General features: G+C 40.6%; 4 protein-coding genes, 1 non-coding gene and 1 pseudogene across 7 annotated transcripts; 3 read left to right on the top strand and 3 right to left on the bottom strand.

Annotated features, from left to right (window-relative positions):
• The first annotated feature begins 3,118 nt into the window (after window positions 1–3,118).
• Window positions 3,119–23,848, top strand: Lrrc39 (leucine rich repeat containing 39). The gene is made up of 9 exons (XM_075981526.1): window positions 3,119–3,235; window positions 6,610–6,803; window positions 11,424–11,529; window positions 12,957–13,113; window positions 14,351–14,487; window positions 17,475–17,620; window positions 18,347–18,499; window positions 19,726–19,862; window positions 23,631–23,848. Exons 2-9 carry the CDS (start codon window positions 6,691–6,693, stop codon window positions 23,645–23,647), a joined length of 966 nt encoding a protein of 321 aa, XP_075837641.1. The 5' UTR covers window positions 3,119–3,235; window positions 6,610–6,690; the 3' UTR covers window positions 23,648–23,848.
• Window positions 20,442–40,080, bottom strand: Trmt13 (tRNA methyltransferase 13). The gene is made up of 12 exons (XM_075981523.1): window positions 39,763–40,080; window positions 37,260–37,306; window positions 37,056–37,122; window positions 34,030–34,092; window positions 33,549–33,618; window positions 33,313–33,419; window positions 32,531–32,698; window positions 29,672–29,744; window positions 28,111–28,185; window positions 24,634–25,066; window positions 23,876–24,067; window positions 20,442–22,147 (listed from the first exon to the last, which is right to left on the bottom strand). The coding sequence occupies exons 1-12, from the start codon at window positions 39,907–39,909 to the stop codon at window positions 22,072–22,074; spliced, it is 1,518 nt and encodes a 505-aa protein (XP_075837638.1). The 5' UTR covers window positions 39,910–40,080; the 3' UTR covers window positions 20,442–22,071.
• Sass6 (SAS-6 centriolar assembly protein) lies at window positions 40,078–82,066 on the top strand. Of its 2 annotated transcripts, XM_075981520.1 has the most exons (17): window positions 40,078–40,340; window positions 46,880–46,940; window positions 48,528–48,607; window positions 49,072–49,176; window positions 51,025–51,196; window positions 52,410–52,475; window positions 53,442–53,561; window positions 64,202–64,393; window positions 68,359–68,553; window positions 68,653–68,742; window positions 68,819–68,998; window positions 69,558–69,639; window positions 70,321–70,457; window positions 73,386–73,514; window positions 78,083–78,177; window positions 79,687–79,781; window positions 79,881–82,066. In XM_075981520.1, the coding sequence occupies exons 1-17, from the start codon at window positions 40,276–40,278 to the stop codon at window positions 79,985–79,987; spliced, it is 1,971 nt and encodes a 656-aa protein (XP_075837635.1). In that variant the 5' UTR covers window positions 40,078–40,275; the 3' UTR covers window positions 79,988–82,066. The 2 variants fall into 2 exon arrangements, with proteins under 2 accessions (XP_075837635.1, XP_075837637.1); XM_075981522.1 differs by lacking the exons at window positions 78,083–78,177; window positions 79,687–79,781; window positions 79,881–82,066 and adding an exon at window positions 75,564–75,740 and having other exon boundaries at window positions 40,181–40,340.
• LOC142853546 (CCAAT/enhancer-binding protein epsilon pseudogene) lies at window positions 56,738–58,167 on the bottom strand (annotated as a pseudogene).
• On the top strand, window positions 60,379–60,510 carry LOC142855183 (small nucleolar RNA SNORA36 family). Its single transcript, XR_012911446.1, has one exon. It is a non-coding gene; the product is annotated as a small nucleolar RNA SNORA36 family (small nucleolar RNA).
• Window positions 82,067–82,277: 211 nt separating the features above from the next.
• Window positions 82,278–118,007, bottom strand: Slc71a1 (solute carrier family 71 member 1). 2 transcript variants are annotated; one of them, XM_075981524.1, is made up of 12 exons: window positions 117,785–118,007; window positions 104,099–104,194; window positions 101,619–101,681; window positions 100,647–100,774; window positions 97,623–97,737; window positions 94,128–94,346; window positions 93,502–93,615; window positions 92,491–92,562; window positions 88,541–88,653; window positions 86,791–86,888; window positions 85,030–85,193; window positions 82,278–83,607 (listed from the first exon to the last, which is right to left on the bottom strand). In XM_075981524.1, the coding sequence occupies exons 1-12, from the start codon at window positions 117,866–117,868 to the stop codon at window positions 83,401–83,403; spliced, it is 1,473 nt and encodes a 490-aa protein (XP_075837639.1). In that variant the 5' UTR covers window positions 117,869–118,007; the 3' UTR covers window positions 82,278–83,400. The 2 variants fall into 2 exon arrangements, with proteins under 2 accessions (XP_075837639.1, XP_075837640.1); XM_075981525.1 differs by lacking the exon at window positions 85,030–85,193.
• Between the last annotated feature and the right edge of the window lie 1,526 nt (window positions 118,008–119,533).

Below are 119,533 nucleotides of genomic sequence, written 5' to 3'. Positions count from 1 at the left end.
TTTTTCCCCCACCTTTATTGTTTTTTTCCCTAAATGAGAGAGAGAGAGAGAGAGAGAGAGAGAGAGAGAGAGAGAGAGAGAGAGAGAGAGAGAGGAGAAAGAAAGAACAAAGAAAATCCAGAAAAACTGGAGGGAGCAGGCTGGAGAGATGACTCAGCAGTTAAGAGCACTGACTGCTCCTCCTCTGGACGACCCAGGTTCAAATCCTAGCACCCACATGGCAGCTTACAATTCTCTGTAACTCCAAGATCTGACAAGATCTGACAGCGTCACACAGACATACATGCAGGGAAAACATCAATGCACATAAGTTTTAATATATATTTATACAAATAAAATATTAAACAAAAAAAAAAGGGAAAACCGTGAGTTCAAGGCCAGCCTGGTCTACAGAGTGAGTTCCAGGACAGGCTCCAAAGCTACACAAAGAAACCCCGTCTCGAAAAACCAAAGAGAAATAAAAAGAAAGAAAGAAAAGAAAAGAAAAGAAAAGAAAAAAAAACGGGAAAACCAACTAAAGCATGACATGAACACACACAGCTCTGCTAGGAAGAGGGCATCTATATCAGGCTTTTACGGAGTACCCTGAGGCATGCCATAATTCAAAGCATGGGCAACAGCTGTCCTTGGTGGTAACAAGAGACAGGAGATAGGGAATGAGAGCGAGTGAGTGGACATCAAGAATTCAGGTTCTAACAACTGAAAAGAAAGTTCTCAGGAGAGGTTATATGTGGGGGAAGCTGGGCCAAGGTGGAGGTTCACTCCTAGCGGGTAGGTTGAGGTGGCCTCCTTCCACACAGCATGAGTGGTCTCAGTCATCCACACCCTCAGAGGAGTACTGTCATACCAGGCGGCAAGCTGTATAACTTGAAATTTGTTTCAGGATGTGCTCATAAAAGGTCTAGAATTATCTGAGGTCCAGAATTATCAAAAGGGATTGCAAGAACGTAATTACATGAATGGTACCCGCAGGGCGGCAAGCTCTCTTAACCCCTGAGCCATCGCTCCAACTCCCAAAAGCATCGTTTTTAAAATCTTTGACTGCATCCTTTCTCATACAGTTTTTTTGTATATTACAAATGACTGTAAAAACCGGGCCTGGTGGCATGCGCCCACAGCCCTGGCTGTGTAGAAGCCTGAGGAAGAGCACTCGTTTGAGGCCAGGGACTTCAGACCAACCAGGACAACACAGAAAGACCCTTAGCTGAAAAACTGAAAACTAGGGGGGTTGGAGAGATGGCTCAGCAATTAAATGCACTTGTTCCTTTCTCAGTCACCCACATAGTGGCTCACATCACCCTGCAATCCCAATTCCAGGGAGTCGGGCGCCCTCTTCTGGCCTCTGTGGGCACTGCAAGTATACATGCGGGTCACAGCCATGTACAAGAGATAAAATAAACAAATCTAAAAAAAAAGAAAATTAAATAGCCAAATGAAATGTGTTCCATCTTCAGTAGAATGTTACTTCTAGAACACACTAAGAGAAACTTTAAGATTATGATGCTGAGTATAAAAATAAAATTCCCGTAACTTCTACTTTTATAGATAGGAAAGTTCTCCACAGAGTTTTTAAAAATGTGAAAAAAAAAACTGTAGTTGTTGTTTGAAACTGATCATAAAATTTACTCTAAAGTCTGGTCAGTATCAGAAAACGGTGTTACGTAGTTCACACTAACTTTCTTGTGAAAGGTCTTTAATCCATGGAGCTTTTATTTCCATGGAACTGAAAGCAGCCACTAAAATAAAGCAGAATGAACTTCCCTTTTGAATTCACTATACACATGACACTTCATTCAACATAAGGGAAAGAGCTAGGGTTGTAGCTCAGCTGAGGAATCGCTTGCCTAGCCTGCATGAAGCATCATCTATAACCCAGTATGGTGGCACATGCCTGCAATCCTAGCACTCAGGGGATGGACACAGGAAGATCAGATGAATGGTAAGTATTGGGAAGGAAGTGGAAAACGCTCACATTCACTGGTGGGAAGTGTTTATTAATATATCTTTTGGGAAACAATATGGGTATAAATGTCTCAATCTGTCTCTATCTCCAGGATCTCATCTAGACTACGCTGGTCTCTAGGGAGGCAATGTTATAATAAAATCTATTATTTTGTTAAAAAACAAAACCAAAAAAGAAACAATATATGCTAGGAACACATGATAATAAGTAGTTCTACAGAATCGTGGGCGTAGCTCATTGGTAGAGAGCTTGCCTGCGTGTGCAAGGGCCTCTGCTCTAGCCAGCACTGAACAATTGTGTATGTGTAAATCTAGGGCAACAATGAGATTTGTTATCTTTTAAAATTTGTCCATGTCCAGATGCATACAAATTTAAAAAACTAAATGTATAACTCTTAAGAGCATGGAATTAGGTCCTGTCGATGACCCCTGAGAGGTAAGAACTGAAAGTTAATTAGATTTGAAGCCCCAGACTTGGGAGTGTACCTAAGAGGCAAGGGCATGAACATGGTTTGGCTCAACCTTCGGCACGCTCCCAAACTGAAGCACAGGTGCAGCATAAATTGGGGTTCCCCGACACACCTTTCCTGTTCATTTATCTGACACATCGGTGCCTTTAGCTCAAGACTTTGTTCTGTTGCAGATCGGCGTATTTTAAAGTCGCTTTGCTTCAAATAGATGCATTACATTCTATGAAATACATGCAATCTGTAAAGTCATGAAAGGTGGAAAGACTTTTTGAAAGAATGTTTTTCTAGGGCATAGGAACAGTTCTCTCTCCATGGGCCTGGAGAGACGGCCCAGCGGTTATGAGCGTTTGCTCTTCTTGCAGAAAATCCAGGGCCAATTCCTATCATCCACACGGTGGCGCACAACCATCCCTAACTCCCGTTTCAGAGAATTCAGTACTTTTCTTCCGGCCTGCTGGGAAGCTATCCCCGTTCATGTGGTGCACGGCCACGCATACACACCAACCACGCAAACGTAAAACTTTAAAATTAAATAAATAAAAAGGAACTCGTTCTCCCTGAAAGTTTCCTAGTGTTTCTAACACAACGTACTCGCAGACGTTATCAGTTGAACCTTTGCACAGAAGCCCCACGTGATTCTTGCTATTCTCAGCCTTGTCCGTGAGCTATAATTAGAACTCGGCTGACATTACTTTTCGCTTGTGGTTACAGCCCGACAGAGCATTTTAGTCATTTGGATCCACCTCGTGTTTCTCGCTGGAAACCAGGAGCTCTGGGTATGTTGGCTGCAGCCTCCCCCAAGGGTAAGTGCTTTCCGCAACCGGTGCCTCCATTGCTTCTGCACAAGTGAACTGCCAAAGACGACTCCACTGTGTGCAGAATGGAGCTTGAGTTTAATTTAAAGCCCTTTGGGGGGCTGCGACCGCTCACATTCATTCTCTAGGACATAAGAGACAGGCTTCCCCAGAAGCAAGAATTTAAGGTTGTATTCTTGGACTTTTTTAAACTTTGGGGAGCAGACTCCTATTGTGGTGTCTGCGTGTTTCCCTCACTGCTATGCTAAGAGCTTTTCCTCCACAAAGCAGCTAACTGCAGAAATGCATTGTTATGAGCTTGTTGCTTTCTGATGCAGATCTTTCGTTTTAGGCAAACTAATATTAGAGACAACCAATATTTAATGTCAAACAATGGAATAAATTAACAAATGTGAGTTTATATAGAATAAAGCAATACATATATGGGGATAGCCTACATTCTTTATTTATTTATTTATTTATTTATTTATTTATTTATTTATTTATTTATTTTTTGGTTTTTCGAGACAGGGTTTCTCTGTGGCTTTGGAGCCTGTCCTGGAACTAGCTCTTGTAGACCAGGCTGGTCTCGAACTCACAGAGATCCACCTGCCTCTGCCTCCCGAGTGCTGGGATTAAAGGCGTGCGCCACCATCGCCCGGCTACATTCTTTATTTTTATTTTATGTTGTTGAAAGTATTTCGTAGTCACTTCAATTTTGTTAACATCTGAGACATAAATTATAGGTGACATGCCCAAGGAATTAGGTCACTAGTACATGTTCTCTAAGGCTCCTTCCCTCCCACTGTCTCTCCCTCTCTCCTTTTATCCATCCTGACTTCTTTTCTTTCCTTCTTTTATCCATCTTCCCTTCCTTTCTTTCTTCCTTCTTATTTTGGCAGGATGTTTTTATGTATCCCAACCTGTTCTCAGATTTGCCATCCTCCTGCCTCAGCCTCAGACATGTACCATTATGGCTAACAGCAAGGTTTATTGACTGTAGAAAGGTTTCCCAGTCAGCTCTTGTGTGTGGGCTTCATGCTTTCCTTAGAGATAGTACCCCATCCTAGTGATTTTCTGCATATTTCTAATGGCATAGCAACCCTATTTTTTTTCTTCTAACAGCTCTTTTCTGTTTCTTTTTCTGTGTGGCCCCATGCTCCTTGAGTAATTTAAATTTAAAATCTGTAATTTAGACAAGGTTAGCCAAACATCCTGGACCTGCTAAATGAAGACATCCATGCAAAAGTAAATTTCCAGGAGGCATTTATTCTTTATTGCTATCACCACCACCACCATTATCATCACCATCATCACCACCACCACCATCATCATCACCATCATCACCACCACCATCATCATCATCATCACCACCACCATTATCATCGTCATCATCACCACCATCATCATCATCACCACCACTACCACCACCATCACCACCACCATCACCACCACCATCACCACCACCATCACCACCATCATCACCACCACCATCACCACCATCATCACCACCACCATCACCACCATCATCACCACCACCACCATCATCACCACCATCATCACCACCATCATCATCATCACCACCATCATCACCACCATCATCACCACCATCATCACCACCATCACCATCACCATCATCACCACCATCATCATCACCACCATCATCACCACCACCACCATTATCATCATCACCACCACCATCATCACCACCATCATCATCACCATCACCACCATCATCACCACCATCATCACCACCATCATCACCACCATCATCATCATCACCACCATCATCATCATCACCACCATCATCATCATCACCACCACCACCACCATCATCATCATCACCACCACCACCATCGTCATCGTTGTCATTCTGCTACTTTGAAAAGTCATTCATTCTTGGGGGACACTTGTTCACATTTCACAGGGACGGCCTATTCTACTGTTATTGCGTGGGAATGTATACATGTTACATATCATCTGTGCTCTCCAGAGTAGTTACAACCAACCCACAGTACCACCGATGACAGCACTAGGGGAAAGTTCCTCACTCAGACTTTTACAGATACTTGGTAGAGTCAGTCTCTTATGATCAATATTTTGACAGGATGTGTGTAGATGGTTTATTATGGTTTAATCTACAGAATCCTAAGGTTTGCTACAATTTATGATTTTTCTTGTCATTCAGATTTCCTGGGTCTTTTTCCATCTTATTATTACTATTTAACTGCTTTTTTTTCTTCTTTCTTCTAATTGGTACATGTTAAGTGTAAGCAACGAGTTTCACTACAACACACTGATGCATACATGTAGTGACTCTGGCCACAGTTGCACTTCCTGTGGCCTTTTTGAACTTTCTGTCTTCTCTGTGAGCCACTTTCTACTTCCTAATACTTCTGATACTCTTTCTCTTGAATTATTTAAAAAGTTATTTATTTTTGAAATGCATGTTTGCATTTCTGTGAGAGTGTGTATATATATATATATATATTGTGTATATAGTGTGTGTGCGTGCGTGTGTGTGTGCGTGCGTGTGTGTGTGTGTGTGTGCTTCATGATGTGGGTGCTAAGAACCAAACTTCTGTCCTTGGGAAGAGGAGCAAATGCTCTTAATCATTGCGCTGTCTCTCTAGTCATCTTTACAAAACAAAACAAACCAGGTTTAATTAATCTCGTGTGAAAGCCCTATATGGTAAACACAGCTGGAGCTTGGATCCTCTGAAGGTTGTCAGACTTGGGGGTAAGCATCTTTACCTGCTGAGCCATCTTCAGGGCCCTAGACTTATGAATCTGTTGTTTAATCGCTTTCCCAAGTCGGATGCAAGTCTAATTCCAAGTTTTCATTTTTATGAATGACAAGGTAGCGAAGGAGATAGATTGGGCAACAGTTCCTGCCCCTACCACATGCGATCTCCCGCCTCCCCCCCCCCCAGGGTTTCTCTGTAGCTTTTGGAGCCTGTCCTGGCACTTGCTGTGTAGACCAGGCTGACCTCGAACTCACAGAGATCCTCCTGTCTCTGCTTCCCCGAGTGCCAGGATTAAAGGCAACAAACATGCTCACATCATATTTTACATGAGTTGAAAGTAAGATACGGCGTCCAAACACATGTAGACTATCTGGGTGTACTGGTGTGTGCCTGTAGTTCCAGCTATGCAGGAAACTAAAGCAGGGGGGCTGCCTCAGCCCAGAAGCTTGAGGCCAAACTGGGCAACACGGTGGACCCTATTTCTGAATAAACAGTGAATGGAGGAAGGAAGGAAGGGATGGGTGGGTGAAAAATAAATATAGTTTGGGGAAATACAGTTGCTCAACGAACATCACCACTGTGATTGCTACGGTATCTAGCATTCTGAAGCAGGATGCTTCCTCCTCTCTCACACAGGTAGGTCTTTTCTGAGCAGCCTGTGACCCAGCTTTTCAACGCGTAATGAACTAGACGACTTGACTACGATGTGGAAAAATCATGACAGAAAATCTGGTTTGTACCGGGGCCGTCAATGCTGTGAAGGAAGTCTGGGAAGAAAGGATAAAGAAACACAATGAAGATGTGAAACGAGAAAAGGACTTTCAGCACAAGTATGCTAAGACATTTTATCTCAGATTAGTGGAAATTTATAATCTCGTCATTATAGAAAGATCATTTAGCAAGAGCTCCACTGAATTTGATAGAAAACACAAAATAATCTTCTTTACGACGCTTTATTTTTATTTTGCATATATGAGCATTTGACTGCAGGTTGGTCTACCATATGTGTGCAGTACCCATGGAGACCAGAAGAGAGCACTGAGTCTCCTGGAACTGAAGTTATTGACAGTTGCTAGTTGCCATGTGGGTGCTGAGAACTGAATCTGGAGCCTCTGGAAGAGCATCAAGTGCTCTTAACAACTGAACCATCTCTCCCACGCCCAAAATAGTCTTTCATTTTTCTTTATTATTATTTTATGTGCATGAGTGTTTTGCCTGCCTGTATGTTTGTGTACCTCTCCCACGCAATGCCTTCAGAGGCCAGAAGAGGGGGTGCCACACCCCCTGGGACTGGAGTTACAGGTGGTTCCAAGCTGTCACGTGAGTGCTGAAGAATCGGACCCTAGTTCTCTGAAAAAGCAGCCAGTGCTGTTAACCACTGAGCCATTGTTCCAGCCTTCTGAAAGTTTTCTTAATTAAGGAAATAACTGATTCAGTATTAAGTGTTAAGAGGAACAAGAGGATGTTTGTGTGTGAAAACAGAAACCCACTTAACACCTATTTGTAACATGAACAGGGGCCAAGCCTGCTTGTTGTTGGGGTTTTTGTCCTCCCACCAGGTACCCCCCAGCTATTAGTCCCAGAGAAAAATCACACATAAATCTCTATAAGTTATAAAGCTGATTGGCCCATTAGCTCTAGCCTCTCACTGGCTAACTCTCACATCTTGATTAACCCATTTTTCTGATGTATGTTAGCCATGTGGCTCAGTACCTTTTTTCAGTGGGGCAGATCACATCCTGCTGCTTCAGTGGTCTGGGCAGGAGTGGGAGGAATCAACTTCCTCCTTCCCAGAATTCTCCTGTTCTCATTACATCATTTCTACTTCCTGTCTGGTTTTCCTGCCTATATTTCCTACCTGGCCAATCAGTATTTATTTATAACATGATTGACAGAATACAGACAATTCTCCTGCACCACCCATTGAAGTCTGGCTTCTGGGACAGTCTAATTTTCAGGATTGTGTCCACTAAACACCTCAAGCTGCCCCCGACAGCAGAAGATGGACATAGTCCCCAGCCTATCTGAATGGCTGGGAGCCACAGTCAGGGCCCCTCTGGATCACATGATTTCTTAATAGAGGGAGGGCTGTATTTCAATATTGGGCTCTCATTTCTTCTGAAATCTTGACATTTGACCTACTTTCCTGATGGGTGTTAGATTGGTTTTCAGTCTAACCTTGTAAGAATACCTCCTTTCTTTGTGAATACCACATGGCTCCCTCCAGTTCTCATTCATAAAGCAAATAGCTAATAGCTAATGTCAGGTTTTTAAAAAATAGCAGAAAGTCCAACTCTAGTGGTTCAACTGTAAGGGTGGTGATTGCAAAAGTAGCCAAAGCACCAACTCCACCCTGTAAGGCTCAGCCTCTGTTCACCTCCCTCTGCCAACTCCTGTGTGTGGTTTAGCCCTCCAGTTAGCTCCCTTTGGGCGTGTGTGTGTGTGTGTGTGTGTGTGTGTGAGAGAGAGAGAGAGAGAGAGAGAGAGAAAGAGAGAGAGAGAGAGAGAGAGAGAGAGGAAGAGGGAGAGGGAGAGAGAGCTGTGTGTGTATAAGAGAGAGAGGTACTGGCCTTGGACTCACAGAGATCCATCTGCTTCTATCTCCCAAGTGTTCGGATTATCTCTCCAGGAAATAAATACCATGACAACCTCAAAAACCACTTTCTATTAACCTTAAAACAATTCCATTGCAAAATCATGTCATATCATGATAAAACTTGATTTTACCAGGTGTGGTGGTGCACGCCTGTAATTCGGACCCTTGGGAAGCAGAAGCAGGAGGACCATGAGTCAGCGAACACAGTGAGAGTTGTGGAGAGCAGGTAGTCAGACTGTGAAGTTGGGGCTATGCTGTTCTGTTGGTTCATCAGGAAGTTACAACATGGCTCAGAAATTCTCCTAGGAATATAGTCCTGGAAATAAAAATATACAATCTGTGGAAGGTCAAATTGCAATTAATTTTAAAGATGTGTACATGCAGGGGAGGGCATGTGCATGTGTGTGTAGGTGTTCATGTAGGCATGTGCAAGTGTACACATGTGTATGCAAGTGGAGATCAGGAAAGTGGGGATGTCCTCTGCCCTCCTCCGTCACTCTCCACCTTAAATGCTTGTATGTCTATGCGCATTGTGTGTGCACGTGAGCGTGAGCGTGTAAACACAGGTGCTTTCCTCCGTCACTGCTCACTTTATTATTATGATAATTTTTATCACAAGATCTCTCACTGAACTTGTAACTCAGTTAGGCTGGCTGCCCCATGAGCCCGGGCATCCTCCTATCTCCCATCTCTCTTCCTCTGGAGTTCCAGATATGTCATGGTGCTGGGGATCTGGACTCCGGCCCATTTTACTAACTCCGCTGTCCCCATAGCTCCAGTTTCAAAAGATTTCCGATAGGCAGAACGCTCAACAAGAGTTAGGCAGCACTCACTCTATGAAACCAAATAAGAACAGATTGCTATTAGATACAGGAAGGGGCTGGGGAAAAAGGAAAAATCACAGAACATAAGGCAGCTTGGCCATTCCAAAGCTATTTTTCCTATAAAACCAAGACATGAAGACAAAACTATAAAAATTAACAGCTGGGTCATATCAGACTACCTCATGCTACCTTGAGGATTATGTGTTAGGATTATGGCTGAGGGAAATTCATTCCTAAACCAACGGGAACTACTTTGGTGGGGAAAGTGGCTGTCACCTGCCGTGATTTTTCAGAAGACCAGAGAACTCTTTTATTTCTGTGACATGGGGCTTGTCTTAGTCGCTGTTCTATTGCTGTGAAGAGACACCATGACCAAGGCAACTCTTCTAAGAGAAAGCATTTAATTAGGGCTTGCTTACAGTTTCAGAGGTTTAGTCCGTTATCATCTTAGTGGGAACACGACAGTGTGCAGTATACATGGTGCTAGAGAAGGAGCGGGGAGTTCTACACCTGAATCTGCACGTGGCAGAAGAGAATGACACACTGGGCATGGCTTAAGCGTCTGAAACCCCAAAGCCCATGCCCAGTGACCACTTCCTCCAAGAAGGACACACTTATTCTTCTCAGGTAGTGCCGCTCCCTGATGACTAAGCCTTCAGATATATGCGCTTAAGGGGCCCATTCTTACCACAAAGCTTTATTTCAATTTTCAGTCTGATTTGTTGAGGTTCAGTGTCAAGAGCTTGGTCCAAAACAATGGCCTTTTATCATTATTGACCAGTTCACAAAGAGGCATGCATACAAATGTTCTTAGCAACATGATACAGAAGAGGCAAAGCATGCACTCGGTGATGGATGGACAAACACATGTCAAAGACCCATACAGTAGTGCCATCCTCCCATCAAAGGAAGCACATTGCTGGTTAGTAGTAACAACACAGATGAGCTGGAATTGTGTTAAGCGGGAAGGCACACTTATATATTGCCCCTTTTACATGAAACACAGCACAGGCAAATGTATAGGTACAAAAAAAAAATAGCGGGGGCTGGAGAGATGGCTCAGTGACTAAGAGCACTGGCTGCTCTTCCAGAGGTACTGAGTTCAATTCCCCGCAACCACATGGTGACTCACAACCATCTATGATGAGATCTGGTGCCCTCTTCTGGTGTGTATGCATACATGCAGGTAGAACGCTGTGTATATGTAACAAATAAACCTTAAAAAAAATAGCAATGTCCAGGAAGGAATGGAAGGATGAGGAATGTCTGCTAATGAGGACTGAGGAGGAGTTTTGAGTGATAAAATACTTTGGAATTAGATAGTAGAGACAGTTGCACAATGTTGTGAATTTACAGACGAAATCGTTGACTTGTATACTTTAAATGGTTGAATTTTATAACATATGAATCATATCTCACTGATGCTATTAGAAGTAGAATATAAGAAGAATTGTGATACTTCTTAAGACCTTAGGACTGAGCTTAGTACGTGCAAGGCACTGTGCTATCCCCAGCACCAAAACAAATAAACACCCTGAACCAATAGTGTTAGTAAATCTAAGACACTGCTCACGGCTCAAAGGCCTTCAGTATGAGAAGAGGGTGAACATGAAGAAAAGCAAGTTTGTTAAAGGGCCAGCCCCTTAAGAAAATGGGAGGCTATCATTTACTCAAAAAGGACCATCTTGAGCAGCTCAGGTACCCAAAAGAGATGTTAGAGGATGTGGTGGTTTGAACGAGAATGACCCGCATAGGCGCATATGTTTGAGTGAGTGGTCTCCAGTTAACAGAACTGTTTGGGAAAAATGAGGAACCATGGCCCTGCCTGACGGCTTTCTGCCGTGGTGACCACGGAGTCAATGGTATTGGAAATAGGTGAAAGGTTGCTGCATGGGCTAGCATGGGTCCAGTGGCTATGTTTTAATTTGCATGGCCTCTGTTCCTTTCACGGCTGTGTCCGTTGTTTGGGTGGACTTTGTGTTGCTGCTCTTGTCGCTGCCTATGAATTAAACTATGTCCCGGTGTCTTAGGCTGGTGCGCATCTGGGAAGACCGGGTAAGCTTAACCAAGCTGAAAGAAAAGGTCACCAGGGAAGACGGAAGAGTCATCTTGAAGATAGAGAAAGAAGAGTGGAAGGTAAGGGCTCTCCCTAGAAGCAGCTCTTGGTTGGCCAGCCTCTGAATTGTGTGAAGGCCTAAGAGGATCTGAGACTGTATTGAAGACCAGGAGAGTTCGAGAGTCTATTAATAGAACAGGTGAATTTGGGCAACATGAACAATGGAAAAGAAATGTAAGTGCATGAACTGTTTTTTATCAGAGAGTCTCTTTGCCCCATCCCACCCGGACTCAAATCCCTTGTGAGACTTAGTCTCTAAATCCTCCCAGTCAGCAGATATCCCAGTGTGCTCTACAGCGGTGATGGCCAGGCTAACTCAAATCACATAGCTAAACTATCAATTTAGATTCCAGAATGGAAGGGGGCATTTCTCTCCCTCACATGTGTAGGAGCACACATGCATATGTGTGTTTAGTTACATCAGATAGACTAACTCTTACAAGGGCTTCAAAACCTTTCTTCTTTTTAAAATTTATTTATTGTGTACACCATAGTCTGCCTACATGCATGCCCGCAGGCCAGAAGAGGGCACCAGATCTCATTACAGATGGTTGTAAGCCACCTTGTGGCTTCTGGGAATTGAACTCAGGACCTTTGGACAAGTAGGCGGTGCTCTTAACCACTGAGCCATCTCTCCAGCCCCTGAGTGTTTGTTTTTCATACCTGGAGTTATCATTAGCTATGGGGTCAGTTTCCTAGTTAACTTTCTTATTTTACTTTTAGCTTATTTTAGGCTTGAAAGGGAAAGGCATAGAGTTCAGAGTTTAAAGAAAAAAATGGTTTGAAAAACCTTATAAAATAGGCTGGACGCGGTGGCCCACACTTTCAACCCCTGCATTTGGGAGGCAGAAGTAGAGGCAGGTGGATCTCTATGAGTTTAATACCAGCTTGGTCTACATTGTGAGTTCTAGGACACGCAGGGGTCTGTAGAGAGATTCTGTCTCAAAACAAACAAACTCCCAAAACACTTAATAATAGAAGTGGAAGAGAAATTCAAATTACTAAAATGGTTTTTCAGAATATTCTCATTTTCAATTATACACGTGCTCTTGGATAGTCTAATAAATACTACAGAATCATTCATTAGAACAGACTTGATCTGTGTGCATTACTAGTCAAAATATGATATTTTTGTTTATTCTACTATGGTTGAGATGTGAAGGTTTAGCAATAAACGATGAAGTAAATAATAACTTGTAAAAAACTGAAAATAAATTTTTTAACAATTAAAAAAATAATAAAAGGCAAGGTTTGAGTGATGTAGCCCGAATATCTGGAAATGTCACCAATTAAGGGAAAACTATCGTCACGCGTATCTTTACATCCCGTAAGATCACAGCAGTGCGCACAAAGCTAGAATAAACCAGGCAATCTTATCGTAGCAGCGCAGCACAGCGCTAGACTAATCCAGACAATGTGATGATTGTCCACACGTTCTCCACTTTAGACTCTCCCTTCTTCTTTGCTGAAACTGAATCACCTACAAGAATGGCAACTTCATAGGACGGGTTTGTTGAAAATTCCTGAATTCATCGGAAGATTCCAGAATCTCATTGTGCTAGATTTATCTCGAAACACAATTTCAGAGATCCCCCGAGGGATTGGTAAGGATTGCTTTTATTCCTGTGTTATTTTGTTTACCTGCCAAAGGTGCTTTTTCTTTCTTTCAGACCCCCTTACCCTGCCGCTTCAAATGCGTGGAATAAAGATCTTCTCTCTGAAATTTGAGAAAACTGTAAACAGTTCCTCTAACGTAATGCTTCAGGGGATTCAAACTTATACTGGGGTGATAGACAAAATTTCAGTGGAGAAAAGCTTTTGGAAATATGCTGTATATTCTTAAAGCAATACTGCTGGTTTAACTATTTATCTTAGAACACACTAAAGGAAATAAAGGGGGAAAGATTGATTAGACAGTGGGAAAATGTTCCCAAATGAAAAATTGCTCAGGATGTTGTGTTCTGTGTTGGGGTTTTGTGTTGGAGACCAAGCCCAATGATGGGGCCTCCCCTACAGCGGGGGCTCCCTCCTGGACCCGGATTGGGTACAAACTACACCCAAACACCTGTTTTCACAGAGATCCTTTATGAAGTGGGGGAAGAAAAGTTAGAGTGGCTGCTTCCTGACTCAGGCAGAAAACAGCAGGAAATGACCTTGCCGGTATAATTCTTAAGAAAGAAAGGGGAGGCCTGTGTTTGGAATGGGCTAGGCTGTGGAGGAAAAGGAGATAGAGAACAAACAGAAAGGGTAAAGGATGAGGGAAAGGGGGCATGGGTATGGGACAAAGAACTGCCTCTGGATAGAGAGAGAGATGTGGTCCATAGGCAAATGGTGGTTTATAAAGGTAAAATGAGAAACCCTGTGTTAGGGCGAAGTACTTAATTTTAACTGGGAATGTTAATTAGGTGAGTCAAAGGTGAGTTTTGATTGCTGGCCCTTGGTAGAAGGCCTCAGGAGGAGGAAGTGAGTGGCTCAATAAGGGAATAGACCTTTGTGGCTAGCTTTAGGAATGTAATCTAACGGTTTTTAGAGAGGCAGAAGGAATTGGGAGGAAGGGCAGAGCCTGCCAGAGTCAGAGTGGGCTGCACCCAGGGTCTGGTACACGCGAGGCAGGTTCTGTACCATCCACAGTCACCTTGATCCAGTATATAAAAAGCAGAATGGAAATCCCAGGACCTCTCCTATGGCATGAGAAATTTGCCCCTGGTTTGAAGACGCGAATAACAGACTTTGCCAATAAGTGAAGTCTGTAAGCAGCACTTAGTGCCAGGAAGCACTAAGTCCGCCTCCTTCCTATTGTGTATTGCTGTTACTTAGTGTTGTTGCTGTTGTTTTGTGCAGGACTGCTCACCAGGCTGCAGGAACTGATTCTTAGCTACAACAAAATCAAGACTGTCCCCAAAGAGCTGAGCAACTGTGCCAGCTTGGAGAAGCTAGAACTGGCTGTGAACAGAGATCTAAGTGACCTCCCTCCAGAGGTTAGAAGGTCCCAATGTCTGTTTTGTTTGCCTCTACTAATAGTCTGCTTCTCGGGCATGTGGCTGTTGGGAAAACACAAAATAAAACAAAGCTCATGAAGCACTGTTATGAATTTTTAGGAAAGACATTCTTAGTGAAAAGCATATTCTACCAAAAGGCAAGTTTTTTTCTTAGAACAAACTCTACTTGGCATAAAAGGTTCCTCTATTGTTGTTACTGTTCTGCATTATTATCTCTTTGGAGAGAAGACAGAACTTTAAGCTCCCATAACAAGGAGAAGCCTAGGTTCCTGTAGTGGTTCCTCACACATGCTTGATTATTTCGTAGGCAACGGATTGAACCCAGGGTCTCAAGCATGCCGAGCAGACATACTGCTACTGAGCTATAGCCCTGGACCTTGAGGCTTTTTTGTCTGTCTGTCTGTCTGTCTGTTGTGAGACAGTCTCACAGTGCAGCTCACTCTGACCTTGAACTCCCTACAGAATTCCCTATTCTATCTAGGCTGGCCTTGAACTCCCAATTCTCACTCAGTTTCAGGTACTTCCTGGAGCTAATTCGAGTTGTTTATCTGTTGGCTTATGGAACTTCCCTGCTGGTTGGAATATTTTAATTTTCAGAGGAAAATACTATTAAAATATTAGAAATACTATTCTGAGATCTGACTCAAAGATTATTTAATGTCACAGTGTGTCCTCCAAGTAGCTAACTATGTGTCCTTGGACACAACCTCTTAGATTTATGTTTTCCATGTAAGGTTGTTAGGCAGATTTATTATCTTTTCAATATTCTATAATGAAAATAATCTAGACAGGTTTGATGGCTTTTAATCCCAGCACATGGGAAGCAGAGGCATGTACAGCTCTTTGAGTTCTCAGCTAGCCTGGTTTACATAGCAAGTTGCGGGCTAGCCAAGGCTACAGAATGCAAACCTGCCTCAGGAAAAAAAACAATAAAAAGGATTCTAGTACTGAGGGGTCAGCAACTGAAGATTTCTCTGTCAGACATTAAATTGTATCTACCTCACTAGTATATGTACCTGTTAACAAATACCTTTTTATCCTCCACACTGAATCATTGGAGAAGTCTGATAACAGTTTTCAGAAATGCATTTTTACTTATGGCTTGAATTAAAAAGCTAGAGAAACAGCATCACCTGTTAGATGGAATCATGCAGCTTTCTGTGTCTGTGTGCACATATGTACCTGTGTGTGTGTGCGCGCACACATGTGTGTATGTATGCATTGGCCAGAGGTTCTCAGGTGTCTTCCCCAACCACAAGCCCCTTGGACCCTTCCATTTCTGCTTCCCAGAACTGAGGTTTCAGATTGCTGCATGTACAGCTTTCCACTTAAGTGCTGAGAATCCAAACTCATGTCGGAACACATACACAGCGAGCAGCTTCCCCACTAAGCCGTCTCCTCAGAGCCCTCATCCTGCTTTTTGGCACTAACCACAAAACTTTGTATTTGTGTACTTCATGGTGCAGATGGTACAGAAGGAATTCAAAATACAGAACCCTGGCAGCCAAGTGGATAGGCTGTTTTTGTTTGCTCTGTAGATGCTAATTCTTCTATCTTCAAACTCCCAGTAAGGATAAAGAGGAAGGAACTTTGAGACTTTAGGTCTATAAAAACTTGAGTCCATTGAGTTACATGAGCTCTGAGCAATTTTATTCATAAAACAGAAACAATGACACCACCTTTGTGTGGTTGCTATCATAATCATTTACGTATTTAAACGCAACTGTGGGCCAATTACATAATTAGTTTTCTCAAATAAAAGTGTGGAGTGGAAGTAACTGAATAGATATTTTAGGTGAAAAAAAAAAACTTTGTGTTCTATGCATTCCCATGAATACATTTAAAACTGATGAGAAGGCCGGGTGGTGGTGGCACACGCCTTTAATCCCAGCACTCGGGAGGCAAAGGCAGGTGGATCTCTGTGAGTTCGAGACCAGCCTGGTCTACAGAGCTAGTTCCAGGACAGGCTCCAAAGCCACAGAAAAACCCCGTCTCGAAAAACCAAAAAAAAAAAAAAAAAAAAAAAAAAAAAAAAAAACTGATGAGAGAATCCACGCATGGTGGTGCACATCTTTGCACCCAGTGCTCTGAAGGCAGAGGCAGGTGGATTTTTGTGAACTTGAGGCTATGTATTCCTGACTAAGACTTACATAGTGATATTATCCCAACAAACTGAAAGATACATACAAAACCAAAATCTCAGTAAGAGTCTGAAATAAAGTAAAAAAAAAAAACCAGTCCGATATAATCCTCAAATGTAATAACCATAAAATAATACATTTCACGAAAAAATATAATGACTTAGAAATGCAAATACTTCCATATAGTAACACAATATAAAGAAACATGCATAGTCACAACAGATATCAAATTCGGGACGGGCACTAGCTCTGAGAAGTCGGGTGACAGAAGACACCACCACAATAACACGATCTTTTTCTGAAGCCGAGCTCAGTGCTGTGTGGTATAAAACTTGCAGGCACTCATTGCACTTTGGCCCAGAATTGTTGCCGAGTGAGTTAGAGGTTTGAGATCCCAAGTGTGAGTGAGCCAGTAAGGTAACCGTTATCTTAAAGAATAAGTTTTCCCATATAACTCTCAGCAGCTGGCTGAAAGTAAACACAAGAAATGCTTCTGGGGGTGGCGATGCTTTTGACACACAGGTCCTATGAACCCTGGAACATGGTCATCTTTGAATAAAAAATTTCCATTTTACTTTATTGGAAGCCCAGGGTGCTGTTTGTTTTTTTGAGATAGGTCGATTGTGTAGCGTGGCAGTGTTGGAATGCATTGTGTATTCCATGATGGCCTTGAACTCAGAGAAACGTCCTCTGCCTTTGGCTCCGGTGCTGGTGCTGGGATTATAAGCATGTGCCACCATGCCCAGCTTCTGTTATCCTTCTGCTTTGATCATTGTGGATTCCTGTGTCTAAACAAAGCTCAGGTTTACCCACTCTCTTCTTCAGCTCAGCAAACTGCTAAAACTCACCCACCTTGATCTGAGTATGAACCACTTCACTACAATCCCTCTGGCTGTGTTGAACATGCCTGCCCTCGAGTGGCTGGATATGGGAAGCAACAGCCTTCAACAACTCCCTGACAGTCTAGAAAGGTAACTTTATGCTTTATGGGTTACTTTATGCTACCAAAAATTCAAAGGCACCTATGAAAAATAAGAAACAATAAACCGAACAACTAGGAGCCCATGATGATTACAAAAGACCCAACTGGGTCAAAACTTAGTCTTCCAGTGTGTTAGTTTCATTTCTCCCAAATATGCAAAGGATTTGGAAAGGGGAAAACTAACTGCTTTCAAGACATTACCAAGAACATGCCACAGTAACCACACTGCTTGGTGCATGCCAGGCACTTCTGTGTACATTACTAAAGGACAAGGGAGCCGATACAGAGATGTTTGTCACCTATGCCCAGGTCTCAGTGAGTGACATTAATTGGCTATGAACGTAGGAATCTTGACCTGAGTCTATACCACCTTGCCCAAAATAGGCATATTATCAGTTCCTGATTTTTAAGATTCATCTTAAGTGACACTTACAGCTGTTTATTTAGAGAACTATGAAAAACATGCAGTGTAAATGTTCTCATTCCTGTCGTGGCATGACAGCTAGTCTTTAGTGAGTTCCCTGACGTAGCTTCCCTGACAATTAGGTAACAGGAAAGAATGAAATCTGTTAAACAAATAAATGCATTTTACTAAATGCTAAATAATTAATTTAATGAAGTAAATTAATTAAACAATTGAATATTAAACATTATAATTTGATGAGGCCAGCTTTTTGTATTCAAGGATCTAATATACAAAGTTCTAATTCTCCAGAATGCAAAGTTTACACACATTGTGGCTGCAGAGGAATGAAATAGCTAGCCTGCCGGAAACGATCAGAAATATGAAAAACCTGGGGACTCTTGTTCTCAGTAACAATAAGCTGCAAGATATTCCAGGCTGCATGGAAGAGATGGCAAATCTGAGGTGAGAGAATGTAACTGCAGCATGGCACCCTTACCCTTGGAGGTAAGGCAGAGGAACCCAGATCCTGACCGACACATCTGGGTCGTGAATGATGTGTATGTATAAATTTTCCTTTTGTGTGTAGGTGTTTTGCCTGCACACCACTTGTGTGCCTGGTGCCCATGGAGGTCAGAAGAGGGCATTGGATCTCTTGGAACTGGAGTTACAGAGGGTTGGATTGCCATGTGGGTGCTGGGAATTGAACTAGGGTCCTCTTTAAGAGCAGCCAATGCTCGTAACTACTGAGCTATCTCTTCAGCTTGAGAGTGTATATTTTAAACATAATGTTTTAATAGTTTCATAAGTGTGATTCATGTAACGGCAATCTAGATTATTCAAAAAATAATTCTTTTTTTTAAAGGTTTATTATATATACAACATTTTGCCTGCATGTATGCCCACACGCCAGAAGAGGGCGTCAGATCTCATTACAGATGGTTGTGAGCCATCATGTGGTTGCTGGGAATTGAACTCAGGACCTTTGGAAGAGCAGGCAATGCTCTTAACCACTGAGCCATCTCTCCACCCCTCAAAAAATAATTCTTGAAACTAAAATGGTACTGGGGTTTATCAGTTTAAAGAAATGTCTTTTGTTGGTGACAATATGATGAAAATTCTCTTTATACTGCTAACAAATGCTCTACAATACAAAACCCAAAGAACGAAACAGTGATCATCTTCCTTCTGGATAACTACGAGTAGGCACCGGTAATTGTATCAGCCTAGAGAAAGCAAACTTTTTTCTTTTTGATACTTATTAGAAAGCCAAGAAAATTCTCTCCAAAATGTAATTTTCTGATGGAACGAGGCAATGGACACCCAAACTCAAAATCTCCACAACAGAAGCTCTTCATTCATAGGCCTATCCAGCAACTTCAGTTTGCATTCCATGGTTACGGCATCCATCCATAAAAACAGTCACCAACTATATTCATAGCATTAATCATATGATACTTGCTCTCATCACATTAAATACATGTTATGAGCTAATAGTTGCCTCTGTGAGCTTTGGAGGGAAAAGATACTTTTTCTTCTTGGGTATATTAGATCCCAGCAAGATAATCAGTTATTGAGAACAGTGGAAAATAGTAATTCAGCACGCTGTTATTTGATCTTTCTCCCGGGAAATAAATGCACACGCACTTCTATGGCACCTATAGAAATACTGTTTTCTGGTGAACTTCTAGGTTTGTCAACTTTCGAGACAACCCGCTCAGACTGGAAGTGACCCTTCCTCCCAGTGACATCACAGAAGGAGAGGAGGAACGGGAGCTGTTTGGACTTCAGTTCATGCATGCATATATACAAGAGTCACGGAGAACAGGTACGGACTTATAAACAACACAGGTTAAATAGCTTTGGAAGAGAATGTGGATACAATTTACTTCTACCTTTCTATTAAGCCTTTTGGGGATTTCTCCATTCTATCTTATCTTTCCCATCAAACTGGCCAACACTGAAAGAGGGGAACATGAATGTTGATTCCGGCCATCATTCTGGTATGTAGGAGAGGAGCTGTAAAGATGGTCTTTCAAATGGAGTCAGCTGCACTTGCTGCACACTCAAGTGTAGGAATATGGACTTCTAGTTCTTTCTCTTTATAAACACGATTCTCCAGTACCAGAGCTCAAATCAACAGCAAGTGTCCTGTCACTGAACTCCAGCGACACCCTCTGCCTAGATGTTATTTTGTGTATTAGTATTTTGCCTGGATGCATGTTGGTACCTGAAGAATCCAGAAGAGGGCATCACATCCCTGGAACTAGTGTTAAGATCATTGCCATGTGGGTGCTGGGAATTTAACTGGGTCCTGTGGAAAAGCAACCAGTGCTGTTAACCTCTGAGCCATCTCTTCAGCGCCCCAAATCTGATTCTTAAAGAATCATTACCTTTGCTGATCAACTGGCAGGCATGCCAGGCTGAGTATAAACAGACCTTCCTCATTATTGCTTTTCTATAATCTACAAGTAATAATTAAAAAATAATTTGATTTGGGAGTGAAAAATACGGACTTTATTCAATAGTTCGAATATGAAGTATAATATACAGGTTACAACCACTTCATCTCATAATTTAGAATTAAACATTTCTATAATCAAGGAAAACGTTTTAAAATTAAAACAAAATCAGAATAAGGCAAAGAGCACTGTCTTAATAAAAACAGTGAAATAATAGCATAGAAACAGAAACTTTGGCCTTGTAATTATTAAAAATATAATTTCATCTATAATCCATAGATGAAAAGGGAAATTTTAACTCACTCCATGCACCAAACAGCTACTTTGAAAAGGAGTGCAAGAAGAGGGAACAGTCACAGTCTTTCCCTTGGGAACCCTCCCTGACGCCCAGAGGCTGCTTAGCAAGGGTCACTTCAGGAGGCACTGGTGTTGCTGTAGGTCACGGAAGCAACAGTGTGAACAAACTGGGGAAGGGCTGGCAACAGTTCAAAGCAGTTTGTGGCTTTGCATAAAGTATTAGGCAAGCAGGAGACAGAATGGATAATTAACTATGGAAACCAGTGTTCGGGACGGATGGAGTGCTCCACTGGGGAATGAAGGAGGTGCTGAATACGGTTTGATATGCAGAACGAGGAGGGAGGACTGAGGATGAGCTGCAGTGTTAGCAGTGAGTCTGATGTGGGACACGTACAATGCACTGTGGACGTGCAGTTCAAGGGAGCTAGCTAAACCGAACAGTCTGCAAGGCAAGAAATAGTGATTTAACACGTGCTAGCTCACATTCTTATGTGAGACAAGAAAAAAAAGACATTAGAAAAACTGTAACCTTGACTTAAGGTTAGCACCCGAAGAAGAAACTTATTTCCCCGTAATGTACTCAGAACCATTATCAGAACATAATTGAAATGAATGGCTCATAGGAATATATAGAATTATGAGGTATGCTGTACGTCTTCTGAAACAGAACCGAGATTATACCCACTGTAGAATTTTTTTTATTTATGGACATAATTTTTTAAAAAAAGACATTTATTTTATGTATATGAGTGCTCTATCTGCAATCATGACTTTATGCCAGAAGAGGGCATCAGATCCCAGTATAGGTAACAGTGACCCACCATGTAGTTGCTGGGAATTGAACTCAGGATTCAGGATCTCTGGAAGAACAGTCAGTTCTCTTAACTTTTGAGCCATCTCTCCATTTCTGGATATAAACTTTAATGATACAAAACAATTTTTCGATATAAATGACATTTATGACATAAGGATTTAATTTTTAAACAATGAATTATCTTCATTTATGTTCTCTTGACTGGCGAATCTGAATTATTAACTTAAAAATATCAATGAACTTAATCTCTGGAATATGTGGAAATGTTCCCTCTTTGAGTTATAGATGTAATTTAAAGTTCCTAGTCAGAAGACTTTGAAATACAGAAAAATCTCTTGGGTTATTTATGAATATAAAATGTCATCATAAAGCTTAACGTTAGAAGAAACTAATAGCAAATTCAAGAGAAGTACAATTTGAGACATACTCAAGAAACCGTTTGGCTTTGGAGATAAAGGATGGATTCACAGAATATTGCCATCTTGTAAAACTCTGGCAATCCTTGCATTTAACCCAGTGGTATCACACTGGAATTTTGACCTACAGAACAGTTAAGATATTAAAGTAGTATTTCAACCCCCCCAAAGAAGAATCAATGTACATTAACAATATTTGACATAAAATTGTTGTATTTTAAAAATATAAAAATAGAAAAAGCGACAATTTAAATAAAAATAACAAACACCTATTATATTAAAATAGGTAATATTATTATACCTAGCTAGTATTTACTCTGTGCTTGGAACCATTCCAATTGGTTTCCCTGGCTATCTCATGTGATATACACAACCCTGTGAGGTAGGCTCCATTACTGTTATCATCATTCCTATTTTAAGAGGAGAAAATTGAGGCACAGAGATTAAGTAACTTGACAGCTGAGAGGTGGTAGGGTTGGAATTTAAACCTAGGCATTCTGACGACACATGAGATTAAAGTGAAACAGAAAGGCCAGGAGTTAAAATGTGTTTGGTTTCCTGCTTAGTCACAGGCCCACCAAATACAAACAGCTATCTCAGTGTCATTCTGAATCTGTTTTTGCATATCTACCAACAACTCAAATGTTTTCAAACGAATATAGAAACAAACCTAGGGTAAGATGTGGAAGAGAAACAGTCTCATGACATGTCTGGTTTAATATCTGCTTGTACGTAAAAACTACTTATCAGTTACATAAAGCCTAAATGTGAGGTTTTGGTTTCATAATCTAATTTGTATTTTAATCCAATTACTTTTCCTGCTGGCATGGGCACATGCTTTAATCCCAGCATTTAGGAGGAAGAAGCAGGGGGATGTCTGAGTTCTAGGCTGGCCAAGGAGTACCAAATGATACCGTCTCAGTAGAGAAAACAAAAACAATTTTCCCCAACAGGAGAGAAGCTGTTTTTTAAAAAAATAGTTAATTTATACACAAGAGGCTGAAAAAAGATACAGGATACTGATTAACTTTAGAAGTTACATGCAACTTTCAAACTGGATTTGTGATTATGTTTACAAACAACAGTCTTTAGAAGTCTGAACTAGGTGAGGTATTTTCCCCTTGAAATCATCACCGTCAGGCTGGAGTCACGGACAGACTCTGGGAGTACAAATACAGGCACGGGTCTGGCACTTTGATGGTGACGTCATCTGCCAATTCCCACATTTCTAAATTTGTCTGCATCTGAGAAAAGTGCAATTATTCTTTCTATACCCATACTGAAAAAAATCCCCACACTCAAGATTGATCTTTGTTAAACTGGCATCGCTTAATACAACTGAAGCTCAAAAAATAAAACATCAAATACACCTAAAAATGAATACAGAGTTTATACTGTAAATTTTTTTTTTTTTTTTTTGGTTTTTCGAGACAGGGTTTCTCTGTAGCTTTCGAGCCTGTCCTGGAACTAGCTCTTGTAGCCTAGGCTGGCCTCGAACTCACAAAGATCTGCCTGCCTCTGCCTCCCGAATGCTGGGATTAAAGGCGTGTGCCACCACCGCCTGGCTTATACTGTAATTATGTGTTTATGTATTGTATGTGTTTCAGATGACCAAGTGAAGTGACTCAGAGGCCAGTCCCTCTATACATTCTGATGGATAAAGTAAGTCAAAGAGCTCTGCTGAGAAGGAATACATGGAGAACTTGGTGAATTCTCTGTTTGGACTTTGGAAGTAAAAACAGACAAAATACCCTGTTATTTATATTTTTGTGAATAGAAAAATATAACTTAAAAAGGATTAAATTTTTTTGTTTGCAGAAGACAAGTGGTGTTTACGTTTCTTTTCCATTACTGAGCTGCTTCCTGCGGTGACAGATGAGCTGGTACGGCAGTTAATAACACATTTTCCAGAGACACTGATGGGTCTGTATAGTACTTTAAGGCAGGGCTGAAGCCTTTCTGCTGTAAATACTCGAGTCGGCCTTGGTCAATCAGCAATTTGCAAAGATGTCCTATGTTCTCCTTCTCTTCAGCAGTCAGAACTCTACAGTGGATAAACACACGGGGAGTTAAGCTTTGTAAGCGTTCCTAAGAAGCTCGGCACTGCCAGTCACTACAAAGCTGCTAACTAGCCAGCAGGTCATGAGGTGCTGTCTCTTGCTTCCCAGTCTTGTTTCTATTATTACGATTAAAATGTGTTTTAGCCTGCTCCAAAATTAGATTGTAAACTGTATTTTCTTAACTAAACTGCTGATAGCATTCATCTGAAAAAAGAATCCTTCTTATTCAGTTTTATTTTCTATACTTGATCTTGGCCAAAAGACCAAGAAGCAACTATTCAATTTCATTTTTTTTTGGTTTTTCTTGCCCAAGGTCTGTCACAGTCTAGAAATACTGAAATGAAAATTCCCAAAACTAACCATTGGTATTGCCATTCTGACCCGACTCCCTCCTACCTGGGGAATGAACTTGGCCTAGCACATGATCATGTCGAGAACATCCACAGTCGGTTCTGTTTTCTCTAAGGAGGTCCTGAGATGTACCCACAGGGGCCATCAGGGGACTACAGTATTTCCCCTCCGTGTGGTGCACTGTAAAAGTCGTCCTTACCCGGGCACACTATCAATGCTGCCATCTGCGGGTCTGTCTCCTCTCTCATCATGCTCTTCGCTGTCATAATTCTGGTCATCTTTTCTCTCTGCAGTAGTGTCTGAGGCTTCCAAAGACGTCCTTCTCATTCCACATGTAGCCCAACTACTCATTCTCTGGAAATAGTAGAAGTCCTCTGCCCCAAGGCCTCGCGCCTTGAAATACTCTCTGCCCACATAATGTCTCCAGTCACAGCGGTGGTGACAACAGAGTGCAATGGCAATGCCAGCCACTGGGGTCCGTGTCTCTGGGGTATCCTCCTCACTTACTTCCTTGGACAAAGCATTACTTTCTCCTTCTGTTTTATCATTCTTGACGCGTTTGGCTAAAGGTTCTTCAGTCCTTTCTTCAAAATTGGCAGCATAGGTTTCCACCAAACATCGCAATGCAAGATCTGCAAACACAATGACATGGCCCCAAACCACATCATCTTTAAAAATATTCTTCAGATTTCTTAAGCAGTGTGGTTAAAAACAAAACAAACAACACAAACTAGCAAAAATCTGTTTAGCTATATACTGTAATGATTCTAGCATATATTATACATTTTTCTCAAATTGGCCATCCTATCTTAATTTCCTAAGATTTATTTTCCATAAAGACTACTTCCCAATAAAATTGAAGGAAGTTTAAGCCCTATGATTTAAAAAAACTTTTGTTCAACTATTTGTATTGTCTTTCATTTCTCCCATCCCAACTAAAGTTATATGCTTAAGAAACTCCAAAGGAAGAAACAAAGGAGCTTAGAGACTGACCCAGGTTCAAGAAGCTAGTTTTTTTGGTTTTGTATCTGTTTGTTTTGAGATCGGTTCTGCATAGCTGATGTTGGCCTCAAACTTCTGATTATCTGCTTCCATCTCTTGGTGTTTTGGTTACAGGTGTGTGCCAGCACACCTGGCTAAGATACTAGTCTTGAAACGTAAGCTTGTCACAACAAATAATGGTGCGTTAAAAAGTTAAGAAAAGGGGCAGGTGGTGGTGCACGCCTTTAATCCCAGCACTCGGGAGGCTGAGGCAGGCAAATCTCTGTGAGTTCGAGGCCAGCCTAGCCTACAAAAGCTAGTTCCAGAACAGGCTCCAAAGCTACAGAGAAACCTTGTCTCAAAACAAGACAAAAAAAAAAAAAAGTTGAGAAAAGGAAGTTTCAGTATGAAAAGCAGGCAAATAGTTTTACTGTACACAGGCATTTGTTCAGCAAATATTTGCTAAATGCCTTGCATATACAAAACACTGAGGATGCAGGAAATAAAACTGCCATAGTAGGGGCTGGAGAGATGGCTCAATGGTTGGAAGCACTTGCTGCTCTTGCAGAGCACCCAGGTTTGGTTCCCAGCACACACAGGATGGTTTACAACTGTCCATAACTCCAGTTCCAGGGGATCTGGCACTTTCTGGCCTTTGTGGGCACTGGGCATGCATACAGACAAAATATCCATACATATACAATAAAAATAAATTAATTAAAAAACCCAAATTAAACCTCCCTAAATTGCCATACTGATAGCTGGCAATATGGGAAAGAACACAAATGTATGCTGTGAAACTTATATTTTATCTGATTAGATTGTCATATCATACTTTATTAATTAAAAACAAATGATATTCTAAAATTTGTTACCCTATGATATAAAAGGGATATAATTTATGTGATCTTTACAATAAATTTTAATCATGCCAACCAACATTATGGGATAACCATAATGATAATAATAATAAATAACCAACATTATTTGGATAAAGTGATAGCTAATTTGGTAATTCATTATCTGTCTGTGTTTCTGTCTCTGTCTTTTCTTCTCTCATATGTGAGAACGGGTCTCATTATGTTGCCCAGATTGAGGATGAACTCAAGTGATCATTTAGCTCAGTGATCCTCCTGCCTCAGCTTCCTGAGTATCTGGGAGTAGAGGCATGTCACTTTATCCAGGTCCATCAACTTATTTTCTAACAAAATATATTTGCTATTTTATTTACATTTGACTTAAACATAATTTAAAGAATTATAATCAGAAAATTATTAAAAGAATTAAGTTATTTTAGAAACAAAAAGAACATTGGAAATCACAAACTCTTTCATAGTGACCTTAAAAACCTTCTTTTTTTTTTTGTTAAACTGTTTATTATTTTTTTGCTAACAAACAATCTTATTAATATGAGAACAGTTTTACTTTGTAGTCCAGGATAGCCCTCAGATACATAATCTTACTGTCTTAGCCTTATAAGTACTGGGACTATAGGCATGTGCCATTGTTGTTATGGTTTAAATAAAATGCTGCAAGTCCCCGAGTGACTTCAGGCAGTGGGCAGCGGGTCCAGAGAGCAGCCAGTCCTAGGCAGGGACTGAGCAGTTCCCCAAGTGGCTGCAGTGGGCCATGAGAGGCAGCAAGTCCCAGGCATGGAGCCACGTGGTGGATGAGAGAACTCAATGAGGCAACCAGTCCCATGAGAAGAGACAGATGGATGGGCGTGCCATGAGAGACCATGCCACAGGTCTTCAAAGGTGGCTTCAAAGGTGGCTGGTCCTGGGTAGGGAACCATGCAGCAGGGAGAGACAGAGACATGGATAGGCATGCCAGGCAGAGTGAGGTTGGATATTTATTTAGTGGGTTGTGGAGGGGAAAAGAGGAGAAGAACACACACACACACACACAGAGAGAGAGAGAGAGAGAGAGAGAGAGAGAGAGAGCAAAAACCTTCTTCTTAGAAGGAAAAAAGAGGCAGTAAGCTGGTGGTCAAGATCATTTCAAATATTCAGAGTCTCTCTCATATAGCAAGAATTGTATTAGCAAATGCAATGTGCTTGAAAAGAATCCCAGCACAGCAGTGATTGGATATATAAACAGATACTTAGAAAACTAGGAACAGCTATGCAGAACATATCTTGATGACACTAAGGAGGCTCCAAAAACGTGGAGAAAGTTGAGCTCACAGATGAGCAGTTCTTTCAAACAGGTAACAGTGGAATTCTAGGAATGGTTGGAGCAACATGGCCTTTGAGAAAACAGACATGGTTCATGTTGATCAACAGTAAACTTTGACACAGACTGACTGAGAGTTTCAAGAAGGGGAAGGACAAGGACACTGTGTGTCACAGAAGGGTCTAAATATTAATACTTTAAGCACAGGGAGCACAAAACAATGGAAGGAATGGCCCTGGTGAGGGGAAGCACTAAGAGAGAAGGACGCTGAACCTCACTGAGGGAAGGCGCCTGCAGCAGAGCGAAAGGGGGGAGGGGGTGGAAAGGGGGAAGCAGCCTCTGTAGGGTCAGGTTTCTGAGAGGCAGGGGCTAGATGAAAGGAACCAAAGGTGTATGCTTCCCTCCTGCACCAGGATGAAATGGCTTTAGAAAGCTGTTACACGGGTTAAATGAGAGCCTAAGTGGCCCCCGAGATGGCAGGGCCATCTAGGTTCCAGCTCAGCGTTAGTTTAGAGGGTACCTGTTGCGACCCCACACAGATGCTTCCCAATTCCCACCACAGGCAGTCCTCCTTCTCTTAGCACAGGAACCCTGTCTGAGACAAAACAGTGAGAATTAGGTTAGTTTGCTTATGACAGAAATATTAAAGTGTCTTTCCAAAAGAAGGGTTTTTAGAGTCTTTGAACTTTGGAGATGAAAGATGTGGGGAAAAAATTCTCACAGAATCCAATATACAACCTAAGAATGTGTCTGTGTTTAGTATATGACATAGAAAAATATTCGGATAAACAAACAAACGACTTTCTTCTTTCTCGTATGTATTACTGGTTGGCCTGAAATTCATTATGGAGTTGGGGTGATGCTCCTGCCTCAGCCTTCCACGTGCTGGAATTACCAGAGTAAACACATACCATTCCTGGCTTCAGTTCAGCAGAAGAAAATACGATTTCTATACAAATGCTTGGCTGCTTCTCAAAACCAGAATAAAATTAGTGGATGGAAGATATTTGTAAATGTTGCATTATTTTCTTTTAAAATATGGAACAGGCAGGTGTGGTGGTGCATACCTTTAATCCTACCACTCAGGAGTCAGAGGAAGGTATATCTCTGTGAGTTTGAGGCCAGACTAGTCTACAGTGATTTCCAGGACAGCCAGGACTACATAGGAAGACCCTGTCTCAAAACACCAAAAAGAAAAAAAAAAGAAAAATGTTAGAAGATGTAAAAAGAAAAGGCACTAAAGAGAACAACCATGAGGCATATGTGTGTGTATGCAATTATGTATATGTGTGTATGCATGTGTATGCATTTGTGTTCATGTGTGGGTGTGCATGTGTGTCTGTATGGATTATTAATTCCATAGCAATAAGTTACTTTCATTATGACAGAATTCTGAGGACCTATGATTTATATACTAGCTACACAAAGAACTATCTCTTTTCCTCTAATGATTTTGACAGTCCTGTTAACTATGGTCTGAAAGCTAGTTTGGATACTCCAAGTTAGTTTTTTTAAGACAAGGTTTTAATACGCAGCCCTAGCTGGCCTGGAACTCACAGAGATCCGCCTGCCTCTGCATCTTGAGTGCTGGGATTAAAAGTGTGCGCCACCATACCTGCATTACTCAAAATTAATTTTAAAAGTACAAGGAAACAATATATAAAAACTTACCAAAAGTTTTGAACTTCCTGCATTATCAATTACACTTATAGCTGATATAACAAAATAATTTTCTTTTTCAAGATAGGGTTTCTCTGTGTAATAGCCCCTGGCTGTCCAGAAACTCACTTTGTAGACCACGCTGGCCTTGAACTGAAAGAGATCCGCTTGCCTCTGCCTCCTGAGTGCTGGGATTAAAGGTGTATGTTGCTGCCACCACCACCACCCAGCAACAAAATAATTTTTAGGTTTCAATCCTCACTCCATTTCTGTTTATTAAGTTACATATACTTGTATTACCAAAGCACTAGTATTACTTTGTTCTTCCTGAAGCCCAGGTCTGTGAGAACAGAATTCTAACAGCCCCCAAAGTCTGGAATGTCTGACTTGCAGTAGAGCAGTGAAGAGTTAACGTGACTCACTTAGACACAAGTGTTGAATATCAATTTGAAGTCTTTCAAACGCTGAGTTCTTTCTTCTGTGTTTACCGTCTACCTGCATAAAACAGGACATTACTGAATCAGCATTCAATGTTAAAAAAAAAAGGCTTTATGAAAATATCTATTTGTTTTCAAATTTCAGTTACAGAGAATGAACAACAACTTCAAGGTTTAGATTTTGGATGAAAGCTCAAAAATAACAACACCCCTTTTAAAAGGCTAGAAATTCTACTGGTTACTACTATTATATATACATATATGTTGAAGGAGGCCACTTGCTGGTTCCTGGATGCTCAGCCCCAAAATAATCACACAGGAACTATATTATTTAAATCACTGCTTGGCCCATTAGCTCTAGCTTCTTATTGGCTAACTGTTAAATCTTAATTTAACCCATTTCTAGTATCTGTGTATTGCCACATGGCTGTGGCTTACTGGGTAATGTTGGGTAATATTACGGCATCTGTCTCCAGTGGGGCTACATGGCTTCTCTCTACCTTCTCTCTCCCAGCATTCAGTTTAGTTTTCCTCACCTAGCTAAGTTCTGCCCTTTTAACAGGCCAAGACAGTGTTCTTTATTAATTAACCAATCGTATTCACAGCATACAGATGGGAATCCCACATCCCATGTCTGTCTGTCTCTCCAGACAGGGTTTTTCTGATTGCCCTGGCTCTTCTGGAACTCACTCTGTAGAACAGGCTGGCTTTGAACTCACGGAGATTCTCCTGTCTTTGCATCCCAAGTGCTGGGGTTAAAGGCGTGTGCCTGGCCACATTATTTCTCTTACCCCATAACTATTACCAACCAATTCGCAAAGAAATCAGGGTTCACAGAGGTTAAGTGGCTATGGTTACTTATCAGCGTTTCCGTCTTTATCATCCCTGGTTCTACTGTGGCTCACTTTCTTACTTTCTTTAAACACAGCATTTTAAGCATTACACCCACGTACTTATGCACACTGGTCCAGATCTCTCTAAGAATCATCAGCTACATTTACCCCCTCCCCCACCCCACTTTTTTTTCTCTTTTCAACAGTGCTAGAGATTGAAGGCAGACCATATCCATGCCATGGCAGCAACTGACCACTGAGCTCCAGCCTCAGCCCCCTCTTAAAGTTTTTTGTTTTCAGCCAGGTGGTGGTGGTGGCAAGACACGCCTTTAATGCCAGCACTCAGGAGGCTGAGTATAGGTGGATCTCTGAATTCGAGGCCAGCCTGGTCTACAGAGCTAGTTCCAGGACAATCAGGGCTACATAAAGAAACCCTGTCTTAGAAAAATAAAAACAATAACAAAAAGTTTTTTTTTAATGGCATTCAAACCCAGCACCTTATGAATGCTAAGCAAAATATGTCCCACTAAATTACAGGCACAAGCCTTCAGAAACATGCAGACAGAAAACTAAACCCACACAGAACTGAACTCGTGTTTTTCCTCCTCAAGAATACCTGTGCCCAGTTAAGCCAGAAACTATCCCAGATTACTGCTCGCTTAAAAACAATGAATAATAAATCAGCAAGTCTTATGACTTCCACCGTTGTAACATTTATCATTCTTTCTTTCCTATAAAGTCCAGAGAATGGCCTTTACTCTCCAGTACATTTCTTACTTGTATTATTGAATAAAAGTTTTCATATTTTTAATCTTCTTATTTTTAGTTTAAAATTCTGAAATAGTCTTACAGTTTCCTAGGATAGCATCTAAAACACGTTTTTACGTGTGTGTGTGTGCATATGCCATCTGGGTGTGGTGCCCAAGGAGGCCAGAAGACGGTGTTAGACCTCCTAGAGCTGGAATTACAGGAAGCTGTGAGCCGCCTGATACTGGGGCTGAGAACCAAACTCAGATCTTCTGGAAATGCAGTGCACACTCTGAACCACTGAGCCATGTCTCTAGCTCCACAGAAAGTTCAAAAATCATCCTTAGAAACTTCGTGACAACTGGCGAAGACCGAGACCAGTTCCCTGCCTTCATGCTCCTGTGGCATGAGTACTGCTCATCGCTATAACGCAATAGAGAGCTAAAACCCTGCATGGAAGGAAGCGCTTAGAAGCAAGAACCAAATCTTCACCATATCTCTAACACAGAACAGGACAAAGCCAAGAGCGTACAACAGGACGCCTTTCTAGACCAGCTCTCTTTCCTAGTTCATACAGCCACAGTCTACCTAAAGCCTTGGATTTCCATCACACAGAAATGCTTCCTTTGTTACCCCAGGCATGTGGTAACACTGTTCTTATTTCCCAGAGTGCTTCTCACACCCTATCAGCAAATGCTAATTCATTTTTCAAGATGATCACAGGCACCACCTTTTCTGCATGGTTCTCCACTGCCTCCCTCTAACAAAGTTTATCACGTTTTCCTTTGATAGCACATATGGGGCAGAACTTCTTGTCTTTAACACTTTCCTTACGTATTCATCTGGCTCTCCCTTCTAAGCACACCTAAGAGCGCAGCTGCCTTATCAATATCTATCTGCATAGACAGTGTGCCTATCACAGTGTCCAAGAATATGCTTAAGAAGAATTTAGTGAAGGAAGTCTGCAAGCACTGGCAAAGGTAAGGTTAGGACGTGGCTTAACTCCTAGCTGAAACCTGGTTCTGTTCACAGATTTTCCTGTCTCTGCAAACAATTTTAAGAACACAGATCATGAACTATTAATATTTAAATTTAAAAAGTTACCTTCAGTTTAACCAGTACAATTAGAACCAATAACGGCAAAAATTATAAACAAATATATAAAAAAGGAAATTCATTTTAAGAGACAGGCTCCTATCATTTTTTTTTTCCTACAGGGAAAGAATATGTTTGGTTATTAAGCTCCTACAATGGCTTTACTTACCTTGAATCTTGTGGTCACTTTTTCTACCAGGATGAAGTGAACGTTTTCAGCATCTTTTAAGGCAATATCGACCCAGTGAGATAATTTCCCCTTTCCTGCTCCAAACTCAACAAAGCATCTTCTTGGACCAAGTAACTTTAATTTTTCAATGTTACCTAAAATAGAAGCCTGCAAACTCCATAGGATTATTTTATAAACTAGAGTAAAGGAATTCTATTCAAATTCAAAATCAGCAAAATAATCTCTACCCAAGACAGAATGTTTTCACTTATAACTTCTGAAAGGCTAAGACATTTTTCCTTTTTTCTTTAAAATAATATCTGTACTCAGATATTTCATGCTGAAATTTTTACTTTATGTTCACATATAATTTTGAATAAAGGCATTTTGTCCACTTAAAAAAACTAGTTACTGTCTTTTTTAAAAATAGGTATCTTTAATATCTTTTTTTCAAGCCCTGGCTGTCCTGGAAGTCACTCTGTAAACCAGGCAGGCCTTGAACTCAGATGTGCCTGTCTCTGTCTCTGGTGTGCTGGGATTAAAGGCATGTACTCCCAAGTCTAGCTAGAATGTTAGCTTTTAAAAATTACTTTTATTTATTGTGAGCATATACACGAGGACAGTCTATAAGAATTGATTGTCACCATTAGGTTTAGAGGACTGAACTCAGGTCACCAGGCTTGGCAGCAAGTGCCTGTATCTGGTGAGCCATCTCATCACACAGATGAGATGTTAGCATTAAACATATAAACAAAGGCTAAGTTATTGTGGTTGAAACATACCTGCTGTTTCAGGTGCTTGACAGCACAATCACCATTTTTAGGGTCATTAAGGGCATCATATAATGCTGGATGGGACATAATGTGATCTTTAAGTGGAGAATTCAAGCCTGTTCAAAGAAAAAACGTTATAGCCTAAGCAGCCAGACATGGACTCTGAATAACGAACAGGAGGTATCAATTCATACACCACCTAGTGCTTCTCAAATACTTGAACTTGCAACTTTAGGCAGGCTTACCTTCACTTGCTTTCCTCAGTTTCTTAATTAAGTTTTCCAACTGCTCTTCAGATAGAGAAGAAAATGGAACCTATATACAAAAATAAAACTAAATAATGTAGTCAAAACAAGCCTTAAAGTACCACAACAAAAATGAGTAGAAGCTTAACACTGGGCAGACCCATGGCAATTTAAGGTCTTCTCCTGAAAGACTCTGTTCCCAGGCAGCCGTGGGAACTGCCCAACGGTGAAGGCACCACTCAGTCTGTGCCGAGGTACTTTAATGGCCCTCAGTCCCTCAGGGTCAAGACTGGGCTGAGTGAGCTCACAACAGAAACACACTGCAGTGTGCTACGGGACATAAGCTGGTCTGGGAACTAACAATCACTAACAACAGTAGTTTATAGGAAAATACACCTTCACGTCAAAACAACAGATGTTTCCAAACAAAAGCGGGGAATGGTCAATGCACAAGGAGTTAAGTATTAAATAATATACTTACTAACTGCTCAGGAATTTCCATTTCATGCTTTGATCCTGCATTTATATCTTGAATAAAGAAATCCTTGACAAAACAAAATCATAACATATTAATACAAAGCTCACAATAAAGAAGCTGAAAAACTGCTTCTTCCCTTCACCCTCCCCCACCATCACCTTTTTCTCACATTCACTCAATCACCAAATATTATCGCACTCAGTTTTCCCAGAACACATGCCCCACCCACGTGCCTACTGAAACTTGACCCATAGGAGAGGAAGGTACTTGAAGTAAAGCTTTCTCACAGAACTTAAAGGCTGCTAGTGGCAGAAGCACCAGCTCTTCTCCTGGGTCTAGCAGAAGTCTGACAGGCACTGAACTAGGGAGAACGGCTCTGCCTGTGCTACCTTAGACTTGGGCAAGACCCCTGCTGAACTGACATGTTAATCACCTCAGGCCTCTCCATCTGAAAACTAGTAATATAAGGCTCATCTCCTTTTATTCACCTCTAAGAATGAAGATAAAGAAAGACACACTATAAAACCCGGGAACAGGGAGTCTTGGAAGCAGGTTACTCTAAGGTAGTAAAGGAGGCTATCTCAAAAGGAAGCATTATCTTTCTTCGGCTGGAGCTAGAACAGCACCACCAACAGTACCGCCTACTTCAAGGAATAAGATGTTCCCTGAGCCATAGGACCTTACTGAACCTGCCCTCGGGTAAAGGTCAGTCAGCCTAGTCTGACTGAGACTGCTTCATGGCGCTGTTGCTTTTCTCCTATGTAGTCACCAATATCAGCACAAAACACGAGACCATACTGAAAAATGTTTTCCAACTTCATCACAACCTGACTGGCCTCTGAGGGCGTGGATGGCTGAGTCTGGTCCATTGGTTCCCCAGAGTTAGGCCTCTGGGATCAGACTAACTTCTCTCTTTACTAAAGGAGCTAAGTCCTAAAGGGGTGGACAGGAAGTCACTGCTTCTCTTCTATATTACCTTGCTGTTCAAATACCATATTTGCCCTTCGGCAGGGGGATCTCACACTGAAGCTCAATTGGTGGCCAAGGCTGGCCTAAAATTTATTATGTTGTCCAAGCTGGCTTTGGACTCATGGCAATCCTCTCGCTTAAGCCTCCCAGGTGTCAAGATTACAGATATGAGATGTCACAGGCAGCTAAAATACTTTCCGCTTACAGCAGTGCTTCTCAACTGGGAGAAATCTGACAATGTGGAAGGATATCTGTAGCAAAATGACTGAACAGAGGGCTGGGTACAGTGGCGCAAGCCTTTGAGACAGCGCTCAGGAGACAAGACGCTGGGGCAGGTCTCTGTGAGTTTGACGCCAGCCTGGTCTATATAGTAAGCTCCAGGTCTACATAGTGAGACTCTGCTTTCTTTTTTTCCCCTCTTAAAAACAAAAACAAAAAAAACAAAAACAAAACCGAGAAGTGCTCCTGGGAGTCACTTTTGCCAGGTCTTTGATTTCCTACAAGTCTCACTGTGCTCCAGACTAGCCTTTCAAGGACAGCTGCGTATCAACCACCCTTATTAGACGGAAATAGCATTTCTTCCTAGATCCCGCAGCAGGCTTACTTACTGTACAGTATAATAAAGAAAAATGTCTTCCTATGGTGCACAAGTGAGGTAGGGTTGCTCACTGCCCCAATTTAGGGAAAAAAGTCTTTCCTGAAGACGGGGCTGCTCAGCTTCAGGGAAAGTCACCTTATATGCAGTATTCCCAACAGAGTTCCAGAGTTAAGTCTATAGGCTTTGAGAGACAAGGATAATTGACCTGAGAAAGATGCCCTTACTGCTTCCATGAGGTGAATAATACAAATTCCCAGACGTGGTGTAGTCTAGTGGGAGAGCCCCTGACGGCAGGCATTGATGACAGGCATTTCAGTCTTTTTCTGTCTCTGACCCAGGAGTCTCCTAATTTCCTGCTGGCATCCATAAACCTGCGACAAGCTAACGTGTGACAACATAGTGTGTGTTCTCTGCTATTTACTCCCAATAAAATAAACACACTTTGCCTGACAACTAACTTTTTTACCTGTAGATATTTAGAGATACATATCCATACACATCAATTATATTGATCAGGTTGATAGCTGATGGTCAAACCATTACTATATGTGTTCAACATTTTACTTTATATCATTAAAAATTTTCTATTCTTATTTTAATGTCTTTGACATTTAAAATCAATTTTATATTATATATTTGAGGTTTACAACATGCTGCTGGGCAGTGGTGGCGCTACACAGAGAAATCCTGTCTCAAAAAACCAAAGCTAAAACATGAACAACAAGCCCAACATTAGAGTACACATTGTAAAACGCTCCATTTCATGAAGTAAATATACTTACCTACCATTCTGTATAGCTATCTACTGTCACCCTATCGTATTTTGTTACCAAACAGAAATTGGATTTTCAGCCTTTGTTTGGGTGAACACTGTGAAAGACTCATCTGGACTGGTGTTAGCTCAGGCCCACTATTTCTATACTGAGTCTGAATCTCAAAGATGCCCAGCAGTTAAGTCTTTACAACCTTAATTCTAAAGACTCCAAATCTCTTGCTGCTGCACCATCACCCCTATCAAGCTGGGGGTGGCGGCATACACTTGGAGGGAAGGCATGAGAAATGTTTGAGATGAACTCCAGTCCAGCCTGAGCAGCACAGCACCATCCCTGACCTCAAAAGCAAAGAAGCAACCAAAAATAAAACGTGTCAAAATTCTGGGCTGGTCAGGGTGGCACAAACCAATAATCTCAGTAATTGCAAAGCTAAATGAGAAGAGCCTCAGGTCAGCCTGGGCTACTCAGTGAAGCCTGCCTCTAATCTAACCAATCAGAATCCCAAACAAAACACAAGAACAAGGAAAAAGAAAAGAGGAAGCAGGGGAAGAAGGAGGGAAGAAAAGTACAGTTATCAAGTGAGAAGTTAAATAGTTGGCAACTTAAAGGTTGCCAAATTCAACCTGCTCCTTATAACACTAAGTAGTACTGGATATAAACACCACATACTACACATTTCAAACACTTACAGGCTTTGGCTTCTCTCTTGAGTTACATTTTTTTAAATGCTTTGCTAGTTGGTCTTCATATACAGTGCTAAATTTAAAGAGAAAAATTTGAGAGAGAAAATCTTAAATGAGTCTTTTGAACTGTTTCTAGTACATCACACACACACACACACACACACACAACCCAAACGACAACAAAAACATTTGTCTGATCTAAATACTTACTGTTTTGGATCTAAAGGGCACAAGATTCTTTTCCGAGCATTCTCTTCCTAATAAATTAAAATGGATACATTTATTTATATATCCAATTTATTACATTCAGCTGTTAGATATACCCACAGTGTATATCTATTCCCAAAACAAGGTAAGGAAACTTTAAAAATTCATAATGAAAAATAAGCAAGATCAGGTCATGTTCGTAACAATAAAAAAAACTGTTAGTTGCTCCTGTATAAAAAAAAATACTGCTTTGGCTTATGTATATAATTTTGTATCACAGATGATACCTGCTAAAAATTGGTGCAGTCATATTATGCACCACTAAGAAATATGTTAACCATTTATTCAGATTAACTAACAAAATACTGTATAATATTTATCATGTATAAAATGATCTTTTGAAATACATATATACTGGGTATAAATGGCTAAATTGTGCTAACATACATAATACTTGAAAACTTAATTAATTTTGGAAAATGTTGCCCATTAAAATTATGTTGTTGATTTTAAAATGCATATTTAAGTCTAGGTTGCTAAAATATGGGGAAAAGCTAGGCACGGAGGAACATATTTTGAGTCTCAGTACTCTAGCGCTGAGGCAGGCAGATCTCAAGTCAAAGGCCAGTCAGTGTTACACACTGAGACCCTGTCTCAATAAATATAGAAATAAAATACGTGAGGAAAAACGAGGCGTGACACAATTTAAAATGCTTTTGTGTGTGTGTATGTGTGTTCTCTGATTAGGCTTTGCAAGTTAGAACACAGTCCTAATTTTCCTGTTTGTTTTTTTTTTCAAATATTTATTTATTTATTATGTATACAATATTCTGTCTGTGTATATGTCTGCAAGCCAGAAGAGGGCACCAGACCTCATTACAGATGGTTGTGAGCCACCATGTGGTTGCCGGGAATTGAACTCAGGACCTTTGGAAGAGCAGGCAATGCTCTTAACCACTGAGCCATCTCTCCAGCCCCCTTCCTGTTTGTTTTTGAGGCAGGGATCTTGCTATATTTCCCATGATGGTCTTGAACTCTTTCTCTCAGAGATTAGAACGGGCCATATTCACCAGAGTTGCAACTTTTCAGTATGCTAGTTACAATATTCTGAGTTATATACATTTAACTGTAGGCACTGGGAGAAACTAAAGGAAAACAGCGAGCACTGGCAGCTGTACTCCACAGGTGCTATGAACGTGTGTGAAACACTATGGTACAACTGTTAAAGCTAGAGACCAGCAGGACTGCTTAGGTGTGAGTCTCAGTTCTATTAGCTGCTACATCTATGGCCCTACAGAGGCTCATGCAAAAGATGAGAATAACAGCATGATTTACTTCCTAAGGTTTATGAAAGTTGAATTTTTAAAAGCAAGATAACAACACTGCTTAGTATAATGCTAAGCCATACAGAAAAAGCTGACCACATATTTACTCTTATTTTTTTCTCAATTTTATTTCAATTAATTTCAGTATGTTCATGAATTTATGTACATTAAATTTTAGGGAAAGTTAAAATTATTCAGTATTTTTAAGATAACATTATTTCTTCCTTATGTACAGATTTTAAAACTTAATTTCCAGTTTGGTTCTTTGGTGAAGACCAGTTACTTGGAAGGCTCAGGCAGGAGAATCTCTGAGAGAAAGAGTTCAAGACCATCATGGGAAATATAGCAAGATCCCTGCCTCAAAAACAAACAGGAAAATTAACTTTCAAACTAAGTAGGATTGTGTTCTAACTTGCAAAGCCTAATCAGAGAACACACACACACACAAAAGCATTTTAAAAATTTACTATTTGCGTGTATATCATGTGCTATTGTTATTGAGGTGTTTTCTTTTCTGGTGAAAAGGGGGATGAGACTGTCCTGTGATCTGTAGGTTAGCAACGTCCCTGGCTCTCTAGGCACTAGAAGCTACTAATGCTCTGCACTTACAATGGAAATGTCTTACATTACCACCAAGTGTCTGCTGTCCCCCCAAACCAAACAAAAACCCCCAAAACAGTGCAATTTGCTTTCAACGGCTTTTTTTTTCAATTAAAATTGTTATGTGCGTTAATATTTTTTTCCTTCTCCATCCCAGAACAATATCACAAGTTCATAAGGTGTTTCCTGGTGAAGTCTAAGTAAGAAAATTTCCAAGTTTCTTCCTGATGCATTCACACGTGGTTATCGTTCATAAAACAATAATTAAAGCCCCGATGGTAAGACCTAGTGACTTCAAATACTACTCTGTAAAAAGAATCACTTCCCGTGAGCACTAGAGAAGCCTGGGAAGCTGGCTCCACAGATCTGAAAGAGCATCTCAAGGGGCGCGTTACTCAGGACATGAAAACAAGGCTCCTCGGGGGGCTCATCACAGCTCCGCGCGGATGTCAGAGCTGCATTTACAGCCGGAAAAGCGGGCGAGTCCGTGGGACAGAGGCAGGAACCGGTCAGAGGGGGCGAGGCCGCGCTCCTGCACCCACAGACCCGGAAACTCTAGGGAGGGTGGGGCGGTACCTGACCTCCGCGGCGCCAGCGTGTTCACCACAGAACCTTCTCCCCGCGGCCGCCACCATCCTGCAGAAGCGCTTCTTCTTCTCCACGAAGTAGCTGCATCTGCCCTCCGCTGGCAAAGCGGTCGCGTGCGAGGGCGGCGCGGGGGCCTCCATAAGCTACGATCCTTTCGGCTGTCGCGCGTCCCGCACCCGGCCCCAAGCCGCCACCAGCCTTTGGTCCCCTGCCCTTAACAAACATGGCCGTCTGGGGGCGGTGTGGGTGCGTGCGTCTCACCTCGCGGGTTAATAACCGGATATACGCAACCACCGCGGCGCGTTTGCGCCCCTGAGCCGGACGGAGCTGATGGTGGCTGCCGAGGGCCAAACCTCCTCCGTTCCCTGTGTTTATCGTTCCCCGCCTCCTCCGCGGGATCTGAGCGCCAAACTCAAACTCTGTCAGGCCGGAGACTTCTTACAAACTGGCACTGAGGCCCAGGCCTGCTGGGCTTTTTCGCACAGCCGTCGGGGCAGCGGTCCGACATGAGTCAAGTTCTGTTCCAGGACCTTGTCCCCTTGCAAGTGAAATGCAAAGACTGTGAGGAGAGGTGAGGGCCGCGCCTGTGGGCACAGGCGGGTGGCGGTTGGGGTCGAGCCAATGGGGAAGATGGCGGCCGGGCTCAGCGGGACTCGCTCCGCGGCCGTGGCGGACTGACCACCGGGACGTGGGAAGGGACCCCGGGGTTACCTTTGTGTGTCGCCGAGTCGGCGGCTGCGGAGGGGACTCGACGAAAGGGAACGAGGGAACGGGAAACCGACTCCCCTCGCTCGAAGGTCCTGGCTCTGAGCGGGACCGAGCCCCTGCCTGCTCTCTCTGGGTGGGAGCTCGGATCCTCTCCTCTGCAGTTAGTTTCTGCGAAGCTTCACGGTGACTTGAGGGAAGGGTCCGCACCAGCCCCTCGCTCAAGATCTCCTTCGAAGGATAGTGGGAGTGAAGCTTTAGAACTTCAATTAAAAAAAAGGTTCTTTTTTTTTTTTCCAGTGATATTCTTGGGCTCCACCTGCACGTCAGTTACAAAGCAAAGATACATTTAACCAACCCCTAACACTGGAAAGTCAGGAACTCTGTTCAGTCAGTGAATACTGTGAACGCGGAAAGCTGGACCCCTGGGGTCCCATGGTCTTTACGAAGTTAACAGTGTGGTAGAGAACATTAAACCTGTCTCACAGACAAATGCAAACGTGCAACATTAATCACAGGTGATGCTATCAAGGCTCAGATAGGTTTGATTAGAAGTGAGATCTGAGTCCTCCCGTTTTAACCAATATTTTTTTTTTAGCTGTTATTTAGTTTCTGTGAATCTTGTATGCTCATTTGTAAAACTGATTTAGCACATGCCCATATGATTTCACTGGAAATCAGGCGCGAAAGTGTATGTAGAAACTAAACGGTGAAGAAATATCGCCTGAAAAAAATGAAGACATCGGATTATTGAGTTGCTAGTTAAACCATGGTTTACAATTTAGAATTGGGTCCAGAACCAACTGACAAAGCAGTCAGAATGGGCTGAGATCATCAGCCATATACAGGGAATCTGTAGATCATTTCCCTCAGCATGCTGTACAATGATCTACACAACTCCCAGTCTCTAATTGGTGATTAGTTTGTGCTGTCCAGTATGTGGCCATTATCTACATACAGTTATTAGGCGTGACCTACTCCAAACTGATGTCCCTAAGTGTAAAAATTGATTGTAGATTTTGAAGACATGCTAGTAACAAGAATGTAAATTTCAATGTTATGGTGATTATCCGTTACAGCTATTTTTAGAGTATATGGGGTTAAATGTATTCAAATTAAATTTACTTTCAAAGCTAGGGGCTTTCTAATGTGACTCTAGACAATTTAAAATGACACTTATGACTCACAGTTGTGCGTTTGTTTTGTTTCTGTTTGGTAATATGGGACATTACTTGTGATTCGAAGCTTGACACGCTCAACTCGTCTCCAACACTTTGTAGTCAGAGTTAACCATATTAAAACCCAATTTCAGCTTTTAAAATTTGTTTAGAAACCTGATATTACTATCATCTGTGGCAAAGAGCAACCACTCTTCCTAAATCAGATTTTGCTGGGACACAGGCATCCTTCTTTGTTACCAACTGTGTGGTTGTTTCTGCACAAGGGCTTCAGTGAGTAACTATATGGGGTATTAGTGGGAATATAGCTCTGTGGTCTTTATTGTAGGATGCGTGTCGGTCGTCAGCAACAATAGCAGAAACTCTATAGTCTTTAAAGTCTAAAATATTTAGTCTCTGGCTTCGTGCAGAATAATTTTGCTAACCCCTAACCTATAGGAAGGACAACCTAGATTCTTTAAGTCTAAAGACAGTTTGTTTACTCTGTGTGTGTGTGTTTCTGTGGATTGACTCATGTCAGTCCTTGCAAAATGCTATCATAGACTTTACCACTGTACTGTACTCCCAGCCCCAATCTTACACAGTTTATTAACATTTTTTCTCATTTTAAAATTCAGAATAATAGTACCTACCTCATAGGATTGTTATTGAAGATGAAATAATTTAATGCATACAAAGTGCTTATAATAGCAACTAGTATATATTAAATATTCCCTAAACCTTAGTTATTAGTAAGGTGTGATTGCATAAGTAGTCTAATAAAGTATAATAAAGGCATAGAGGAAGGGAAGGCAGTTGGGTAGAGGGTAGTGTAACTCTCAGGGAGAAATGGTGAGATCTCTAAACCCAGCCTTGGATAGCCGCCTGCTCTTTTGTTTTGATCTCTAAACTCTTCCATGGTCAGAGGAACTTAGCTCCTCTTCCTGCCCTGTGCTCTCTCTACCGTAGCTCCACTCGTGCTCCTTCCTCTGCCGTGGGGAGTCATTCTTTCCTGACTCCCAAGGTGTGTGTCTGTGTGTACAATGTCGATATGTGCGTGAATATGAATGAGTGTGGAAACCAGAGGTTGGCTTCTGGTATCTTTTTAAAAATTGTCTCCACCTTAAAATTCTTTATTTAAGAAATTGCATGTATATATTTAATATCTGTGGAGAGGAGGGAGGGGAGGATATGTGTCCCACAGTGTACTTGTGGAGGTCAGAGGACAACAGAGGAGTCTGTTCTCTTCTTTGACTGTGTAGGTTTTGTGGGTTCCAGGGATGGAATCCAGCCTGCCAGGCTTGGGAGCGAGTGTCTTTCCCACTGACTCATCTTGCTGACTCTCCACCTTATTTTTTGAGACATGGTCTCATTGAACGTAGTACCTTACAAACTAATTGACTAGACTGTCTGGCCTGTGAGCCCTGGGGATCTCCTGACACTACACTGTCCCGACCTAGGGCTACAGATGTATACAAACACAGTGACCTAAAAAAATATTTGTGTGTGTATGTGTGTCTTAGTGCATGTGTGTGTGTTAGCATGTGGGATATGTGTGGTGTGTTTATATCTTAGCATGTGGGGGGTGTTGCGGGAGTGAGCATAGTGCCTGGAAAGGGAGCCGAGTGTCAGGTCTTTCAGAGCTGGAGTGAGGCCTTTGTGGACTGTTTGGTGTGGGCTGGGGTGCAGACTGTGAGAGAACAAGTATGTGCTTTTAACCACCGATCCGTCTCCCCAGTCCCACACTCAGCTTTTAATTTGGGTACTGGGGATCAAATTCGGATCCTCGTGCTTGTGTGGCAGGCACTTTCTGTACCATCTCCCCAGAGCCCCGAGGTGTAGCTTAAATCCCTTTCCAGTAAGGATCTTTGAAAGTTGACTAGATGGCCAGGTGTGGTGGGATTCTAGCATTGAGGCAGGGGCAGGTGACGCTCTGAGTTTGAAACCAACTATAAAACTGGGTGCCTAATTGAGATTGTCTTTAATCATTTTTTAGGTAGCATTATGTAGCAAAGAGATAAGTTCAAGTTTGGGCTTTGTGGTGCGCCTTGGGTTCTTCTCTGTAAGGGAAATAACCACCAAGATTATTATGGATTGGGATAGCACTCTCTCTCTCTCTGTCTCTCTCTCTTTCTCTGTCTCTCTCTTGCTCTCTCTCTTTCTCAGGTATCCAGCAGTGTAGGCACTCAGTAGACATTAATAGCTCTTCTTTTCGGTCTCTTGAGCCCTAAACAATCAGATAAATCTAGGTAACTTGGTCTGACTTCAGTTTACGGACATGAACTGTGTTTGCTTCTGTTTGTATCCTTAGCACCCAGCAGAGTACCTGGCTTAAGGTAGCTTTTGTCTTTTGTGCACCAAAAGGATAAGATCACAGCTTCTAGATGGCAGCAATGGGCTGAACTCCAGCTCTGGTGTCTAATGTTTAAGATCTTTATTTAAAAATAAATAAGTAAACCAACCTGGCTAGATCTGACTGGTTTAGAGAGTGTTATTCAGTTACAAACAATGTTTAAGGTGTGGCCTCAAGATAAGTAGTGTATTTCACTGGGATTTTATTTATTTGTCTTAATGCTCTTATATCATGGATCTTTCTAATACAGCAAATAAGATTTGTGGCTTGAGATGCTATAGCTGCAATCTCAAATTTTCCTACCACATATTTCTAGAGGTGGTTTTGGGTTTTTCTTTTTTTAATTGATTTTATTGAGCTATACATTTTCCTTTGCTCTCCTCTTCAATCCTCTCCCATGCTTCCCATGCTCCCAATTTACTCAGGAGATCTTGTCTTTTTCTACTTCCCATGTAGATTAGATCCGTGTATGTCTCTCTGAGGGTCCTTATTGCTGTCTAAGTTCTCTGGGATTGTGATTTGTAGGCTGGTTTTCTTTGCTTTATGTTTAAAAACCACTTATGAGTGAGTACATGTGATTGATATTTGTCTTTCTGGGTCTGGGTTACCTCACTCAATATGATTTTTTTTAGCTCCATCCATTTGCCTGCAAATTTCAAGATGTCATTATTTTTTTCTGATGTGAAGAAACACATGGGAATTGAATAACAATGCTCACCTGAAGCATCAGTGGGTCAAGGAAGAAATAAAGGGAGAAATTAAAGACTTCCTAAAATTCAGTGAAAGCGATCACACAACATACCCAAATTTATGGGACACAATGAAAGCAGTGTGAAGAGGAAAGTCCATAGCACTAAATGCCTACATAAAGAAGCTGGAAAAAAATCCCACACTAGTGAATTAACAGAACATTTGAAAACTTTAGAACAAAAAGAAGCAAACTCACCCAAGAAAACTAGATGGCAAGAAATAATCAAATTGAGAACTGAAATCAACAAAATAGAAACAAAGAAAACAATACAAAATATCAAGGAGACAAAGTTGGTTCTTCGAGAAAATCAAAAAAATAGACAAACCTTTATCCAAACTTACCAAAAGGCAGAGAGAGAATATCCAAATCAAATAATTCTTAAACGTAGATAAAGGAAACTTTATTTCTCATTGGTTATGTGTATGTTTTCTTTTTTTCTTTCTTTTCTCTCTCTCTCTCTCTCTCTCTCTCTCTTTTTTTTTTTTTTGGTTTTTTAGAGACAGGGATTCTCCAGGGTTGCTCTGTGTAGCTTTGGAGCCTGTCCTGGACTCACTCTGTAGACCAGACTGACCTCGAACTCACAGAGATCCACCTGTCTCTGCCTCCTGAGTGCTGGGATTAAAGGTATGTGCCACCACCACCTGGCTAAAATGATACATTTTAAAACAGTATAGAATGGCAAATCCAAGCTTAAAAAAGATCTTAGCAGTTGAATCTTGTCCCTTTCCACTTTCCCCATCCATTGTCAGTTGCTGTGTCTGCCTATCCTTTTAACTTCTGTTGTAGATAAGTAGAATATGGAAAAGTTTAAACCAAATCTTTAGAAGAATTTAAACTTGAGCAGATTCAGTTTTATTTTACATTTCCATTGCTGTGATAAGAGACCATGACTACAGTAACATATAGAAGAAATGCTTCTTTTAGGCTTAAATTTCAGAATTAGGTTCCATGATGGCAGAGTGGGAGGTAGCAGGTAGCTGAAGCAACATCTGAGGGCAAGCAGGAGACAGACCACACTGGGAATGGTCCAAGTCCTTAGAAACCTCAAAGCCCATCCCCAGTGACACACCCCTTCCCAAAGGTCACAGCTCCTCATCCTTCTGGAAGTTCTACTAACTTGGGATCAAGTGTTCAAACATATGAATCTATGGGGGGCCATTCGTACTTAAACCACCACAAATTTGTTTACCCCCCCCCTCCACACACACATACACACACATATCAAAGAAAGGGGCCCTTGTTGCTGAATTTAGCAGAATAGTTTTGAGATATGTAAATGTTTTTCACTAATTTTATCTTTATTTTGTTCCTCAGCTTAATGTTATCCTTGTTCATAATGGATACTGCATAGTATGTGGAGTGTTGTGGCTTCACTCTCTCAGAGTGAATGAAGCAGATAATAGTAAACTTGTTGAAAATACTTACGTGAATATAATGTACAGAGAATGTTTTATGTGGATTTGTTTTTGGGCTTAAAATACTTAATGTATGTAACAGGATAGTGATTGTCATTTCCTTGAGTATAAAAATAATGTAAATAGTATAATATTTTAACTTTTTAAGATAGTATCTGTCTGTAAGTCAGTTTGATCATTGCAGTGGTAATTTTCAGATCTAAAAGTTGTTACTAGGGCTGGAGAGATGGCTCAATGGATAAGAGCACTGCCTGCTCTTCCAAAGGTCCTGAGTTCAGTTCCCAGCAACCACATGGTGGCTCACAACCATCTGTAATGAGACTCGGTGCCCTCTTTTGGCCTGCAAGCAGACACAATACTGTATACATAATAAATAAATAAATTAAAAAAAAACAGTTGTTACTAAATTGATGGTCTGTTTCTTAGTAGATGCCATTTAGAATCTGGCAGTAAGTTACTTACCAGAATACAAGCAATAGGCACCCTGATTGTTCTCCCCATTTAGTCCACAGCATCTTCATTTTAAAAGTGACAAAAATTAAGCCTTCCACTAAGGATTACTTGTTATTTATTAGAGCAGCCGTGCCCAGTGTACATTCTAGAACCTGTTCGTAAGCTTGAGGGCACCTGTGGAGAGGCTTGTGGTCAGGATAGTTAACTGGTGTTTGGGTAGTGGAACTCATGTCCCTTGAACATTTCTGAGTTGTTCCTGTCTTTTCGTCCTCTCAGGAGAGGAAGTGTCAGAGTGAGCATTGAACTACAGTCACTTTCTAATCCAGTGCACAGAAAGGTTGGTATCTAGTTCCTTTTGAAATATGAGCATTTGTGTGATGTAATTATTGTTGTGGTTTTATTTTGTTTTAAGAAAATGAGATCTGTACTTACCTATACTTAGTCATCCTATAATCACTGAGGTGGTTTTACCAGGCGAGGCTTATCCATTGTATTCCACATATGCTGACTCTTGCATTTCCCTAAACATGAGAGATTCTGCTGTCCAGTTTATGGTAGTAGTGAACTACTTGTGCTCTCCCGGTCTTTTTGCTATTATAATAAAATTATGGAGTTTAAAAAAGATGACTCTTGTTAAATCCATTTTTAAAATTCTTGGGTCATTTTATAACTGTTGCAAGCATAGGGTGGTGAAATCTAAGCCAGCCATTTAAATTTAATTATACTATATATTACTAAATCCAAGAAGAATTAGGGGTTGATGTAACAATCTGGGTATGCTCTGAGCATTTAAAAGATTAGCTTACTTTACATTTTGATCTAGAATGTGAATTTGATGTGAACTTCAAAATTGAGTTGAATCCATGCCTATAATCGCAGTATTCAAGAGGAAGAAGAAGGATTGAGAGTTCTTTGGCATCCAACCTGGGCTATATACTTGATGCTCTATCTTAAAAAAAAAAAAAATGACAGCACTAAAGATATAGGCCAAAGGACTAAGTGTAGCATGTGTTTTCTGTGTTGCAACTTTCCCTGAACACATGCAAGCATGTTGTAGTTAGCAGGAACTGTAGTTTTTGGCTTGAGGTTGGTTTTCAGTAGCATCTGAGGCAACTTTCAAGAAGTACTTAAGTAGAGGTTACTGGATCACAGGCTGTTCTGAGGTAAGCCCCCAGTTTGTCAATTTTCTAGAACAGAGAGTAACATTCTTACATGTTAATCTTACATATGGCACCTCTTTTTTTTTTTTAAGCCTCGTTAATAAATTGCTTCAATGTTTCCAAGCCCCTAGTAGCTCCTTAGAAATGAGTAGACTTTCCTCAGGTTCTTTGTTAGCTCCTCTTACAAGGTATGGGTTTATCTTGGGCCAGTGTTCTCTGAAGTTGATTGTTTTTGTGTACCTACCTGTCAGCTGTGATTTCTGTCACACTTTGAATTTAACAACTTGGCAAGTGAAGGAAACCCATGGATTGTCTCTTTAGTGGGCAGCTGGAGTGGGAGGCCTCCTGGGAAGCCCTGGAAACATGTCACCTGATACTCACCATCTGAGCGACAAAAGCCCCTTCCTTTTTTTGTGTATGATTGTCAGTTTGCTGATTGTGTTTGCTACTTTTGAAATACCAGACCAGTTAAGTTTAGGGAAACTGAAAATACAGTCGTTGAGTCTTGCCGTGGTGCCAGAGTGCAAAGCTGCTCTCCCCTTATCTGACCTCATAGAAGATGCCCTAACTTCCAGCATTTCGCCAGCTTCTGCACACCCCATGCAGGTCTCGTGGAGCCGAATGCTCACTCTCTCAAGACTAGTAAAATTAAGCAGCACCAGCAAACAGGACTCTGACGTACAACTAATAAATTGATGTTGAATAATTCACTTTTACAAAAGATCTACTGAAAACATTTTTTTAAAAAGTAATCTTTTCTTTAGGATTTAGTCATCCGTCTGACTGATGATACAGATCCATTTTTTCTGTATAACCTTGTTATATCTGAGGAAGATTTTCAAAGGTAAGTACTTTCTTATTTGCTGGCCCTATGTATGGTCTAGGAATTACTTTCTGAATTTTATGTGTTTACAGTGTTCTTTTTTGAAGCATATGCCTGTTCAGATGGTAAGTTATTCTGGGAATACTGACTGTCTTATAATTATTGACAGAGTATTTTGAAAGATAAATGTTTTATAGATTATTAGTTTTTATATTATTATATATTAAATGGCTCAGAATTTTGATGACTTTCTCAACTCCCGTTAGATAAGGTTGATTCAAATCAAAAGTTCCCTGTTTATTTTTTTTTTTAACTCTTTGCTTTAGCAGCGGATACAATCTTCTGGTGATGTTTTGGGGATTCGGATTTTAGGCGTAACATTAAATAGTGATGACATTAGTAAATAAAGAATATTTCAGTCTATGAATGATAACTAAAGATAGTAATTAAGTTTCTGAAGAACTGTTTTTCTGTTTTCTGTATAGTTTAAAATTGCAGCAAGGTCTCCTGGTGGACTTCTTAGCTTTCCCACAGAAGTTTATAGACCTCCTTCAGCAGTGTACCCTGGAACATGTGAAAGAGACTCCAAGGTGAGGCTGGGAGTGCCATGGCACTAGACCTCTGCACAGACTGCTCTTTGAGAGACGATTGATACAAAGTTATTTTCCATGGATCACAAACATCCCCCTTTATTTATTTATTTATTTTTTTAAAGCTGGGATTTGGGCTCAGTTAAACCCCAAATTTTAAGAAATCTTAACTGGGGGCCGGAGAGGTGGCTCGGTTAAGAACACTGGTTGCTCTTCCAGAGGACCAGGATTCAATTCCCAGCACCCACATGACAATTCACTATTGTCTGTGACTCCAGTTTCAGGAGCTCCAGCACCCTCATACAGACATATATACAGATAAAATATCGATGCACATAAAATAAAATAAAAAAGAAATCTTGACTAAAATAAGAAATATTTGAACCTTAATTTACATGGTTTGATGTAGCTTTTAAAGTTTTACCAAGATTTATTTATTAATCTTCATCTTTTCTTCTCTCTCTCTCTTTCTTTCTTTCTTTCTTTCTTTCTTTCTTTTTTTTTTTTTTTTGGTTTTTCGAGACATGGTTTCTCTTTGGCTTTGGAGCCTGTCCTGGAACTAGCTCTGTAGACCAGGCTGGTCTCAAACTCACAGAGATCCGCCTGCCTCTGCCTCCCGAGTGCTAGGATTAAAGGCGTGCGCCACCACTGCCCGGCTCTTTTTTTCTTTTTTTTTTTTTTCTTTTGGTTTTCTGAGGCAAAGTTTCTCTGTATAGCCCTGGCTGTCTGGAACTCACTCTGTAGTAAAAGCTGGCCTTGAACTCACAGAGATTTGCCTGCCTCTGTCTTCTTAGTGCTGGAATTAAAGGTGTGTGCTGCCACTACACAGCCTAAGATTCATTTCTTATTTATGTGTCTCTGTGTGTATGGGGGTCCTTGGAGGCCAGATGGTGTGTCAAATCTAGAGCTGCAGGCAGATGTGAGCTGCCCAACCTGGGTGCTAGGATCTGAATTCAGGTCCTTGGAAAGAGCAGCAAGTACTCTTAACTGCTGAGCTGTCTCTCCAGCACCAAGCTAGTTGAACTATTTAATAGCATTTTTGTTTTTGTAGTGATTGCATTTACGTTCATGGTCACGTGCTGCTGACTCCTGATCATGATAAGTTCACCTTGGACTGTTTCTTGGCTTGAACAACTGCTGACTATTGTTTAATATCTTGTTACATTAGAAACTCTGAAATGTTTTTCTGTCGTTTTTTGTTTTTTTTTTTTTAACAGGGTTTCTCTGTGTAGTTCTGGTTGCCCTGGAACTCGCTCTAGATTAAAGGAGTGCACCACAAACTTCTGATCCCCCCTCTTTTTCTGATGCAGTGTCTTACTATGTAGTGCTGTCTGTTTTGGAACTTACTGTGTAGACCAGACTGGGCACCAGTTCACAGAGAGCCTCCTGCCTCGCCTCCCTGGTACTGGGATTAAAGGCTTGCGCTGCCTGCCCCCACCCCCACGCACTCTTTTCATGTTTATTAGGTATAATTCTTCTATAAAGACCTTTGTCTTGTGAGTCAAGGCTATGTGATCATTCTGAGAGTTTACAGGGAAAAGGATAATCCTTAATTTAAATGTAAGTTGCCAGAGTAAAGGAACTGGTACTCTGGTCTCCCCTGTGGTATGCTGAGTTTTTGTTTTTAGTTTTTGCTTTCTCTCTGTTTCCTCTTTTGTCTCCTGCTATGAACTCAAGGACTGTTTTTGTTCAGTACCCTGTCATACTCCTCTTTATCTTTTTCTGTAGCCTCTTTCACACAGCCCCTATGATTTTTAATTTCCTGCTTCATGGCCCGAGTTGGAGTCCGTGATGCAGCGATAGGGTTTCACAGTTCTGCTTGCCATAATGTGACTTTTCTCTTCCAAGGTTTCTGCTGCAGCTCATTTCTTCAGCGACTCTTTTGGATAACTTGCCAGTATTTTTAAATGTCGTGGAAACAAATCCTTTCAAGCATCTTATTCACCTGTCATTAAAGCTTTTACCTGGAAATGATGTAGAGATAAAGAAATTTCTAGCAGGCTGTCTGAAATGCAGCAAGGTAAGACTTTGAACTTAAGTCACTCTTTTAAACTGAGTACTTTATAAATCGCTGAGGACCCATATTGCCCTTTCTTTTTTTTTGTAGTGAATTTTATTGGTTTTCGTTTAGCTACTACCTATAGCTGTAAGTCTAGAACTAGACCCACAGTAGAGAAACCTAGGGCCCAGAATACTTAGTGCTTTGCTCTGGCCTTAGACACCTGAATTCCATGTCACCATTGTATCAGTTTGTAGTAGCAGTGCAATGTTTTTTACTCTTTTTTATTTTTGGCTCTTTTGGGGGGCCCACTATAAAATAAGTCACATGGAAGCTTATTCTTAGTTATAAATGTCCAGCCTTAGCTTGGCTTGTTTCTTGCCAGCTTTTCTGAACCCCATCTACCTTTTGCCTCTGGGCTTTTCTTATTCTCGTCTGTAAATCTTACTCTTACTCCGTGGATTGTTGTGTAGCTGGATGGCTGACCCCTGATGTCCTCCTCCTTCTCTGGCCACTTCTTTCTTCCCAGATTTCTCCTTCTATATATTCTCTGCCTGCCAGCCCCACCTACCTTTTCTCCTGCCTCACTGTGGCCGTTCAGATCTTTATTACACCATCAGGTATTCTAGACAGGCAAAGTATCACAGCTTGACAGAGTTAAAAAAATGCAACATAAAAGTAACACATCTTAGCATACTATATCCAACATCAGCTAGCAAATATGTTTGAAAATAAGTATATGAACATGTTCTGAATATTGTAAAATGCTGCATAAAGTTTGTGGCACAAGGATGGTGTAGTGTTGCTGCTTAAGAAAGAAAAATTCAGGGGCTGGGTGGCAGTGCCACACACTTTTAATCCCAGTGCTTGGTAGGCAAAGGCAGGCAAATCTCTGTGAGTTTGAGGATAGCCTGGTCTATACTGTGAGTTCTAGGACAGCCAGGGCTACACAGAGAAACTTTGTGTAAAACCCTATCTTGAAAATCCAAAGAAAAAAACAAAAGGAAAAAAGATTTTAGTTAAATGGTTAGATCATTGCATAGCTAGTACTCACGGTGCACAGATCATCTGGGGTCTTATGAAAATGCAGGTTCCTTTTTAGAAGGCCTGAGTTTTTGCACGTCCAGTAGGCTCTTTGCATGATGATGGTGTTGTATTTTGCTACACTTTGAATAGTTTGGCTATGGATGATTGTATTAAATTGTAAGCTGCATAATTTTATTTTTATAAATAGGAAGAAAAATTATCATTGACTAAATCACTAGACGATGTTACCAGGCAACTGCACATTACACAAGAGGTAATTCAAGTTTCAATTTGTCTTTGTAAGTCATCCAGACATTGGTTCTGAATTCTTTCTTAAATTAAACATAAGCCTTTGTGTATGTTCTTTCAATGTATATTGCCATGGGATCTCATCTTTGTCCCTTTCCCCTATTAGTTAATTATCTTAAGTGGATGCTTTCTTTTATATACTCCACTCTGCCATCCCTAACATATGACATATTTTCTAAATCATCATTAAGTAAGACAATGCTTAGTATCTATCACTTATTCTTTCCTTTAAAAAATTATTTCATTTATTTATTGTATGTGTGCTTCTGTTTGTGTGTAGGCATGTGTGTACCATGGCATGTGAGTGGAGATCAGAGGACAACTTGGGAGTTGGGTTTCTCTCTTTCTGTCATACGTATCAGGAATCAAACTCGGGCCATCAGACTCGGTGGAAGCTCTTGTTGGCCCTTGCATTTTATTTATTTGTTTGGCTTAAAATGACTTTTTAGTTTCCATCCTTCTTTCCTTTTTTCCAGTATTAAGATTAGAATTAATCCTTTGACAGGCTTAGCATGGTTTTGGTCATGGCCACTACACTTTGCCCTTTATCTTTGAAATCTAGGGTGAAAGTACTTGCTAAGCAACATGGCTGTAGGCAGGAAATACTCCTGTACAACTTGGTCCCTGTGGGGGGACAATGCTACTGTACTTAGGTATAAGAAGTAAACTTAGTTGAGACTTAATAAACCCAGGTTTCTTAATGTCAGAGGAAAAGATTTGGCGCTGAAGAGCTGGATGAAATTAAAAGTTTAAAGATGGTTTAAGCGTCACCTGTCATCTTTTTTATTCTCATCTTGTTGTCTTTAAGTTAATCTGTGGGAAAAATGTTAAGTATGCATTGGAAAGCCAAAGTTTTCTTTCCAGTGCCCTTGTCTGAAGTGTAACATATTCAAGAGACTATCCTGTTAACATTTACTGACCTCTATTATAGACGTTATCAGAGAAAACACAAGAATTAGATAAACTGCGGAGTGAATGGGCCTCACACACAGCATCATTGGCAAATAAGCATTCTCAGGAGTTAACAAATGAGAAGGAAAAAGCCTTGCAGGTAAGAATGTTAAAGGTACCTGGAAAATGTCGTAGAGTTAGTTATTTCATTAACTATAAAAGTAATAAATGCATGCTTTAAATTTTCAAACATCTAACAAGTATGTGAAATTCAAATTGAAAGCTTATTTTTCAAAGTCTTTCATTCAGAGATTATATAGTCATCCTAGGCATTTTATTCTGCTCGACTTCCCAGCCATCAGCCTCACCCTTCCTGGGTGACCTGATGGTCCTCTGTTAAGGTCATCGTATTGTGATTCTCAACTCAGTGCAGATAATTTGATATCTTTTTCTAGACTTTTCTCTATGTATATATGAATGGTATGCAATTTACAAATATTTGTTTATAAATTTGTAACAATGTAAGTTATAGATATTCATTTGGGGTTTTATTCCATGCTAATAAAATTTTATTAGATATATTGATTATAACTTTAAAAAAATCTTAAGATATCATTCTCTATCAATTCAAATACTCCTTTTTAATGCTATGGCTATTATTCATCATTCAGATACAACTTAAATTAACTACTTATCAAACTGGTAGACTTTATTTATTTTTTAATACTGGTAGGCTTTTAAATGCTTTGAAATTTTGGTTACTGTGAGTAGTCAGTGAGTTTCCTGTTCACATTGTAATGCATCCACCCATATAGAATTTCACTGATACATACTGTCACCTGAACAATGATGCCCGCTGGGAATCCCAAGGTGCTTATTTCCCTGTGCTCCTGATACTGTTAGTCATCTTTGAATTTGCCCCTGATGGGCACTAAGGTTTGCATCCATTCTGTGAAATCTTTGTATGAAGCTAAGCATCTTGTTACATGACTTTACCTTTTTATTTCTTCTGTGGATTACTTTTTGACTTTCACTCCATTTGCTCTTTCGTAGTGAGATTTCTTAACTTGATTTTATAACTTTAATAATAAATTTTTAATGTACTTAATATTAGTTATTTGGTGTTAAGGATATAATTAGACTTTTTATAAGTATAACTTTAATTCAAATAAATTTTAGATTATTATATAACCCTGCAAGTCTCCCTTATATGCTTTTCCAGTCTGTGTACTACTCTTATGGGGGTGTATTAGTTAGAGTTTCTATTGCTATGAAGAGACATCATGACCATAGCAAGTGTTATAAAGAAATGCATTTAACTGGGGCTGGCTTACAGTTCAGAGGTTCAGCCCATTATCAGGATGGCAGCAAGCAGGCAGACTTGGTTCTGTAGAGGTAGCTGCATCTGGATCCACAGGCAGCAGGAATAGAGTGAACCACTGGGTGTGGCTTGAGCATCTGAAACCTCAAAGCCTGTCCCCAGTAGTACACTTTCTCCAACAAAGCCACACCTTCTAATCCTTGTAAATAATACCCCTCCCTATGAGCCTCTGGGGATCCTTTTCATTCAGATTACCATATGGAGTCATCACCTTTCTGACTGCTGCCGTCAGTGCTTGGTTTTATTTGTTCTTCAGTGTATCAAATAGTATGTTTCTATATCATTTCTTTCCCTCAGCATAACAGCTCTGAAATTCAATTGTATGATTGCCTTTTATTATTGTATAGTATTCTAATATATGACTAGACCATGACTTGTTTTCCTGTTGACTGGCCTTGAATTATTTGTGATATTTTGTTATTCAGTGTTAAACTAATGTGAGCAACCTACTACATGTCTTTCTGTGCAGGTGTACACTCCCTTTCCTTGCGAAATGATGGGGGTTTAATGAGGCATGTGTTTTCCATTGAAGGTGTACACTGCCCCTATGTAGGTCAATAATAACATTATCACATAATAATGAAATTTTTCATATGCATATTGACCAACCTGATTATGCAATGCCCATTCAGTATTACTATTATTAAATTAACCTATTAGTATTTTTCTTACTTTTCCCCCCTTTTTTCTTTTATTGAGCTATACATTTTTCTCTGCTCCCCTACCTTCCTCCCCTCTCTACTTCTACCCTCTCCCATGACTCCCACACTCCCAGTTTACTCAGGAGATTTTGTCTTTTTCTCCTTCCTATGTATATCTATGTATGTCTCTCTTAGGGTTCTCTTTGTTGTCTAGGTTCTCTGGGGTTGGAGACTGTAGCCTGGTTTTTTCTTTGCTTTATGTCTGAAAGTCACTTATGAGTGAGTACATATTATATTTGTCTTTCTGGGTCTGGGTTACCTCACTCAATATCTTTTTTCTAGATCCACCCATTTGCCTGCAAATTTCAAGATGTCATTATTTTTTTTACCACTGTGTAGTACTCCATTGTGTCAGTGGACCACATTTTCTTTATTCTTCAGCTGAGGGGGATCTAGGTTGCTTCCAGGTTCTGGCTATTATGAATAATGCTGCTATGAACATATTTGAGCACATGTTCTTGTGGTATGATTGAGCATCCTTTGGGTATATGCCCAAAAGTGATATCGCTGGTTGTTTTCTAATTCTCTGAGAAATTGCCATACTGATTTCCAAAGGGGCTGTACCAGTTTGCATTCCCACCAGCAATGAAGGAGTGTTCCCCTACCCCGCAACCTCTCCAGCATAAGCTGTTATCATTGTTTTTGATCTTGGTCATATGACAGATGTAAGATGGAATCTCAGAGTTGTTTTGATTTGCATTTCTCTCATGGCTAAGGATGCTGAACATTTCCTTAAGTATCTTTCAGCCTTTTGAGATTTGTCTGTTGAGAGTTTTCTGTTTGGGTCTGTACCCATAGTTTTATTGGATTATTTGTCCTTTTGATGTCAAGTTTCTTGAGTTCTTTGTATATTTTAGAGATAAGTCCTCTGTCTGATGTGGGGTTGGTGAAGAACCCATTCTTCATTTTCCCATTCTGTAGGCTGTCTTTTTGTCTTGTTGACAGTGTCTTTTGCTTTACAGAAGCTTCTAGTTTCAGGAGGTCCCATTTATTAATTGTTGTTTTCAGTGTCTATGTTACTGGGGTTTTATTTAGGAAGTGGTCTCCTGTACATTCAAGTGTACTTCCCACTTTCTCTTCTATGAGGTTCAGTGTGGTTGATTTTATATTGAGATCTTTGATCCATTTGTACTTGAGGTTTTTTGGTTTTTGTTTTGTTTTTTCAAGCCACAGTGTAGTTTATTCAGCCACAGAATCAATCATTAAGGTCCTGACCTTCCCAGCTACATGATCCCTGTTTTAGGCTTGGCCTATTCAGGACTCTGGGGACCTAGGAGGGTGAGGGCCAGCAGGGTTTGGTGTCCACAGTCTGCCAGGCAGGCTCAGATGCAGCCCCCCCCCCCCCATGTCCTTGATAAGGCTGGCGGCCTCAGGGATCTGGCAGAAGAGGTTACGAAGGGGTGCGCTGCTCCACAGACTACACAGATGCTTATTTTCATCCATTGTACTCCAGCATCTTTTGCTGTGTCTCCATAATGCGCCTCTTGGCCTTGTCCTGGCTCTTGCGCACTGCTATGTTGTGTTCATGTCGTAATCGGTACACTGCCTTCTTGCCCTTGTGTGAGGGCCCAGCTGGGGAGGGAGCCTTCAGAAGGGGGCTGCAGGGAGAGGCAGCAGCCACAGGAGCCTGCCTGGAGGATGTGTAGTTGCTGCCCAGATGCTGCCAGGGTCGGGGGAAGGTGCACCACTGTCTGCCCACAATGTGCCACTTGGTACTGCAGGGGATTGTAGCCACCTCTGCTGCCCTCTGGCCCACGAGGCTCCTCCTTCACAGACATGGCCCTGGGGTTGTAGCTCTCCAGGTTACTGTAAATGCCAGGCCCCAAAGCCTTCCTATCTGGGCCAAAAGTATGTGAGGGATATGCAAGTGGCTGAGGGTCAGCTGGCAGGTAGTGGGGGAATGAAGGGGTTTCTGGGCCCTTAAGGCTTTGGGCTTCAGGTGCTGGCTTCATGGCAAAGAGGTCAGAAAGCTGTTCTTCCCCAGACTCGATGGAGGCCTCATGCTCACACATGTCCCCGAGTTCCCCAGGTCCAGCTCGACTCTCTGAGAATTCGATGGCCAGTAGGTCCCATGGGACATAGCCAGCTCACCCCCTTGGCTCCCTGCCCCTGGGTTCTGTGTTGGGGCACTCCTTCTGATGCTCACCCTGTCCTCTGTTGGTGTCCTCCAACCCTAGAGTTGCCATAGGTCTGACCTCTCTGGGCTTTTCTGTCACCCACTCCTATGTGGCTTTTCTCCTCCTCTACTGCTTCCTTTTCCTTCTGTAGTCAGTGTCTTTCCTTTCTTCCCTTTTCCCCTCTCTCCTTGGTGTAAGTCAGTGAGGGGCAGGACACACCCCAGAGGGAGGGGTGCTTAGCAGTTACAGGGCTCTTTGGTGAGGCCCCAGCCTAAGTCCAAAAGTTGTTGTTTGGGAAAATGTCCCCTCTTGTCCTGTGAGCCCAAGGGATTCCAACCCCTTGTCCAGGGTAGCTCCTCTGAATGTCCATCTTCTTCCAAGGAGATCTGTGTAGAGTAAGGCACCAAGCCACAGCCAATAGAGAAAGCAGTCCTCCAATGCCAACTTAGTCTAAACTCCTCCCTTGACACATCTTCCTCCCTGTTCCCCTGAGTCCTGAACTCCACCTACCCTGGGGTAAGTCAGTTCCTTGTGTAGCCCCACCTCCCGCAGCATTCTCCTGGCCATCATTGTTTGAGGGGTTCAGGACCAAGTCACCCCTGGCCTGAGCACAGGTATGCTCATTTGTTAGTTTTGAGACAGGGTCTCACTACATAGATCAGGCTGGCCATGAACTCACAGAGTTCTGCCTGCCTTTGCCTCTAGAGTGCTGCTTTAGTGAGGTCTTTGGCAAGGACTTTGTACAGGGCTTTGTACGTGTTTCCCATCCTGGCTACCCCTAGCAGCCTGCCACAGGCTACCTGGACATAGCTGAGGTTTCTGGTCAAGACATGAGCCCTGTACCTCAGGCTCAGGCAGGCTACTACCCCAGAACCAACATTCAGGATCTGCTAGAGGTTCCAGTTGCTTCACCTTCACTGAAAGAGCCTCAGGCTGACTCCACCCAACACTGACTGGAGGCTTTGCCCTTACTACTTCCTGTGCTCTGGGGTGTATGCAGGCTCTGGAGCTCAGTGGAGCTCCTTTTGCTAGCTTCCCTTCTGCAGGACTGTTTTCTGACATCTATCATGTGTCTCTTAGGTCCACTTCCTCTTGTAAGCTTGAGACATCTTCTCTTGAGTCCTCATCTCCTCCTGGGGCTGTTTCTGGGTCTATGGGAGAAGTCTGTAGCTGTTCAGCTCTTGCTGGTCTACTGATCCCCAAACTTGGGTTTCTTTTTCCTTTGGGATTGCCTTGTGCCGTCCAGTCAGAGGTGCTTTACTCGTCAAGCTTCAGGCAGGACTCCCAACCTCAGTCTGAAAATGGTGGTCCTGCCTCCAGGAATCTCAGAATCTGGACTTGAGTTTTGTACATGGCGATAGATATGGATCTATTTTCATTTTTCTATATGTTGATATTCAGTTATGCCAGCACTATTTGTTGAATAAGCTTTCTTTTTTCCATTTTATACTTTTAGCTTCTTGTCAAAAATCAGTTGTTCGTAGGCGTGTGGATTGATATCCGGGTCTTTGAGTTGATTCCATTGGTCCTCCTGTCTGTTTTTATGTCATTATCAGGCTGTTTTCATTAATGTACCTCTATAGTAGAGTTTGAAGTCAGGGATTGTGATGCCTCCAGAAGTTCCTTTATTGTACAGGATTGTTTTGGCTATCTTGTTTTTCCCTCCATATGAAGTTGAGTATCGTTTTTTTGATGTCTGTGAAGAATTTTGCTGGGATTTTGATGAGCATTGCATTGAATCTGTAGATTGCTTTTGGTAAGATTACCATTTTTACTGTTAGTTCTACTTACTGTAGAGCATGGGAGATCTCATTTTTGTGTATCTTCTTCAGTTTCTTTCTTCAAAGACTTAAAGTTCTTGTCATACAGGTCTTTCACTTGTTTGGTTAGAGTTACCCCAAGATATTTTATGTTATTTGTGGCTATTGTGAAGGGTGATGTTTTTGATTTCTTAGTCCATTTATCATCTGTATAAAGGAGGACTACTGATTTTTTTGAGTTAATCTTGTATCCTGCTGCATTACTGAAGGTGTTTATGGGTTGTAGGATTTCCCTGGTAGAATTTTTGGGGTCACTTATTTATACTATCATATCATCAGCAAATAGTGACAGTTTGACTTCTTTTCTGATTTGCATCCCCTTGATCTCCTTTAGTTGTCTTATGGCTCTTGCTAGAATCTCAAGTACTATATTGAATAGATATGGACGGTGGACAACCTTGTCTTGTTCATGATTCATTGGGATCACTTTGAGTTTCTTTCTATTTAATTTGATGTTGGCTGTTAGCTTGCTGTATATTGCCTTTATTATGTTTAGGTATGTTCCTTGTACCCCTGCTCTAAGACTTTTATCATGAAGGGATGTTGTATTTTGTTGAAGGCTTTTGCGGCATCTAATGAGATGATCATGTACTTTCTTTTTTCCTTTCAGTTTATTTATATGATGGATTACATTGACAGATTTTCATATGTTAAACCATCCCTGCATCTCTGGAATGAAGCCTACTTGGTCATGGCGGATGATTTACTAATGTGGTCTTAGATTCGGTTAGCCAGCTTGCTTTTTTTTTTTTTTGAGTATTTTTGCATCAATGTTCATGGGTGAGAGTGGGCTATAATTCTCTTTCTTAGTAGTGTCTTTGTGTGGTTTGGATATCAGAGTAACTGTAGCCTTATAAAAAGAGTTTGACAATGTTCCTTCTGTTTCTATTATATAAAACAATTTGAGGAGTATTGGTATTAGTTCTTCTTTTAAAATCTTGTAGAATTCTGTGCTGATTCCCAAAGTGTTGAGTTCAGCCCAGGGTCTCCTCCCTGCTCTGGTAATTAAACTTTGGAACATTGAAGCTGGCTGGGGAAAATGACTGGATAGAAAACACTGTTCTATTCATTTACTCCCCAGCCTACAAATGAAAAAAAAAAAAAAGAATTCTGTGCTGATACCATTTGGCCCTGGGCTTTTTTTGGTTGGGAGACTTTTGATGACTGTTTCTATTTCTTTAGCAGTTATAGGCCTATTTAATTTGCTTATCTGTTCTTGATTTAATTTTGGTAAGTGATACTTATCCAGAAAATTGTCCATTTCCTTTACGTTTTCTGATTTTGTGGAGTACAGGTTTTAAAGTATGACCTGATTATTCTCTATTTTCTCTGTGTCTGTTGTCATGTCCCCCTTTTCATTTCTGGTTTTGTTAATTTGGTTATTCTCTCTCTGCCCTTTGGTTAGTTTGGGTAAAGGTTTGTCTATTTTGTTGATTTTTCTTGAAAAACCAACTTTTTGTCTCATTGATTCTTCGTATTGTTTTGTTTCTGTTTTGTCGATTTCAGCCCTCAATTTTGTTATTTCCCGTTGTCTAGTCCTTCTTGGTGAGTTTGCTTCTTTTTGTTCTAGAGCTTTCAGGTGTTCTGTTAATTTGTTAGTGCGGGATTTTTCCAGCTTCTTTATGTAGGCATTTAGTGCTATGAATTTTTCTCTTAACACTACTTTCATTGTTTCCCATAAGTTTGGGTATGTTGTGAAGTCGTTTTCATTGAATTTTAGGAAGTTTTAATTTCTTTTTTTATTTTTTCCTTGACCCATTGGTGATTCAGGCTTAATTTCCATGTGTTTGTGGGCTTTCCGAAATTAGTGTTGCTGTTGAAATCTCACTTTAAGTTATGGTGATCTGATAAGGTATGTGGGGTTATTCCAATTTTTTGTATTTGTTGAGGTTTGCTTTGTTACCAAGTATGTGGTCAATTTTTGAAAAGGTTCCATGAGGCGCTGAGAAGTTTTATGTTTTATATATATATATATATGTTTGAATGGAATGTTTTGTAGATATCTATTAAGTCCATTTAAGTCATAAAATCTGTTAGTTCCCTTATTTCTCTGTTAAGTTTCTGTCTGGCAGACCTGTCCAGTGGTGAGAGTAGAGTGTTGAAGTCTCCCACTATTAGTATGTGGGGCTTAATGTGTGATTTAAGCTTTAGTAAAGTTTCTTTTACATATGAGGGTGCCCTTGCATTTGGGGCATGCACGTTCAGTATTGGGATTTCCTCATGATGATTTTTTTGTGTGTGTGAAAAATATGAAATGTCCTTTTTTGTCTCTTTTGGTGGATTTTAGTTTGAAGTCTATTTTGTTAGATATTAGGATAACTACACCAGCTTATTTCTTAGGTCCATGTGATTGGATTTTTTTTCCCCACCCCTTACTCTAAGGTGTTTTTGAGGTCAAAGTATGTATCTTGTATGCAGCAGAAGGATGAATTCTGTTTTCGTATCCAATCTGTTAGCCTGTGTCTTTTATAAGTGAGTTAAATCCATTTATATTAAGGAATATTGATGACCAGTGATTGCTAGTTCCTGTTATTTTGTTGTTGTTGATGTTATTATGTGTGCTTTTCTTTTTCTTTGGGATTTGCTGCTGTGAGATTGTCTATTGTCTGTGTTTTTGTGGGTGTAGCTGACTTCCTTGGGTTGGAGTTTTCTTTCTACACAAAGTTTCTAGTATTTTGTGTAGGGCTAGATTTGTGGTTAGGTATTGTTTAAATCTGTTTTTGTCAAGGAATATCTTGTTTGCTTCTTTTATGGTGATTGAAAGTTTTGTTGGGTATCGTAGTCTGGGCTGGCATCGTGGTCTCTTAATCTCTGCATAACGCTTGGTCAGGACCTTCTGGCTTTCCTTGTTTCCCTTGAGAAGTCAGGTGCAATTCTGATAGGTCTGCCTTTATACGTTACTTGGCCTTTGCAGCTCTTAATATTCTTTATTCTGTATGTTTAGTGTTTTGATTATTATGTGGCTAGGTCCCCCCTCCCCCCGCCTTTTTCTTGTCTAGTCTGTTTGGTGTTCTGTTGGCTTCTTGTAACTTCATAGTCATGTCCTTTTTATTTTTGGAAAAGTTTTCTTCTGCAATTTTTGTTGAGTATATTTTCTGTGCCTTTGAGTTTTCTTCCTCTGTCCCTATTATTCTTAGGGTGGCCTTTTCATGGTGTCCCATATTTTTTGCATGTTTTGTGTTAAGCTTTTGTTTGATTTAACATTTTCTGTGACCGATGAATGTTTCCTTCATTGTATCTTCAAGGCCTGAGATTCTCTCTTCCATCTCTTGTATTCTGCTGTTTATACTTGGATTTGTGGTTTCTGACCTTTTATCCAAATTTTTCATTTCTAGAACTCCCTCGGTTTGTGTTTTCGTTATTGTCTATTTCGGTTTTCAGGTCCTGAATTGTTTCTTTTACCTGTTTGATTGCTTTTTCTTGGTTTTCTTTAAGGGATTTGTTGATTTCTTCCAATTTTTTTTCTCTCTAATTCTTTGAGGTAATTTTTCATTTCTTCTTTTAAGTGCCTCAAACATTTTCCTAAAGTTATTTTTTAGATCATTTTGTTTTGCTTCATCAGTGTTGTGGTGTTCAAGTCTTGCTGTTGTAGAATCACTATTTTTTGGAGGTGTCATGTTGTTCTTTGTGTTGTTGCGTGTGCTTTTACCTTCTTGTCTACCCATCTTTTCCTCCAAGTCATGTAGTTGGGGCTATGTCTCTAGTGGTCACTCCTCCAGGTGCCAGTGAGTCCAAGGCTAAGATGGTTGCTCCTTGTGGTGGAGTTGGGGCCAAGGTTCAGGTCATGCCAGAGGTTGCTTGGTGCTCCCTGTTGGGCCTACTGGCTGCTCCTGGGGAGGTCAGGCCTTCTGTTTCTTACTTATTTTTAGGAATTATTTGTATATCCTAAACATGAATTTTTTGTTAGGTACAGGTGTCATTCAGTATCTATAAGGGTCTGAAATTTTATATTTTATATATATTTTATATATATTATACAGAAGCTCAAAAGTCCCTTTTATAAAGTGGCATGCTATTTATATATAACTTGTGCTTATCTATACTTGGATCATCTCTAGATTATTTATAATGTCTAGTATAATGTATATGCCATGTAAACAGTTGTTGTACAGTGTTGTTTAGGGAATAATGGCAAGAAAAGTCTACATCACAATACAGATAAAACACATGGTGCAGGAATGAGCGTAAGGATGAGTTCTGAATGACAGAGATGTACTCACTAGTGCAGACGGCTTCAGCAGTGTCAATGCATACCTCTCTCTCTGTCTCTCTGGGGAACCTGACTATCCTGGAGCTCAGAGATTCACTTGCCATTACCTTCTGAGTGCAGAATTAAATGTGTGTACCACCACACCTTGGTCCCACCTTTTCTTTCATCTACATTCTTATTAAACAATATGTGTGACTGGGGATTTTATATATTTTTACTCTATAAAAGTGAGACTATCTACTCTGCCTCCACCATTCTGGTTACTCTGTTTTTTTAGAGTCTCGTGTAGTCCAGGCTACATGGTCTTGATTTGCTGTGTAGCAGAGAATGACTGTAGCTCTGCTCCTCTGGTTTATCCCTCTTGAGTGTTGGGGGAATTACAAACAGGACAATAGTGTTAAATATACCTTTGTTTGCCTTACTTTCTTTCATGATATCTGTAATTGAAACTGACTTTTTCTAAGCAGGGAAATCTGAAAATGAGGAAGAAATTATGACTATTTTTCTTTTGATTTTTTTTTCCCTAATTTTGTTTCTGTTCTTTCTTCTTTGACATATCATTCTATAATAGGCACAGGTTCAGTACCAGCAGCAGCATGAGCAACAGAAAAAGGAGCTGGAAGCCCTCCATCAACGAAATATCCACCAGCTTCAAAACAGATTGTCTGAATTAGAGGCAGCTAATAAAGACCTCACTGAGAAGAAGTATAAAGGAGATGCCACTGTCAGAGAACTGAAAGCGAAACTTGCTGGTGTGGAAGAGGTAGAGTGCTGGCTGCTTCCTGTCCCACTTAGGGACTGCTGAGGTGGAGTCCTTGCTTTCACTTTGCACCTACTGCTGAGCAGGTGTGCTCCCTGGGTGCTCTGCAGAGATCTCTTGGCCCTGACATACTCATCTCAATGTAGAGAAAATAGGGATAGCAGATGCGATAAAAGTGCTAATTCAAGAAGGAACTGAGATAAACTGGGTGTTTTAGTTTGCTGTTTGAATAAATATTAAATAAAAGGGCATCTCCCAGATTCTTTCAGTGTGTCTTCTAATATTAGTGCAGTGTCCGTGTCTCACAGGGCTATGGTGAAGTTGAATGACCACTGAGCGTTCTACTGCTAGACAATAGCTAATGCTTACTGAGCATGTGCAGGGTAATGACAGACACTGTGGAAGTGACCTGCAGAAATTAACCCCGTATGTAGGTGCTATTATCCTCATTGTAGCGATAATTGGGCTGCACTGCAGACTTATTGTTATTTGCTTCAGATCCTACAGCCAACAAGGGGAAGGAAGAGGACTATAACCCATTTGTTATTTGCCTGTCTCCTTCTGCACCCAGGAATGTATGTTTTTGCTCTGCTGAGATTTAACCAGGGCTTCCTGCATGCTTGGGAAGTGCTCTGCAGTGAGCTTCATACCCTACACATCAAGAAGGTTAAGCAGTGTTGGTGCTTGCCACAGCACATTTGTTGGATGCCTTGGCACTAATGATAGTTGCTACTTAACATTAGTTGAAGTTATTTTCAGATTTTTTTTTCTTTTTTTTTTTTAAGACAGGGTTTTCTGTGTTCTCCAGGTTGGTGTCAGACTCCTGAGCTTAGTCTAGTACCCGACTTTACCTTTCTTAGAGGCTGGACTATAGGCAAGCACCACTGTTGGCTGATTTTTTTGTTTGTTTGTTTGTTTGTTTGAGATAGTGTTTCTCTGTGTCCTTGACTGTCCTTTCAGATCCAACTGCCTCTGCCTCTCTAGGGCTCAGAATAAAGCCTGACTTCAGGCTTGGTACCTTGGGTGGCTAATGGCTTCATAATAATACTGTCTAAACCCCCAAATGGGCCAGTTTATGAACAATCTTAATTATGTTGATTTTTATATAACCTCATTGTGTTATCTTTGGATCAGTGATAGAATACTGATATCAGCAACTTCAGGGGGGATTGTTTTGGCTCAGCATTTCAGAGGCTTCATTCTGGTTGTACTTTGAACTTGATGCAATGTGGTAAAGAGGCTGTTCTTTTCATAGTAGACAGGAAGTGGGTAGGGAACTGTAACAGTACAGGGGCATGACACAATACAGCTCTGAGGACATAGTCGCTGCAACTTAACTTGCTGTGGTAAGCCCCACTTTCGTGTTTCCAGAACCTCTCCATGTAGTGCCTTCAGCAGGAGATGAAGCCAGAACACTTGCAAAGTAGAACTCCTGCCTGAGGAACTTTGTTATCTCTGAATGCTCGGTTTCATAATTATGTGAAGTTAAACATTGTAGGCATTAATGCCCTAAAGTGATTATAATTGGATATTTACTGTGTCCAGCCAATATGCTCAGCATTTTACATAAGGACTTTGAAATCCTTGGGGGATTTATGTTAGATGACAGGGCTTTTTCTCACAGCTATCATGCCATGAACCCCTGCTGCTCTGTCTGTGGGACAGAATAGATAAGCTTGCTGGGCTGTGTCTTGCACCCGCTCCCACTAGTTGCTGTAAGAGAAACTCATGGTCCTCCCTAGTTCCTGCTTTCATGCACCCTGGCCCAGAGGCCAGATCAGACTAGGTCACATGGTCTGCAGTTTGCTCACCCCTTGAGAATCATTAAGAGTCAGGACCTGCATTGTTCTTGAGAATAAAGGGTCTGTCTCCTGTCAAGGCCCCTATCCTGCTGTACCTGTCTCAGCCTAGCTCCCCTCAGACTTGTGTGTTCTCTCTCTCTTCAGGCTCGTCAGGACCTTGTTTCCCAATAAAGACTATCTGAAGGGTGATCTTACGTCAGCTCCTTCCCAGGAACCCGCATTAGAGATTGTTTAAAATTTCATTTATTTGTATGTGCATGTGTGTTTAAAACTGAGTGCACACATGTCAAGAAAGTTTATAAAAGAATTTGCGCACTTGCCTTGTACATGTGTTGTGATTTGAAGTCAAGTCTGTCTGATATCTAGATTTGCTCCAGAAACCATCATTGTGCATTATAAAATTAAACATTTTTGTTAAAATAATTCCCTAGATATTACTTAGGACTTCGTTACATAAGGTTGCTATTATCTTTTTGAGAAGTGATTTATTCTAGATTTTTTCAAAATCTATTTTTAATTAACAGTTACTATTTGATTTTTTTCTTGCTTTAAATATAATTCAAAGAGAAATTCAGAAATTTTAATATATTATAAGAAATAGATAATAAATTACACAGTATGGGGCTGGGCTAGAGAGATGGCTCAGCATTTAAGAGCACTTGGTGCTCTTGCAGAGGACCCAGATTTGATTCCTAACACCTACATGGTGGCTTATGGCCATCCATAACTACAGTTCCAAATCTGACCTTCACCAGGCATAAATGTGGTGCACATGCATACATGCAGCAAGACATACACATAAAATAAAAATAAATAAAAAGTAGTTGTAATTTTTTAAAAAGATTTATTTATGTATACAGTGTTCTGCCTGCATGTGTGCCTGTAGGCCTGAAGAGAGCACCCAGTCTCATTACAGATGACTGTGAGCCACCATGTGGGTGCTGGGAATTGAACTCAGGTCCTCTGGAAGAGCAGCCAGTTCTCTTAACCACTGCGCCACCTCTCCAGCCTGTAATTTTTTTCATAAATTAGAATTGCTTTGTTTTCTCCTTGGTATAATTGAACTCGAAGTATATTTTATTTATTTATTTTATTTTTTTTTTTTTTTTTGGTTTTTTCGAGACAGGGTTTCTCTGTGGTTTTGGAGCCTGTCCTGGAACTAGCTCTTGTAGACCAGGCTGGTCTCGAACTCACAGAGATCCGCCTGCCTCTGCCTCCCGAGTGCTGGGATTAAAGGCGTGCGCCACCACCGCCCGGCTCGAAGTATATTTTAAAGTTGTATCTAAATCTATAAATTACATACGCCACTGGAGAGATTTTCGTGGCTTTTAAAAAACATACTGGAAACTCAAAATTACTAAAGACTGCTCTTTTGCCAAAGATAAGATTTATGTAGCCCAGGCTAGTCTCGATGTTATACTAACTCTGCCTCAGCCTCTGAGTACTGTGAAGATAGTCACACTGCCCCTGTCTTTGGGTGTTTAAGACATCTTGGAAAGTTTGTTTTTGTTTGTTTGTTTTTGTTTTTCAGTACAGGGTTTTTCTGTGTAATAGCTCTGACTGTCCAGGAACTTGCTGGCCTCCAAATTACAGAGATCTGCCTGCCTTTGCCTCCCAAGTGCTAAGATTAAAGGTATACACCAACACTACTCAGCAGAAAGGGTTTTTTTTTTTTTTCGAGACAGGGTTTCTCTGTGGCTTTGGAGCCTGTCCTGGAACTAGCTCTGTAGACCAGGCTGGTCTCAAACTCAGAGATCTGCCTGCCTCTGCCTCCCGAGTGCTGGGATTAAAGGTGTGTGTCACCACCGCCCGGCAAGGGTTTTGTTGTTTTTTTTTTTAAGGTAATGAGTATTTTGTTTGTTTTTTAAAATTTTTGTTTATTTTTATGTGTATGGATGTTTAGCCTGTATGTATGTCTTTTCACCATGTATGTACCTGGCGGAGGCCAGAAGAGGGCATCAGATTTCCTGAGACTCAACAGTTAGAAACAGTTGTGAGCTGCCTTGTGGTTGCTGGGAATTGAACCTGCATCTGGAAGGGCAGCCAGTGCTTTTATTATCCATTGAATCATCTTTCTGACCTCAAGCAAGATACCTTAGTTTTAAATAACCAACTGACTCATTTTCCTTTTAAGTGTGTAATAATTCCTTTTCCTAACCACCCTAGGAGCTGCAGCGGGCTAAGCAAGAGGTCCTTTCTCTGAGAAGAGAGAATTGTACTCTGGATGCTGAATGCCATGAGAAAGAAAAGCATATTAACCAGCTACAAACAAAAGTGGCAGTTTTAGAACAGGAAATCAAAGATAAAGACCAGCTTGTTCTGAGAACAAAAGAAGCATTCGATACAATCCAAGAACAAAAGGTCTTTTGTAAAAATTTAAAAATAAATCGATCACATTTACTAGTGATGCTTTCCCTAAATAAATACAATGCCTTACTTGTGTTTTGTTTTTTATATCAGGTGGCTTTAGAAGAAAATGGTGAGAAAAATCAGGTCCAACTGGGAAAACTTGAAGCTACAATAAAATCATTATCAGCAGAACTTCTGAAGGTTTGCTTTGAAATATTTGGTAGAATGTTAATATTTCATTGACTTGCATAAATATTCATATGAGGCTCTCTTGTAGGCAAATGAAATTATCAAGAAGTTACAAGGGGATCTTAAAACCCTCATGGGTAAATTGAAACTGAAGAATACAGTTACTATTCAGCAAGAAAAACTATTGGCTGAGAAGGAAGAGATTCTACAGAAGGAGCGAAAGGAGTTGCAGGATGCCGGGCAGTCTCTTCGAGCCAAAGAGCAAGAGGTGGTCACTGTCTCCTGCCTCTGGGTTGTGCCTGCTTTGCGTAGAGAGTTAGTGAACTTCCCCCATAGATGGTAAAACTTCAGCTTGGTTGTATGAAGACAGTTGCTTTAGCCTTTTTTGTTGTTGTTGTTGTTAAACAAAAGCCCACTAGAGTAGGTGGATGTTAATAACTCATTTTAGTTTGCAGTGTTAGTAATCAATAATCTAAAACTTGCTTCTCATATGTACAGATTGGATAGGTAATTGGGTATATATTCTCCTATTTTAATGTTTAGATATTTAATTACATAATTGAATCTTTTTTTTCATTTAGTGGATTTTTGTCTTTTGAGACAGTTTCTCTGTGTAGTCCTGGATGTTCTGGAACTCGCTCTGAGGACGAGGCTGGTCTCAAATTCAGGATCCGCCTGCCTATCCTCCTGAGTGCTGTGATTAAAGGTGTGCGCCACCACCGCCCAACTTAATTTAGTGGTTTCAGTAGTTGTCAGTTATGTAATTAGTAGTATAATACATTTCTTTAGTCTGTAACTTTTATTGACTTGTGATTGATATATTTCAGGTATGCAAATTGCAAGAGCAATTAGAAACTACAGTTCAGAAACTTGAAGAAAGTAAAGAACTTTTAAAAAATAATGAAAAATGTAAGTTATATTTTTCTGTAAATGAGGCTTTTTGCCTCATTGCTAACTTGAAATTTTTATCTGAATTAGTAAAAGTGCAGATAAATGAAATTATTGCATATAGTTTGCTTAAATATATTAAACCATATATTGCTTTAAGTTTGCTTTATTTTGTTTTATAGAAAGGGGCTTTCTGTGTAGCTCTGTCTGCTTCTTGCCTCCTGAGTGTGCTGGGATTAAGGCCTGTGACACCATGCCTAGCAAGATTTAACTGTCATTGAACCTTTTCTCAGTTCTAAGAACTAGGCATCAGGCGTAGAATAAGATACTGTTCTAAAAGCAAAAACAGTCAGACTTTGAGTTGTAGAAGTATGTGCTTTGGAAAGCAATAGGAATTCTCATGTGCTGGTTGTTAAAAAAGGCATCTTTAACTACAAACATGTACCCAAGTTTATGTTGTGTGACTGGTGTAAAGCAGCTGTAGGATTGCAAAAACTACTGATAGTTGGTGTGGTCTTGGACACTTAGAATCTGAGCCCGTGAGAGACTGAGGCAGAAAGAGCATTAACTTGGCCTGCGTGGTTGAAACCTGTGTGAAAAAACCAAAGGGAGGAAAGGACTAATTATTTAATTACGTTAAATTATTCAAAAGAATAAAATCTAAAATGAAATTCTGTTCTGCTTTTTGTTCTCCTATTTAAGTAATCACGTGGCTAAACAAAGAACTAAATGAAAACCAGCTGGTAAGAAAACAAGACACACTGGGACCCTCTACCACTCCACCTGCACGTTGTAGCAGCACCACCATCAGAAGTGGGGTTTCTCCCAGCCTGAATGTGGTAAGCTTAAGTCGAGATGACGTGAGTGACGCTGCTGGAGTCCCGCAGCTCCTTCCCAGGAGGTGCAGCTTACACACGCATGATTTTAATCAGAGACTGTATTTCATGCCTCTGTGTTTGTAAATAGGGTGACTGTGTGTGTGTGTGTGTGTGTGTGTGTGTGTGTGTGTGTGTACTTATATGTTAGTATGTGTTGAAATAAGGGCAGCGGGGCTGCGTCCCCAGCACCCCGGCCGCCTGCATGGTTAGTTTATGCCCCGAAATAATTACACGGAAACTGTATTCTTTTAAACACTGCTTGGCCCATTAGTTCCAGCCTCTTATTGGCTAGCTCTTACATATTGATCTAACCCATTTCTAATATCCCTGTAACACCACGGGGTGTTTTACCAGGAAAGATCTTAAACTGCGTCTGTGTCCGGTAGGAGAATCATGGCGACTCCTTGACTCAGCTTCTCTCTCCCAGCATTCTGTTCTGTTTACTCCTCCCACCTATATTTTAACCTATGAGGGCCAAGCAGTTTCTTTATTGCTTAACCAATGAAATCAACAGATTGATATATGACACTCCCACATCACTTCCCCTTTTTCTGTTTAAACAAAAAAAGGAAGGCTTTAACATAGTAAAATTACATATAGCAAAACAGTTATTAAGCAAGAATCACAGTTACAATATTTATATCTATTTTATCTTTTATCATAACTAAGGAAAACTATATCTATTCATTCTTCAACTCCATCAAAGACTCCAGAAGGATATAATACTACCTAAGTAAACAAGAAATAAGAAAACTCTAGAAATGACAGAGACATCTCGCTGCCTGGACAGTCACCCAAAGTTCTTTTGTACCGTTGGGGCATCCATCTTCAGCCTTCAGGCCCATAGTATCCAGCAGACATTTTCATCAAGCAAGAAATTCCAAAGACAGTTCAGTCACTTTCTGCTGTATCCTGCAGAATGTCTCGCAGACTCTTTCATGAGTCAGGAACCCTGAAAGACCATCTCACCTTTAGGCAAGTTCAGCAGTCCTCTCTCTGTGGGTTCTCTGTGTCCATTTTATGCAACAGTCCAGGCAAGAGCAGTTTCTTGCCCAAATGGCTATCAAACTCCATAAGGATCCTCTTCGATGCCCATCTTCCTCTTGAAGTAGCTTGGTGCCGCCAGGAGCAGACGTGTCTCATTGTCATGAAAAGTCCTAAGTTATTAAAATATTTTAAATACCATATTCTGCAGCCTTTGAGAGATATGAAGAATGCCTATCTGAAATATATCTCTATATATCTAGAAAATCTAACTAACATGACTACAAGCTTTACTATTATCGATGATTATCCATTAACAACCTATATTTCTTAATTATACATTACATTTTAAAAATGAACTACACAATCACAACACCTTATTCAAGATCAGAAATACATATACATATAATAAAATTGACCTTAAAATCCATACCAATGCAAATTATTCATACCTATATCAAGTATGTGTAAAGGGCACACTTTATAAGTCTTTTCTATAGAAATAATTATTAAGTACTGAAACTAAATACACATGAACACACAGAGAGAGAGATTGTTAAGAATCAAGCTCAGGTTTGGAACTACTGTGGAGAAAAGCCTACATTGATTTGGTCAGTAAACAAAGTGGGGAGGCAGCCATATTAACATAGACTTACTTCATCATGAGAGACATTTTTTGTCTTTGCCTCACAAGGAATGGGAGGAAGAAGAAAGTCAGCTCTTTAGATCCAGGAGGTGGCCTGGTGTTATGAGACGGCAAGGCTAATAAGCGCTTGCTTGTTATGGTTAAAGACCTAGGCTTTCCTCTTGAACATAACAATTACATAGAATATCATCATCAGATGTGGTCTGTTGATGAATCAACACAAAAGCAAGAGCACTCTTCAATCATATCTGAACACAGACCAAAGTCTGCTAGGCTACAGAAAGGGCCAGACAGCTTTCTGTCCTGGTTGACGTTTGTAGTTGTGGCTTCTCTGACCACTAACAGTTCGGCCTTAATATACTCCCCTGCCTTAATCAGTAAGACATAAGTAGAGTCTCAGCCACCTTTTTTCTACTCCCTAGCAGTTTGCTAGCCGTCCATAGTAAAGTCCCACTTTCTCCGACACTTGCTGAGGCTCTATGATCGCTTATTGCAGGCCCCATCACGTAGAACAGTTACCCCAGCTGTACACCAGAGGGATATTGTTGGCTATGAGGGATTGCCACTTATTGTTAAATTTAGATGTCTAATTGAGTTTTTAATCTACTCTCATAAACTGTACTACGTTGTGGAAAGCTTGGAAAAGACTGCTGCTCAGTTGGAAAGGGATACAAAAAGAAATGGTTAGGGCTAAATTATAAGCTTAGAAAATTTGACCTTTAATGAGTGCTGTTAAATAACTGTAAGGGGTTTATAGTCCTGCCACTGGTGTTAGAGGCGCTCAAGTGGCCTCTTTTAAGAAACTGTTCTCATGACAAGATACTAAAATTAGTAGAATCACACATTTGTTTCAGTTTTTCTGCTAAAAGACAGTAGTCTTGTTTTTATTCTGTCTGACAAAATTATTTTATGACTGTTGATGAGTCCTCACACTTCCACCTTCTCTGTAGTCGGACTAGATAAAGGACATGCCTTGGCAGGCTTTGTGTTAACGCCATTCAGTGGTAAACCCAGGAGGTTCTTTGACCCATACTTACATAGCTAGTCTGGAAGGCCCTCCTGATGGACCAAAGAAGTTCCAGCCTTTGGTTATTTAAAAGCACCATTTTGTGGTGACTTTTTGAGAAAATTGGCCTCTGAGATACTGCTATTAACTAGTAATTATTACTAGCAGACACTTTGCCTTCTAGGTCAGCATATTTCAGATTATAATTTAGGTACATTTCTAATCTCCAATCATTTTTTATTTTGGTTTTTAGGTTGATAATAGACTAAATTACCCAAGCTGTGGAATTGGCTATCCTGTCTCTTCTGCGTTTGCATTCCAGAATGCTTTCCCTCCTGTAGTATCTGCCAAAAACACCAGCCATCCGATCTCAGGACCAAAGGTAGCCAAATGAGCTGTTTTGAAAGATTACAAAAACTTGTTGGCATATGAGTAATTTTTCACTTTTTAAAAGTGCGTTTGATTGGTCAGCTACTAACTGGTAGGTAATGCATTAGATGAATACTAAATGTCTAGTGTGCTTAAAGGAAATACAGGCATCAAGTGTTTGTGGAGTCTAGCTTGTTGTGGAGCATGACTTTAGGCATTTGTTTATGCTGCAGCGTGTTCCTTTAACTGTATAAACGTGTGCTACATTTGTTCGTGCTGTATTTGTTTAACTGTATAAAAATAGGTTGCATTTGTTTCTCCTTTCTTGTCTAAGACACCTGACTGGGCTAATAAAAAAGCTGACCAACCCTTAGCTAGGAAGGAGAGGGATAGGTGGGGCTGGCAGGCAGAGAGAATATGTAGGAGGAGAAATCTAGGCTCAAGAAAAGAGAGAACTAGAGAATGAGTGGAGAACAAGGGAGAAAGGAGGGAGATGCCAGGGGCCAGCCAGCTAGGCAGCCACCAGCCACCTAGATGGAATAGAAGTATTTCGGAAAGAAAAGGTAAAAAGCCCAAGGCAAATTGTAAATGAAGAGAAACAGGTTAATTTAAATTAAAGAAAAAGAGCTAGCCAAAAAAAAAAGCATAAACTATGGCCAAGCATTTAAAACTAATAATAAGTCCCTTTGTCATGATTTGGGAGCTGATTGGTTGCCCCAAAAGAAAAAGCCTGGGACACTAGATATCAGTTTATGGAATCTTGGCTTATTTTCACTTACCTCTCCATTTTTATTTATTGTTCTGCCAAGTCAGCAAGCTGAAGAAAGATTGCTAAAATCATACTAAATAAGAAAATCAATTTTCTTATTCTCCCGTCAGAATTTCTATGTCTATAGGGCGTACTTATAGCCAGCAAATTCTAAAATAGAGTTGGCGACATGGCTGCAAGTGGTGTGAGACACAATCCTCTCACCCTTGATTTATTAGCAAAGATTTTTTTTTCTATCCATTTCATTTCTTGATCATCATTATTATAACTAACATTTTGGTGCTTAGTTGGGTGTTTTAATTTTTATTATTTTTATTTATTTATTTATTTTGCTTTTTGAGGCAGGATTTCTCTGTGTAACAGGCCTCACTGTCCTGGAACTCACTTAGTAGACCAGGCTGGCCTTGAGCTCACAGAGATCCACTGGCATCTGCCTCCTAAGTGCTGGGATTAAAGGCGTTTTAAAATTCTTATTTGTTTCCTTTTCTTTTTTCCCCCTTCTCTTAGTACCAAGAACAGAATCTAGAACCTTGTGCAGATCAGGTGTTAAGTTTCAAACCCTGGACAAACAGCTGTGGTGCCTATTTAACATCAAAGCTGGACGTGGCTGCCAGGTTCTCCCAGCATCCCTCATTTCCTACCTGTTAAAGGGTGTGGATGGCAGGCATACCCCACCCTCTACCCTGAACTCTCCAGCCCAGGGACTGAACTGCCCTTCCCCCAGAGGCTCTTCCCTATATAATCAATCCAGACATTTTGGTTACCCACCCCTTCCCTTTTGGACCTTTGGCGTCCTGACTTTGGCACCTGGCTCCCCTTGCCTCTTTTCTTCTCTCCCCTGCCTCATCTTACCTCCTCTCTCCTTTCCCCTCCCCATCCTCCACATGGCCCAGCTCAGTCTGGTCATGCCCACTCTGGACGCTTCCAGATGTCCCTGCCTCTGGCTGTGCTCTCCCGCATATCTGTAGTAAACTCTCTCCTCCACCATGCCTAGCAGCAGTCATGCCCTTTCCTTTCCTTTTTATTTCTTTTTTCATTCACCAGGCAGGTGATCTACCACTGAGTTATATACCCTCAAGTTCTACATTCTGTTTTTTACATTTGTTTCATGAGTGTTCTGCTAAACGCATGGTTATAATAGGTGCTTTAAAGCATTTTCCTGCAATCTGATGTTTGTAATCCTATGGTGGTGTTTTTGGAGTTCTCTTTCAATAAAGCAAGTCACTTAGATTTTCCTGATTCTTTGTTAAGTAGTTAGGATTCTATTCTAAGTAGTTTATTGTGATACTCTAGATTCTTTTCAGATGGTAAAGAAGAGACTTTTTAAAAAGAAGAGATGAGCATTGACTACCCTTCCAGAGGACCATGGTTCAGTTCCCAACACCTACACAGTGACTCACAACTGTCTGTTACTCCTGTCCTGTTCCAGGGGATCTGATATCCTCACACAGATGTACATGCAAGCAAAATACCCATGCACATAAAAAAATAAAAAGGAATCATCAAAAAAAAATTAAAAGAGATTCTTACTCAATTGAAGTTTTAAGGTCTGATTTGTTTCCAGACTGTTTCTGTGTGAGTTGGTTTTATAGGATTTGCTGTGCCATTTATATCTATCCCAATTGTGCAAAATTTAGTGACCATTCTGTGGCCTGTGACCAGAACCCCTTTGGTTCACTGATTGGAGTCAGATTATGCATGTGTTGCCCCTAAGATTATTTTGTAATACGTATTTGATGCTGAGAATCATAACTTGTTTCTTAAATGTGCTGTGCCCACATGCCATCACTGTTGTAGATAGTTTCAGCGTCATTGTGTATGCTCTCAAGATTTACCCTGTTCTTATTTGCTTCCTGTATTTTGCGTCTTTTCCTTGTCTCCCTTGTCTTGATTTTGAGGATTGTTGGTGTTACTTTCCCAAAGGAGAGGAAATGTGATAGAGATACTTTTGTTTGGGGCTCGTTTTCCTTAATGTAATATCCTCCATTTCCATCAATTTTGTACAAATGATTTGATACTCCAGTGTGTGTGTGTGTGATCATACACACCATATTTTCGTACATTTTAATGGGCACCTAGGCTGATTCTGTGTTAGCTGTAGAGCTGTGATGTGGTGAACATTAGTTTCCATTTATTTATCTCTTTTGTATTCTGGCTTTTATTCCTTTGGCTGTACACCCAAGAGTGAAATAAATTCCTAGTAAATCCATGTGTGTTGTTTTGAAGAACATCTGTATTGATTTTTATAGTAACTGTCAGCAATAGGGTATGAATTCCTTTTTGCTAAATCCTCCTCAGCATTTGCCTGTTTTTATTTTGATAATTGCCATTCTATCTGGGGCAGAAAGTTACCTCACTTTAATTCTCTTTTCTATTTCCCTGATAGCTAAAATCATTAAGCAGTTTTTTCATATTGGCTATTTTTATTTCTTTGGTATCTATTTAGATCATTTGTATATGTTAAATTAGATTCCTTGTTTTGTTGAATTTTTGGTGTGTGTATTCTGGGCAGGAGTTCTGTGGATTAGATGAGAGCAGATGTTCTTTCCCATTCTGAAGACTGTTTCTTTGTTGATGCTTCTTGTGCCTTTAGAAACTTTTGATTTTTAGTTCCATTTGTCAGTTTTCACTTTTTTTCCCATGCAGTTGTGGCTCGTCCAGTGTCTTAAAGTGTTTTTTTCCCTTTATTTCAGAGTTGATAGTCTTACATTAAGAACTTTCTATCCATCAGAGTTGATATTTATACAAGGCAAGAGGCTAAGTTCAGTCTTTTGGCAAGTAGATATCCACATTCCCCAGCACCGTTTCCTGACAAGGATGTCCTTTCTCCTGTGTGTCTTTTTGGCACCTTTGCAAGAGCCAGTGGACTGTAACTTCATGGGTTTATCTCTGGGTTCTGCCTTCTGTTTCATTGGTATGTGTGTCTCCTTTTGTGCCAGTGCAGTGGTGTTTTGGTTACTGTGACTCTGTAGTGTGCCTTGGAATCAATATAATGACGCCTCTAGCTTTGCTCTTTGCTCAAGATTGCATTCTCTGCTGGGCCTTTGTGCTTCCACATACAGTTTAGAATCTTTTTCTAATTCTTGGAAGAATGTCTTTGGGATTTTAATGGAAAGTTTGCCAATGAATTTGAGTAGAATGGATATCTTAGCTATATTACATTGTTCAATACTTAATGTTTTAATTTTTTTCTTCAGTGCTTTCAAGTTTCATAGTAGTTTTGTTTCTTTAAGTTTTATTCCTTGGTATTGTTTGTTGTGTGATAGTATTCTTATTTGGCTATTCTTAATTTTGGTTATTTTACAATTTAAATTCAAATACCTTCCTTAGAATTTTTAAATAAGTATAGCAGTCTTTTATAGCCATTTAGAAGGCATGGTTTTCAGAATACAAAAGGTAAAGCTGTTGTTAATTGTGTTGTTTTCTTTTCTTTTTTCTTATTTTCAAGACAGAACCTTGCTATGTAGCCCAAGCTTTCTTCAAACTCTTGATCCCTCCAGCACATGGGATATTGGCATGTGCTACCAGGCCAACTAAACCTTGGCTAGTTTCAGTCCTGTAATTGACCTTAATGCATTAGTGTTCATGTGAAAGTACCCGTTAGGAGAATCACTTGTGCTCTTCATCTCATGTGTCGTGTGAGGTTTGTTTTGTGAGGAAAAGTCAGGTTCTTTTTAAGTATCAAAAGAATGTGCTTGTGCTGTAAAATATAGGCCAAACCTTTATTTTTATTATCTAGACTTATCAAGAACTAAAACTAACCACTTGGCTCAGCCTCAGTCCTGAGTTCATGAGCTATGTTCTCTCCACAGGTTCAGTTTAACTTGCAGCTTACAAAACCAAGCTCATCGCTAGATGCGCAGCCAGGAACAGCTGTTAGCAAGCCTTGTTCAACTGAGAAAGAAAAGTAAGTACTCAGTGAGTTACTCTTACCTGTGAAAAAGTGACTTCTCCTGTATATGGTTTTAAATTATAGGATTTCCTCTTAGATTTTCTTATAAAGACTGTTCTTGTAAATATTTGGGTATGTACATAGAAATCCTTTTTAAAGCTAAGCATAGTGGCACATGCCTTTAATTCCGCCAGTCAAGTGGCAGAGATGGCCAGATCTCTAGTGCAAGAAAGCCCAGGCGCTGTCTCAGAAAGAGGGCTACAGAGATGGTCAACTGGTGCTCTTCCAGAGGACCTGGGCTTGACTCTCACACCTACGTGGCTGCTCACAACCCCCTGGAACTCGAAAGGAGACATGAAGCCTTCTGGCCTCCAAGGGCACTGCATACATATGCACAGATAGAAATGCAGGCCAAACACCCATACACAGAAAAATAAATATACATGCAGACTTTTTTAGATTAATGGTATTTTCAAATCAGTTATGCCTTTTTCTTCTGTCATGTGTCACTTACATGCTTTTTTTGTTCTAATCGTATTAATAGTATTTTTTTTGTTTTGTTTTTCCAAGACAGGGTTTCTCTGTGTAGCCTTGGTGCCTGTCCTGGAACTAGCTCTTGTAGACCAGGCTGGCCTCAAACTCAGAGATCCACCTGTCTTTGCCTCCTAAGTGCTGAGCCTGCACCACTACCTCCCGGCTCTAATAGTATGTTTTATTGACTCAATAAACTCAAGATAACGTCCTCAGCATATAAGCTGGTTTCTCCTGTATTTTCTCATCTCTTTCCTCTGTGTTTGCCATTATATAAAATCTTATGGTACTCACAGAATTTTCACTTCTCAAATAGTCCTCATCCCAGTTCTTAGTAGAGTTTAAAGTTTAATCCTTTTTCAGAAGGAATGCATTATATATAGATATTTTTTATTGGCTTAAAAAAAACAGTGAAGAGTACGCAGGCTGTGTCCTTTATTCAAAACATTTGAGGCCAGTGGTACTTCAGGCTTTTGAGGCATTAGAATTTTGGAATATTTGGAATACATACTTAGATGTGACCTAAGCCTGAAAGAAAAGATTGATGTTTCTCCTATACACAGCCCACAGGTATATTATATGTTGTTTTGTTTTTGGTGCACCTGTTTCAACTGAGCCATCCGTCAAATGGTCAACAGATGTTGGGGTTGACAACTTGTGGCATCATGTGGGTGATCAAAAAATCTTGTACTATGGTATTTGAGCATACTGAATTTTTTGACTAGGGACATTCAACACACACACATAGAAAATGAACATTAAAATGACTTAAAGAGGGCTGGAGAGATGGCTCAGTGGTTAAGAGCATTGCCTGCTCTTCCAAAGGTCCTGAGTTCAATTCCCAGCAACCACATGGTGGCTCACAACCATCTGTAATGAGGTCTGGTGCTCTCTTCTGGCCTGCAGGCATACACACAAACAGAATATTGTATACATAATAAGTAAATAAATATTTTTAAAAAATGACTTAAAGATTATTATTTTTTTTTAAAGTAGTGAAAATTTAGGACTGGAATCCAAATACTTGAAGAAAAGAGAAGCTAGCATTCCTTTACGTGGACTCAGCCAGAATCTGTTTAGTACTTCAGGTGAGGAGATATCTGTGCTGGGCACACACGGTACAATTTAACTAAATGTGTCTTAAGACTGAATTAGTAACATGTTGTGTGTTTTGTCCTCTTTTGCAGACCATCAGAAAGATGGCATAATGGGAGCATTACAGACATCTTCCAAACCCACAGTTCTCCCCTCTTCATCTTCAGCATATTTCCCTGGACAATTACCAAATAGTTAATCCAACACCTTTCATTTCTTACTGACAGTTTAGACAACAAAACCAATTTTTCTTGTTCCTGTTAGATCACCTGAATCCTTTGTAATACTGTTACCATTTACAAACTTAGGAGATTGTCAAAGATTCTGAGTAAATGGTATTTTTTATTCTGTAAACAGAATGTTTGTTTCTAAAAATATCACTGAATTTTATCAGATTATTACCACTTGGTCTGAATAAGAAACAGCCTAAAGAAAAATGTGCCCTACAAGGGAATAGTAACTAGAAAGCTTGTGATTCATGCTATCACGTTTATTAGTATAGCAATTATTAATTTGCCACCTGAGAATTGGGAGAAATAGCTTCCATCTGTGATTATTGATCTTTACACCAAAGTCCTTATACTTTTAAAGTTTGTTTTTTTTTTTTGTTTTTTTGAGACAGGGTTTTTCTCTGTACACTGGAACTTGCCTGTACTGTAGACAAGCTGGCCTTGAACTCAAGAGATCCACCTGCCTCTTCCCAGATGCCTGGCTCATACAATATATTTGGATTTATTCTTTCCCCTTCCATCTCTTTCCAGATGGTCTACACCTCCCTACCCACCCAATTTCATGTATTTTCTCCCTCAAAAAGAAACACAAATAACCAAACAAAAATACCAAACCACAACAGTGGAGCCCATTTTGTGCTAGCCAAGCACTCCTGGTTATGGACTCTACCCTGGAGTGTGGTTGATATACCTACCCAGTGACACTCTTAAGCACTTTTAAATCGCTGAAATGAATTAAGTATTCATAGTAAATTCTTTTCCCTGAAACATTTCATCTATGAAGTAATTTTATGTAAAAATAATTTGGACATTGTATTCACATGGCTAAATTGTTTTAGTCAGTCATCTGGGCTGACTTTAGAGTACAAAATTCCTTCAGTATAATGGCATCATGAATATTCGTAGTATTTTTATAAAACCAAAATTTGCACTGTTGATAACAGAAGGAACTACTGAAATTTACAATTTTCTTTCTCATTACTAAATCTCCTAAGAACTATTCCTTGGAAATTAAGTAGTTTGCAAAAACAGAAAACAAAACAAAACAAAAAATCCCAAAAAGCAACAGCATGGTTCAGTAGTTAAGACCTTGTATTGCTCTTGGAGAGAACCTTTCCTTGGTACACACTGCACTCATGTGCAAATAAATACCCGTGTATGAACGGACATAGAAAACACAAATCTTTAACCTTAAGGTTCCATTGTGTTCTTATTGACAACTACTCAAAGGACATTAAAATCCTACAAAGACCCCAATTCTTATTTGTAAAATGCTAACAATCATGTGATAGTCTTAAAAGGTCTCAAGGGGCTGAAGAAACGGGATCAGTGGTTGGTGGCTTTCTTCTAGGACTGAGAGTTCTATTCCCATTGCCCACATGGCAGCTCACAATTGTCTGTAACTAGAGATCCAAGAGACCTGTTTCCCTCTCTGGTCTCTTGAGTGCATTAGGCACGCAGGCAAAACATTCATAAACATTAAAAAGCATTTTTTTCCCAAGTACTTTACACAGCTGAAGACACTTCAAGGTAGTGATGTGTCAACTTTACTAGGACCACAGGAAGACGGATTTTTAATCTCACTTTCAAGATGCTGGCAACTGCCAGCTATCTTCAATAAAGGGTGTAATTCAAAATCCAGTGATGATTAAGAATATTGTTACTTGAAAGCACTTAATTTTGGAAAGAAAGAAATGTCTTGGCAATGCAGGACTGTTGTAAATACTATGTAATATATACATAAGGGGTTGGCAGGTTTTGGAAGGGATATATGACATGTAGCTTTTTTGATCCCCACCCTTACTATTTATAAACACACATTTCCAAGATAGGACAGCACATTTCACAGCGGCTAAGTGTACATGCACATAGACTGCGCTAATTCTTTGCTCTACCTCTTCAACTTTTGTTTCAGATTGTTTTGTGGTGTATAACTGTACATGTGTTAATAATGAAAATGTTGCTGTTAATGATGTTTCTAAGAACCTTTGTTAATAAAGTACAAACTTCAGAGTTCTGTATGCCAGAAGCATGTGTAGAAAATTAAAGACTGTCTGTCTCGTATTGCCTGTGCTTATGAAATCCAAGTATTTCCAGTTGATTTGCAAACACTGCATTTTTTACTTCAGGGGTTTTTTGGTGAGGTGAGGACAAACAAATGAACTACAGAGGAGGTAAGTTAAGATTTCTGTCTGTAAAAATGCTTATGGTAACAAATAAAAGCCCAAACAGGCCTTACAGGGACTCACAGATCAAGACTTTTTTAAAAAGAAAAAAATCATTAAAATATTTAATTTTATTAACAGAATATTTACATATTGAGACCTTAATCATAGTGAATGCTCCAAGTTTAAAAAGCATTAGGCAGTAACCACACACAAGATGAAAACAGTGTAAACTATACAATACTTTATGTACAATTTTTACAAAGTAACACTTTTTTAAATAATATAACTGGACACAAAAATATACACTTTAGAGAAATTCACATCAGTAATTGTATAAAGCTCTCTTCTAGGGTCCTGAAAATTTAGGACAAACATTAGCTCTGTAAATAAAGTGTTACTGTGACAGTCCTGAAAGGCCACTATATATATTTATCTACATATAGATATCACATTGACATTTTCAAGGCTACCAGCTTTACTATATAATTTTTAAATTATGTATTCAAGTGTTGAGGTCCTTATGATTATGCAAACATCAAAAGAATAGTGGTATAAGAAGCAGAACATAGATGTATAGGCTCTCTGACCATCCCAATTTCAATTCTAAGTGGCTGATATTTTCTTACTTCAAAAACAGTAGTGAATAATGTTTTAAATAAAATTATGGCAAACAGGCTCGGAACATGATTCTGGTTTTCTACAATTTTCACAAGTTTTGTTGTTTAAAATGCAAATAATTCTTTACCATTTCTTTATTCTAGTGCATCTGCATTAAGGCTTTGAATTATTTGACCCAAGATTTTACAATATTACAATCTGACTCAGGCTTTTACAATGTTAAAGCGAACAGGTCCACAATCATACTACCTACTGTGTCACTGAGTCAGCACGGTAAAAGCGCAACACCTTAAGGAAATGGTAGCAGAGACGTGCTAACAGCGGAGTTACATATATAGCTTTTAATTAAAGATGTATAATAAAACAGTTTAGTGGCAAGAGATTGGTGCTAATAAACAAAAGGTTTCTTTTAGAAAGAAATTGTAACATCTTTGGAAAACTGTCCGGTTCTTTCTTTAGTTCCCACGGAGTTCATGCAGGTATTTCTTAAGACAATCTTAAAAGTACATTGTAGATGGAAATGGAATGTACATCCAGAACTATAGGTGAAAGCTAAGACCTTGGTGCCGATAGAAAAGTCTTCCTGATTTCAGTCATCACACGTTTGTGTCCTGGAGTAAGGGTTCTTTGGCCTCTCCTGGCGCTTGTGTACTGTGAGGATGGCTGTGACCACCACAGTGTTTTCTCCAACTGCTGGACCTTAAACTTAAATTAGTATGTTCCGGAATAAACAAGGCAACGAGCAGAGCCAGCAGTACCGAACAGGCTCCAAAGAGGAAGGGGGGACCGGGGATGATGGAATTCTGAGGAAGAAACAATAGTTAGGGTTCTTGTACAGATACTCCCCTTTCCCCAAGATTTGCTTAGCAACTCTTTCCTTAGGTTTTTTGTTTGTTTGTTTAAGACAGTGTTTCTCTGGATATCCTGGTGGCCTCCAACTCAGAGATCCTCCTGTGAGATTAAAGACGTGTGCAACCACCAGCTGGTGCTCAGACTTTTCTCTAAAATTAGTGACTTCATTAAAGCAAGTTATAAAATGCTTCTGGAGAGTCGTGCACACAAAGCTGGCAGAGGGAACTTGGACAACTAAGCGTTACTTTGGCCCAGAACCTGTAAACACGTTTCGTGCACCTCCATCAATCTAGTCCCAAGAGGGAGACAGGAACCTTGGGGTCAAGCAAAGCTACACATATCAATACCTTTTTGTTTCAAAAATACAATATTGCTAACCACAAAAAATATGTAGACAAATTTTTATTTTAACTCCAAATCACGTCCAGTTTGACATAAAACCGTGCACTGTCAATTTTTGTTGTATATGACCCACAATTTTTTTTTTTTTAAGTTTTGGAAATAGGCTTGGCTGCAGGAAATTCTTGCTAAATCAAGGTAACCGAAGAGCTGTTTGTATTGGCTCAATGGTTCATGTGGCTTGGCGTTGGTAATTTCAGTTATAAAGCAGGAAATAAAGCAAGCACAGCAACAAACATGCATAGCCGACTGCATCTAGGGATGGGTGACAACTGTGACACTAACTACAGAGTCAGAAGGAAACAGTAGTATGCAGTGGAGGAATGGCTACCATGCCATCACACACAATGACAAAGTAGGATTTTATATGGTTTTCATTCTTAGAGGAAAAAGTATGCACAGACAATTTTGCAAGTAAGTACTCAAGAGACGTCTTAAGGACTCTGTTTTAACAGTGTCTGGCTGAATCTAGGGCCTGTTCATGCTAGGCAAGCACTCTATAAGCAGGCCTATACCGCCAATCCATTTGGGGTTTCATTTGACCTCAAAGTAAATTAAGAACTCTAGAATGGGCATCATGGCTCATGTGTAATCTCAATCAGTATTCAGAAGGCTGAGGCAGAAGGATCAGCACGGGCCACACAATGTGTTCCAGCCAGGCTGGAATTATAGTGAGGCTGTGTCAAAAAAACCAGAAACAGTTTTATATTAAAGCTTGCTTTTTTTTGTTTTTATGGGGGGTGGGGAAGTGGAGTTTCGAGACAGGGTTTCTTCTCTGTGTTGTAGTCCTGGCTGTCCTGGAACTAGCTCTTGTAGACCAGGCTAGCCTCGAACTCAGAGATTCGCCTGCCTCTGCCTCCCGAACTGGGATTAAAGGCATGAGTTGCTACCGCCCGGCTTAAAGCTTGTTTTCAAAATCATCCTTTAGTCCAGCCAAATAAATAGAACATTTTAACATGCAAGTTAAGAATTACCTGTTCAAAGTGGTGCTGAGGGCTTGTGTTCGTCCCCAGGTCTGAACCTGTGATTGGCAGTTCTTTAAGTTCCACGTGGAATATGTAGAAAATGAATCCATAAAGGGCTGGTCCCAGACCATTGCACAATCCTCGGATTCCTGTTATCATTCCTTGAACAACACCTACATGTTTAAAGAAATCATTTAGCACATTATCCTACAAATGTGAAATCAATCTAAATTGAGATTGTTAACAGATACTAGCAACTTGCTCTAGGAGTATTAAAAGCTACCAAGAAGCCATAAGTAGTCACCGCCCTGTATAAGTGCAAGCCCAGACCTAACAGGGTGAACTCTGGGTAGCAAAAGCACTAGGTTTTTGGCTTTAAATCATCCAGGAACTCAATTAAGCACATTAAAAACCACCCCACACAGTTTCCTACTCAGTCAAATATATACTATTGGGTTTCACTTCAATTTCTTTAGTTTCTTCTTGCCTTTCCTTCTAAGTGACCATTTTACTGAGTAATCACTGTCACTCTTCTACCCTCTGTTAGGACCCTTTCTGTCAGCATGCCAGCAATGTTCCTACCACAGAACCTTTTTATGTTTACTGATGTCTTGATAACTGAAGCTACAGAGTTTTAAAGGGTTACAACAAACCCTAATGATGTCCTGTATATGTGTTGCTTTTATTGGTTGGTGAATAAAGCTATTTGGGTCAATAGCTTAGTAGAGTAAAACCAGGCAGGAAATCTGAACAGAGACAGTGGGGAAAGCACATGGAGTTGAGGAGACACCATGTACCTACCTACTGCCTCATGGCAGTGCATAGATGAAGAGGAATGGGTTAAATTTAAGATATATGAGCTAGCTATACACCTAAGCCATTGGCCAAACTTTGTAGTCAATATAGTTTCTGTGTGATAATTTGGGTCTGGGTGGCCAAGAAACAAAAGTGCAGTTTCAGTTTATAGCCTAAGGTTCCTATCACAATATCAAAATGGCAGTGAAACTTCATTAGTAAATCAGGACATGAACGCGCACCATCCCTCACAGGCTCATATACTGAATTTCAGTCCCTATTGGCACTGAATTGGTACTCCCCTATTTGGGGGAGGCCCTCGAACCAGAACGCTGGGGTGAATTTTTGGAAATGTATTTTGTCCCTGGCTTCTTCCTGTCTACTCTTTGTGGGTAGCTTCTATGCCCCTGCTGACATATTTTTCCCTCTGGGCCCACAAACAATGAGACTAAGCAACCGTGGACTGAACTCTTTAAAAACTCTATAACCAGAGCTGGAGAGATGGCTCAGAGCTATTCCAGGGTTTAATTCCCAGCACCCACATGTAGCTTACAACAGTCTATAACTCGAGTTCCAGGGTATCCAGCTACATCACAGAGACATACATGTAGGCAAAACACCAATGCATATTAAAAATAGATCATGCTGGGTGGTGGTGATGCAACTTGGGAGGTTAGAAGCAGGTGGAGTTTGAGGCCAGCCTGGTCTACAAGAGCTAGTTCCAGGACAGGCTCCAAAGTGAAGGAACTCTGTCTCGAAAAAACCAAAATAAACAGATCATGAAAAAACAAAACTCTATAGTCAATATAAACCCTTCAAGCTGTTTCTGTTGGGTATTTTGTCATAATGACACAAACGCCACTCAGTCAGTACTGGAAAGACAAGGGACAATAGCCACTGGAAATTAGGACCTCAGAATCTGCTTTACCACAGGCAGCAAAGTTAGAAGACTACTTAGAGTGCCTAGCAACTCACCCTGTTGATCAGCATCAGCAGTTCGTGAAACAAGGGCACTAACAGCTGGAAAGGTAATGCTAGACATGGCTGCGACTGCCCCAGCAGCCCACATCATCCTGTAATCAAAGCGGCAAAACAAAAATTAATACTGCTTCCATTTTACCTGTCAAATCAAACCAAGTCATCCTGACTGTGCAATGGCTGTGGCACAGAAAAGAGAAGTGTGCTTTCTCTGTTCCTCTTAATTGGCTCTGGGCAAGTCATAGCATTGTGTGCTCTGGAAACAGTAACTACTTGTTCACAAAGATGATGTGGGATTTTGTTGTAAAATTGGAACATTCTGTGGGAAGCTGAGAGGCTATTTGAAGATTATACATAAAATTAATAAGAAACATCAAGTGTATTTAAATGTTGAAGCCAGCAATCATCCAAAGTTCTCATGGATTTGTGTTTCGGTTTAAAGATCACTGACTGGATATATTCTCTAAAGTATAAAGAGTAGTAAGCTGGAAGTTCCTGGCTTCTTGTTTGAAAAAAATACTTCACATTTGTGGGTCCTCTGCAAAGGCTGGACTGGAAAATACGTCACCCACTAAACACATTTTAGTGTTTACTAATAATACCCAAGCCCAAAGTGGTAGGCAGCCCAACCTGACCAACATCAGCCTGCAAGAAAAGCTAAGTCTGGTGGGGAAAGCCAGAATGGAATGGAGTGTGCTCACTTTCAATCTGCCAGAGGGGAACACTACAACGCTTTCCCCATAACTGGAAGGACAAAAGAGATAGAAGGCTGTCTTAATTCTGTGCTGCTTCCTAGTTATTTTTTTTAAAAACTGATTAAATGAGCCCTTACAGATTCAATAGTTTAATAATCTCATGTAAAAAAAACATGCCACTATTTAGCCAGTCTAGAATATATATATAAACTTATGTGGGAAACTACTATGCATGCTCTGAAGCACAAGAAACAGACTGAAGTCAATGGCTTAGCTGGTAAGGAAGAAAAGGGCGGAGCTGGCAAAGTTGTGCACACCTGTAGTTCTCGCCCTTGTGAGGCTTAGGCAGCCTTAGCTTAAAAAGAAAAAAGGAAAAAAAAAAAGGAAACATGTCTCAAAAACCAAAAGCACACAAAAACATCTTTTGATGGGGTGTGGCTATGGGTAGGCTTCCCATGCCCTACACCATGCCATGCATGTGTGGATAGTACTAACTGCATTGTGGGCTAAATTCACACACACCGCAAACGAGTGTCTATGCGGTTAGTGAAGCACAATTAATAAAAACTCAAGAGGGAGAAATTGGGGTTCAACCTGAAGACCGGAAAAGCAAAGCAGCCAGTCACTGTTTCTTACCTCGACCTCAGTCCGAAATGGTGATCCTGTCTCCAAGGAGTCTCAGAATGAGACTGACTGAGAGCTGTCTGTTCCCATCTTAAAATCCTCTCTAGGGCTGGGATTAAAGGCATGCATCACTGGGATTAAAGTCACACACTGCCCGGTTACTGGGGAAATAGTGTGGCTACTGGGATTAAAGGTGTGTTTCATTGCTGGCTGGTCTATAAGGCTGGCCAGTGTAGCTGTTTTACTTTTCTGATCTTCAGGCAAGCTTTACTTATTAAGATACAAGTGAAATGCCACTATAGGTTGGAAGAGGATTGAGAGGCAGGTAGTAAAGGCCTATGGTACTCAAAATACATCATGCAAATAAAAGAACTTTTCAAAGAATATAAAAAAATTGAGAAAATGAACATTACAATATTTATACCTACCAAGGTTCTGAACCAAATCCATACCATGCCAGCTGCAATATTTGAAATCCCAGACCCAATAAGATGGTGTTTTTATTTCCAATTGACCTCATGAGTAAACTCAAGACTATAGTCTAGAAGAAAAACACACATATGATTACCACAAAGTTTGGTTTGTTTTTGCAGTTCTTTCACTCTGATGAAGTATCGTTTACACCAGTGTGGCTGTTTTCAGCAGTAATTGCCCCAACTAGTTCAGAGCTCAGTGCTACAGACTAACACATTCTGAATTAGAGCTACTGGAGCTACAATACTTGAGTCCAGTTTTCTAAGCCCTTAGTATTATACTTGCAATGAGGACCAATGCTGACAAAGAACTCTAGGCTCCTGATGGAGATGCCCAATTTGTGACAGCATGAATGAAGCCTCAAGGCCAAGTGGTCTGAATGAGAATGGCCCCATCCGATCATCTGTTTTCAATACTTGGTCCCCAGTTGGTGGAACTGTTTGTGAAGTATTAGATATGACCTTGTTGGAGAAGGTAATGTCACTGGGGGTGGGCTTTGGGATTTCAAAAGTCTACAACCACACTCTGCCTCCTGCATGTAGACCAGATGTAAGCTCTTTCTACTGCTCCACCATCATGCCTGCCTACTGGCTGCCGTATTCCATGCCATGATAATCATCAACTCTAACCCTCTACAACTGTGAACCCCAGATTAAACTCTTTCTTCTATAAACTGGCTTGGTCATGGTGTGTTATCACAAAAATACAAAAGTAACTAAGACAGACTGCAATCCAATAGCCCAGTGATGACCCACAATTTTATCTAAAACCTGCTGTTGAAACCATGAAGATTCTATGAAATGTATAAAAGTTTAGTAAGTATGATTTGAGAAAGTTTTAAGAGCACAGACCGGAAAAACAGGCTGGACTATGATCTTTGAGACCCTGGATATGTCTACTTTTGTTTTCTCTTGCCAAGTGGAGCTAACAGCAGCAATTTCAGAATTCAACACTGGATGAAGTGCTGAGAGCGGTCCCTGGCACATAGGAAACATTTAATAAATGGTTTAGCGAATAAATGGACATTCCTCTATTTCAAATCTAATTGAAATTCAGCATGGATTGGGGCATCAAAAACAATTTTGATATTCTAACAAAAGTTGAACGCACTACACAAAATAATAAGTCTGTAGAAGTGGTACCAATAATCACTCATTACTTCCTCACACAAATAATTACAAAGTGTAAGTTGGAATTACTTAACATTTTCTGAGGTGTGGTAACAAACGTCAGTATGTCTAGGTGTGGTGACTTGGGCTGTAATCTGAGCCTGAGTCAGGAAGAGAACTGAACTATGTTTGAAGGCAGTCTAGTCTGAAGTTGAGTTCTAGGCTGGCAAGAGTTAAAATGAGTCCTTGCCTCAGAAAAGGTTCCTAGAAGAACTTTTAGATAATAACTCACTACCACCATACCAAGTTCTTGGAGGATCTGAGGACTTAGCTTTCTTTAAGCCTGGTAAAAGTGAAGAGCATCCAGGATCGAGGCCCTGGGTCTGCCCACCCTGTGGGATTAGACTCTTTGCTAGCCAATCCACAAAATTTCCTGAGCAGCAGTCTGCCAGAAGTTCAACTCACTAAACAAACATCTGGGTAAAGCTAGTATTTTTCAACCTAACAACTGTATAAAAACTTCATATTTTATTTCCTCTAGTAAGATTTTGTTATTTTCTTTTAAAGCAATACATAATGCACGTCCCTATTGTTTATGTGTGGACATGGTGGACAGTATTACAGTCAACTTACACATTCAAAGAACTAGAAACAAGAATTTCTGCTCTACTTATATACAATGTATGAGAGACAGAATTTAGTTAATCAAAAGAAAACTTTTGAGTATACTCAAGACTATGTTAGGTCTTAGGCAGTTCATATGTCCAGGAATAACAGTCTTGGCTCAGTTCAAGTTGAATTATAAAAGGATTTCTGGTCATAAGATAAATGCCAGCATACCTCAGAAACTTGTGAAAATGTTCCATCTTCCAGAAGGAGTCATTTCCCTTGCCTCTGGCAGAAGGGACCTATGGTTCAATATCACTGACATGTGCCTGTGGCTGCATATCAAAGCTCATGCTGGCCTCCAGGCTCCCGCAGTCCAGCCCTTCCCTCCCCACCCCCAACTTCTTACCCTCCTTACAACCACTACTTTCTATTCCCTCTCTGGCTATCTCTTGCTATTCCCACTTCCCTAGCCTTGGTCATGTCCACTCTGTTTCTTTTTCTCTGCTCTGGACTCTTCCAGATGACTTTGGCTGCTCTTTCTTATCTACAATAAAAACTGTCCCCCTAATGAAGCAGCTATTTCAGTACTTTACTGCGCCCCTTTGCATACACCGTGGCATCCAATTCTTGTGAAGAACGCAAAGTTTAAAGAATTGGAAAAGTGTTCTGAAGACTATCCCCAAACACAGCATTTCCATCTCAAAAGTCCTGCTTCCTCTTAAGGCTCTAGATCAGTGGTTCTCAATCTTCCGAGCGTTGTGACCTTATGTTGTTATGGTTACTCTAACTATAAAATTATTCTCCTTGCTACTTTGTAACTGTACTTTTGCTCCTGTTATAGATTGTAATGTAAATATCTGCTATGCAGGCTATCTGATATGTGACCCCCCCCTCAATGGGTCACAACCCACATGTTGAGAACCACTGCTCTACAGAGGTTCACAGGGCAGAACATGAACTCTCATCATGCACCCCAGAGGGAAAGCACTGCTAAAAACCATTCACCTTGATGAAGTTCCTGCAGCCTCAGATAGGAACACGGAGGCTGGCAGCACACACAGTTGGCAGGGGGCTGAAGGGCCAGCTGTGTGCAGAGGCACGCACTCTCTGGAATGTGAGGCTAAGGAAGCTGCTTATAAAGTCCTTCACTGTATGCAGGCAACTAGTCATTGTTGATTATAGAATTCATGTTTCTCAATTTAGAAGCCAGGAGGGACCAATAAATCCTAATCCAGGAAAGGGTACAAAAAGAGACCCCCACTCAGCAACAAAACATCTTGCACATTGCGGGCCTATTTATAGCCTTGCAAGTGGGAACAAAAGGTGAATGTGCTTTCTTAAAGCCGTGAGGAGTCATTCAAGTCAGAAACAAAATCCAGAAACACAGGTCTCCTCCCTTCCTGGGGTCACATCCTGTGTACAACTACCAAGGCTGACTGGCTGCTATGAGAATCTCTCACACAAGACTAAAAGACCCTCCACACCAGCAATCACTGTTTACCTGGAGCTTATCGAGGGCTTCCTGGAGCCCCTGGGATTTACTTGCTAGCCTCCTTCCCTACCCACACCAGACCTCTACTTTCTTACTCAAACACAAGTACTCTCACCCTTGGGGCACTATTCCCATCATTCAACCACTTAAAATTCTCTTCCTGCATTTATAGTCTCCATATCGTTGGCCAAATGCCACCTTGTACATCAAGCACTCCCCAAATTCCTGTTACTAATAAAATAAAAAACCTTTCCAAGTTTCTCTACCACTTCTTCCCTTTCTTTGAAGTTTTTAATCACAACTAATGTTTCATGTGTCATCCCCTAGAATGTAAACTAAACAGCAGGGATCGACTCCACTGTTCTAGCCTGTTGTACTATAGACATCCAGTGATTATTTGTTGATGAGTGACTTCACAGTTATACATCACTAATGTGTATCCACCCTAAATCCTCATCAATTACTAGCTACACTAACATATTTTTGAACCTATAGTTCAGAGACCAGCACTTGGGAGGCAGAAGCAGAAGGATCTCTGTGAGTTAGAGGCCAGCCTGGTCTACATAGTGACCCCCAGAAGAGTCAGGATGACATAGAAAGACCCCATCTCCAAAACAAAAAGGTTCATTCCCAACATGCCATCACTGCATGAGGATGGGCTCCCCTCTATGCAATCACTCCAACAGGAACTCACCTGTGCAATAATGGACAGAATGCCGAGGACTGCTATAAAGGCTGCAACACTTTCTGGGGAAAATTTCATTATCTAGAAGGTTTCCAAAACAAGTAAAATGAATGAAAAAGGAGCATAGCAAACATGTTAGTGTTACTATTTGTACATTAATATTAAATGACTAGAAACATGCTTATTGATGACCTTTAATTCAAATTTTAATTTACTTATTATACATAAAAAACAAAGGATTCTTCAGAAAAGTGGTTTTTTATATGTAAAATACATTCTTCGTCTTAACAAATTCCGTTTATCTAGCTATACTTAGCTACCAAGCACCCAAAATCACTTTACAAATAACTGCAACATGAGTCTGAAGGTTTTACCCCCAGTACCAAAGATGGGGAGCAGAAATAGGTACTATGAACAGGAGGTTAAATTCTTGTTGGCCACTACACAGAAAAATTCCATTTCAAAAACTAAAACAAAACAAAAAAGAAAAAAAATTCTTGTTGGCTACTTTTTATAAAATTACATTGTATTGGTAGGGTTTTTTGGGGGGGTGGGGGGGTTGTTTTGTGCTTTTGTTTTGTTTTGTCAATTTAACATAAACTAGAGTCATCCAGGAAGAGAAAACCATAATTGAGAAAATGTCTCCATCAGATTGGTGTCTATGCAACACTGTCTTGATTAATGCCTGATGGGAGGGTCCAATACACTCTAGGTGGTACCACCATGGGGTAAGGAGGTCCTGGGAGGTATGAGAGAGGTAGCTGAACATGAACTTGAGGAATAAGCCAACAAGCAACATTCATGCATGGTCTCTGCTTCAGTTCCTGCCTTATTTCCTTCAATGATGGACTGTAGCATGGAAGTAGAAGCTAAATAAACACTTTCCTCCCCAAGCTGCTTTTGGCAAGAAGAAAGCAAACTAGGACAAGCATTGCTTTTACAGATGAGTCCAGCTCCCTGAAAATGAAATGTTGTCCTTACAGCACTAAACACGACAAGTCCGCTGCAGTAGGACCTTACCTGTCTGAGGTATAGGAAGAAGCTGGAGTACTGGCCTGCCTCCGGTAGGTAGGAGAGGAACACCGTGATACAGATCAGCAGCACTATGGAATCCTGGCCCACCTTTTTTAAAGACTAGAATAGGAGAAACACCAACGTACACTTAGGTCAAAACCTCACTACTAGTTTTGTCTTTACTTCATCCCCACCAAACTAGTCTAAAAAAAAAAAAATCCCAAAATGTTCAAAAAATAAATCTTCAGTCATGTATGGTAGCTCATGTTTATAATTGCAGAACTCAGGAGACTAATGCAGAATGATCTTAAATAATGGGCCCACTAGGGCTACACACTGAGAACCTGATTGTAATAAATATATAAATAAGCCTTAAGGGTCTTTCTTGAAAAAGCATCAGAAAGAAGGAAGTACTCATAATCCACCTGAATCAGATATTTCTTTCTTTTTTTTTTTTTTTTTTGGTTTTTCGAGACAGGGTTTCTCTGTAGCTTTTTTGGTGCCTGTCCCTGACCAGGCTGGCCTCAAACTCCCAGAGATCCACCTGCCTCTGCCTCCCGAGTGCTGGGATTAAAGGCGTGTGCCACCACCGCCCAGCCAAATATTCATTCTTCTACCAATGAGAAACTTACTGCAAAGGGGTCAGCCTGTTCCCAGGAAATGGGAGCTCCCCAAGATGCTGGCCGCATCTTCTCAGGCAACGACTCTGGCACAGCCACCAGGATAAAACAGATGTCTAGCAGAGCTATTGCTGTAGCGAGGACCACCACTAAGCTGTCACCATACACTCGTCCAAGGTAAGCTCCAATTGCAGGACTGGTGACTAAGCTGGCAGCGAACGTTGCTGAAACCTGCAATCAAAAACAGAAAGTGGGGGATCATCTGGAACCCCCTTACAGTACCCATTCACCATCCTCCTTTATAAGCCAGCTGCAGCTGCACACTTCCTGTCCAAGCCTGCAGGAAGATCTTGTCTAAGAAGATGTACTAGCCTCTCAAACGTTTTCTTAAACTCTGGAGCCTTTTCTGCATGTATATCCACAGATAAATTCATAGGAAAAAACAGACCCGCAAACCAACAAGAAACTAAAAGCTCATTTAGCTGAGAAGCAAGGAGCCCAGAGCATTGCACATGCCCCTCCTGTCAGCCCTGCTCATCCTCAGCACAGCCTAACATCACCCACAGCTACAAGGAGATCCAATTCTGCTCTGTTCTCTCTCATCAAAATTAAACAGATAATTAAATGTTTATTATGATACACATTCAAGCAACCATCAAGAAACTTGTCACCTCTCAACAAACAAATTTAGTTTATGCCAAACAAAGGAACAGTGCACAGCAACATGGATGGATGGATGGATGGATGGATGGATGGATGGATGGATGGATGGATGAGGTAAACCTTAAGACATGCTAAGGGGAAGATCCTAGACATAAAGACTGTCTTACACTATGCAATTTGTATGGAATGTCTACCAAAGGCAAAAGCACAGAGACGGAGTGTGCAGATTGCTGTCTGGGCTCAGGGTGGAGTGAGGAAAAATGATAAATGGGTCTGAGAGTGTTCCCTAGGTTGATGGGAATATTCTAAAATCAGACAGCAGTGGTGTCTCATTAGGGAGCCAGCACAGCAGAAGAAGAGCTCCAGTACTCCTGTGGGGCAAAGGCACTCTCACTGTGCATATCAGATGAGCTCACACTTGCAAAGCAGCGAACAAAGGCCCAATCAGGGTTCCTTTGTATTTTATCCTTGTCAGTTCTACCAGCTTGTGACCATTTCTTTCTGGTAGAATGAGAAAGGACTACAAAGATCACTTTCTCCTTTCTCTAGATTCATATTATTTCTTTTTATTGATTGTTGTTGTTGTTTTGAGACAAGCCCTAGCTTTAATAAAATTAGTTCTTGTAGACCAGGTTAGCCTTGAACTCACAGAGATCCACTGCCCCTGCCTCCCAAGTACTGGGATTAAAGGCGTGCGCCACCACTGCCTGACTCTAGATCCGCATTATCACTATGTCAGTATCATTTGCTGGATCATGCCTTTAAAGGTGGGAAATTCTTCACTTGACTTTACCCCAAACTAAGAAGTAACTAGACTACAAAATTCTTTTTGTTGCTTTTTCTTTTCAAAGGGTCTCTCTCTCTCTCCTCTCTCTCTCTCTCTCTCTCTCTCTCTCTCTCTCTCTCTCTCTCTATATATATATATATATATATATATATATATATATATATATATATATATATATATATCTGGCTGGCCTGCAAATTTCTATGTAGACTGGTTGGGCTTCAAACTCACAGACACCTCTGCCTCTGCCTCCAAGTCCTAGGGTTAAAGGTGTACATGAACACACCAGGCTTGGAAAACTTTGAATGAAAATCTCTGGCTAGCTTTGTGCAGTAGTTTTTGTCTATAATGCCAGTACAGAGACAGAAGTCACCCAGTCTGGACATAGTAAGGACCTATCTAAAAGAGAAAAGGGCTTTAGCTGGGGAAAATCTAGTTTCTTCCATGTAACCCTAAACTCCAAATCTATTATGGTGATAGTGAGAAAGCTGTATGAGCTTACTAAAATTCATTGACTATATACATACAATGGATGAATTTTAAGTATACTTCAATAAAGCTGGAGTTTTTCTGTTTGTTTTTTAATCTTGGTTATCATCAATCTTGTTATCATTTTTAAAGATTTAACCCTACAACTGAAACCACTTGTACTTTTTATGAATTTTCCCTACATATTCCCTACACCTTCTCCAAAGCCTGCCTCCCAACACCATTTTTTGCAATACTTCTGAATTAGAAATCAGTCTTTCATGGAACTAAAAGTCAATGAGATACAATACCTAGTCCTTATTTATCACACATGTATCTTGTATTTGCTGAAACTCATCCCTGCCCTACTTCTAGCTATCTAAATAACAGCACATTAGTATGGTTATGGTGGCCATTTTATTCCTAGGTTGAGAACAGACTGCAATTAGTCACTAGACCTATTCAGGTACTGACAACCAACTGCCTGTGCGTCACATGAGCTAGGAAGGTATTACATTCAATTTATAAAGTATGTATGTAGGGAGGGTGTACCATGGCACAAATGTGGAGGTCAGAGGAAAACCTGCAGGAGCCAGTTCTAACCCAATCCATCAGGCATGGTAGCAAGCTCTCTTACTTATCTGGTTGTTACATTCTTAAAGAGTTGCGGACGTACACATACTAACATAGACAACACAATGGAATAGAGAATGTACATGCCTCACAAAGCCTCAGAAATGGTTTACCGAACCCTGACCTAGATGTTAGCCTATTATAATTTAGATTAATTCAATGAGTTATTAAATGAGTAGCAATTATATTTTATTTTTAGAATTCCAATACAAAAAATCTGACAAGAATACAATCATTTAAATTCTGACACCATTTATAGATATTCCAAGTGGTAACTGTCAAAGCTTATATGGCTCTAGGCTTTCATGTAATCTTGTTTAATTAGCCAAGGTCAATTAGTTAATATGTGTCAGCTTCCTTAATCCTGAGTTACAGGCATGTACCATAACAACTTTGAAAAGACTTCTAAATACAATCTAATGAGTAATTATAAATTAGCACTTCCTGCAGAAAGGGACACTTAATACAAGGTATTTTGTAGCAGGCACAAAAGACTGCTGGAGAAGGAGACGAAGCACGAGCAAGGAACTCAGGACCGCGAGGGGTGCACCCACACACTGAGACAATGGGGATGTTCTATCGGGAACTCACCAAGGCCAGCTGGCCTGGGTCTGAAAAAGCATGGGATAAATTTGGACTAGCTGAACATAGCGGACAATGAGAAAGAATGGGAACTCAAGAACAATCGCAGTGGGTTTTTGATCCTACTGCATGTACTGGCTTTGGGGGAGCCTAGGCAGTTTGGATGCTCACCTTATGAGACCTGGATAGAGGTGGGCGGTCCTTGGGCTTCCCACAGGTCAGGGAACCTGATTGCTCTTTGAGCAGATGAGGGAGGGTGACTTGATGGGGGAGGGGGAGGGAAATGGGAGGCGGTGGCGGGGAGGAGGCAGAAATCCTTAATAAATAAATAAATTAAAAAAAAAAAGACTGCTGGAAGAAAAAAGTATACATACCAGACCATAAGCCATACTTCGTTCATGTTCTTGAGTTATATCTGCTACATATGCAAATACAACAGAGAATGTCACTGCAAAAACTCCAGAAACAGAGATCACTGCAAAGTACCACCTAAGAATGAAAGGCAACCAAGAAAAAATTATTAGAACAATCACCATTACTTAAAATGTTCCTTCATGTCTATTAGTTACAGTAAGAATGGCGCATTTCAGCCAAAAACCTTCTAGGGCAATGCAAGAATGAACGCATCTATAGTCCTAGGCCAGTTACTGTGAAAGTGTATGAACAGCAACAAGCTAAAAACTTATGTCTCACTCTTTACAACTTTCTATCCAAGTATCGTACAGAAACAAAATCTGACAACAGAGACCGACAAACAAGCCACTACACGTTTACAGTGAGCCTAAACAGAGCTGCATGCTTCCCTTCGGTTGTTTTTGGCTCTTCAAATGTTAGTGAAACAAACTCTTTAAACTGAAGAAACCTGAATGGCAGTGTCTATAAAATTAAGACAGTTACTACAAAAAATAAACAAGGGGTTGGGGAGGTGGCTCAGTGGGTAGGTAAGTAACTTGCTGCACAAGCAAAAGAACTGAGTGCAGACCCCAAGCACCTAGGTAAAAATGGGTGTAGAGGTGAGCATCTATAACCCCAGCGCTGGAGCATGGAGACATGCAGATCCCAGGAGCTCAACAGCCAGTCAAATCTAGCATAAAGAGCATGTTTTCTGGATTTAGGCTCTGCCTCAAAATCACAGTGGAGAAATAATTGACACTAACAGCTCAGTAATAATACTCTCTGGGGGGGCTGGAGAGATGGCTCAGTGGTTAAGAGCACTGCCTGCTCTTCCAAAGGTCCTGAGTTCAATTCCCAGCAACCACATGGTGGCTCACAACCATCTGTAATGAGGTCTGGTGCCCTCTTCTGGCCTGCAGGCATACAGACAGAATATTGTATACATAATAAATAAAAAAAAAAATACTCTCTGGCCTCCACATGAATCCAGATGGGTGAGTGTACACTCACTCACTAACACACATACATTTTGAAAGACAAGCTGTATTTTACTAAAAATGACTCCAAACTAGTCAGCTAATAGTAAAAAAAAAAAAAAACAAAAACAAAAAACAAAAAAAAACTCTATTGTAATGGCGACATTTAGTTTTCTTAAGTCTTGCTCAATCATTATAAACTTTCACGTTATCACTCCACCAGAACATTACTGCTACTAAATGTTTTCAAACACACTCCTTTCCAAAATTCATTTTTAGCTCTTCCCCTAGATTCCTTTGGTAAGATTTCAATTGCATCTTTAGTATTCATCAAAGGCTTGGTTTTCAAAGCTTGACTCTTAACTAATTAGAAGACTCTTCTACAAATCCCCTAAATAATTCTAGATACTCACTGGAAATATACATCTACACCATGGAATAGAAAGAGCACATAAAGAATCAATGTTCAGACACACAACTATTACCCTGCTAGTTCAGAGCATTTGCTGTTCTTTTGTGTGTGTAAACTTGTCCTCTTTCTCAAGTGAAAAATAAAACACACACACACAGAACAGGGTTTCTCCATGTAACCCTGCCGGTTCTGGAACTTAGTCTATAGACCAGGAAGACCAAAGAGGTCAGGAGCTGGGACTAAAGGTGTGTCACTTTCCTGGCTATAATCCTAATTTTTATCACAGAGGCTAACATGTTCTTCTAACAGAAGCACACATATGCCTGAAATCTGACCAGAGATATACATTATGTAAGTAAAAGCTGGATTTAAGAGAAGATGGTGTTGAAGGCTGTGGTGCATGTAACACAGCACTCTTTGGGGCTGGGCAGGATTTAGAGGTCAAGTCCAGTTTGTAAAACAAAACAAAACATATCAAAAACCAAAAAAGTGGGGCTGGAGAGATGGCTCAGTGGTTTAGAGCACATGACTACTCCTCCAGAGGTCCTGAGTTCAATTCCCAGCAATGACATGGTGGCTCACAACCATCTGTAATGGGATCAGATTCCTTCTTCTGGTGTATAAAGTACATGAATAAATAAATTAAAAACAAAACAGTGTGTAGCCATATTGTCCACAGTGCCATCTCCGGCTGACACGACAGCTGGTGCTTCAGTATTGCTAAGACAGCTTAGGACGGAAGACTGGAGAAACGACGTCCTGTTCACTGTAACTTAGACTCAAGCTCTAGACCCCTAGCCCCAAAATCTTTTTGATAGGAAAAGAAAAGCAAGTTTTGAGCAACAGATTTTTTTAGCAATTTTGGGCTTTACTAGTAAAATCCATTCCTAATTAACAGTGATGAACTGTACAAAATCCCTACTTAAGAATAGAAAGGTAACACCTTTCTCTCAAAAATACTGTTTTGAAATATGGGCTATGTAGCCGGGCAGTGGTGGCACACACATTTAATCCCAGCCCTTGAGAGGCAGAAGTAGAGGCAGGCGGATCTTTGTGAGTTTGAGGCCAGCCTGGTCTACCAGAGCTAGTTCCAGAACAGGCTCCAAAGCTACAGAGAAACCCTGTCTTGGGAAAAAAAAAAAAAAAGAAAGAAATTTGGGCTATGAAATCCTAAAGCATGTTTGCTGGTGGTCTAGATGCTTCCAATAGTAGCATCTAATTCCAAATCCTCATAACCATTACTTAGGTACTATTTTTTGTCCCTTGAGCCTAATCTGTATTAAAGAATAAATACACTAAAGAATAAAATTAAAATATACACTGATAAGTAAATTGGCCAAGAAAAGTAAAAGAAATAAAGAAGCCATTAAGAAAATACTAACAGCTGGGCCGTGGTGACTTTAATTCCAGCACTCGGGAGGCAAGGCAGGCAGATCTCTGTGAGTTCGAGGCCAGCCTGGTCTACAAGAGCTAGTTCCAGGACAGTCAAGGCTAGAGAGAGACCCTGTCTAGAGAAAGAAATAAAAAAAAAAAAAAAAAAAAACCAGGAAGAAAGGTAAGAAAGCAATAACAGAAATAGTTACTTAGCTGCTACACAGAATTGAGCATATACATACCAGGGGCTGATCTTCATTAGAGGAATGGGGGCACATGTGAAGAACACTGTTAGCAGCAAGAAGGATTTCCGGCCCCAAACATCAGAAAGAGCACCAATAAGTGGGGCACTGAGGAATGACAACAAACCCTACAAGTTCAAGTTAAAAAAAAATGCTGTAGATACATGAGCCAAAAAGAATCACTTTGTTATAACAAAAAAAAAAAAAAGGAAAAGGAACTTTACCTGTAGAATAAATAAATCATTAAACTTTCAATCAACAGTAACTTATTTCTTGCCTACACATTGTTTTAAAATTTCCAAAGGCTGGCTAGATCATGTATTGGCTTCTGCCTGGGTATTAAATATGAAATGCTAATGTACTTCCAATTACAGGAACTAAACCAGCAACAGAAAACTATCATGGGCTAGTTACCTATACTGTTATACTGGTAAGGAGGCTGTATGGATGAAAGGTTTGGGATTAAATTTTTTCTTTTTCATAGCTATCCTTATTGTTTAAATTTGTATTCTTTTAAAGATTTATTTATTTACTTAATGTGTATGAGTGCTCTATCTGCATGTACAACCTTATGCCAAAGGGGCATTAAATCCCACTATAGATGGCTGTGAGCCACCACGTGGTTGCTGGGAATTGAACTTAGGATCTACTGATGGAGTAGCCAGTGCTCTTAACCACTGAGCCATCTCTCCAGTCCCTAAATTTGTATTGTTATAGGAGCACTGAAACCTCTGGAACAAAAATTCTATTATAAGACAGGAAATATAAAATGATTATACACAGCTGCCTATATCTAAGTCAATCTTATGTAAAACTGATAGTGCAAAAAGAATATAGCCCAAATTATACACTATATAGTTATAAAAACTTCTAACTCAGGGATTTGGCAATCAGTATACAAAATTATATATACGAAAGTTATATATGTATATCCATGTGTACATGGGCAAACAGGCAAACAACTGATCATACCTTTACTCCTTGAATTAGGCCATTCATCAGAAATGTATGCTTAGGGAAGGTTTCATGCAATACCTTAAAAAATAAAAAGTACATGTTATATTTTAGTCTTGGTAAAATTTCTACATTAATATTTTCAAACAACCTCTCCTCGGGTTTTCAAGAAAGGGTTTCTCTGTGTAGTTGTCCTGGAGACACTCTGTAGACTAGGCATTGAACTAAAAGATCTACCTACCACTGCCCAGCTCAAGCAACCTTTCCTAACACAATCTAGTTTTATTTCACACGAATTTCCAGATTAGCATGGAGCTATGAAATCTTACAGATGGAGCGACTGAGCTCTCACATTACTCGGAAGCCAATGCTTCACAGTGCTGCCTGTCTCTGTAAAAACAACAGGGAATGGCCACAAGGGGAAGAAACGCTGTTACAGTTACGGACATCTTGCAAGAACCAGAAATCTTCCCTTTCCTTTAGTTCCTCTTCTGGTCAACAACAAGAAACCTCAGAAAACATACTCATTGTAAATACAAACAAGAAACTTTTAAGACTGGAGTACAGCTCCGTTGTAGAGCCCTTGCCTGGCATGGACAAGGTCCTGGGTTTGACACCTGGTAGAGGGATAGAAGGAAAGATGAGGAAAAACAAGTCAAATGTGAATTAAAGAAGCTCAATGATGAGAAAAATCATGTTTGTTTGTTTGCTTGCTTTTAAATGAATATTTAAGATTTTGAATCAGCAGATCCCAACCAAGGGGCTTTATGTTTTATCACAACTTGGAGGGGAGTAGGAGGGAAGATATCCCAGTATCTACTAAGTCAGCAGCACTGGCTCTCCGTCATTTGTTGGGGATAATAATAATTGACTGACTTCAAAATAGCAAAGTTACAACTGGAGGTTGTAGGGCTCTTGATAATCATGCATGAGGCCCTACACCAATCCTACACCAGTATGGATGGATAGATGGAAGGAAGGCAATGCTAGCTTGAGGCATCTTTTCCTTTTTTTAATGGATATTTTTATGTGTACGTGTTTGTCACATGCTTGGGTACCTTATGGAGGCGAGAAGAGAATGTTGGGTCTCTTAAAAATGGTATTTGCAGGAGGTTTTAAACACCCAGCATAGGTGCTGGGAATTAAATTAGGGACCTCTGGATGAGGAGCAACTGCTCTTAGCCACTGAGCCCTATCTCCAGCTGAGATTATTTTTGTGTCAGTTACAATAAAGACCCAAGGACTGAAGCATAGATTCTGCATAGTCTTCAACATGTTATATTTGAGCCCTTAAACCATGTTATCAGAACGGCACTTACCCAGCTTGTGTGAAGAACTAATGATACAGTTAAGTAAATTAGTTGTATTTTTTAAAAGGAAAAGGATCTCAATCAAAATGTACCAAATAAGCATACTTATAACTCATTATAGTACATTACTGAGAGAACCATTCTAACTTTAAATGATAGTTTATTATAAACAAAAACCAATTATTTGAAGATGAATATAGCCTGTGTATTCAAAGTAACCATGTGAAACATCAATATTTTATACACAGAAGGCAAAGGCAACTGTTATTATGTACGTGTAGATAAATCTGCCAAACAATATGGACTGGAAACATTTTTCAACTTCTGCATTCTCCTTCCATGGTCATTTAATTTTTCTATGAACAATCTTTGAAGCCTCCTGAGTATACAATGACCAAGCTTGTGAACATGCCTAAGTAAGCCAACTGCTTCCAAGTTCTTTTCTAGTGGGCTGCGACGATGACTCCATTGTTAAGAGCATTCACAGGCTGCTCTTCCAGGGGACCCAGAATGGATTTCCAGGAACCACATGGGGACTCACAACATCTGTAAATCCACTTCGAGTAGACCTAATACCTCCACCGGCACCGGGCATGCACATGATGTACTACACACGGTTAGGCAAAACACCCATACACCCAAGATTAAGAAAAAAGACTACTCTGAGACTCTGTAAGCTATAGACTAATTGTCTTTTCAAGACAGACTCCTCCATATCTGGGAACCCGTCTCTATTTCCTTTTCCTGCACTGGCAGGAGAAAATTAACCATCTTCCATGGTTCCAAATCTCAGAAACATAGGTAACATCCCTTTTAGTCTTTGTAGATCTTGAGCTCAAATGAAACTTGTCTTGGTAAAACAGAGTTACTCAATTTACCTCAAAATAATTATGTTGAGTAATATGGGCCCTAAATTTCACCTTCCCTAAACCTATCAATGTAAAGATCTTTCTCCTCTACCCAACAGTAGTGATTAAGCCTCTATTTGGGCATATCCAATGACAGGCCCATTCACACACCTGAGCCACCACCCAGCTAAGGGCTATGTAAAGGTTGGAAGAGGCAGCTAAAGCAGTAAGTATAGGTCACTTCTGCAGAAATGATCAGGTAGCATTATTAGTTAACCATGGAAAGAAAAACAGGCCGTCTGCTATAGAAACAGTGATGTGCACATTAAAGATCACTTACCACCAATGTGGGTGCTGTCAGTAGTCCCCAAGCGAAAAACTCCAAAAAGATGACAATAACCGCATGATAAACACTAGGGGATCCTATTCCTTGAGGCTGTAGAAAGACATTATTTTCAAATGTTAAAAGAGTAACGGTGAACTTCTGAATAACTCATGGTGACGATAGTCAACACTAAGAACATACAGCACGCACTACTTAACAATGGGAATAGTTAGTCTAAACTGCTGTTTGGACTCTTCAACCAACTTGAATATTTCAGATGAGATTTGCACACAAACCAACATGTGCCACTTCCGAGGCTTTCAAACACATTTAACAGCCATGTACAAAAGTTGAGGAGTTTAGATTTTTGTACATGCTGAAATGCTGCATTGCTCTTGATATTGTCACAAGGCATCATCATTAAAACAATACATGTATCTCCTAAACCTACAGAATTTAAGGTCCTATACCCTCATTCCAAGCAAGAAATCAGAGGAACCTGAAATTTCAGGGAGGGGTGTTGAAGGACCATGGCTAGGAACCACTTTATGTAAGATCTCAATTGTTCAGCAAACAATCAACATATAGTCTATGCATGAGTTCTAAGATTATAAAAGCACAATACTCCCAGTTCTCAAAGTTCACAGCCTAGAAAAGACAAATATAATTGCATCCATTGGCTTATGGGTAACTCAGAGAGAGATAAGCAGGGCGCTGGTTAGATACGCAGTATCCTGAAAGCTCATGAACTGCAGACTTGGTCCACCACTGGTAGTCCTACCGAGAGGAAACCAGTTCATGAAAGAGTGAGCTTCATCAGCAGCATGTTCCTCCATCGTTGAGTACATAGTCAACAGGCCATATGAGGAAGTGGGACTTGGTTGGGGAAACTAAGCCATATCCTATTGATGGGTACACTAGTTCCTTCCTGTCTCTTTGTCTCTCTCTGCTGCCTGTAAACCTAAGATGAGTTGCTTTGCTTTACCACATAAACTCAGCTATGATGTTTCACTTAATCATGTGGGCCTCAACGCAATAGAGCTACAGATTATGGCTTGAAGCCTCTGAAATTGTTATAAAAAAAATCATGAAGTTGTTTTCCCAGACATTTTGTCACAACAAAGACAAGCGAACACACATACAACTTAAGAAGAAACTCCAGGGGTTAAATGCACTTGTTATTCAGGGGACCTGGGTTTGACTCCCAGCACCCACCCATCTGTACTGCAGTTCTAGGGGATCCAATGCCCTCTTCTGGTACTTGGTGCAGATATATATACAGTCAAAACACCCACAGCTGAGCGTTGTTGGCTCACGCCTTTACTCCCAGCACTCAGGAAGCAGAGGCAGGTGGATCTCTGTGAGTTCAAGGCCAGTCCAGTCTACAGAGCAAGTTCCAGCAGGGCCCAGGCTACATAGAGAAACCCTGTCATGAAGACCCCCCCAAAAAAGTGTATGTTTTGGGGAAACAACTCCAGATCCCAAGTGGGCATACAATGAATGCCACAGTATATCACTTTCCTAGGTACAGAAATTAATATTTTTCTTTTTGTATCCTAAGGCATAGCAGAGTGACTGGTGTATAATATCTAATACCTTAATTCCTACTGACAACTGCCATGTGGTTGCTAGTTGACAAGGGGTAGCCTACACACACTCCTGGACTAAGAGTAGCTCAACTTACTGTTTTCAACTCTACAACAGAATAAAGGCAATAAACATTCAGAAGAAACAGACTTCAAATGTTGTTTTCTTTCCAGTGTTTGTGATATACAGCACAACACTCTAAAGATACTCCCTAGGCAGCTATGTAAACTCAATGGCTAACAGCTGTAAGTTCAGTAGCATGCAAGATGCTAGTAGTGCCCTACATGACACTGCTGCCAAGACCTCAACTCAGACTTGCAACTGTGTTATGATCTGCAGTGCTTTCTGCTCTCACAGAAAACTACTGCCTTAATTATAGAAAACAAAGACTCTACTAAGTGTTTAATTTGTATATTTCCTTTATACACTTATGTATCAGAGTGCATAAATTCTTCAGGAGAAAAGAGGTCTCAAGTAAAAAAGGTTTATTAACGGAGACCCATTTTTGCACCCCTTTTTAATTAGTGGGGAAGGTGTGGCTATTCCATCAAGTTAAGCAGCAATATTATAGGAATGCCTACAAACTGAACTCATTAAGAAGGTAAAACTAAAACTTACAAGCCACCAACTAGACCCAAGTGGTCATCAATAGGATGGAGCCTACTTCAGGACTTGTCTTCGTGTCACAATGCTTCACTCATTATTTTAAAAAACATTTCACAAGCTAAGTGGTGGCGGCGGACGCCTTTAATCCCAGCACTCAGGAGGCAGAGGTAGGAGGATCTGTGTAAATTCGAGGCCAGCCTGGTCTACAAGAGCTAGTTCCAGGACAGGCTCCAAAAATGCTACAGAGAAACCCTGTCTCAAAAAAAAGAAAAAAAAATTTCACATAGGGGAATTCCTAACTGCTTCTATACCTTGAAAAAGTCATGCCACTATGAAAGACGAGAAACAACATCTGCTTTCAAAAGACAACCGATTTTGGGGATCTTGATGCACCCTCGCTAAAAGCAGCAACTCTTTAGTTTGGAAGGCTAAGCATCAACTTCAGAGGCCTGCACATGCTGGACAAGTAAGTGTTCCACAACCAAGCTAGACCTCCAGTCCTTAAGTCTTAGTTTTTCACTCACACTTTCAACTTGAAACCATGCTAATGACAATTTGTGCTTTTTAAATAACTGAAAATTTTTAAATCATACTTGTCAGAACACTACTTCAAAAAAGCTATCTGTTTTATTCAAACCTCAAGCTTTTGGCAGCCACAAACAAGTTACACTACAATAACCTGCAACTTTTGGCAGATACCATGATTATATTAGTAAGCAGTACTCCTAATAATATTTGTTTGAACAAAATACATAATCTTAGAAAAGTGCTTGCTAACTTATCCACATACGCTCATCTAAAGCAAATGCTGAAAGATAAGCTATAGAGGTGCTGCCTGCCACACACCTACCAAAGACAGTGCAGCTGGTACTCCATAGCCAGAGATTCTGCAGCCATTGATTCAACCAACTGCACATGTAAACTAATGTCCTACTAAACATGAATGGGTATTTTGTCATCACTCCCTAAGAAATATACCAGCCATCATTTAACAGTGACACTGCACTAGATACCACAAGTAATCTGGAGACCAAGGAAGTGTACAGGAGGCTGCTTATCTACTATGTTATACAAATAGTAAGCTGCTTTATTTAAATGGATTGAGAATTAACATTTTCTGGCATGAGAGGGGAGTCTTGAAACCAATCCTGATGATAGGAAGGCAAAAGGAAATAAACATTCTTAGAGCTGTTTAACAGATATGTGGGCCTATAAAGATCCTCTGTCCTCAGGCAATAGCTTGAGGCCATTGTTGTCTGTGGAGTAGAAAGCACTGGGACTGGGTCCAGACACTGACTATTCTCATTAAAAGCAGAAAGAAAAGGTTGGGTGGCAGTCATCCTCCAGAGTAGAAAGTAGAAGAAGTAAGAGGAGGATATCTGGAGCTCTGCTTCTCTGAGCACACTTCATTTTGCAAACAATATAGCAACTACTTTTTAGGTATTTCCAACAAAGCAATTCCCATAAGACAGCAACACACAAAGGCTAGCATTGCCTCCAACTCCAAGAGATCCAACACTGGCCTCCATGGGCAATAAACACATATGGTACACAGACACATGCAAGCAAACACTCATACACATTATTATTTTTTTTTGTTCTAGTTTTGTTTTTTGAGATAGGGTTTCTCCCTGGAACTGCTCTGTCCTAGAACTTGCTTTGTAGGCCAGGTTGGTCTTAAACTCACAGAGATCCTCTTGTAGAACCATGAGGGCTAGAACTAAAAGTATCCACCTTAAATTTTTAAAAATAAATCTCTAAAGTAGTCTGGCACAGTGGTACACCTCTAGAATCCCTGCATCTGATACAAACAAAAGGATTAGGAGTTTAAATTATCTACACCTGCATAGTGAAGTCCCTGACCCACGTGAGAGTCTATCTTCTTAAGCTACTATCCAGAACTACACATTTTCATGCATACACAGATATGCATTGTAGGCTAGATCTGCATGTGACAGAGAATGCACATTTTTTTCCCACGAGTTTGGGTCACCTCTTTTAATATACTTTCTGGATCCTTCTATTTTCCTGTAAATTTCATAATTCCATTTTTTCTTTATAATAGAATATTCTACTTTGTATATAGAGCACATTTTTCTTACCCTTTCACCTGCTGGTGGACATCTAGGTTGTGTCCATTTCTTTGCTTTCAAGAACCTATAAGTTTATAGTGTACGTATGTCAGTACAGTGTAACATTTAAAAAGGAGGCTACCAAGAACAGGTGGCGCACGCCTTTAATCCCAGCACTCGGGAGGTAGAGGCAGGCGGATCTTTGTGGGTTTGAGGCCAGCCTGGTTTACAAGAGCTAGTTCCAGAACAGGCTCCAAAGCTACTGAAGAAACCTTGTCTCGAAAAACATAGATAGATAGATAGATAGATAGATAGATAGATAGATAGATAGATAGATAGATAGATAGACAGACAGACAGATAGATAGAAAGAAAGGAGGCTACGAGAAGGTAATACTAGGTGATGAGGAAACAATCAATTGTAGGCAAAGGGACACAGGGGTCACAGAAGAGGATATAAAGCTACTTTTCTGGTTTCAATTGTCAGATTGGTTTTTCTGTTTTTCCTTTTCCTTTTTTGAGGCAATGAAAGGCATTAAAATGTACCAGGTGGTTTCAGCTGGTAAAAACACCTGCTGCAATAAACCCCAAGGACCCAGATAAAGATGGAAGGAGAGGTAAAGGTGGAAGAGTAGACTCCTGAGGCTTTTCCTCTCATCTCCACAAATGCACAGTGGCACGTGTGTGTGCGCTCATGTACACATGCTCACACACTCATAAATAACAATAGTAGTAGTAGTAATAATAATAATATAGATAGTGAAAGTATAAAACCTTAATGGACGTTCTTCAGCTTTAGAATGGCCACTCTTAACTGTATAGAAATTCACTGGGATGCATTTGAATGGCTACCTTAAATCTTGCTGTGTAATGATTTCATCTGTGGATTCACTACAATGAAGTGATTTTAGTTAATACAAAGAACTATCTAGTTTATCAGTAGTCTAATCCCATGTTTTTAATCCCTGTGCTTAAAAAAGACCAATGAAGATCTTAGGAAAAAAAAAAGTGAATTTGGGCTGGACGGATGGGTCAGTGGTTCAGAGCATTTGCTTTCCTTCCAGAGGACTGGGTTATATTCCCAGAAATCACACAATGGCTCACAACAGTCTGTAACTCCAACTCCAGTTCCAGGGAATCCAATATCCTTTATGACCTCTTGGGCACCAGAGCACATAGCTTACAGACATACATGCAAGCATACAGACATACACACACAGTAAACATAAGTCTAAATAAATAATGTGTACTTTAAAAATCTAACAAAAATTAAATTTTAATAAAATATATAATTCATGTGAATAACTGTAGCTCACATCCTTTTACAGGAGTGTTAATTTACATCACAGAAGATAACAATAGCAGGATGCATTCTGAACTGTCACAAGTTAATTTTAATCCAATCATCTTTCCTTTCCTGTGTCTTTGAGACGAGGTTCCACACAGCTCAAACTAATCCTCTGCTTCACAAACCTCTTGCCTCACCCTCAACAATGCACTGATTTTAGATGAATGCCCCATTCTCAGTTTTATTTCTTAATCTTAGAAACTTTAATATGGTCACCATGTCTTTATATGCAACAAAACTCAGAGCTAAGAGTTTTACTGCTATGTACAGACCCTTCAAAAGCAAATTCACCTATTCCATCATTACTTTCACTGGCGAAATGGTAGTCAATAGATACACAGACATAATTTTTTGTATGTTTGTTTTTGTTTTTTCGAGGCAGGATTTCTCTGTGTAATAGCCCTGGAACTAGCTTTGTAGACCAGGCTGGCCTTGAACTCACAGAGTTCTTCCAGCTTGTCTCCTGTGCTGGAGTTAAAGGTGTGCGCCACCATCACTGGCTCACAGGCATAATTTAACATTTAGTAACTTACTCTACAGTTACTCATGCTGTTCTTATGCCTACTCTTAACTCTGAATACTAAATGGGGAAAAACTCAAAAGTTTTTCTACTAAAATCAGAAACAAGGAAGGGTGTCTACCACCTTCGCATCTTCAATACAGTGCTTGAAGCCTTAGCTAGAGTAAAAAGATAAACAAAAGGGAAACAAAAAGGAAAGGAAAAAGTCAAATATTCCTAATTGCAAACCATATAATTCTTTAAATTGAACCCTAAAGGTAAAACTCTCAGCGCTGATAAACATTTTCATTAACATACAAAATTTAGTAAATTTCCTATTTATTTATTCCATTTATTCATTTATTTATTTTTGGTTTTGAGACAGGGTTTCTCTGTAGCTTTGTGGTCTGTCATGGAACTTGCTCTGTAGATCAGGCTGGCCTTGAAGTCACAGAGATCCACCTGCCTCTGCCTCCCTAGTGCTAGGATTAAAGATGTGTGCCACCACCGCCTGGTTAACTTTCCTATTTATAAATAATAATGTTCTGAGAAAAAAAAACAGGAAAACAACCCAATTTACTGTTGTCTCAAAATAAATATACAGGGGCTGGAGAGATGAATCAGCAAGTAAGGTCTAGCTGCTCTTGCAGCGGATCCAGGTTTAATTCCCAGCACCCTCACAGCAGCTCACAACCATCTGGACTCCAATCTCAGGAGATCCGATGCTCTCTTCTGGCCCCTGAGAACACCAGGCAGGAATGTGGTACACATACATGCAGGTAATGCACCTGTACACGTAAAATAAATGCCCTGGAGTAAATCTAACTACATAAGTAAAAGAAAACTATATATGAAAACATTGAAGAAAATAATCTAAGTGGACACTAGAAAATAGAATGACATTTCATGTCCACTGATTATAAGAATTAATATTGTGAAAATGAACATCCTATTAAAAAAACCATCTACAGATTCAATGCAATCCCCATTAAAATTCCAATGCCATTCCTCAAACGAGACCAATGCTAGGGCATACCTGATCTCACACTATATGACAGAGATAGGATGGTATTGGCACAAAATAGGCATATAGTTAAACAGAAATGAAAGGAGAGGCCAGAAATAAACCTACACAGTGACAGCCACCTAACTTTCTGACAGAGGCATAAAAATGTATCAGAGAAAGGGGAGTCTCTTTTAACAGATGGTGTTAAATTTCCAAATCTACAAGAATGAAACTAGGTCCCTAGATCTCACCTTGCACAAAAATCAATTCAAAAAGACCTGACTGAACCCGCTAGGGGAAAGCACTTTAACACAAATGTGCAGACAAGGATTCTCTAAAATGGACATCAATAGCACGGGGAAAAACTGTCAAGAATTGGCAAGTGGGATTATATTAAATCAAGATGCTTCTGTAAAGCAAGGGATAGAATCACCAGGGTGGACACAGCCTAGAGAATGGGAGGAAACTCTTGCTAACTATACATCTGACACATTATGTAACAAGTAGAATACACAAAAAATTAAAAAACCTAAATAGTGTGCCAGGAGGCAGTGGCACATGTCTTTAATCCCAGCACTCGGGAGGCAGAGGCAAAGGCAGGCAGTTATCTATGAGTTCAAGGCCAGCCTGGTCTACAGAAGCTAGTTTCAGGACAGGCTCCAAAGCTACAGAGAAACGCTGTCTCAAAAAACCAAAAGAAGAAAAAACCTAGCTAGTAAATCTGCTGCGGGATATTCAAACACCATGTGAATATATATTCTGTGATTAGTGTAATAGACCTGAATGGCCAATAGCTAGGTAGGAGCGGAGAGGCAAAATTTCCAGGAAAAGAGAGAACTCTGGGAAAAGAGAGGCAGGGAGATGCCAGTGAGAAAAGAAGAGGAATTAGGAGATGCAACATGGAAGAGAGGTAATGCCATGTGGCAGAATGTAGATTACAATAAATGAGTTAATTTAAGTTATAAGAGCTAGTTGACACAAACCTAAGCTAAAGGACAACCTTTCATACTTAATAAGTCTCAGTGTTGTTATTTGGGAACTAGCAATCCAAAAAAAAAAAAAATAGTTCAGCAATGAAATCACTATCAGAAGATGACATTCAATAAACAACAGAAGAAAAAATGCTAAATCTCACGAATCATCAGAGAATGCAAATTTAAACTACATTGAAATTCCATCTCTCATCAATAAAATTGACACTCAGTAAAGGGTTAAAAAAAACTAAAAACAAAAACAAAACAAACGCTAGATACGATGCCACCAAAAAAAGAATCCTTATACACTGCTGGTGGGAATGTAAGGTACTCCAATTATTCTGGTCATTAGTATGGAGGTTTCTCAAAACACTAAACAGATCTGCCACAAGACCAGGTCTACCACTCCTTGTTACTACTCAGAGGAGTTCAAATCAGCACATCACAGATATCTGCAGATCAGTGCTTACTGCAACATTGTTGACATTCGTTAAGTTATGGAGCCTAGCTATTCCTTACCAGAGGAGTGGATAAAGAAAACATAATATATATGTGCAATGTAATTATTTCAGATCAAGGGGATACAAATTGGAAAAGAAATCAAACTCTCACTGTTTGCTGATGATATGATTGTTTACATAAGTGATCCCAAAAATTCTACCAAGGAACTTCTACAACTTCTACAACAAGAGCCACAAACAGCATAAAATATCTCGGAGTAACTCTAACCAAAGAAGTAAACGACTTTAATTGGGGGAGAGGGAGGGAAATGGGAGGCGGTGGCGGGGAAGAGACAGAAATCTTTAATAAATAAATTAAAAAAAAAAAAGAAGTAAAAGACTTGTATGACAAGTCTTTGAAGAAAGAAATTGAAGAAGACACCAGAAAGTGGAAAGATCTTCTACGCTCTTGGGTTGGCAGAATTAACATAGTAAAAATGGCAATCTTACCAAAAGCAATCTACAGATTCAACGCAATGCCCAGCAAAATTCTCCAAAGACCTTGAAAGAACAGTACTCAACTTCATATGGAAAAGCAAAAAACCCAGTATAGTCAAAACAATCCTGTACAATAAATGAACTTCCGGAGGCATCATAATCCCTGACTTCAAACTCTACTACAAAGCTACAGTACTGAAAACAGCCTGGTATTGGCATAAGAACAAACAGGAGGACCAATGGAATTGAATAGAAGACCCAGATATCAATCCACACATCTTCGAACACCTGATCTTTGATAAAGAAGCAAAAAATATCAAATGGAAAAAAAGAAAGCATATTTAACAAGTGGTGCTGGCATAACTGGATATCAACATATAGAAGAATGAAAATAGACCGATATCTATCACCATGCACAAAACTCAAGTCCAAATGGATCAAAGACCTCAACATAAAGCCAACCACACTGAACCTTATAGAAGAGAAAGTGGGAAGTACACTTGAACACATTGGCACAGGGAACCACTTCCTAAATATAACCCCAGCAGCACAGACACTGAGAGAAACAATTAATAAATGGGATCTCCTGAAACTGAAAAGCTTCTGTAAAGCAAAGGACACAGTCAACAAGACAAAACGATAGCCTACAGAATGGGAAAAGATCTTCACTAACCCCACATCAGACAGAGGTCTGATCTCCAAAATATACAAAGAACTCAAGAAACTGGTCATCAAAAGAACACATAAACCAATAAAAAAAATGGAGTACAGACCTAAACAGAGAACTCTCAACAGAGGAATCTAAAATGGCTAAAAGATACTTAAGAAAATGTTCAACACCTTAGTCATCAGAGAAATGCAAGTCAAAACAACTCTGTGATTCTATCTTAAACCTGAAAGAATGGCCAAAATCAAAAACACTGATGACAACTTATGCTGGAGAAGTTGTGGGGAAAAAGGAAACACTTCTGCATTTCTGGTGGGAATGCAAGCTGGTACAGCAGCTTTAGAAATCAGTATGGCGATTTCTCAGAAAATTAGGAAACAATCTTCCTCAAGACCCAGTAATACCACTTTTGGGTATATATTCAAAGGATGCTCAATTGTGCCACAAGGACATGTGCTCAACTATGTTCATAGCGGCTTTGTCATAGCCAGAACCTGTAAACAACCTAAATGCCCCCCAACTGAAGAATGGATAAGGAAAATGTGGTACATTTACACAACGGAGTACTACACAGCAGAAAAAAATAACGACAGCTTGAATTTTGCAGGAAAATGGATGAAACTAGAAAGCATTATTTTGAGTGAGGTAACCCAGACACAGAAAAACAATTATCATATATACTCACTCACAGGTGGTTTTTAAACATAAAGCAAAGAAAGCCATCCTATAAACCACAATCCCAGAGAACTTAGACAACAATGAGGAAACTAAGATTTACATAGATCTAATCTACATGGGAAGTAGAAAGTAGAAGAAGACAAAATCTCCTGAGTAAATTGGGAGCATGGGGACCTTGGGGGAGGATTGAAGTGGGGAGGGGAGAGGCAGGGAGGGGAGCAGAGAAAAAGGTAGAGCTCAATAAATATCAATAAAAGAAAATCCAAAAAAGCAAAAACCAGAGATAGATGATGATGGCGCACGTCTTTAATCCTGGGAAGCATAAGCAGGTGAATCTCTGTGAGTTGGAGGCCAGCCTGGTCTATAGAGATACTTTGAGGACAGTTAGGGCTGTTACCCTGTCCCAAAACAAAACAAAACAAAACAGAGGTGGGAAAGAGTGGAGAGGACTGCACCAACATGGCCGCTAACTACCAATAATAACTCCAGTTCCAAGGGATGCGATGGCTGCTTCTGACCTCCAGTCACCCCGCTCACATGGTGAGACACATGCAGGCCAAACACCCACATGCCAAATAACAATAAACCTCAATGTCCACAGTGGTAGTCTAACTTACATGTAGAGGCAGAAAAGCAATGCTATCTTAAAGCAAAACACTCACATGGACGAGGAAGAATCAACCTACAGATAGATAGATAGATAGATAGATAGATAGATAGATAGATAGACAGACAGACAGACAGACAGACAGACAGACAGACAGACAGAGATATCCAGCCAGCCATCTACCCACATACTAGAGGCCCAGTGGGATTCAATGGGGAAAGCAAAGCTCTTATTGTGGAGACAGTAACAGGTTTTTGTTATTGTTGTTGTTTGTTTTTTTATTTTTCAAGACAGGGTTTCTCTATAGCTTTGGAGCCTGTCCTGAAACTAGCTCTTGGAGACCAGGCTGGCCTTGAATTCATAGATATCTGCCTGCCTTTGCCTCTGCCTACTGAGTGCTGGGATTAAGGCGTGTGCCACCATTGCTCAGCTGACAGTACTAGTTCTTAAGAATGGAAAATGGGTTGGGTGGTGGTCCCAGCACTTGGGAGGCAATTCCAGGACAGGCTCCAAAGCTACAGAGAAACTCTGTCTCGAAAAACCAAAAAAAAAAAAAAAAAAAAAGAATGGCTTAGTCATTATGAGCACTTGCTGCTCTTGGAAATACCATGTTCGGTTCCCAAAACTGACATGGCAGTGAAAAACCACCTGTAACTCAACATCCAGAGCATGTGACCCCCTCCTCTTCTGACCTGCTCAGGCACCAGGCATTAGATTTTTTTTTCTTCTTTCTTTCTTCTTGCCTCTCTGTGGAGCCCTGTCCTGGAACTCAGGTCCCCCACAAATTCAGAGATCCACCTGTCTGTGCCTCAGGCGTGCTGGGATTAAAGATGTGTACCACCTGCTCATAATCTTTTTTTTTTTTAAAAGAAGAATAGAAAGAAAAACAAAGTATAGCAAGATGGGAAAGGACAATGCTCTAAGACCTCAGCCCTCAAGAAAAGTAGCCATTGATTTAGTTTACCACCAAGTTATTACACTGTGACTAGTGAAAAGTGCTATTTGTGTATTAAGGCAACCTAGACATTTGCTCTATCTTCATAAATAGCAAGATTTAAACAACCAAGCAAGATCTGCCTCTTGCCAGTACCGGTAGCACAGGCCTGTAATCCCAGCACCTGGAAGGCAGAAGCAGGATGGTAGGTTTGAACCATCCTGAGCTACATGGATCTCTTCTAACCGAAGAGTATGGGATGAGTATGCTGCAGGGCTGACCAAGCTCACTACAAAACAAAAAACACACTGACAGAGCACACCAAAACAAAATCCTCGAAAGAGGCAATAACAGTACAATTTAGGTGTATTCCTTAATCTTTCATTCTTGTCTTTTTGCAAAGAATACTGATCTTAAATGTCATCTGGCTTTATAAAATGCACTTTGTTAAAATTTTGTCTTTCGCCAGACATTGGTGGCGCACGCCTTTAATACCAGTGCTCAGACAGAGGCTGGCGGATCGCCGTTAGTTCGAGGCCAGCCTGGTCTACATACAGAGCAGAGTTCCAGGACAGCCAAGGTTACACAAAAAAAATCCTATCTCGAAAATCAAAAAAAGAAACAATGCCACCCAACAAAAAATGTCTTTCTACAGCGGACAACAATATCCTTACAATATAGCTCCTACCAACTTGGTCAGAGCAGCTAATTTGAACTCATGAGATTAAAGTAATATTTTAATCAGGTACAGTAACAAGGATCTGGAAAACATTGGATTTTCTTTTTTTCAATAAATGTCAAAGCTATGACAACTAATAAGTCTGACAGTTAACCGAACATATTCTGAAATCGTTCCATATGTCCCAAGCTCTCTAAATTTTGGCAGCTGGACTAGGCCATGATCTGAAATGTCAAAAGAAAGTTGTCATTTAATTCAAGCTGAATTCGGCAAATCCTCGGTGGTGGCCTACTTACATATTTAGTGCTTTGCTAGCACTGACCGAGGCTCCATTAAATTACAAACAAATGGAATGAAAGAAACCATGTCTGCAACTTCACGGGAAAGAGACACATCTCATTTTCCCATTCTACTTCCGAACGTGATACCAAAGGATCCAGCAAAGAGCAGAGGGTAACAGCAAGGAAATCTCAGCACAACCAAAGTGTACGCTCGTTTGTCAGTTACAAATCCTATATCCTCTTCTGGTAACCCACTGCACACTGCATAAAGTTTACCAAGAATAAGGATCAGCTAAAAAGGTACATCTTTTAGCCCCAGCCCGCCTGCCTTTCAAAGAGTCTTTCCCTGATCCTTCCATCAGGACAAATTAAAGACTGTTATTTTGAGGCACAAGGTGATGACTTCTCTAAAGGAGAGTGTAGGCCCCAGGTAGTCAGGTCAGGCTCCCGACGCCGGGAGGAGAACCGAGCCCAGCCCCCGACCGGGTCCCCGAGCCCAGGAGTTCCGAGCCGCCGCTCCGGCTCCGGCTCCGGCGACCACGACGGGACAACGCACATACCCTGACCCAGCGGGCGGCGGTGGCGGCCACCCGCCACAGCATATGGAGCTCAGGGCTGCTCGGCCTCCCCGCGCGCAGCGCTGGGCCTGGCAGAGCTGCCGAGGGGCCGACGCCTCCTCCCCGCGGCCGGGTGCACGTGGGCCGAGGCCGCAGGCCCCCGAGACGCCGCGACCGGCCGCGGAGACCGTGGGTCGAGCTGGGTGCTCCCCGGGCCGGCGAACGCGGAAGCTGGGCCCGCGCCCCTGCGGCGCGGAACCGACACTCACCGTGCCTCCGTCCTTAATGATGATCTTCTTGGCCAGCATGATACTGCGGTTCGCGGCCCGTTTCTTTTTCTTCCCCTGGGTCATTTTACCATCCTCGACTCCCGGCGCTGCAGCAGCCACTCAGGGGGCGGGAGGCCCCAGCGGCGAGTGCTGTCCCGCCACTACTGCCGGGCCGAGCCGCTCCGGGCGCACGCCGCCATCTTGAGGGCCCGGCCTGCCTCCGGCGGCGCGTCACATCGTGCGATGGGCTGAGTCGCCCGCCCCGCCCCCGTGACGCAGCCCCGCCTCCGCATGCGGCCACGCCCCTCAAAACTGCACTAACGGAGGGAAGGGAGGTGTCCTGGGGCCGGGTGGGGCCAGGTCCCCGAACTAGCTGGCTGGTCCCTTTTTTCTAAGGTGCTGAGCAGCGGGTATGATAACTGTTTCTCCTTCGCAGATGAAAGAATTCAAGTTTCAAAAGTTATAACCTGCTCAAATCTGACAAAGAGTTTCTCAGAACCTCTAAATAGGCGTCCCAAACTATGCGCATCCGCGTCAACTGCTTCCCCACCGAAACAGAACTGAAGGCAACAGAAACAGCTTTACAGGAATGGTTGGTAGTACGTAGAGGGTTGTTTTGTATTTTGTTTTGTTTTGTTGTTTGGATTAGCTATATGATCTGATGCTCAGCTTGGTCATGCTGGCTTACACACACACACACACAGTCCCGGGACAATTGCCCCTTCACCCGCCCCACCAATCTAAACAAGGTAATGTCACACTTTGAAGGCTTTTGTTTATAGAAATGTTTGACTAGAAGACTATTAGAAACAGCATGGATATAAATTGAATATGAAATAGAAAGTAAGCCGGCGCCTTTAATCCCAGCACTGGGGTGGCAGAGGCAGGTGGATCTGAGTTCGAGGCCAGCCTAGTATAGAGGACGAGTTCCAGGACAGGCTCCAAAGCAACACAAAGAAACCCTGTCTCGAAAAACAAAACAAAACAAACAAACAAACAAAAAATAAAGTACTACCACAGTGCGAACTTTGGTAGGAGGGGGAGGCAGGGGCTTATGTAGACCAGGTTGGCCTCCTACTCAGATATTCTCCTGACTGCCTCCTATGCTGTGATTAAAGGCATGTGCCACCATGCCTGGCAAAATTTTGATTTTAGCAATTGTTATGAAAAGCTTTTCCTTCAGTGTTAGCTAGTGAAGGAGCACAACGCATGCTATCCACCCTCCAACTGTTCCATTAAGGGAAGCTGGTGACAAAGCAAACGGGCGGGCGGACAGTGCACCTGGATGTGGTGGCTCTAAGATAGTTCACAGACAAGAGAGCCCTCCCTGGAAGAAGTGGATTAGGCTCCCTCTCCTGCTATGTGGCCTGGTTGGTGATGCCCTTGTTTTAACAGGGTGAAGCAGACTTCAGAGGTGAAGTGACTTCAGAGGCTAGGTCATAAAAGGTTTTGGTAGGGTTTTCATTCACTCCAAGTCAGAGGGTGTCACTTGGTAATGCCATGAGACTACAAGTGTTATGGAGGTGCAGTTGGCGAGGAGCTGAAAACCCCTATGATCATCTGGGCAGTAAATCCTCTAGCCCTGGTCAAGCCTTGAGCTGACTGCAGACAGCCTGACTACAATTCTGAGACCTTCACCTAGGACCACCCAGCTTAGTCACAGTACTGGACTAGGGATGCAGTTCTTGTGGCACAGAGCTGAGGATTCTATCCCCAATGATGGATAAACCCAGAATGGAAGTGCATGCC

The sequence above is a fragment of the Microtus pennsylvanicus genome, chromosome 7 (genome assembly GCF_037038515.1).
Source record: "Microtus pennsylvanicus isolate mMicPen1 chromosome 7, mMicPen1.hap1, whole genome shotgun sequence".
Classification (NCBI taxonomy): Eukaryota; Metazoa; Chordata; class Mammalia; order Rodentia; family Cricetidae; genus Microtus; species Microtus pennsylvanicus.
Note: the sequence above shows the minus strand (reverse complement) of the source record. Positions and strands in the feature narration are given on the sequence as shown.

Bases quoted from the DNA above. Each gene is read 5' to 3' on its own strand.
- Slc71a1 (XM_075981524.1), bottom strand. From the start codon at position 117,868: ATGACCCAGGGGAAGAAAAAGAAACGGGCCGCGAACCGCAGTATCATG. The intron at 86,889-88,540 runs GTAGGTATAAAT...CTTTGATTACAG, and splicing joins GGATTTGGTTCAGAACCTTG to GATGATGTGGGCTGCTGGGG. The intron at 85,194-86,790 runs GTGAGTTGCTAG...TTAAACATGTAG, and splicing joins TGCTGATGCTGATCAACAGG to GTGTTGTTCAAGGAATGATA.
- Sass6 (XM_075981520.1), top strand. From the start codon at position 40,276: ATGAGTCAAGTTCTGTTCCAGGACCTTGTCCCCTTGCAAGTGAAATGC. The intron at 48,608-49,071 runs GTAAGTACTTTC...TTTTCTGTATAG, and splicing joins TCTGAGGAAGATTTTCAAAG to TTTAAAATTGCAGCAAGGTC. The intron at 73,515-78,082 runs GTAGCCAAATGA...TTCTCTCCACAG, and splicing joins ATCCGATCTCAGGACCAAAG to GTTCAGTTTAACTTGCAGCT.
- Trmt13 (XM_075981523.1), bottom strand. From the start codon at position 39,909: ATGGAGGCCCCCGCGCCGCCCTCGCACGCGACCGCTTTGCCAGCGGAG. The intron at 29,745-32,530 runs GTAAGTAAAGCC...TGTTTTATGCAG, and splicing joins AAGTGACCACAAGATTCAAG to GTAGACGGTAAACACAGAAG. The intron at 22,148-23,875 runs GTAATGGAAAAG...ACTGTTCTGTAG, and splicing joins TCACCGCAGGAAGCAGCTCA to GTCAAAATTCCAGTGTGATA.
- Lrrc39 (XM_075981526.1), top strand. From the start codon at position 6,691: ATGACAGAAAATCTGGTTTGTACCGGGGCCGTCAATGCTGTGAAGGAA. The intron at 13,114-14,350 runs GTAAGGATTGCT...TGTTTTGTGCAG, and splicing joins AGAGATCCCCCGAGGGATTG to GACTGCTCACCAGGCTGCAG. The intron at 18,500-19,725 runs GTGAGAGAATGT...GTGAACTTCTAG, and splicing joins GAAGAGATGGCAAATCTGAG to GTTTGTCAACTTTCGAGACA.